This window comes from Schistocerca serialis, chromosome 9 (assembly GCF_023864345.2).
Source record: "Schistocerca serialis cubense isolate TAMUIC-IGC-003099 chromosome 9, iqSchSeri2.2, whole genome shotgun sequence".
NCBI lineage: Eukaryota > Metazoa > Arthropoda > Insecta > Orthoptera > Acrididae > Schistocerca > Schistocerca serialis.
Window position 1 is genome coordinate 334,905,106 of NC_064646.1, and position 144,179 is coordinate 335,049,284.

Below are 144,179 nucleotides of genomic sequence, written 5' to 3' on the forward strand. Positions count from 1 at the left end.
TTCTGTTCTATTTTCTTTGTTTCTAAGCATGTCTCTTCCTGTGCAGCCCTTCATCTTCCTTAGAAACCTCATATCAGCTGTTTTCGTTTAGATAGGGTAACACAAGACCTCCCATCACTTTATAGAATTTCAATATGGGCTCTTTTTGTACTATATGGTCCAATATTCTGCTAATGGTCTACAGGCAGTTTGGAATTTCTGTATTTTTTTCAGTATCAGAGTCAAAATCAAAACTTACAGTTCAGCCTAAGTAGGAGATTTGAGAGACTTGTTCTACAACTAAATTATCCAAAACAATTTTTGATCTAAGTGTATATTTTCCTCAGAGTGTCATTATTCTTTTTTGATTACTTAAAATTTTAAAGTTGTATTTCTTGCTCTTTCGTTCAGTTGGTATATTGGTCTTTGAGTGTCACCTTCATTCTTTTGAATAATAACGATATCATCAGCAGACAAAAATACATTCAGTTATTCCTCATTCATTATCTTAATTTCTTTGTTTACTTTACATTTCCATTAGCAAAGAATGAGGTCAATGTAATTATGACAAAGGTTAGGTAATTGTCTAACATCTTGGTAATTAATTATTTCTTCTAATAGAGTCCTACCTGTGTTTTTTACACTATTTTTGTAAAGACTTTTCACTACCTGTATTAGGTGATAAAGATATCCATATTCAGACATAATCTTTCTTAAGATATCATGGTTCACATGTTCAAAAGGCTTCCCAAGGTCGATAAAGGTTATATGGGTTTCCACAATACATTCTCTACAATGTTTTTAATTACAAACACATTGTCTGTGCATGAATGACCTCATTCAAATCCATTTTGTTCTTCAGAAATAATAGCTTCTGTGATAATTTTCATGTAGTTATTGACTAGTTTTGAGTACTGTTCTTAGCCAGTGTTTAGAAGACTGATGCCATGATAGTTTTTACAGTTATTATGTTTCCTATTTTTTGAAAAGAGATATTACTGGGCTTCTGCTGTATACAAAGCGGCTGAGATTTTGCAGTTTATCTGAATTCATGAATTCAAATGGAAATCCCTGGAGAGAAAACGACTGTCTTTTTATAAAATACTATTGAGAAAATTTAGAGAACAGGCGCTTGGAGCTGACTACAGAATGATTCTACTGCTGCCAACATACATTTTGCATAAAGACCACAAAGATAAGATAAGTGAAATTAAGCCTCATGAAGAGGCATATAGACTGTTGTTTTTCCCTATCTCTATTTGCAAGTGGAGCAGGAAAGGAAATGACTAGTAATTGTACAAAGTACCCTCCCACATGCACCATATGATGGCTTATGAAGTTTGTGTGTTGATGTAGATCCTCTTGGGTAAAATATATCCGAGGTAAAATAGTACGCCATTCCAATTTCCAAGTGTAGAATACTTGGAAGGGTGTTGTCATCAGGATAAACAAATCTGACATTCTAAGAATCAGAATCCCTTAATCAAGAAGGTGAGTTACAGAATTTAAAAACAGAATTATGAAGGTTAACATTAGATATAATAAAATTTAGTTTTATGCTGTAACAGAAAGGATGGAGTTTCTGGTGAAGTGAGCTCAAGGTTATCAACACAAAATCGAATAGGGGTAATACAGTAGTAGATCTTATTGTGAATAAAAATTACAGAAGCAAGGTGAGCTACCATGAACAGCATTGAATGCATTGTCATGACTAATATTCAAAAGAAAGCTGTGAAAAATGACTGCAAGGAGCTTTCTTCCCTACAGCTGCCTTAGATTCGTGTTATTGGCCTCACGAGTGGACTTGATGTCAGCCAGACTGTGTGTCATTGTTCTCTGGTTATCCTCTCAGAGTTTTTTTTTCATTTTTATTTACTGTTCCATGCCAAAGACGAAAATTCTAGTGAAAACTGAATGTAGACGTCACATCCACACTAACAGCAAGAAACAGACGATAAAATACTACAACTGATGGTCTTTTTACTGAATAAAACCATATAAACAAAAAGCACATTGCCGGCCGGAGTGGCCGAGCGGTTGTAGTTGCTTCAGCCCGGAACCGCTCTGCTGCTACGGTCGCAAGTTCGAATCCTGCCTCGGGCATGGATGTGTGTGATGTCCTTAGGTTTAAGTAGTTCTAAGTCTAGGGGACTGATGACCTCAGATGTTAAGTCCCATAGTGCTCAGAACCATTTGAACCATTTTTGAAAAAGCACATTTCAGTATCTGCATACACAGTACCAGTTTTAATAAATTACTGATATAGCAGTGTACTGATACCACGTACTCATATGGAAAATCTGATAAAAATTATTTCAGAAGTATAACTGCAACGAAGATGCGAAACAATTTACTGTATTTACGCCGCTTAAACCCCTCATATCATTCAGCAGGACATCAGTAAATGATGTCAGTCTGACGCTGTCATCATTCAAGAACCGTTTTGAATAACTTCTTAAGTTGATGAAGGTGCCCTGAAGACTTTTTGAGTAAAACAAATTACCCATGCAAGAGACGTGGTTACATATTTATTTGTAAATGCAACATTTTATCGTATTGTCAAAAAAAAAAAAAAAAAAAAAAACATACGCACATTAACCTCCACAGTGTAGTTATTATAATGTTATCCGTGACTTTTTTATGTAGGGAAACGTCTAAGTAAATCGGAGAGAGTAACTAATAAAAATTCAGTAATTTTGTGTAAAGTTTGCTTTTTTTTCGATATCAAAATTTGACGAATGTAGAAATCTTCAGAACAAAGTTGTTTAGCTTCTCCAGTATATCAAAAATTAATAAGTTGATGTTCAGGCAATACTTTTCCTGTTCAGTGACGGTCAGTTAGATCGCATACTTTAACTCTATTTCTTCTCGGATCCATCGAGAATATTACTGTTGGTTCCTTACTCGTGATTTGTTTTTGACTTGTGAAACATCGGAATTACGAACATTTTCATTCTATTTTTATTTTGCTTGTGCATAAGATAAGTGTAACTAGTCAGGGATACGATATGGGTAGTCATTTCGAGCTTCGACATCTAGAATAATGTAGAAAGCTCTATGGCTCCGCAAAGAAGTGGGGGAGCTGCAACCAGAGATATTTGCGACTTTGTCATAATTAGTCGTTGATGTTTACGTTGTGTCAGCTGGAAAAGTAAACGCATTGTGAATGTGCTATTTAAACCACTAAATTTGTTTACTTTTAGTTCACTATATCTGTTGAAAGTCAGCTGCAGCAGTTTGAAGACGTAAGACACCCACAATAATTCCTGTGCGAACATTATTGTAGCTTTAACGTAATGTTACACTTAGCGTCACAATCGTTTGTTTATGAGTGTTGGTTTGTCAACCGGCTGCTGTGTTTTTTCTGAAGTGTAATTGATAATTCCAACTAACCGGCGGTATTCTAAAAGTATTTGTATTGTAAAAGTAAAAGTTTCATATTTGTCATGCGCGAACCCAGTCGGGCTATTTCATTTCAATAATTTCAGTAACTTCGCGTTTTTAGTGTATTGGATGGAGTAGTTGCTCAACCACTGGAATTCTGGTAATTAGGTAATGCTGATTGGTGCTGCTGTAGTGTTTGCTTCATCTTCTCTCCTGCTTGTTGACACCCTTTCAATGTGGAAAAGTAGGCCTATACAGCTTGTGATCCAGGAAACATGACAGAATTGTTGGCGACGCGCAATGTTCTTTTATCAGTTTTTTTTCTTTGTAATTAGAAGTTATTTTACGAAACTCCTGTTTCATTTATACTGGAGACAATGGAGCAAAATAAACAAAGTAATAACAAAATATTCCTCAGAGAAGTTTCGGTGAATGGCCCATGGTGTAAATGTTCGCACTAACGCATTTTAATTACATCCGTGCACAACACTTCTTGTAATTAAACCTAAGTTCTGATGATTATGCGATGTAATATAACGATATAAATTTTATAACTGCAGGAGAAGTTGTTAAGTTAATAGGCAGAATTAACATTTTGTGCACTACTATTTACCAGTGATTAAGATAATGAACAATTAATGTTAATGCAGTTAAAGTGTACATAGAATCATACATTGGGTGATATAAAATTTCTTAAAAAAGGCTCTGAGAGGTAATCGGTGTTTTTATTTCTACCATGTCATTTGTTTTTTATTTTAATTTTCTTTTAAGTCAACATTTGTACTGCAAATTTCTCAGTGTGCAATTCATTGCATGCTTTTCTTCAGTAGAAGTGTGTGCACTCCTTATGGCCAATCTGTTTTTAATTTGATATCAATTTATTGAATTTTTTCATTTTCTTGTAAAGCTACATGGGAACGATTTTTTCTCTCATTTCATCTAACATCAGTTTTATGATTGCAGGAAGTGTATTTTATTTTATAATGTGTGAAGTTTGTGATTATAATGAGTATTGTGTATCCAGTTCGGTAGATGTTGGTCATCAGTTGAAAGGAGTTTGATGGCACCTGAAAGAGGAGAATATTTAGAAAACGCTGTTGGTGTTGACAAAATAGGCCATGGGTGAATGGCAGGATTTTAGTGTTCATTGGCCACAATATTTTGGCAAGCGACCACTCTACGATCTGATATGCTGATGAAATGCCTGATTAGAGGCCAGCATTCTGCTTTTGTCTCCCCTTCCCTCCAGCATGCTGCTTTGTCCATCATCTGCTCCCAGTATTACTCCCCCATTCTTTCTGCCGACACATTGCTCCACCTTCGGTTCACAACCACGAGTACATTCTGGCAGCACCTCTGCTGTTCCTCTGCCTGCCTCACAGTTTGTTGTGGGATATCACCTTCCTCTTTTAAACCCTGTAATGCAGTTTTCTTCTGCAGCGGACAGCTGTTTAATGTTGTTTACTTGGTGTTTTAAATCAATCCTGAGACCGCAAATACATGCAGAGCATTGCACTGGTAGAGTGTATCCACAAAAGTGAACTGCATGCGTTTGCAGCTTCAGGACTGATTAAAAATGATAAATGAGTGACATTAACAGCTATCCACTGCAGCGAACAACTGCACCAAAGCATTAATCACCAATTATCATACTCAATTCTTGATGGATTGTTTGACCCAGTCCCAGGAGTTCGACACCTGTGTCACAACTTTGATATTTTTTAAATCCGTTCAATGTAATTTCTGATAGGGAATGTCCCGCAACTGCTGACCTTTTTGTCTGTTGCAATGTGATGTATCTTTGGTGCTCTTGACAACAACCTTCGACATTCCGCATTGTCTGACCTATGTATGTTTTGACAATTTTATGAAAAGGATGCATTGCTACTCACTATATAGCATAGACATTGAGTTGCAGACAGGCACAATAAAAAGACCACTAAACACATAAGCTTTTGGTCAGAAGGCGTTCTTCTGAAGTAGACACACACATGACCACTGGGCAATTCCATAGTTACGGGTCTTACATGTACACACCTTAAAATCAGGAAAAATATTTGTTGGATTTAATATTGAAAACTTTTAAGGCTTACATTATATTTCATGTTATAAATGTTGATACTGGAATTGTTTTATTGTTCTCCTGGTTATTAATTAAAAAAAAGTAGTGTTACGGGTGTTACCAAAAGTAGACCTGGCCCCTGTTATGAGTTAGGGAATTCTCTAATTTCTGCAAACTTGATGAAGCTTTTATTCTTGTAAAACAACTGTTAAGAGGTATTGCCCCAAATTTTATTTTGAAATATAAATTTTTATTTTTTTGGACATCATAACTCAGTATTTATATATTTTTTGCTGTTACGGGTGTTACATTAAATGTTACGGGTGTTACATAGATGCATCAGATTTCATTCTTAAAGGAATAAATCTACCTCTTACAATTGCATAAAAAGAAAAGAAGTATTATAGTTTATTTGAAATAAAAGTATGTACTTAAGAAAACATATTTGAAGGATAAAGCTATTTATTACACAAAAAATTTTGTTACAGTTTTAAAGCACAACTAGGCCAAGATATCATTACTTACATTTACCTCATTTTGTAGGCCTAACAAATTTATGACAAAAATGTTTTCTTATTATTGATAGGTTTAAAAACTTATTAATAATCATTTTCAGCAACATGCAACTCAAAATTGAAGTCGTAGTACAAACGGTTACCTTGTTGTTTGATTTCTGGTGTTGTTACCTTAGATAGTACTTGACTGAATTTCACAAAACAAACATCAGTTTCATCCAGTTTAAAAAGTGTTTTACTCTTTGCTACTGACTTCAGAAACATTATTTTCACATCCTCCTCTTCATCAACCTCACTCTGGCAGATTCCCAAGTAACAGTATTGAATTTTGGATAGGGTTGGCTTCTTTTTGTCACTTGGAATGTCAACCAAGACAAATAACCCAAATTTTAAATCAGACTTTTCAATTTTATTAGTTAGGCTTAACTCACAAGCACTTACAATATTGTCCTGTGATTCAGATAGTGAAACAGTCTCCTGATGAGAATCATCAGAACTGCACACTTCATAGAAGTTTATGCATCTTTTTGCATGTAATGTTTTAACTTTGGCCTCCTCAGTAATGAATACTGACACCCTTGTCATTAATGACTCTGCTGTTTTTGAAACCAGCAAATCAGTTGTGTTATAAGGCCAAAAGTGATGGCAGCCCTGAATTTGAGGAATCCCTTGTAAATTTTTCCACCTTTCATCCACAATAGGACTGTTATGCTCCACTGTTACCCATAATACCTTAATTTTAGAAAAATTCTTCAGAGTGTAGTCATAACAGTCAATTGTGTTGTTAATAATAATTTTCCTAGATCTAACAGCTGTACACATGCTCCTCTTCAGTGCACCTCCAATGCCATCCATGGCTCCTTTACCATGTGAACTGGCAAAAAATTCCACTCAACTGTCAGTCCAAAGTCTCTCTCAAAATAACATAGATTGGACAGAGTATATTTGTTTTGAACTGCCAAGCACAGTACATTGTTAAACATAGGCTCTTATGAATGACTAGAATTTGCCTCAATAAGCAGTTTACTGAGCCTATATAAAATTTAAAACTGAGGTTAGAAATATTGTTGTTCTTGGAAAAGTTAGAATGGAAAACATAAACTATATGTAATCTAAAAAAATTTGGGCTTAATTAACATTTTAGGAGAACGTCAGTTGAGTCAGGTTAATGCTCTGATTAACTTTTATAATGTAGGTGTAGTGCTTAAAGAAATGTATGCAGAGGAATAAAAAATTTAGTTTTCATGCCTAAAACTGTTTTCATATGTAATAAACATAGTTAAAAAAACTTTTCTCATTCATAATAATACCCTTTGGTTATAATTTAAATGTAGGGCCTAGGCCTACTAAAGATGAAGGTGGCATTAAACGTTCCAATTCAAGTTACGGGTGTTACACATATGTTAAGTAACACCCGAAACAAAAATTAGTAGCACCTGTAACAGCTCTAAGAGTGTTAAATAAGATTTCAAAATGCCATGTAATGGTATGATATTGTAAAACATGTGCATAACCTCACTTTTACAGAAAGGTATTGTACAGAACAAATTTACTAGATTACAAATTAAACTTTTGTATCTTTTTTTTTACGGGTGTTACAAGCTGCATATATATTATAAAACAAACAAAATAAAGAAATGCAATTAGCTTACTTCAACAAAACGAATTATTTTGAGCTATAACAATGTTGACTTCAATATTCTTTGCAACAATAGAACAATCAGCCATAGATAACACAACTAATACTCATCTGGAAATAGCATAAAACATACCTCTCTGTGGTGCCATAGAGTAGTGCACTTTAAATGCTTAGTGAAGGTAGAAATTTAATTTTTTCATGTTCATGATTATTTTGCAATGAACAAATCTACTTTTAACTTGGCATTTTTAAGGTTATATTTGTAATATTGTCATTTTAATTTTTTTGTCACAAAGTCTCTTTAACATGGAATGACCCCACTGTCTCTGGCCCCAGCAGCCAGAGGCAGTGGCCATATCTTTGTGAGCTGCATTTGCATGTGTGTGTGTGTGTGTGTGTGTGTGTGTGTGTGTGTGTGTTTCAGAAGGTGGCCTTCTGACTGAAAGCTTGCGTGTTTAGTAGTCCTTTTGTTGTTCTGTTATATGGTGAATTGCAATTTACTCTTTTCATAATATTATTTATACCTGTCTCGCCACATTGGAAGGGTATCTGATACATACCGTAATTCTGTAATCTGAGGTCATTGTTGATACTACTGAGGAGTGACCATCTTTTAGCTGGTGGGTGGAAGTCTGTCTCCACTTAGTATTCATGGAGAATCAGTCCCATATCTCTGTACAATACACCACCTAAAGGAATAAACACAATGGCATCTTTCTCCTGAGGTTCCTCTTCTATTTCTGATGGTTTTACAGTAGATGCAGGATGGAGGACTCTATGAACTTGCCACTCATTTTAACAGTTTTTATTTTGGTACACAGTCGTCAGATGTTAAGTTAACTGTGATTTTCACTATCAGAGAGGGTGCGAGCCCTGTGTGCCATTGTTTTGAACACACCATTGCTATGTTCTATGTGCTTGCGGCTTTCTGTATGGAGGTATAGGTCATGTGCATCTTCTTCCAGTACATGCTGTGGCCCAGTGTGCTGTTGGCAGAAAAACAGCCATGTGTGTAATGGAGGTTAAAGCAAACCCACATTCTCAGAATAATTCAGTAGATTGCCTTGTGAATTGGCTCATTTGTGTGTTTAGTGTTGAGTTAGATGTGATCCAGGCCCTGTATATACACTTACTTTACCATGAGAAGGGTTGTCAGCATGAGAAGTTACCTCTTAAATTGGCATGCACCACAGTGATGTCATTCAAACATTCAACCCTTGTTGTCACACATGAAACATTGAAGGTGTGTGCTCTGTAGTGGTTGCTCCCCATGAATGGCACCAACTGATGACAACTACCTACAAATTAGACCTTGTACCTGCCCCAGAGAGAATGCAGTTGATCTACATCTACATCCACATGACTACTCTGCAATTCACATTTAAGTGCTTGGCAGAGGGTTCATCGAACCACAATCATACTATCTCTCTACCATTCCGCTCCCGAACAGCGCGCGGGAAAAACAAACACCTAAACCTTTCTGTTCGAGCTCTGATTTCTCTTATTTTATTTTGATGATCATTCCTACCTATGTAGGTTGGGCTCAACAAAATATTTTCGCATTCGGAAGAGAAAGTTGGTGACTGAAATTTCGTAAGTAGATCTCGCCGCGACGAAAAAGTCTTTGCTTTAATGACTTCCATCCCAACTCGCGTATCATATCTGCCACACTCTCTCCCCTATTACGTGATAATACAAAACGAGCTGCCCTTTTTTTGCACCCTTTCGATGTCCTCCGTCAATCCCACCTGGTAAGGATCCCACACCCCGCAGCAATATTCTAACTGAGGACGAACGAGTGTAGTGTAAGCTGTCTCTTTAGTGGACTTGTTGCATCTTCTAAGTGTCCTGCCAATGAAACGCAACCTTTGGCTCGCCTTCCCCACAATATTATCTATGTGGTCTTTCCAACTGAAGTTGTTCGTAATTTTAACACCCAGGTGCTTAGTTGAATTGACAGTCTTGAGAAATGCGTGCACTGTCTTTTTTTGGAGGTAACTGGGAGGGATGTGTCAACCCAGACAATATATATGATCAGTGTGACATGTAAGTGACCATAACGAAGAGCAGCCACAAACTCTCAGCATCAGGACTGTTGTGGTGGGGAAGGGAACACCTAGAATGGAATGTGGATAAGTGATGTCAGGGTTTCTTCAGTGACATGAGAAATATTTATCTGTCACTTGCTGAACGGTATTGAAGAATGGGGCTGCAGCCAGATATCAATTCATGCCTTGGGCTTGTATCCCCCAGGTTCAGCAGGGACATGGTTTGACCTTGTTTTGTGTCAGTTTCATAGATGAATATAGGATTCCTATCATTGCTGTCATGGGTTATTTGAGGGTTGCACAGTATTGGTACCTGTTGTCCATTCGTATAGCCAACATTTCGGAGACGGGCCGAACCAGCTTAAATTTGCAGTGCATCTTGCAGGAATGAAACACATTTGGTTGTCAAGAGAGCAATGCGTGATGCCTACTGTGACTACCATAGCAGAATATTGTCAGATGCTAAACCACAACACCCAAAGAAATTCTGGTTGTGTGTAAAGGCTATTGGTGGCACCAAAATTACTGTCCAGTCCCTAGCAAATGAGACAGGAGCTGAACTTCAGGGCATGAAAGCAAAATCTGAAATGTCTAACTTAGTTTTCAGATGTTCCTTTACAAAAGAAAACCCATGAGAATTGGCCCAATTAATACTCATACCACTGAAAATATGAGTGAAATAAATGTTAGTGTCAGTGGCGTTGAGAAATAGTTAAAATCCTCAAAACTGAACAAAGCTCGAAGGCCCTGTGGAACCCCTGCCAGATCAGGTGAAATTTGTGACTGGCTTGAGGACTTTCTGATAGGGAAGGTGCAGCATGTTATGTTGGGTGGAGAGTCATCTTCAGATGTAGAAGTAACTTCGGATGTGCCCCAGGGAAGTGTGTTGGGGCCCTTGCTGGTCATGTTGAAAATTGATGATCTTGCAGACAATATTAATAGTAACCTCAGACATTTTGTACATGATGTAGTTATCTGCAATGAAGTACTATCTGAAAGAAGCTGTATAAATATTCAGTGAGATCTTGATAAGATTTCAAAGTGGTGCAAAGACTGGGAACTTACTTTAAATCTTCAGAAATGTAAAACTGGGCACTTTAAAAAAAAGAAAATAGTAGTATCCTCTGATTATAGTTGACCATCCAGCAGGTGATAGACTTCGGTATATTGGTAGAATGCTGGGGAAGTGCAATAAGTCTACAAAGGAGATTGCTTACAAATCAGACATGTGTTCTATTCTAGAATATTGCTCAAGTGTGTGGGTCCCATACCAGGTAGGACCAACAGGAGGTATTGAACATATGCAGAAAAGGGCAGCACGAATGGTCACAGTTTGTTTGATCCATGAGAGAGTTTCTGAGAGATACTGAAGGAATTCAACTGGTAGACTCTTGACGATAGACATAAACTATCTTGAGAAAGTCTATTGGAAAAAGTATCAAAAACAGCTTTAAATGATGGCTCTAGGAATCTACAACCACCCCCTATGTATTGCTCGCATAAGGGTCATGAGGATAAGATTAGAATAATTACTGCATGCACAGATGCATTCATACAATCATTCTTCCCACACTCCATGTGTGAATGGAATGGGAAGAAATGGTAACAAGTGGTACAAAGAGATGTACCCTCTACCATGGATGTCACAATGGTTTTCAGAGTGTAGATGTAGAATACTTGTCACGCACTGGATGACCACAGGAGGGTAGCCCTCAAAGAGTGGGACAGGCTCGAGCAGTGAGGTCTTCATACCACTGTGGACAGCATTTTAAGAAGAAGCCAAGCATGTTGCAACACTCAGGGTGGAACAATGTGGTGTAGAATGTTAGCCAGCAGTGGACTTTGATATCACAGATGTGTGAAAGTGTACGGTACTTTTTTTTTTTTGTCCTGAGACTGGTTTGATGCAGCTCTCCATGCTACTCTATCCTGTTCAAGCTTCTTCATCTCCCAGTACCTACTGCAACCTACATCCTTCTGAATCTGCTTAGTGTATTCATCTCTTGGTCTCCCTCTACGATTTTTACCCTCCATGCTGACCTCCAATACTAAACTGGTGATCCCTTGATGCCTCATAACATGTCCTACCAACCGATCCCTTCTTCTAGTCAAGTTGGGCCACAAACTTCTCTTCTCCCCAATCCTATTCAATACCTCCTCACTAGTTACATGATCTACCCATCTAATCTTCAGCATTCTTCTGTAGCACCATATTTCGAAAGCTTCTATTCTCTTCTTGTCCAAACTATTTATCGTCCATGTTTCACTTCCATACTTGGCTACACTCCATACAAATACTTTCAGAAACGACTTCCTGACACTTAAATCTATACTCGATGTTAACAAATTTCTCTTCTTCAGAAATGCTTTCCTTGCCATTGCCAGTCTACATTTTATATCCTCTCTACTTCGATCATCATCAGTTATTTTGCTCCCCAAATAGCAAAACTCCTTTACTACTTTAAGTGTCTCATTTCCTAATCTAATTCCCTCAGCATCACCCGACTTAATTCAACTACATTCCATTATCCTCGTTTTGCTTTTGTTGATGTTCATCTTATCTCCTCCTTTCAAGACACTGTCCATTCCCTTCAACTGCTCTTCCAAGTCCTTTGCTGTCTCTGACAGAATTACAATGTCATCGGCAAACTTCAAAGTTTTTATTTCTTCTCCCTGGATTTTAATACCTACTCCGAATTTTTCTTTTGTTTCCTTTACTGCTTGCTCAATATACGGATTGAACAACATCGGGGAGAGGCTACGACCCTGTCTCACTCCCTTCCCAACCACTGTTTCCCTTTCATGCCCTTCGACTTTTATAATTGCCATCTGGTTTCTGTACAAAGTGTAAATAGCCTTTGGCTCCCTGTATTTTACCCCTGCCACCTTCAGAATTTGAAAGAGAGTATTCCAGACAATATTGTAAAAAGCTTTCTTTAAGTCTACAAATACTAGAAACGTAGATTTGACCATCCTTAATGTATATTCTAAGTCGTAGGGTATTGCCTCACGTGTTCCAACATTTCTACAGGATCCAAACTGATCTTCCCCGAGGTCGGCTTCTACTAGTTTTTCCATTCGTCTGTAAAGAATTCGTGTTAGTATTTTGCAGCCGTGACTTATTAAACTGATAGTTCGGTAATTTTCACATCTGTCAACGTCTGCTTTCTTTGGGATTGGAATTATTATATTCTTCTTGAAGTCTGAGGGTATTTCGCCTGTCTCATACATCTTGCTCACCAGATGGTAGAGTTTTGTCAGGACTGGCTCTCCCAAGGCTATCAATAGTTCTAATGGAATGTTGTCTACTCCCGGAGCTTTGTTGCAACTCAGGTCTTTCAGTGCTCTGTCAGACTCTTCACGCAGTATCGTATATCCCATTTCATCTTCATCTACATCCTCTTCCATTTCCATAATATTGACCTCAAGAACATCGCCCTTTTATAGACCCTCTATATACTAAACCACCTTTCTGCTTTCCCTTCTTTGCTTGGGTTTTGATGTCACCGCAAACTTATTATTTTGGTTTCAAAAGGCTTATTTTTTCATTTCTTGATTTTAAGCTCACACTGTTAGCAGATATACAAATGTTTGAAAACTTGAACAGTTCGGAGGAAACCGTGTCTGTGAGGGATAAAAGTTTCTTACAGTATTGTAACCTAGCATCATTTTTGTACTTGGCTAGCAGTTATTGTTAACGTCTAGGTGTGCTGATGTTCTCCGACTTTTGGAATTCATTGTTATGACTTGTTTATTGCACCAAATTAATTTTTCTTTGTTGGAGTAATTGTTCTGGGGACATTCTGTTAATCCATGGATTGCCTAATTAGCAGAGCCATATCACCCACAAACAACTATAAATGGCTTATCTGTATATTTTTCATTAGTAATTAAAGTTTTTTTATTTTGTTTTTCAAAAACTAATCTTGATTACAGCTCCCTTTATTTCTTCATTAGGCCTACTCCACTATCTTTTTATTTTACAACATCTGATTTCACTGACATTGTAACTTCTTTAATTATTTTGTTAATATCTGTTGATGTTCCAAATTACTATTGTGCTCAGTAATTTAACTTCTGTTCTGCCTCGTTTTACTTGGTGGAGTATATACTTTGTAAAATAAGGTGGGCAAAGTAAAAGTGCCCCAGAAAATATTTGTAATAAGACTGCCATGGAATAGACTTCTGTTAATGAACATCACAGATGACGATGGAAATGGCTGTTGCTGGTGTCAAAGCAGTGCTGTTCTCAGTTTATCAAACTGTGACACATGCGTAGCAGCCTTTTGAGTTAACTTTGTTTAATTCCCTGCTATTTCAACCACATTGTGGCATAATGTTTTCGTGTTTAAATGAAATGAATTTACATAGAGTTATTGAATTTAGAAACTCAGTGAAAGATAATCAGTCTGTTTGGATGGTGTGACTCAGAATACTTAACTCAAGATCTATTCATTGTCCTGGAATTCTTGCTGAGAACTTGATTCACATTTTAGTTTCAATCAGTGTGTAACGTGAAAGAATAGGCAGCTAAGCCATTATACTTCTCATTGTAGATTTATTGCACACAGCATCATAGGTGGTGAGTTGAAAGACCTCTGACCAACAGTGCCCTAGCGAACTGGCTACAGTTCTTTTATATCATCCCAGACATTGTTTTCATGATTGCTGTTACTGATTTTTCTATATTACAATTAAAAGTAACTACATCCAGTTGAACTTACTCATCTCCATTGTAGCTCCAAATAGTCTCATCAGTTCTAGACATACAGTTCAGGTTGATTACGATGTTATTTCACAGATTTACATTACATGTGTAAAATAAGGAGTCAGTTTCCTAATTTTCTTCATTAGATAAAGATAAGACATCCAATGCTCCTAGCATGTTTTTGGCAAAATCAAACAATGGAAAATTCAGGATGGAATAATGACAATATTATGAAAGGATAGATTTCTACTCCCCCCATGAACCTTGCTGTTGATCAGAAGGCATACGTGCCTCAGCAAAACAGATAGCTGTACTGCAGCTGCAACGACAATGGAGGCGTATCTGTTCAGCAGCCAGACAAATGTGTGGTTCCTCAAAGGGGGCAGCAGCCTTTTCAGTAGTTGCAGGGGCAACAGTCTGGATGATTGACTGATCTGGCCTTGTAACATTAATCAAAACGGCCTTGCTGTGCTGGTACTGCGAATGGATGAAGGCAAGGTGAAACTACAGTCATAATTTTTTCTGAGAGCATGCAGCTTTATTGTATAGTTAAATGAAGAATTGCGTCCTCTTGGGTAAAATATTCCGGAGGTAAAATAGTCCCCCCATTCAGATCTCCGGGCAGGGCTACTCGGGAGGACGTCGTTATCAGGAGAAAGAAAACTGTTTATGGATCGGAGAATGGAATGTCAGATTCCTTAATTGGGCAGGTAGGTTAGAAAGTTTAAAAAGGGAAATGGACAGGTTAAAGTTAGATGTAGTGGGAATTAGTGAAGTTTGGTGGCAGGAGAACAATACCTCTGATCAGGTGAATACAGGGTTATAAATACAAAATCAAATAGGGCTAATACAGGATTAGGTTTAATAATGAATAACAAAATACAAGGTGCACAACTTTGCTTCCGTCGTTTTTTCCCATCATTTGAGTCATTAATGAAACAAATTGGTTACACATGTATCATTCAAAGTATTTTTCATCGCTGGCCATTACTTTCTCCCATCTTTCGGGCAGTGTATGAATCACACATTGAAAAAATTGAAGCGATCCATGAATCGACCCAGTTTGTAACTTCTTCATGAGATTGGAGGTGTTGGTCAGCCACCCCATGTGCCACTGATCTAAACAGGTGATAGTCAGAGGGAGCAATGTCTGGAGAATATGGAAAGTGGGGTAGCACTTCCCACTTTAACATTTCCAAGTACTTTTTGACCTCTTTTTTTACAACATGGGGTCGAGTGCTGTCGTGCTGCAAAATCACTTTATAGTGCCTCTCTCTGTTTTGCGGCCATTTGTCTTTTAATGCTCTGCTCAAACACATTAATTGTGTTCGATAACGAGCACCTGTGATTGTTTCACATGGTTTTAATACCTCATAGTACACGATGCTGAGCTGGTCCCACCAAATGCAGAGCATGATCGTGGAGCCGTGACTATTCGGTTTGGCAGTCGACTTTGAAGCATGGTCGCGATATCCCCATGATTTTTTGCATTTAGGGTTATCGTAATGAACCCGTTTTTTGTCCCCGATCACAATGTGATGCAGAAATCCCTTCTGTTTTTGCCTCTGAAGCAACTGTTCACAAACGCACAAACGTCGTTCAATGTCTCTTGGTTTCAGCTCACAAGAGACCCAAGTTCCTTCTTTCTGAATCATGCCCATAGTGTTGAGATATTTTGAAATGGCTTGATGTGTCACTCCCACTAATTGTGCCAGTTTTTCTTGAGTTTGATGCGAGTCTTCACTCAGCAATGTCTCCAATTCTGCAACTTCGAAAACATTCTCTCTTCCACCACGATGCCGGTCTACAGCGTTAAAATCACCATTCTTGAAGCGTTGAAACCACTCACTACACGTTCTTTCACTAATATCATCCTTACCATATGTCCTTAGAGCGTCCAATGAGACTTGGCCGCTGTTTTCTTCATATTGAAACAAAACAGTAGCAACTACCGCAAATGATGAGATTTAGGCTTGTAAACTGACAGGCAGCAGAGGATCAAATATGTAAAAAAATGAGGGTTAGTAGAAATCCTTGGGTAACAGTAGAGATACTGAATTTAATTGATTCGAGGAGAAAATATAAAAATGCAGTAAATGAAGCAGGCAAAAAGGAATACAAAGTCTCAGAAATGAGATCGACAGGAAGCGCAAAATGACTAAGCAGATATGGCTAGAGGACAAATGTAAGGATGTAGAGGGATATATCATTAGGGATACGATAGATACTGCCTCCTCCTGTATGGACATCAAGAGCTCAGATGGAAAACCAGTCCTAAGGAAAGAAGGGGAAGCAGAAAGGTGGAGGGAGTATATAGAGGGTCTACACAAGGGTGATGTACTTGACCGCAATATTGTGGAAAGGGAAGAGGATGTAGATGAGGATGAAATGGGAGATATTGTACTGCGTGAAGAATTTGACAGAGCACTGAAAGACCTAAGTTGAAACAAGTCCCCGGGAGTAGACAGCATTCCATTAGAACTACTGATAGCCTTGGGAGAGCCAGCTATGACAAAACTCTTCCATCTGGTGAGCAAGATGTATGAGACAGGTGAAATACCCTCAGACTTCAAGAAGGATTTAATTATTCCAATCTGGAAGAAAGGATATTGCAGAGTCCAGGCTGTGGCTAAGCCATGTCTCCGCAATATCCTTTCTTCCAGGAGTGCTAGTTCTGCAAGGTTCACAGAAGAGCTTCTGCGAAGTTTGGAAGGTAGGAGACGAGGTACTGGCAAAATTGAAGCTGTAAGGGCGGGTCGTGAGTTGTGCACGGGTAGCTCAGTGGTAGTGCACTTACCCGCGAACGGCAAAGGTCCCGAGTTCAAATCTCAGTCCGGCACACAGTTTTAATCTGCCAGGAAGTTTCATATCAGTGCACACTCCACTGCAGAGTGAAAATTTCATTCTGTATTTAGAAATATATTGGCAAGGGTACCTGGTGATAAACAACTGAATGTAATTTGATGCACTCTTTGCGTGGTGTGTTTCTTTTAGATAAGAGCAGTGTTGAAGCTATTTGATCAAACACTTTAACTGATGATAAAAATATACATTGCTGGGTTGCACTAGTGGGGGGCATTGGGGGGGGGGACACTTTTTAATACTGACATGAAGGTAATTCTCCTTCATTTTAAAAAATCTGATCATATAATTGTAGATTTGTTTGACTCCCCATGAGAGAAAAGAAATTTGTTCTCCTGTGTGTAGAACTTCATCACACCAGTAAAAAAATTACTTTTCATGACTTTATAAAAATATTAATAAATGCAATGTACTGAACATTTTTTCAGTTTATTTGCAGTGTAAGTAACCTAAAAATTGGAAAAAAGTTTCTGCACAGGGACTAGAGTCCACAAACCTCTAAGTACTGTTCTGCACTCATTCCCTCATGCTAACCTGTGCCTGGACACAGAGCAATCATAAATGGCATATGCTTCACCGAACCTACATCGTAAATGCTATTTTTCGTGAATGGTTGGCCATCTGGAGCTCCCACATCTGTCACTTTCATTTCTGGCTAAGTCTTGCCTAATTCACTAATTTGGACAAAATTGGTAATGGCATTGTGAGTAGGCATGGTTCCTTTGTAAAACACGGATATCCCCTTACAGATTTGATGGCTCCAATTGTTACTTAACTGCACTGTCTATGTACATAGCCACAAAGTCCTTCCAGATCACCATATTCCCTTGCCGAATACACACAGAAGACTCTCGTGAATGGTCTGTCTAGTGTCCTGATATCAACCTGTCTGCAATCCATCCTCTTCAAGCTACACCCAGCCTTTCTGAATCCTCTTACTCAATCATTCTCAGGAACATCCACTTGAAAGGCCCAGTGCTGATAACTACAGCAATCCCCTTTAGTTTAATGTGAAATCTGATGTGTGACAATTTGATTTTTTGTATACAAAGTTGTGCCAGATTACCTTATTGGAAGTGCCAGGGGAAATCCATAGAGCCAATTGAGTGTAATTCATTCCCCCAAGTTGTACAGAAGGTGGACATAATTTCCAAATGTGACAAGTGAAAATTCTGACTTGCTTGTCCCTATTTGAATGAAATGCGGTACATTTGTATTCAATTTTTAGTTCTCTATTTCATTGTAATAACTATGCTTATGTAACATCTGTTTTTTCAGTGGATCAGTGGTCCTACATTGTTAATGCCAATTGATGGACTCTTATTTTTAGTGATCTCTTGTTTGATTTCTCATTATGACTCAGCATTTATCATGTTGTTTTTCATTCTCTGTTCTTGACATTTGTGATATGTTTTTTCTATTTCATTTTCAGGTGTTGTTTATTATATAAAACATGCAGTTTGTGCCTGGTTATCAAAACCTTGACAACAGCATGTTTGGTGAAATATCTCCTCCTCCACACCATACTAGTCTTCCATCATCAACATGGCTGCATGTGCCCCCAATGCATATGCCATGGGGGACACCACTATCTGATCAGCCCAGCATTGTCAGGTATTACTTGAAAATATACAGTTTCAGTCTGTGTATTAACCCTTTTAGTGCCAAATACGATCTGATCGTGATCCAGATTTTCGGCGAAAAATGCCAGTAACGATCTGATCGTGATGCCTTTCTCATTCATTTTTTCCGCGCTTGAAGGCAAAGTTGTTAGTATTTCCTAGCGAATGAGAAAGGCATCACGATCAGATCGTTACTGGCATTTTTCGCCGAAAATCTGGATCATGTTCAAATCGTATTTGGCACTAAAAGGGTTAAAGGTTTTACAATGGGAAGTTATACATTTGGTACATATACATCACCGAGTATGTAACAATACACGAATGTTTGTGATCTTTGTGAATCGGTGATTTTCAGTAGGAATATATAGATTATTTTAAAGTGACAGAAAAAGAGAAAAATAACCCCTTCAGTAAATAACGGACGTTGTCATATGTCATGTTCTATAGAAGTGTGTAAGATATTGCCTCTTTAATAATTTAATAAAAATATATTGTCAGATTTATGTTGCGCATCATTACTTGAATTTTGACGTATTGGCTGGTACAAGTGGACAGTGGTAAGACTAACAATTGTAAAAAGTCTTTTAGAGTGAATGAAAGTGTAAATATGTATAGCTCTGAATGTTAATTTTGCGAAAGTGGACATTGTGTCTTGGGAGAAGATCTGGGATGTCCTATTGTAAAACAGATTGTTAATTATCTGTATAGAGGGCTTCATTTTTTTTCTTTTTTCATTTCCAGTTTTGGTGTATATGAACCATCCTCCAGTTTGATTGTGTCGATTACAAAGAGTAAGCGCTCTAACTTATTAGTAAAATTTAGATGCCAAGTTGGGAGGGGGGGGGGGGGGGAAGATTTGAGACCTAGATTGTGCCTTCACAGCCTGGCAAAGACCTCATCTAGTAGATAAAGCTTTTTCTATGCTGTGGGATAGAATTTCTTTCAGTTGGTCTTTGACCAGTTAACATCCCCCCTTTTATTTCCTCAATCCATTAGAGAATAGAACTATCATGTAAAAAATAGAAAAGCTAGTTTTTCATGCATCTCAGTGACGCCATCTCCTGAACTGTATGTTGGACAATGACATAATTTTGCAGGTATGGTCAGTGGTATAAAGGAAACTGTCTGCAAAATTTATTGTGAATGGAGTTGGCAGTAAAACAAGCAATAAATTAGGTGTAAAACATCATGCCTGAAGCTGAAGTTTCAGTGTATGAACAGTGACAATGTGGTAAACAACAAACTTTCATTATTTTGTAGGTGATGTCAGTGAAAAAAAGTTTCTAAAAGGTTTGAAATTACGACTAGATTAGATTAATACTAGTTCCATGAATCATGAATACGATATTTCGTAATGATGCGGAACGAGCCAAATTTTCCAGTACATGACCTAATTAGGTTAATTTAACAACATAATCAAGTTAATGTAACAACTTTAAAAAAAATTTTTTTTTCTTAATTTATATCTAAAAATTCCTGTATGGAGTAGGAGGAGTTGTCATTCAGAAATTCTTTTAATTTCTTCTTAAATATTTGTTGTTATGTCAGACTTTTGATACTATTTGGTAAGTGACCAAAGACTTCAGTGGCAGTATAATTCACCCCTTTCTGTGCCAAAGTTAGATTTAATCTTGAATAGTATTGTAGTTATGCACACTGCTATTACTTTTGAATTGGGTTTGGTTGTTAATAACAAATTTCATAAGAGAGCATATATACTGAGAAGCTACTGTGAATATCTCTAGATCCTTAAATAAATGTCTGCAGGATGATCTTGGGTGGACTCCAGCTATTATTCTGATTACACGCTTTTGTGCAATAAATACTTTATTCCTCAGTGATGAATTACCCCAAAATATGATGCCATATGCAAGCAATGAGTGAAAATAGGCGTAGTAAGCTAATTTACTAAGATGTTTATCACCAAAATTTGCAATGACTCTTATTGCATAAGTAGCTGAACTCAAACGTTTCAGCAGATCATCAATGTGTTTCTTCCAATTTAATCTCTCATCAATGGACACACCTAAAAGTTTTGAATATTCTACCTTAGCTATATGCTTCTGATTAAGGTCTATATTTATTAATGACGTCATACCATTTACTGTGTCTTATCAAAATTCAGTGAGAGTCCGTTTACAAGGAACCACTTAGTAATTTTCTGAAAGACATTATTGACAATTTCATCAGTTAATTCTTGTTTGTCAGGTGTGATTACTATACTTGTATCAGCAAAGAGAACTAACTTTGCCTCTTCATGAATATAGAATGGCAAGTCATTAATATATATTAAGAACAACAAAGGACCCAAGACCGACCCTTGTGGAACCCCATTCTTGATAGTTCCCCAGTTTGAGGAATGTGCTGATCTTTGCATATTATGAGAACTGCCTATTTCAACTTTCTGCACTAGTTATTGGAAGTCGCTAAGTGGTTTCATTCTTGAATACTACCTGAATATAGCCTGTATAATTTGTACACCATGAGTTATGCTGCCTCAAGACATACAAAGTTTGTACCTTTGCGAAGTTGACCAATGAAATATGAAATATTTGTGGTGTAAAATGCCTGGGCATTTGTAAGTTGGAGCAAATTCCCAGGATAAATGTCTGGACAAACGCCCAAAAATTATAAAAGCTCAGGAAATTATGCATTTTAAAGATTAAGTGATACACAGTACTCATAAAAAAATGTAAGCTGATGTTTTTGATTGGAAAAGATGTTTTGCAACACTGCTTCTTTATTGATTGGGTAACCAAGTTGAAAAAGCTGCTTTAGAGTTAGGGGAGAGTTATTAGGGGAAATAAATTGGACTGCAAACTTGACTTTTTTTTTTACAACTTTAATGAGGTCAATTCTATGGGTAGTAAAAACAAACCTTCAAGTTTAAAAGTAATTTTTAAAATAAAGTATAGTTTGTATTATGTGGTTAGCCTGTAGGTAATATTTTTACTTATACAATATTACTGAAAAAAAATTAAGAAGTTGTTCTCAATCACTGTACCTAACTCAAGCACTTTTCTCAAATTCTGAGGGCACCCGAAACACTTTTTAATATGCTTTTCCATTTTGTTGGAATGTGACTGTTTGCATTATAACGCAGTGACCAGGTTATGTTGCTTCTCACTCAACCATATAGACTTGAATGACTGTCAGTGAGTCAAACCACTGTTGCCAATTACAGCTAAATAAGTAACCCATAGAATTGCATGAATTACCTTAGATTACCAGCCACTCACTCAAAATTTCATCTACGTAATTGCAATAACAATAATATTGTTACATTCCATCCTGGATTTTCCATTGTTTGGTAATTTCAATAACAGCGGTAGCAATAATATTTGCTTAGAATAACTGCAAGCAGTTTTTTTGTTGCAGTCTCTCTCTCTCTCTCTCTCTCTCTCTCTCTCTCTCTCTCTCTCTCTCTCTCTCTCTCTCTCTCTCCCCCCCCAACTTTCGGAGGCAGAAGGGGTGGAGGTTGTGTCCGAGCCTCAATCTCTAAAAATGAAACCTTTATAGGATAACCTTGTTGGCCGCCTGTCTGTCTGTCCATCTGTCTGTTAGGAACCATTTTTCTCAGGAACAGGTAGGTGTATCAAGTTCGAATTTGTCACACACTAAGGTATATGGTCCTTTGGTGGTGTAATAACTTCAACTTCTAAGTCAGTGCAATCAAATGACATGGCCATTTAGGTCACATATATTGATACTCGAAAACTCATTCATTAAAACCTGTAGGGTGCTTTCTGTTGAACTAGAAGCACAAAATTTGGCAAGAAGTAATGTTTCACAGTACAAATAATGGACGCCTTGGGGCACAGCTAACCCCAATTCTACTCCCAGTTTTCCTTCTCGTCAACTCCTGACAGCACTCAAACCCTGCCTAGCTGACCTTTTCAACCTATGGCATCCTCCAAAGCCCCCTACTAACACTTTACAAAATTCAGAACCGAAACAATCCCAGACACTTTTGTTAACCTCTCCACCAAAATCCTGAGCCAGATAGAAGTTTCAGTCCTATCCAAAGGCTTCACATACAGCCCTATTCCGAGATTTAACCATGTTAGACTTACGAAAGACCTACTTTCCTTATCCTGCTCCCTTCAATGGAAACATTTCTTTGCCACCAACCTCTCTAACCAAAGTCAATCCAATCCTAACATGGAACCCTAGTTGTCCCAATTCATACCACCATCCAACTGTGACCCTCCCACGCTCCCACCTGACCATCCCATGGTCATGTTCCAGTAATTCCTAACTTACAACCTGACCTCACAATCCTTCCCCAGATCCCTCCTGAAGAACAACAGCCTTTCAGCAGAAGAAAGGACTGCTTCTTCTTCGTCTTCTTCTTCTTCCTTTTTTTTTTGGGGGGGGGGGGAGGGGGGGTCATCAGCCTTATAACTGGTTTGATGTGGCCCGCCATGAATTCCTCTCCTGTGCCAACCTCTTCATCTCAGAGTAGCACTTGCAACCTATGTCCTCAATTATTTGCTGGATGTATTCAAATCTCGGTATTCCTCTAAATTTTCTGCCTTCTACAGCTCCCTCTAGTACCACGGAAGTCATTCCCTCATGTCTTTACAGATGTCCTATTGCCCTGTCCCTTCTCCTTATCAGTGTTTTCCACATATTCCTTTCCTATCCAATTCTGTATAGAACTTCATCTGTAGCATCACATCTCAAATGCTTAGATTCTCTTCTGTTCCAGTTTTCCCACAGTTCATGTTTCACTACCATACACTGCTGTACTCCAGACTTACATTCTCAGAAATTTCTTTCTCAAATTAAGGCCTATGTTTGATACTAGTAGATTTCTCTTGACCAGGAATGCTCCTTTTTCCGTCGCTAGTGTGCTTTTGATGTCCTCCTTACTCTGCCCGTCATTGATTATTTTACCACCTAGATAGCAGAATTCCTTAACTTCATCGACTTCGTGACCATCAATCCTTATGTCAAGTTTCTCGTCTTTCTCATTCTACTACTTCTCATTACCTTTGTCTTTCTTCGATTTACTCTCAATCCATACTGTGTACTCATTAGACTCTTCATTCCGTTCAGCAAATAGTGTAATTCTTGGTTACTTTCACTCAAAATAGCAATGTCATCACCGAATCGTATCATTGATATCCGTTGACCTTGATTTTAATTCTGCTCCTAAACCTTCCTTTTATTTCCATCATTACTTCTTCGATCTACAGATTGAACAGTAGGGGCGAAGACTACATCCCTGTCTTATAGCCCCCAGGGGCTCAGCATTCATTTGCTGAGTACGGGCTTGGCGACCCTGGGGTCCTGAGCTGGGGACTGGTCGGCGCCGCCAGTCTCCTGTCACCGTAACCCCCAGACATGCTTCAGCGACCACCATCTGGCGCGGTGGTGGAATGTTGTGTGCTGCGGGGAATGGTAATCTTGGCTTGACCGCCTGGATTGTGAGGAAGGTCAACCTCTATAAAAACCCCTCAATCTTCCGGTGTGCTCCGTGCCTATGAGATGCATGGCTGTTGAGGTGGAACAGTCGCAAGCGGGCAACCTCTGGGGCACCTGCCCCACCCCAGTTGTTTCAGGCTTACTCAGGCACGCGGAGCTCTGTCTGAGCGGACCTTTCATTCCGTAGCTGCTCGTGGGACCGCAATGGACCCTTCGACCTCTACATTTCCCCCTATCAGTGACTTGGGTGGGCCACTGGTAGGAAAACACACCCCATCGAAGAAGCGACTTCGTGCTGCGAGTCCTCCAGCGCCTAGTGTTGATAGAGATTTATCAGACTGTTGTAACAGAGCACATGCTGATAATCAGAATGTGTTTTTGATTATTAAACGGAAGGAGGGTAGCTTTGAGAGGGTTTCTCCCTTTTACATCCACAAGGGTCTTGAGGGAATTGCAGGAACACTTAAATCTGTGAAGCGACTGCGCAATGGGACTCTCTTAGTTGAGACATCTAGTTCCCGTCAAGTCGCTTCTCTTCGGAAAGCAGCCTGTCTCGGTGAGTACGCTATCGAGACCGAGCTCCACTCCACTCTGAACTACAGTAAAGGTGTTGTGACATGTAGGGACTTGGTGGATATCCCCACAGACGAGTTAAAATCTGAATGGGCTGATGAAGGTGGTGTTGACGTGCAGCATATTATGAAACGAGTCGATGGGGACCTAGTCAAATCCGATTCGTTTCTTCTCACATTCAGTTGCCCATGCCTCCCAGAGCATGTTAAAGCGGGGTTATTACATTTGCCAGTAAGGCCATATTTCCCCAACCCAATGCGCTGCTTTAAATGTCAGCGCTTTGGGCAGTCTACGTTGGGGTGCAATGGGATAGCCACTTGTGGTAAATGTGGTCAGCCTGCCCATGAAGGAGCTGATTGTTCATCGCCTGTGAAGTGCGTGAATTGCTCTGGGAGTCACCCTGTCTGGAGCCGGGTCTGCCCTATCTATCTCGACGAACGGAAGATACAGGAGATTAAAACATCTAAGCGCATCCCCTATGGTGAGGCCAAGAAGCTCTTTAAGGCCATGCAACTTCCTGTGTTTACTACATCTTTCGCTTCCGCTCTGAAAAAAACCGGTACAAATGGCCACTGTTGCTACGCAAACGGAGGTTGCTAGTGTTAGCACTAATACCTGCGTTTGCCTGTGCACTTGTGCTACTGCGGTTGTTTTGCAACCTGCGGCTCTCCCCACAACGTCGGACAAGGCTGTGGTTGCTGACATTGGGGTACTTCCTCCCTCTCCCCATACGGGGCCTTCTGCCCAGGCGAGTAATGCTCCACCTCTTGACAAGGCTCTGCATTCTAAGCCCCCCAAGACAAAGACGCCGAAGCTGAAGGTTTTGCCACCTGAGGAGACTAGTCAGGGTCAGTCCGATGACGAGGCCATCGTACTGTCTGACATCTCCCGTGGGTCGTCATCGGAGCTGATGGACATTGACGTCGACCGGGGGCGATCTTCTCGCCCCAGGAATAAATCTCCGGTCAGTACGGGCTCTCCTCCAAAGCACAGAGGCAGGGTGAGAGTTCAGCCCCCCTGATCACTGGCTCCCATATTACAGTGGAACCTGAATGGGTTCAGGACGCATGTGGCCGAATTACAACTCCTTGTACGAGAGTGCCCTTTGTGCTTATGTCTCCAAGAGACACATTTTCGGGCCACTGATGCTCCTTCTTTACGGGGCTATACCGTCTATCGGAAAGATGATCTGACGGGGGAAAGGGCAAAGGGTGGTCTTGCGGTTTTTGTCCGTGACATGCACCCTCATCTGAGCTCCCTCTCGTTACAGACTTGCAAGCAGTTGCAGTTGACCTTCTTGTGGGTCGGAGGCTCACAATCTGTTCACTTTACTTACCACCTCACGATGCGATAGACTCTGAGGCTCTCACAGACCTTATTAGCCAACTCCCCCGCCCATTTCTTCTTCTGGGGGACTTCAATTCTCATAATGTCTTATGGGGCTCTTAGACTACTTGCCCCAGGGGTCGCATTCTGGAAAGCCTCATGATGTCTGAAGAACTGTGCATCCTCAACTCTGGTGCTCCCACTCATTTCTGTACTGCTTCTGGGTCGTCATCAGCTATTGACCTTTCCTTTTGCTCTCCAGCACTCGCGGATTCTGCTCTGTGGGAGGTTGCTGCTGATCTTCATTCTAGTGACCACTTCCCCCTTTGGATTCGCCTCCTGGATGAGGCTATGGCGTTACCAGTGCCGCCCCGGTGGCACCTCTGCCGAGCTGACTGGACACTTTTCAGCCAACTGGCTGTTTCGGAACACCGTGCCAGTGTCCATGAATGGGTAGACCATGTTACAGCCGTGATCTCCCATGCTGCTGAATTGTCAATCCCACGGTCATCCGGTCATCCCAAGAGGCGTCCTGTCCCTTGGTGGACCACTGAGTGTCGCTCAGCCTCCCGAGCCCGCCGTGCAGCTCTGTGCCGCTTCAAGTGCCGTCCCTCAGCTGACAATCTTGCGGCCTTTCGGGTGGCAAGGGCCAAAGCGCGGCGCGTGATTAAAGAGAGCAAACGACGGTCATGGCAATCGTTCTTGAACTCCATCTCCCGCTCCACTAATTCTACGAAAGTATGGGAAGCCACCAGGAGGATTTCCGGGAAACGCAGCCAACTACCTGTCACGGCATTGCTGCATCAGGGAAGTCTTCTCACGGCGCCGGGAAACATTGCCCAGACACTGGCCATGCATTTTGCGGCATCTACCGCCACTATTAACTGTGATCCAGATTTCTGCCGCTACCGCACTGCCATCGAGAGGGGTCACTTGGACTTCCGGTCTCCAAATTCTGAGCCCTACAACTGCCCCTTCACAATGTGGGAATTGGATTCGGCGCTGTCTGTCGCTCATGATACTGTGCCTGGTCATGATCAAATCCGGTACAGCATGCTGCAGCACTTGTTACTACCTTCCAAGGAAGTTCTCCTGAATTGTTTTAATATGATATGGCTCCTTAGCGCCTCTCAGTGTGGCTTTCGGAGATGTTGTTCAACTATAGACAACTTGACCTTGCTTGAAGTGGCCATCCAACAGGCCTTCCTGCGTAACCAGCATTGTCTAGGTGTATTCTTTGGCATTCATAAGGCGTATGACACTACCTGGCGCCGCCATATCCTCAATCAACTCCATGAGTGGGGCTTTTGTGGCCGTCTCCCCATCTTCATTCGGTCCTTTCTTTCCCACCACCTCTTTCGCTATAGGGATGGTAATGTACTATCTGATTTGTATGTGCAGGAGAATGGTGTTCCTCAGGGAAGCGTTTTAAGTGTCACCCTCTTTGCCGTCGCCATTAACAGTATCACATCCACTATCCGGAGTCCTGCCCAATGCTCCTTGTTTGTGGACGATTTTGCTGTTTTCTGTTCTTCCTCCAGTCTTGTCACTGCTGGTCGGCAGTTGCAGCTTACGATACAGCGATTAGAGGCATGGACTGCGAAGACGGGTTTTACCTTTTCTGCAGACAAATGTGTGTGTGTTCATTTTAATCGTTCTCGACGTCTTATTACCTCCCCTGAATTGTCTCTGAGGGACACCATTCTTCCTTTTAGCGACACTGTGCAGTTCCTGGGCCTCACATTTGATTCCAAGTTGTCGTGGTTGCCTCACCTTAAAGACCTCAAGGTGCGGGCCCTGAAGGCACTGAATATTTTGAAGTGTCTGAGCCATCGGTCCTGGGGAGCAGATCGGGCGCGTCTGCTGCAGTTTTATGGGGCTTTCGTCCGATCGCGTCTTGACTATGGTTGCACCGTGTATGGGTCAGCAAGGCCTTCGTATCTGAAGATTCTTGACGCAGTACACCATGAGGGTATCAGGCTGGCCACTGGTGCCTTCCGTGCCAGTCCCATCCCCAGCCTGTGTGCTGAGGCAGGGGAACCGCCGCTCGCCATCCGGCAGAAACTCCTCATGGTGCGACGGGTGTGTCAATTCCTTGCCTGTCCTACCTCCCCTGCGTACCCTACCGTTGCCCGACTGCCTATGGAACGTCTCTTTTCCAGTCGTCCCAGGGCAACGAGACCATTTGGGATTCGTGCCAAGCATTTGCTTGAGTCCCTTGGTGTGGAGCGTGTGGCCCCCCAACGACAAGGTTTTACTCGCCTGCCTCCCTGGTTGCTCCAGAGGCCCAGCGTCCTTTTAGACTTGTCGGAGTACCGGAGGAGCTGCACTCCTGCGTTTGTTTTTACCTCCTTATTTTATGATATTTTAAACCAGCATCCCGACCATGTACCAGTATTTACAGATGGCTCTAAACAGGGGGACTCTGTTGGTTGTGCTGTTGTTTTTCCTGATCGACTCGTCAAGTTACGGCTTCCTGCGGTGTTTACCATCTTTGATGCCGAATTGTTTGCGATCTTGCAGGCATTGGAGCAGATGAGATGTGTTCCCAGTCGTAAGGTCCTCATCTGTTCTGACTCCCTGAGTGCCCTTCAGACCACGCAACATTTGTACCCAACGGATACGGTCGTCCAGAACATCCATGATGCCCTACTCCGCCTGCAGTGGCAGGGGAAGGAGGTTTCCTTCTGCTGGGTGCTGGGGCACGTGGGTATTAGGGGAAACGAACTGGCGGATGTGGCTGCCAAAGATGCATGTTCCCTCCCTGTTGCTGTTGAATGTGCCATCCCCCTCCATGCTGCTACCTCCCTCCTGCGTTTTCGCGTTATGCGTCAGTGGGAAGAGGAGTGGCTGGCAGTCGGTGAAAATAAGCTGCGTCTGGTCAAGGCCACCACGCGGCCATGGCGTACGTCCTACCAGTCATGCAGGCGGGATGAGGTTCTCCTCACTCGCCTCCGCGTCGGGCACAGTCCCTTCACACATGGTTTTTTACTCTGGCGGGAGGATCCCCCAATCTGCAGTGCTTGTGGCGTCCAGATTACTGTCCGCCACATTTTACTTGACTGTCTTTTATTCTCTGACCAGAGGGCTGTGGTTTCTTTGCCACCGGATTTGCCCTCTATTTTGAAAGACGACGCAACGTCTGTGGTTAAGGTTTTACAGTTTTGTGTCCTGTCCAATTTGTTGCCTCGGATTTTAGGGAGAGGGTTTTAATGTGCTGCTGGATGACTGGCTCACCCATATTTTAGGTAAGAGGTCCGCCAGTCACGAATACCTCCTTGTTTCCCTTCGGTTTCTGTCCTCCCTTCCTTGTGTTTCCTTTCCTATTTTAGTGCACTCCTTCTCCTCTTGTTTTGCCTCTGTATGTGAGGATTTGGAACTGCGTCAGGTCTGTGTCTTTTAGCTGTTCCCCTTGTTCGCTGTTCGTCTTAGTCCCTTCACTGTATGTGTTCCTGTTTTTATGCGTTTGGGCGCTGATGACCCCGCTGTTTAGCGCCCGTAAACCTCAAAAACACACACACACACACACACACACACACACACACACACACACACACACACACACAACTGTCTTATAGTCTTTTTAATCTGAGCACTTTGTTCTTGGTTGTTGACTCTTGTTATTCCCTCTTGGCTCTTGTACATATCAAATATTTCCCGTCTCTCCCTATAACTTTCTCTGAATTTCGAACACCTTGCACCATTTTACACTGTCAAACACTTTTTCCAGATCGTCAAATCCTATGAATGTGTCTTGATTTGTCTTTAGTCTTACATCCATTATCAACTGCAATGCCAGAATTGCCTCTCTTGTGTCTCTACCATTTCTAAAGCCAAACTGGTCATCATCTAGCACATCCTCAGTTTTCTTTACCATTGTTCTAAATATTATTCTTGTCAGCAACTTGGATGCATAAGCTGTTAAGGTAATTGTGCAATAATCCTCGCACTTGTTATTTATTTATTTATTCACATGTCAAGTTCTGTAGGACCAAATTGAGGAGCAAATCTCCAAGGTCATGGAACATGTCAGTACAGGAAATTACAACATAAAAGTATAACAGATAAAAGTAAATGTTTATGAACCTGAAATAAGTCAGTCCATAACTTTAAGTAAACGCAGTCAACAATAAAACAAGAATCAGCATAATTTTTTAAAGAACTCCTCGATAGAATAGGAGGAGTGACTCATGAGGAAACTCTTCAGTTTCGATTTGAAAGCATGTGGATTACTGCTGAGATTTTTTAATGTGAGTGGTAGCTTATTGAAAATGGATGCAGCAGTATACTGCACACCTCTCTGCACACGAGTTAAGGAAGTCCGATCCAAATGCACTTTTGATTTCTGCCGAATATAACTGAGTGAATGGCAATGGCCTTGCTGTGGTGGTAATACTGGTTCCCGTCAGGTCATCGATATTAAGCGCTGTCGGGCTGTGCTAACACTTGGATGGGTGACCATCTGGTCTGTCGAGCGTTGTTGGCAACCGGGGTGCACACTACCCTTGTGAGGCAAACTGAGGAGCTACTTGATTGAGAAGTAGCGGCTCTGGTCTCATAAACTGACTTACGGCTGGGAGAGCAGTATGCTGACCACAATGCCCCTCCATATCCGCATCCAGTCATGCTTGTGGGCTGAGGATGACACTGCGGCCGGGCGGTACCCTTGGGCCTCCCAAGGCCTGTTCGGGCAGAGTTCAGTTTCTATTAACTGAGTGAAAGCTGCTTATTCTTGGGAATAAGCTAATAGAGCCAAAAATATCCTTTTAAAATGGGAAGCGTTACCCCAAAATATAATACCATACAACATAATTGAATGAAAATAAGCAAAGTAGACTAATTTTTGTGTTGAACGTGTACTCACTTCAGATACCGTTCGAATAGTAAAAAAAGCAGCATTAAGTCTTTGAACAAGATCCTGAACGTGGGCTTTCCCTGACAGCTTACCATCTATCTGAACACCTAGAAATTTGAACTGTTCAGTTTCATTAATCATATGCCCAATCTGTGAAATTAAAATGTCAGGTTTTGTTGAACTGTGTGTTAGAAAATGTGAAAACTGAGTCTTCTGTGATTTAGCGTTAGTTTATTTTCTACAAGTCATGAACTTGGGTCATGAACTGCACTTTCAAACCGAGCCAACGTTGCACACAACATCCTTTGCACCAAGCTAGTGCCATCAACAAAAAGAAATATTTTAGAGTTACCCATAATACTAGAGGGCATATCATTTATATAAATAAGGAACAGGCGTGGCCCCAACACTGATCTCTGGGGCAAACACCCGCCCCCACTTGACCGTACCTCACTCAGACCCCACATCACAGCCATTCTCAACATTGTGAATAATGGCCTGTTGCTGTCTGTTACTAAAATAAGAGATGAACCAATGGCGTAATGGTCCAACTTCTGGAGCAAATTTTGTGATCAACACAAACACCTTAGTTAAATAAAAATATATGCCTAGCGTTCGAAGCCTTTTGTTTAACCCAACCAGTACCTCACAGAGAAAAGAGAATATAGCATTTTCAGTCATTTAACGACTTCTAAAGCTGAACTGTACACTTGATAGCAAATTGTGTGATATAAAATGATAAGTTTCCTTACATACACGGCCTTTTCAATAACTTTAGCAAACACTGATGGCATAGAAATAGGTCTAAAATTGTCTACATCATCCTTTTCTCCATTTTTATAAAGCGGCTTTATTACTGAGTACTTTAATCGTTCAGGAAACTGACTGTAGGGGACTGATGACCTCAGATGGTAAGTCCCATAGTGCTTAGAGCCATTTGAAACTGACCATTCCTAAACGAAAAATTACATATGTGACTAAATACAGAGCTAACATGTGCAGCTCAGTACTTTAATATTCTGCTAGGCACTCTGTCATAACCACGAGAGTCTTCAGTGATTTAATTACTGACTCAATCTCCCCCTTGTTAGTATCACAGAGGAGTATTTCAGACATCAATCTCGGAAAGCCATTTGCCCTGAGAGTTATAAGTTTCCCTGTAGAAACTAAATTTTTATTTAATTCAGCAGCAATGCTCAGAAAATGATTGTTAAATACTGTACATATGTCAGATTTATCACTAACAGAAATATTTTTACTGCAAACTGACTTTATATGGTCGACCTTGTGTTGCTGACCAGACACTTCCTTCACAACTGACCACATTGTTTTAACTTTATCCTGTGAATTAGCTATTCTGTTTGCATGCCTCATACTCTTTGCCTTCCTAATAAAATTTTTAAGCACATTACAGTACTGCTCGTAGTGGACTACTGTAGCTTGGTTGTGACTATTTCTAACATTTTGATATAATTCCCGCTTTGTCCTACATGATATCATTATCCTACTAGTCAGCCACCCATGCTGCCTGTTACTGCTAGTACCCAATTTAGAACGTTATAATGGAAAGCAACTCTCAAAGAGCATGGGAAATGTGTTAAGGAAAGCATTATATTTATCATCTATGTTATCGGCACGATAAACCTCCTCCACTCTTGTTCCTTGACAAGGTTTAAAAAGCTCTCTATTGCTGTTGGATTAACTTTCCTAAATAGTTTGTAATTAAATGTGACATTTGTTTGAGTACAAAAGCCTTTTAGTGTTAAAATTTGTGTGTCATTGTCTGAAAGGCCATTAATGCTTTTACTAACAGAATGCCTATCTAGTAATGAAGAAAGAATAAAAATATTGCCTATGGCTGTGCTACTGTTCCTAGTTGGAAAAAACACAGTCTGCATCAGATCATATGAATTTATGAGATCTAACACCATCCTTTTTCTTGCACCATCATATACAAAATTTATATTGAAGTCACCACATATAACTAATTTCTGGTACTTCCTACAAAGTGAATCAAGAATCCTCTCTAGCTTGAGCAGAAGTTCTCTGAAGTCGGAGTTAGGGGACCTATAAACAACTGATGGTCATGTAGGCTTTGCATCTGTTCGCGGAGGACATATTGAGCGGCACTCCTTGCCAGATGTCTGCATTGTTTTCACTGCAGAGCCTGCAGCCATATTTGTGCTCTTGAGCAAATCCGCTCCTGCCCTGGCCCATCATTTCTCCTGTGTACCGACTCATTGAGCAGCCTACAAGCTATTGACCAGTGCTTCCCTTGCCATCCTCTGGTAGCATCCATCCAGGAGTCCAACTATGCCCTGGAACAGTCCCGTCATTCAGTGGTGGTTGTGGGGACCCCAGGACACGTCGGAATCCCAGGCAACGAACTTGCCGACAGGCTGGCCAAACAGGCGATGCGGAAACCGCCTCTAGAGATGGGTATCTCCGAAGCTGACTTGTTCTGTCTTACGCTGCAGGGTTTTCAGGCTTTTGGAGACGGAGTGGCATAACAGTACACACAACAAGCTGTGTGTCATTAAGGAGATGATGAATGTGTGGAAGTCTTCCTTGCAGTCCTCTTGCAGGGAATCAGTTGTCCTCTACCAGCTCCGCATTGGCCTTACATGGCTAATGCATGGCTACTTCCTCCATCGCGAGGACCCACCTTTGTGTTGCGGTGACTCCCAAATGTCCACCTGTTGCTAAACTGCCCACTTTTAGCCGCTCTTTGGCGGACTTTTAACTTTCCCAGCTCCCTACCTTCTGTGTTGGACGACGATTCCTCAGCAGCAGCTTCAGTTTTACGTTTCATCCATGACAGTGGTTTTTATACTTCTATGTAGATTTTAGCACATGTCCTTTGTCCCTCTGTGTCCTGCACCCTAGTGCCTTTAGGGTCGAAGTTTTCATGTGTTGCAGAGTGGCTGGCTTGGGCAAAGTTTTAATGTGTTGCAGAGGGGCTGGCTTTTCCTTTTTATTCTCGTGGTTTGGCCAGCCACTGTAATCTGCTTTCTTGTTGTACTCTCTTCTGTTGCTAACGTCTCTCTGTTGTTTTCTTGTCCTCTTTTGTTCCTTTTAGTGTTCGTTGCCTTTGCTTCATTCTTGTGGTTTTTCCTTTCTTTCTGTTTTGTGTTATATGTCTCATCTGTTTTATTCTCTCACTTGTGGCATTGTTTCATTAGAAACAAGGGACCAGTGACCTCATGGTTTGGTCCCTTCACCCCTCTTTTAAACCAACCAACCAACAACAACAATTAGAAGTTTAGTTTCACTAAATTCAACTGCCCCTACACAAAATTCAAATGTGTGTTCAGTGTCGTGATACGTCTATGGACTCGTGCACATAGCCGCTCCCCCACCCCACAAGGAACTCCTTGGAAAAACAGCCAGCGAATCTGTATCCTGGTAAAGGAAGCCTCTGAATTGTCAAATTATTTGAATGGTGCTCTGATATACCAATAATTTCAGTCAACATCTATAAGCAGTTCACTAAATGTATCTCTAATATCTCTTATATTTTGATGAAATATTCTAATTCCTTCTCTACTTGGAAACATTACATCCTCTGTAGGTGAGCCTTTAGTTAGAGGGACTTCCTGTAAGCAGGCATACCTATAAGCTGACTTCAGTCTAAAAAAGGTGCAGCTTTAACACCAACTACTACAGGAATTTTTCCGTGAGTGATCCCACTACACTGTGACCTATAAGCTTTACCAGCCTCCCCTTCCCATACCTATTGAGGTGCAGGCCATGCCTGGTGAATCCCGATCTACTGATAATCCCAACTGGCACCACTGAGAGGTGACACATGCCCTCTGCCATCAGTGCCCTCCCCAGCCCCACATTAATGTGCCTAACAACCGCATTGAGATGAGGCCGAACATGATGCCGAAACAGTTGCATGAAATGCACATTAGTGCCACCAGTTTGAGTAGCTATCTTTACCAGGTCACCACCTACATCATATTCCCTGTCCCTATCAAGACTGTTCCCTGCTCTCTAGCTGACCCTTCTTGGTAAAATTCCTACATAAGTCTCCTATGCTGTCAGTCACTTGAGCCAACCCTGCACTAGGCTTCACAATGCTGGTGACCTGGTACTCACTCTCCAACACTTTCTGCGACTGCTGGCCCACACTTCTACCATGCGAACTACCTAGCAGCAGAACCTTCTTCTTTCTGTTGGATTTTGCAACTGATCTAGGCCTCCTAACTGCTGAGAACTATTCCATGTTCCGTACAGCTACACGAGGCTCCTCTCCACTCAACTCTGATGGTTGGTCAAATCTATTGCATATACGCAAAGTATAACTGTCTGAATACGTCCTCTTCCTAGCTGCCTTCTTGCAAACTGCCAGTTCCCATTCCCCACCACCCTACACCCTCCTCAACCTATCTATTTCCTCCATTGCGTGTTGTAACTGCACCTGAAGGGGCTCCTGCTCCTCTATCAACTTATTTCTACTGTAGATTCTGCATTCCCAGGAGAGGATCTCGTTAGAATGCCCACTGGCTTCCCCACTGCATTCCACGCAATGAAAATATTTTGAACAAATCCCACACCATAACCCACTACTCGCAGACCTACGACAGAGCCCACACTTCTCACTCATGATAAAATTTTACAGTTACAGAAAGAAACTGTATGTCTACATTACCTCTGCCCAAACTCTTTGCCTCTGTATATGTCTGCTTGTGTCTGTATATGTGTGGATGGATATATGTGTGTGTGTGCGAGTGTATACCCGTCCTTTCTTCCCCTTAAGGTAAGTCTTTCCGCTCCCGGGATTGGAATGACTCCTTACCCTCTCCCTTAAAACCCACATCCTTTTGTCTTTCCCTCTCCTTCCCTCTTTCCTGATGAGGCAACAGTTTGTTGCTAAAGCTTGAATTTTGTGTGTATGTTTGTGTTAGTTTGTGTGTCTATCGACGTGCCAGCGCTTTCGTTTGGTAAGTCACATCATCTTGGTTTTTAGATATATTTTTACCAGAGTTCAGTTACACCAGTAGAACTATTTATAGAACTAACAATAGTCGTCTCAAAATTAACTATCTACTAAGAAAGCAACTACTACACCACAGCTAATACCAATACCAACAAAACTTCACAAAATTACTAGCTGAAACCAAAAATTCAAGTGGCCTCTGGAACGCTCAATGACGTTAAAACACTGAATGAAAATTTTACTGAAATATTTCACTAGAAACAATAAGAAACATCAGCTGAAAACTAAAGCACAAAATTTACTAAATGACTTCAATGCACAGAAAACTCTAAAAAGCACAGCGAGCGAACATTTCCAAAAGTTTATTAAATCGTTATTTCGCCACAAACAGCACAACTTTAATAACTGTATAACAGTGCACAAATAAGTTTGTCAGTACTTAGCTTTATAACCGCTACAGCTGTACTGCATGCCACAAAATGTAAACACAGTACTGAGGCTTGAGGCTTAGATGAATGACATAAGCACACTCATGTATAACAGACCACTCGAGTCAAATAACACAGGAAGAAAGACTGAGATTAATATAAAGCCACTATTAAATTAATTTTACAGTAAATATTAACACAAATAAACTTCAAAATAAGTAACTGAAGACTAAAACTTCATAAAATATTGATGAGTTATTTCAACAGCAGTCCAGCACATGTGACGTCACACCAGATTACAGAAGATACTACTCACAGTCTTCGAAATTGTCTGGATGATATTTTTCCAAAAGTCAGATGGTATGTTGCAAGACTTATACATTCTTTACACCAATGTGAGTAATTGTTTTGTTGCCACTTCCTCCAATGCTTTTAGAAATTGTGATGGAATGTTATCTATACCTTCTGCCTCATTTGATCATAAATAAGTCCTCCAAAGCTCTTTCAAATTCTGATTCTAATACTGGATCCCCTATCTCTTCTAAATTGACTCCTGTTTCTTCTTCTATCACGTTAGACAAATCTTCCTACTCGTAGAGGCTTTCAGTGTATTCTTTCCACCTATCCACTCTCTCCTCTGCATTTAACAATGGAATTCCCATTGCCCTCTTAATGTTTACCACCCTTGCTTTTAGTGTCATCGGAAGTTCTTTTGACTTTCCTGTACGCTGAGTCAATCCTTCCAATAATCATTTCTATTTCGATTTCTTCACATTTTTCATGCAGCCATTTCATCTTAGCTTCCTTGCACTTCCTATTCATTTCATTGCTCAGTGAGTCGTATTCTGTATTCATGAGTTTCCCAGAACTTTCTTGTACTTCCTCCTTTCATCAGTGAACTGAAGTGTTTCTTCTGCCACCTGTGGTTTCTTTGCAGTTACCCTCTTTGTACCTATGTTTTTCTTTCCAACTTCCGTGATGGTCCTTTTTAGAGATGTCAATTCCTCTTCAACTATACTGCCTGTTGAGCTATTCCATATTGCTGTATCTATAGCCTTGGAGAACTTCAAGCATATTTCGTCATTCCTTAGTACTTCTGTATCCCACTTCTTTGCATATTGATTTTTCCTGACTAATCTCTTAAACTTCAGCCTACTCTTCATTACCACTATATTGTGATTTGGGTCTATATCTGTTTCTGGGTACAATCCAGTATCTGATGTCGGAATCTCTGTCTGACCATATTGTAATCTCACTGAAACCTCGTATAATCTGGCCTTTTTCTAGTATACCTCCTCCTGTTGTGACTCTTGAATAGAGTATTTGCTATTACTAGCTGAAATTTATCACAGAACTCAATTAGTCTTTCTCCTCTCTCATTCTTTGTCCCAAGCTCATATTTTCCAGTAACCTTTTCTTCTACTCCTTTCCCTACAACTGCATTTCAGTCCCCCATGACTATTAGATTTTATCTCCCTTTACATACTGTATTACCCTTTCAATATCCTCATGCTCTTTCTGTATCTCTTCATCTTCAGCTTGCGATGTCGGCATGTGTACCTGAACTATCATTGTCGGTGTTGGTTTGCTGTCTATTCTGATAAGAACAACACTATTACAGAACTGTTCACAGTAACACACTCTCTACCCTACCTTTGTCTTCGTAACAAATCCTACTCCTGTTATACTCTTTTCTGCTGCTGTTGATATTCCCCTATACTCATCTGACCAGAAATCCTTGTTGTCTTTCCATTTCCCTTCACTGATCCTTAATATATCTAGACTGAGCCTTTGCATTTTCCTTTTCAGATTTTCTAGTTTCCCTACCACGTTCAAGCTTCTGACATTCCATGCCCCGACTCGTAGAACATTTTCCTTTCATTGATTATTCAGTCTTTTTCTCAGGGTCACCTCCCTCTTGGCAGTCTCCTCCCGAAGATCCGAGTGGGGGACTATTCTGGAATCTTTTGCCAATGGAGAGATCATCATGTCACTTTTTCAATTACTGGCCATATGTCCTTTGGATACATGTAAATTGCAGTGGTTTCCATTGCATTCTGCGTCCTCATGCCATTGATCATTGCCGATTCTTCTACCTTTAGGGGCAGTTTCCCACCTCTAGGACGACGGAGTGCCCTGAACCTCGGTCCACTCCGTGCCCTCTTGACAGTCATGTCCTCCTCGCTGTGTCCGGCGACAGCAACTCATCAGTCATTTACTCCGCATTGTGGCAGGCTCGGATGTGGCTTGCAAAACCGAGCCTTGCTTTGAAGATCTGGTCGCACGAAGTGCAATACAGTTGCCCAGTTGAGTTACACATATAGATGTAATTAGGCTTGGGCTTAGAATTCCGAGGCGTAGAGTAAAGTTTGTACTATTATTGCTTTGTAGACTGCAATTTTAGTTTGTATTCTGAGATCATGTGATTTCCATTCTCGGTGATTCAGTTTGCCGAAAACTGAGGCTTCATTGGCTATATGAGCTGCAGTTTCTATTGTCAGGTTGTTATCGCTTCTAATTTGACTACCTAGATATTTAAAGTGTCACACATTTTCCAAATGTTTGTTGTCCAACTTAATACTGCAGTCGTCTGTACTGGAACCCCTAAGTGGTTGTTGAAGGACTTGTGTCTTGGTGATGCTCATGCCTAAACCAAATCTTCTGCAGGAGTCATTTAGTAGGCTCATGTATGTTTTGAGTGATTCAGGAGAATTAGCCATCATGCATACGTTGTCTGCGTAAAGAATTTCTAAAATATTTTATTTACATGCCTTTTTGTTCTGAGGCAAGAGATGTTGAAGACATTTTTGTCTGTTCTCAAGTCAAGACCCATTTGACCACTGCAGGTGTTGGTTGCATCTCTCATAACAGCTGTGAAATAAAGTGAGAAGAGTGTGGGAGCCAGTACACAGTCTTGTTTTACAGCGCATGTCATGGGACACTGGTCTGAAAGCTTTTTTTTTTGTCATCATGTTGTCATGACACCGTCTAATCAAGTTAATAATTTTATCAGGGCAGCTGGTTTTCTTTAGTGCTTCCCGTGGGACTCGGTTGAATGCTTTTGCCAGGTCTACAAAGCACATGAACAGAGGCTGATGTTGCTCTAAGCTTTTCTCTTGCAACTGTTTGACAAGAAATATGGCATCCACTGTGCCTCTGTTCAGGTGAAAGCCACACTGTGTCTCTGGTAGCACTTTTTCTGCAAGGTGCGTTAGACGATTGTTGAGTATGTGAGCCCTGACTTTCCCAGCTGCTGAGAGAAGAGAGATTCCCCTGTGAGAACTACAGTCAGAAATGTCACCTTTGCCTTTCTAAATCTTGCAAATGCAGGCATATTTCCAATGTTGTGGAATTATTTCGCACTCCCAAATCTTTGAAATTAGAACAATCAGTGGGTTCGTAATGTTTGGTCCACCATATTTATAAAGTTCTAATGGTAAGTTGCATAATCCTACTGATTTGTTATTTTTCAGCTTAGCCAGTGCTGAAATGAATTCACTGAATTAAGGGGCATCAACAAGTTGTTTATTGACTGGCAGGCCTTCAAGTGATTCTATGTATGGAATATCAGTTGTCTGTTGGTTGGGATTAAGAACTTCATCAAAATGTTCTGCCCACTGAGCAAGGATATCACTCTGTTACATCAGCCGACAGGTTTTATCTTTGTCATAAACAGGTGCTATCTTCTTTGATTTTGGACCAAAGATAGTTTTCAGGCTTCTGAAGAATCTGTTTGGTTTGTGTCAGCGTATGATTGCATTTCATTGGCTTCATTCAGCCACTATTTGTCTTTGAGGGTGCGCTCCTTCACTTTCAGGTTGTAGTGTGCTACTTTATGCTTGTCAAGATCAGGACTGCAAAGAGATGCTCTGAAATCATTAACAAGCTTTTTGATCTCTGCATCTGAATCGTCAAACCAATCTTGGTTCTTTTTCTGAGGTTTTCCCAAGACCTCTGTGGCACATCTGCGCAGTTCGGTAGCATATACATTCCAGTGCTCATCTACAGAGGCAGACTCGGATATCAAAAGCCCTTCAGGACCGAATGCATCGTCCAGTTTTGCTCTCATAGTCTGATCGTGGGCTAAGATTTTACAGGATAATTTTCATGGTATTTTGTTTGAAGCTCGGTGTGGTGCTTTCAAAGGTATGTTTAATTTGGAGCTCAGAAGTCAATGGTCTGTCCAACCCTGAGCACCTCTCATAGCATGTGTGATCAGTACTTTTTCAATTACAGGCGACATGTCCTTTGGATACATGTTATGCGTCTTTAATGCAGTGGTTTCCATTGCATTCTGCATCCTCATGCTATTGATCATTGCTGATTCTTCTGCCTTCGGGGGCAGTTTGCCTCCTCTAGGATGATGGAGTGCTCTGAACCTCTGTCTGCTCCTTGCCCTCTTGTCAAGGCTGTTGGCAGAATGAGAGTGACTGGTTACGCCAGCAGTCTTCGGCCACCAATGCTGATTATTAGTCAAAATGTATGCAGTGATGGGATCTGAACCCAGGACCGAGGACGTTCTGATTACTGATAAAGGACACTATCTGTAGACCATGGATCCAGTTGACCGGCCTACACAACATGAAAAAGGATCCTGACCTGATCATCCTCCCAGCAGACAAAGGTTCCACCACTGTTGTGATGAACCGGAGTGACTACCTGGCAGAGGGCCTCTGCCAGTTGTCTGACATCTCCATCTGTAAGCTCTGCCAAAGTGACCCCATTCCAGACGTCCAACATAACCTCCAATCTCTGCTGAAATCATTAGGCTCTTCCCAGAACCTCTCCCCTGAATCCATCTCTCCTACCCACACACCCGACTTCTGCATGCTCCCCAAAATCCACAAACCTAACAATTCTGTGTGCCCCATTGTGAATGGTTACAATGCCCCCAGAGAAAGAATCTTGGCACTGTTTGACCAACATCTGCAACCAAGTATCCAAAACCTAGCCTCCCACATTAAAGATACCAACTACTTCCTAGACTGGCTCTCCACCATCCCCGTACCCTTACCTCCTGGGTCCCTACTCGTCACTGTAGATTCAACCTCCTTATACACCAACATCCCTCATGCATATGGCCTTGCCTCAATTAAACACTACCTCTCCCAATGCCCTTCAGATTCCAGACCCACCAGTTCATTACTTGTACACCTAACCAACTACATCCTGACCCGTAACTACTTCACCTTCGAAGGGAAGGCAAAGAAACAAATTCATGGCACAGTAATAGGCAACCATATGGTGCCCTCCTATGCCAACCTCTTCACGTGCCACCTAGAGGAAACATTCCTAGCTTCCCATAACTCCAAACCCCTGGTCTGGTTCAAGTTTATTGGAGACATCTTTATAATCTGGACCCAAGGCCAAGACACCTTGACTTCATTACTCCACAACTCAACACCTTCTCTCTCCTCCACTTCACCTGGTCCTCCTCATACCATCATTCCACCTTCCTAGATGTCAATCTCCTTCTCTCAGATGGCTCCATCCACACCTCAGTCCACAAACACACCAATCACCAACAATATCCGAACTTTGACAGCTGCCATCCCTTCCACACCAAAAAAATCCCTCCCATACAGCCTAGCCACCTGTGGCAGATTCATATACAGTGATGAGAACTCCCTAGCCCAATATGCTGAAGGCCTCACAAAGGCCATTGCAGACAGGCGATACCCTCCAGATCTAAAGCACAAACAGGTCTCCTGTGCCATATCCCCACACACACCCGATCCTCACATCCATCCCAAGAACCAACCACAAAGAAGCACCCCTCTTGTCACCCAGTACCACCCAGGACTGGAATGACTGAACTGTGTCCTTTGTAAGGGCTTTGATTATCTATCATCACGCCGTAAAATGAGAGACACCCTACCCAAGATACTTCAATCCCCTCCCAAAATGGTGTTCTGCCTCCCAGCCAACCTGCACAACATCCTAGTCCATCCCTATGCCACTCCCACCCCCAATCTCCTACCGCAGGGATCGTACCATTGTGGAAGACCCAGCCAGATACAAGACCTGCCCAATGCATCCATCCAGCATCTCCAGTCCTGTCACAGGCTTATGCTACTTCATCAGAAGCCAGGCCACCTGTGAAAGCAGCCATGTTATGTACCAGCTCTGCTGCCATCACTGCACAGCTTTTTACATTGATATGACAACCAACCATCTGCCAACCGGAATGAATGGCCACTGCCAAACTGTTGCCGAAAGTATGGTGGACCACCCCCTGGCACAACATGCAGCGGAGCACAACATTTGTGGTTTCAATGGTCACTTCACAACCTGTGTCATCTGGACCCTCCCCACTACCATCAGCTTTTCTGAGCTGTGCGGATGGGAGCTATATTTACAGTGCATCCTTCGTTCCTGTAACTTCCCTGGCCTAAACTTAAGGTAACTTGTTGCCCCCCGACCCCCACCCAATATTTTGTGTGTGCGTGCGTGCATGCGTCCACACTATCCCCTGTCCCAGTACCCCCACCCAATTCATGTCAGCTAGTTATGCGCTGCCATCTCATGCCCTAGTCTGTGAAATTGCATGCCCAGCCATCTGCTTCCTGCCCCCTTCACCTGCACCCTAGCTAGCCCACAGAAAGCTCCCCACTCTCCTATGAGCTGCTAGACACTTCCCCCCAACCCACTCCCTGCCTCACACATGTCTCCATCCCTCAACCCACCCCACCCTGCACCCCCATCTCACCTCGGTACACTCACCATGGACCAAGAAAGAGCTGGCAGTCAACTGAGCTCAATGTAGGGAGACGTGTGTGTGTGTGTGTGTGTGTGTGTGTGTGTGTGTGTGTGGACGACGCAGCACTTCTACCTTTCGGTGTGTTTTCTCCTTTATCCCTAAATAATTCATAAAGGAAAAGTATGAAATACAGTGGTTAATTTGTAATTGTATCACTTTAAAAAAATATTTCTTTTGTAATTTGTTATCAGACTTCAAACCAAAATTAAATCATTTTTGAAAGCCTTGGAATTCCTAGGACACATATCTCGCTAGTATCAATCTCGGTAACAGGCATAAACCATCAGTGTAACTGATTACGGGAGCCGGTAAGCTATGTGCACTGTTAAGCATGTATGAAACCCTCAGTGGGAGTCCTTCTTGCACATGGCCCATTTTTTTTCTCTTCAATTTTATTCTCGTCAATTAGAACACCAGTCAGTGACCCTCCCAAGCAAATTTTTCATAATTTCCTTTGTTGCTGTGTATCTGTAGAGATTGGTTATAATATTTATAATCTGCAAGAAAAATTAATTCTACTTTGTGTGCATATATGAGGAATCACAGTGGATCCAATATTTAATCTTGTGGAACTGCGTTAGTCATTTTTTTCCTCCAGTCAGAAGAAAAACCGTGCTACTTCTGATGAATTATAAAATGCAACCATTAGTATTCTTTTTGCTGTATATGATTTAAGCAACCTTTAGCTATATAGTAAAGTCCAAGAATCCTTATTCTTTTGTAATAAAATGTTGTGGTTTACACAGTCAGATGTCTCAGGAAGATCACAGAAAATACTGACTGGTGCTCTTTGTTATTTAATCCTTGTCAACTGTGGTGAGTGAATTTATACATAAATTTTCCTTTGAGCAGCCGTTTTGAAATCCAAATTGTGATTTGCTAAGTCCACTGCCTGACAAGATATGGCTGGATGTCAGATTATCTTGGTCCACATGCTCACGAAGGTGGATTTGTAAGTGGTAAGAGTTGCGATTCTCTGCAACACGTAAAATGGCCACCAAAATGCATTAGTGTCATTTGTGTTCAGTATTGTCACTGGGTCTGGTAGGGTGTATACACACACCAAAAACGTTTCTCATCACCCCAGTTCCCAAAACTCCTGAAGATATACATTTACTGTGGGTACTGTATCACAGACACAGTCCCTTTGACTGTTCAGAGATGCCACTAAACCTGCCCAAAGATGTAAACAACAATGTATGGACAGAGGGGGTCCTACAGCCGACCAGTTCCAGTCATTCCACCAGGAAGGACGTACATGGCTCATGTTGCCTGCAGTTTAACCAAGCCTAGACGATCAATACAGCGGTTCGATCGCATCCGCATTCTTACTTTGTGCCAGGAAGAGCTCTCAACAAGGGAAGTGTCCAGCCATCTCAGAGTGAATCGAAGCAATGTCGTTCGGACATGGAGGAGATACAGAGAGACAGGAACTGTGAATGACGATGCCTCGCTCAGGTCGCCCAAGGGCTACTACTGCAGTGGATGACCGCTACCTACAGATTATGGCTCAGAGGAACCCTGACAGCAACGCCACCATGTTGAATAATGCTTTTTGTGCTCTCACACGACGTCGTGTTATGACTCAAACTGTGTGTAATAAGCTACATGATGTACAACTTCACTCCCAACGTCCATGGCGAGGTCCATCTTTGCAACCTCTACACCATGCAGTGCGGTACAACATGGCGATTGGACTGCTCAGGATTGGCATCATGTTCTCTTCACTGATGAGTGTCACGTATGCCTTCAACCAGACAATCATCGGAGATGCGTTTGGAGGCAACCTGGGCAGGATGAATGCCTTGGACACACTGTCCAGAGAGAGCAGCGAGGTGGAGGTTGCCTGATAAACATAAGTCAGGTGGGACCGACGTACGCCCCTGGTGGTCCAGCAGGCCCATAGTGCAACCATATCGGCAGCATATTGGCGGTGCATTTGTCTTCGTGGATGACAATTCACGCCCCCATTGTGCATATCTTGTGAATGACTTCCTTCAGGATAATGACATTGCTCGACTAGAGTGGCCAGCATGTTCTCCAGACATGAACCCTATCGAACATGCCTGGGATAGATTGAAAAGGACTGTTTATGGACGACGTGACCCACCAACCATTCTGATGGATCTACGCTGAATCGCCGTTGAGGAGTGGGACAATCTGCACCAACAGTGCCTTGATGAACTTGTGGATAGTATGCCACGACGAATACACCCATGCATCAATGCAAGAGAACTTGCTACTGGGTATTAGAGGTACCAGTGTGTACAGCAATCTGGACCACCACCACCTCTGAAGGTCTCGCTGTATGGTGGTACAACATGCATTGTGTGGTTTTCATAAGCAATAAAAAGGGCAGAAATGATGTTTATGTTGATCTCTATTCCAATCTTCTGTACAGGTTCCGGAACTCTCGGAACAGAGGTGATGCAAAACTTTTTTTGATGTGTGTAAATACTTCGCTGTTACAATGAAATAAATGTACTTTGTAGAAACAATCTTGTACACTTGATATCCTTAGGTATGTTCAATATTGTTTGTGCTAACTAACTACAGGGTGTCCAGAAAAGGACTCCCTGATTTCAAAATTAAATATCTCGAAAACAAAGATCGATAGAGGAATGCAGTAAATGGTATGTTTATTGTGAAAGCTGTAAGAAGTTTATACAGCAGTTTGAAATAATAGTTACAAAAGCTGCTAACAGATGGCACTGTACGCTGTACAGCTCATATCAGCATACATAAGTGAAATAATCATATGAAAACAATCTTTGCAAACAGTCACATCACAATGTTTTCAAAATGTTCACCATTGGCAGTACAGAGGTGGTGCAAACAAAGAATGAAATTCGCCATCACATTTCGTAGTGTCTCAACTGAAATGGATTCACATGCCACAGAGATCGCCGATTCAAGATCGTCCAGTGTGGCGGGATGCTTCGGGTAGACCATGTCTTTCACTGTGCCCCACAAAAAAAAGTCTCAGGGAGTCAAATCCGGCGAATATGGAGGCCAATCCATGCTTGCACCAGTAAATTTGGGATATTCCAAAGCAATGACTCGATTCCCGAAGTATTCTTCAAAAAAGTGAAACACTTGTTCGGTCCGATGTGGTCGGGCTCCATCTTGCATAACCATTCAGTACCTGGTCGATCCTCTATCACTTGCTGTGTGGCGACAAATTGTTCCAAAATTGCAACGTAACGTGCACCAGTGACAATTTCTCGAATGAAAAAAGGGCCAATAATGCCTCTGCTGCATACTGCAGCCCACACAGTAACTTTAGGAGAATACAGGAGTTTTGCTTCACACCAGTATGGATTTTCGGAACCCCAAAATCGCCAGTTCTGCTTATTCACGTATCCATTCAGGTGGAAGTGTGCTTCATCTGTAAACCAGATGCAGCCAACATCAGATCCTTCACTATCAATCATTGTGAGCACCTGATTAGCAAAGGCATCCCTTTGTTGCACAGCTCGTACGGATATGGCCTGGTGCGTTTGAATTTTGAATGGAAACATGTGTAGGCTCTTTCTCAGTATTTTCTGCATGCTGGAACACTTCAAACCAGTCTCAGATGCAATTCTATGGATGAATGACATTGGATTTCGCTGAATAATTCCAGAAACTGTGGCGATATTTTCAGGCGTAACTGCGGTTTGCTTGCGGCCAACATGCCCCACTAGATCATCAGTTACACTGCCTGTCCGTTGAAATTTTGCGAAGAGCGTACGAATGGGTTTTCGCATCAGGTCCTTTTGGAACATTAAATCGTGCTTGAAAACTTCGCCTTGTTGCCATAGGACTCTCCTCTAACCTGTGGTAGTCTAGCACCAGAAAAACGCGTTGTTCAATGGAGCACATGGTTTTAATCTCTTCCTTCGGTACGCTAACCTTCTTTCATGTTTCAATAGTGGAACTGATTGCTCTGGGCTTCAGATCACTATTTATACTAGGCATTACGTACGGCGATTACAGCGCCATCTGTTAGCAGCTTTTGTAACTATTATTTCAAACTGCTGTCTAAACTTCTTACAGCTTTCACAATAAACATACCATTTACTGCATTCCTCTATCGATCTTCGTTTTCGAGATATTTAATTTTGAAATCAGGGAGTCCTTTTCTGGACACCCTGTAAGAATCTCAAATATTAGAGCAACACCCAGCAATTGGTCACATGATATCCATTGTGTTTTTAAAGTGTGACTGAGTGAGGTAGTGCAGTGGTTAGTACACTGGACTTGCTTTTTGGAGGATGATGTTTTAAATCTGTTGTCCAGCCTTTCAGATTTATGTTTTGCGTGATTTCCCTAAATCGCTTAAGGTAAATGCTGGTAAGGACATGGCCGATTTCCTTCCCCATCCTTAAACAAAAAACAACCTCTGCTTGTGCTATGTCTGTAATGGCACTATTATTGGTGGGGCATTTATGTGCTAAGATTCCAGAAATTGGTTGTATTTGATTTATTGGGAAACCACCCTGTTTGGTGACTGAATTTGTCATGTTTCTTGGATTTAATGTAACTTAAAACCATCAATGAATTAAGTAATATTACTAAGTCCAGAGCATGCTGGTCATTCTGTATTATAGACCAAATTGTTATTCAGTATTGGGATGTTATTTGCAGATTAATTTTTTTTTCACTGGTACTACTACTGTGAGAAAAACACGCTGACAGATTCAGCTCCTCACATGCCTATGATAAAAAAAAAGTGACTTTTAATAGCCTTCCACCAGCTTATTAAGTGGTATAGTAAACTCATGCCTAGGATTTTCTTTCTTAAGTCAGTGCTTCACTAAAAAGAAAGAAAAAAAAATATTGAATTGCTTGACAATTCTTAATTGTTAATAAGCACATTAAATACTCCAACTACGCTATAGTTCATATCACTGCAGTGGGCAGGGTGGCATAGTGGTCAAGACACTGGACGTTCAGATGGTCCAAATCTTTGCCCAGCTCTCCAGATTTAGGTCTTGCAGAATTTCCCTAAATCATTTAAGCTGAATGCCAGGATGATTTCTTCAATAAGAACATGGCCAATTTGCTCCTCTATTTGTCTCCTACTGAAGCTTCTGTTCAGTCTGTCATTGCCGTCGTCATCCCATCATCATCATCATGTTATTCAATCTTAATATTCTGTCCTTTTTTTTTTTAATTTCAGTGAAATTTTTATTACTTTCTAGTTTGTTTTTGTTGTTTATTTGTTATTGATCTCTTGCTCACATTAGTTGAATTTTTAATTTCCAGGTTCACTGCAGAATCAGCAGCAGTGGCAGCAGCAGAAGCAGTAGCATCTTCAACGTTAGCAGGGATTCAAAATGAAATATACAATTCAAATGCTTTCCAGTGTAAGAGGAAGATTGAGACTGAGGTTGAAATGTTAGTATGATTTTATGTAAAACAAAATTTTGGTATTATTTGGGGGGAAAATCATTGAAATCTATTATTTGCCATTGTGTTACCTGCTTAGATTTATTTTTGTTGAAAAGCTATGTGCATTTAGCTTACGCAATTTACACGGCATGCTATTATTGCTACTCAGTTAAGTGGAGTGTTCACACACAAAAAATTGTTCACAAAGAGCAAAATCTAAGTTTCTGAGATTGTTAATCACCAAGCAGATTTTCAGATATTATATGTTAAGAGTAATATCAGATAAGGACAATTTGAACTGCTATTTTCTGACTATTCTTTCCAGTACTACATTTCACCAAAAGTAAAACAAAGAAAAAAATTTTAAAGAAAATTTTTGTTATATTGACATGAGTACTTTCTCAAAATTAATTTTTTTCTTTAGTATGATTATTTTTGCATGTTGTCTAGTTTCTTACATTAGAAATTCCTATCCCATCTTTTCTGTGGGGCACCACTCATAACTAAATAGCATTTTGTGTGTTATTTTGTGTGTAGTGTTAATACCATTATTAGGTGCATGACACAGTTGTACACTGTGTGAAAAGTGGAAGTTTGTTTCTGCATAGATAACAGTGGCACTTCTCTTCGCTTATGACTTTTACTCTTTTGCTATATGGAGGACATATTTGTTTTTATGACATTTGTATTTTAATTTTACAGAAATTGGGAATTAACAACTGCAAACATCCCTTCTGGTTGTCGATACTGTATCACTTACATGAAATTTTTCTGTATCAGAATTTTCTATTGGTTCCAACATATCTTTTTGCAATTCTTTGAAGGATCACTTTCTTGTATCATGTAATATAATAATACAGCTGATTTCATTTTGCCATTGACAGTCAGACCACCTCCTGTACCCTCTGCAAGTATCAGTGTATTTTGTCAACAGATGTAAGGATTGTAAATTTTTGAAAAACTGACACATTGTCACATATATTAGAAAATAAGTGAATTTTCCTGCCCTTATTTGATGTCATCATGTTAGAGGCAAATCTTAAACTTCTGAAGACTACAGATTTATTTGTCGGAACTGGTTAAGTGCAGTAAAACATTTCAGTTGTGCAGCTGACACATTAAATAAGGTTTAAGAATAATGGAAATGGCAGGATTTAACAGTAAACAAGAATGAGGGAAGAAAATAACTTCCTGCAACCTACATCCTTTTGAACCTGCTTACTGTATTCATATCTTCATCTTTTGGTCTACTTCTCCATTTACCCCCCTCCCAACACCCAGTATTAAATTAGTGACCCCAGAATGTGTCCTATCAACAGATCCCTTCTTTTGGTTAAGTTATGCCACAAATTTATTTTTTCCCTTGTTCTGTTCAGTAACTTCTTATTGCTTACGTGATCTATGTATGTAACCTTAAGCATCACATTTCAAAAGCTTCTATTCTCTTCTTGTCCGAACTGTCAATCATCCACTTCTTATTCCCATGTAAGGTTATAATGCAGACAAATAACTTCAGAGATGACTTCCTAATGCTTAAATCTATATTTGATGTTACAAATTTCTCTTCTTCAGAAATGCTTTTTGTGCCATTGCCAGACTGCATTTTATATCCTCTCTATTTTATCCACAATCAGTTATTTTGCTACCCAAATAGCAGAGATAAATCTTCTGCTTTTAGTGTCATATTTTCTAATCTGACTCACTCAGCATCACATCATTAAATATGATTATATTTCATCATCCTTGTTTTACTACTGTTAATACTCATCTCCTCATTCAGTTTTCCATTCTTCTGTAAATAGTTCATGTTAGTATTTTGCAACCATGACTTATTAAACTGATAGTTCAGTAATATTCACATCTATCAGCACTTGCTTTCTTTGGAATTGGAATTATTATATTCTTTTTGAGGTGTGAGGGTATTTTGCCATCTCGTGCACCTTGCATTGTCTTAGGTCTTCCAGTGCTCTGTAAAATTTTTGTCCATTGGACAGCCCCTCTTTATACTACTTCCACCTTTCACCTTCCCTTCTTTGCTTAGTACTGGTTTTCCACCTGAGATCGTGATCTTCATAAAGCTGCTTTTCTTTTCTTTTATGGCCTCTTTAATCTTCCTATAGGCAGTATCTATCTTTCCCCTAGTTATGTATGCTTAATCTATATTCTTACATTTGTCCTCTAGCAATTCCTGCTCAACCATTTTACACTTCCAGTCAACCTAATTTGTTAGATATTTGTATTTCCTTTTTCCTGATTCATTTGCTGCATTTTTATATTTTCTCCTTTTCATCAATTAAATTCAGTATGTTCTGTGATATCCAAGAATTTATACTGTGCCTAGTCTTTTTAGCTATTTGATCTTCTGTTGTCATCACTGTTTCATCTGTCAAATCTACTGTATTTCTTTCCCTGTTTCAATCAGTCATTGCCTAATGTTGTCTCTGAAACTGTCAGCAACACTTTTGACAATCAACCAGGTCGTTGTAGTGACAATTAGTTTCCTTTTGTAGTATGTAGATCCTATTATCAATATGTCTGTCTGAAGTGTGGTATACATACTTTCATGTGTAATTGGGCCAGCCATAGTGATTGTAACTTACTAAGCTGTTATGTCGTGTGGCCTCCTTTCTTTCAAATTTGCATGGTCCTGTCCTGTGGGGTGGGGTGGGGGGTGGGGGGCGGCTTTCCATTTCTGCAGGTCATTGGGGATAGACCAGAGACAAGCAAAAATATAGATGGAGCCATTGTGAATGAGGAGGGGTTATTGGGGGAGGGTTCAGATGGTGGCCAACATAAATCCTCATCTCGCCCATCATGACACTTCCAATTGAATGCCTCTACATAGATTGTCACTAGGGATGGAACTGAGTGGTAGACTGCAAATTTTTCATCTTCTGGAGGAAGATCAACTGCACTACTTACGCTTGCTGTGTTGTTGACTGTCATCATGTTTTCCATCCTATTTTTGATAAAGCAGTGCTATGTCTCATGAACAAACACACTGAATCAAATGCTTGAAAAGTCTAAAAACAATAACTGGACTGTGTCACTTGAGGAACTGGAAATATTTTATTAAAGATATCATACAGGGTGAGACAGGAGAAAAGGTACGTGCTTTGAGAGGTGTTAGTGCTGGTGATTCTGAACAAAAAACTTCAAATGAACATATGTCCTTTTCTTAACTGTATCTGACATGCAGCTGTTTGAAAATCATGGGTGTCAGTCTTATTGGAGTATGGTATCTTGATTTCCTTCAATATGTGCTCCCAGAGTACTAGGAGTATATTACTTTGGAAATACAATGTCGTATGTACTTTCAGCATAACGGGGCTACTGCACATTCTGTACAGCCAGCGACACAGTACCTCACTGAAACATATCCAGCCAGGGTATTGGATTGGACACCATGGAGTCATTTCTTGGCCACCTAGGTCACCCAGTCTAACACCATTAGATTACTGTTTGTGAAGTTGACTTAACTCTTTAAGTCTGCAAGTGCATAGTAGACACAAAGAAGAAATTTCTCACTCATATTTTACACGCATACCGTATTTACTCGAGTTTAAGCCACACTCGAATCTAAGCCGCACCTGAAAAATGAGACTCGAAATCAAGGAAAAAAAATTTCCCGAATCAGCCGCACCTGAAATTTGAGACTCGAAATTCAAGGGGAGAGAAAAGTTTTAGGCAGCATCTCCAAATCGAAACAAAGTTGGTCCACTGTAATATGAGACAATTTAGGTCGAATGAATGACGATACAGCTACAGTAGTTTGGTTCGACTCGTAAGTTTAGCAGTTAAGCTTTACCAGGTAGCCATTGCTATGCGTCAGGCGCTCCGTCCGTATTTATACGGGTACCCTTCCTTTTTCACATGCTTCGTCTGGTTTGAATTGATTGCTTATTTTTCTTTGATCTGATAAGCGCAGTTTTCTTTGTTATAGGTGTTTACGTCACTCTACTCTGAAAATGCATTACTGTACTGTGTCATGCATTGTTTGTCGTACTCTGATACTGCGTATTTACGGCCTGTCGCCGATCGCGGCATGGCTTGCTTTTGAGCGTGCTACCGCCGCTTACAAATAAAAAAAAAAGAAGAAGAGAGAGAGAGGAATCGTCTCATTAGCGAAACAATGGCAAGAGACTGCTACTTCTTGTTACTTACACTGCTGCTTTCTTTGATAATGATTAACAAGAACCAAATAATAGACTGCATATGATAGAAGATGTTCTGAACGAGAGTTTAGCGAAAATTTTTCTCTGTTTGATAATCTTTGCAGGCGCCTCTTTAGTACATTACATTCTGCACAGAAATTAGAGTCATCTTAGATTTAAAAATCTAGGCAATTGCCTCGCTTCATTTCTGATTGTATCACTGTTTAGCATAAGAATAATACGAATATACACATGACATGATATGTATATTCTTCCGCGTTTGCTGTTGTCTCACTCTAGTTTTGCGGTTTATTACGCAGACAGGATTTAAATGAGATAGTAGCAAACACGAAACAATACATGGCAAAATGTTTATATTCGTATTATTCTTATGGTGACGAGAATACTGCATGTGATTCACAGTTTATAAAAGTTCGTACTAGCAACCATCTCTTCTCACAGATAGGAAAAAATTCAGAACGTAGAGTTGGCCATATTGGCAAACATCCTAAACATTCTTGCCAGTCGGGTTTTCATAGTACATTGAAATGCTGCTACATTCGAAGATGAACAATACAGAATTAGTATTTACTTCGTTGGATAATGTATGAAAATGCAGTGGTCGAAACTCGGTGCGGAGAAAAAAAGCTTGTCTTCCACCTTTTTTTTTTTTTTTTAATTTATTTACTGACGCAGAGGTTTTGGCGCCAGTATTTATCTTTGTGCCTACAAACAGCACCCTACAAAGCATGCCTGTGTAGCGCTACATATATTCGACGGCAGAACTAAGTTGTGGCGGCACCCACCGACATTTTTAAGAACTTCCGCTTGCTTTGCACTCGATTCTAAGCCGCAGGCGGTTTTTTGGATTACAAAAACCGGAAAAAAAGTGCGGCTTAGATTCGAGTAAATACGGTATGCTCAAGTAAATGACCGTATGAATGAGCTCAGATCAGCAACACAGCAACTGTCTGTAAGAGCTGCAGAATGCTTTGCAGTTGATGATGGACAGTCCGAACATATTTTGTGAAGAAATGTACACAATCAAACAGTTCCTACGGGACTAAACACTTTGTGGTGAGTTCGTGCTTGGCGACCATGGAGCTCCAGCCGTTGGAGCACCTCTTCTCTTTCCGTGTCGCATGTCTATCCTCCTGTTATTCTTTTTCCTCTCCCTTGGGGAACATGTCTGGGAATATGTTCTGAAGTTTTAGTACCCTGACGTCAGAACAGTCCCTCCACTATTTTTTCTTTCTTTATTTCTTCATTCTCCATCTCATATCCTTTCTCCGCTTCAGCGTCTGAGGTTCCTCTTTGTTTTTTCTTCCTCCCTAAGGGCTCCTGAAGCACACACGTCTGAGACACAACAAACAGTTGACTGGGTGACAGGTAATTCCCAATCCTGGGTCTACAAGTAGGGTTCACACGAACCCCCTGGGAGAGGTGATTGCCTGAGTCGTTACCTTCCCAAATTGCCAGTTGGTCCCTCTGTCAGGAGTTCGGGAGTCATGACCTGAGGTGTGAACAAGCACCTAAGGCAGGTGGCGCGGGGCGGGGGCGGGGGGGGGGGGGGGAGAGGGCAGTTGGGAGGGCAGTTGGGAGGTGAGCTTCATTGGAGATGGTGGCAATCATGGAGGATTTTCTTGCAGTGAGCTAATCACCATCTCAGTCTACATCTACTAAACGTAAACAAAGTGAGGCAAAATATTCAAACAATCTCACAGCTGCACCTCAGTTGCTTGTGGTGCCATATACTGAAAGAGGCCAGTCCATTGCTACGTTTAATCTGTTTATTATTCAGAAATGTGTTGATGCAGTTGCAGGCCTTGTGAAACCCTGCTCTTGTTTACCTAATGTCACTTTGCATTTGGAGATGAATTGTGATTTTCAATCCCAACAATTGCTTGCAGCTTCGCTCCTCCACAGCTATCATGTTCATATCAAATACCATCCAATGCTGAATTCTTCATGTGGTGTTGTTTACACTAGGCTGCTTGATGGCCTGTCTGAGGGAGAACTTCAGTCTTTCATCTCTGATCAGAGTATCACTGCCATCCATCGGGTAATGAAAAAGGTTAATGCAACCTTAGTGCCTACACACATTCTTTTTCTCACTTTTGACAGAGTAGTGTTTCCATCAAAGGTCAAGTCATCACAGTCCAAACATATCTTCTAAACCCGATGCACTGCTACCAGAGTCACCATTGCAACTACAGTTGAATGTCCAGTCAAAACATGGCCAAATTTGTTACTTGTGGTAGGAATGCTCATGAGGGCGATTGCCCACTTCCTTCTCCCTGCTGTATCAATTGCAATGGGGACCATGCAGCCTCTTTCCAAGAATGTCCCTTGTATCTCAATGAGTGGACCGTCCGCGAGGTCCTGGTAAAGGAAAGAGTACCTTACCCAGTCACTTGCGAGTTGTTGGCTAGTTGACAGACCTGCAGTTTGCCATCTGGTACTTAAAGTACCATTCATTCTACACCTCATTCCACAAAGGAGATGGCCATGCAGACTTGCAATCTCAAATTCAGCCCCGTGGCTGTAGAATCGCCCAGTATCATGGTAGCATGCCCATCTCCTCTTCCAGCTGTGCAACAAGCCACCAAATCTTCGCTTCTGGCAGTGAATACTCCCGCGAAGACTTTTGTCTCTCCAGCCAGCAAACATCATCTGCCAACTGCAAAGGCTCTAAGAAATCAAACAAAGGCAAACAATCTTCTCATTCGCCAACTCGGAGATCCTCTTCAGTGGTGTGTGATACCCTCACCCAGCAGACCTGCATTTCACTAGTGTGCACTACCAACCGTTTTTCTGCCCTGGAATCCTCAGGCAGGCCCAGTGAGAATGACGACAGCCCTAGATTTCATGGAACAAGATCCTCCAGACTCTACGCCCTGTAACAGTGAGTCTTTGAAGGCTGGCACTCGAAGCTGCCGGGGTGACAACCCTTCATTTTCTCCCTCCTCCCCTTTCCCTATCGTGACTCTTGTCCAGCGGAACATATACGGCATTAGGTCCAACAAGGAGGTGGTATGATTGCTCTTTGAATTGCAGCATCCACTTATTTTTTTTCTACCTCCAGGAAACAAAATTGTGTCCTCGCAATTGCTTTGACCTCTCGCATTTCTTTCCAGTTCATTTTAACCCATATCCTTCCGCCACCTCACCTCCCCACACTCATTCTCTTCCCCCACACTCATTCTCTTCCCCCCCACCATTCTCTTCTCCCCCCCCACCATTCTCTTCTCCCCCCTCGCCATTCTCTTCTCCCCCCTCGCCATTCTCTTCTCCCCCCTCGCCATTCTCTTCTCCCCCCTCGCCATTCTCTTCTCCCCCCTCGCCATTCTCTTCTCCCCCCTCGCCATTCTCTTCTCCCCCCTCGCCATTCTCTTCTCCCCCCTCGCCATTCTCTTCTCCCCCCTCGCCATTCTCTTCTCCCCCCTCGCCATTCTCTTCTCCCCCCTCGCCATTCTCTTCTCCCCCCTCGCCATTCTCTTCTCCCCCCTCGCCATTCTCTTCTCCCCCCTCGCCATTCTCTTCTCCCCCCCGCCCCGCCATTCTCTTCTCCCCCCCGCCCCGCCATTCTCTTCTCCCCCCCCCCGCCCCGCCATTCTCTTCTCCCCCCCCCCGCCCCGCCATTCTCTTCTCCCCCCCCCCCCCGCCCCGCCATTCTCTTCTCCCCCCCCCCGCCCCGCCATTCTCTTCTCCCCCCCCCCCGCCCCGCCATTCTCTTCTCCCCCCCCCCCGCCCCGCCATTCTCTTCTCCCCCCCCCCCGCCCCGCCATTCTCTTCTCCCCCCCCCCCGCCCCGCCATTCTCTTCTCCCCCCCCCCCCGCCCCGCCATTCTCTTCTCCCCCCCCCCGCCCCGCCATTCTCTTCTCCCCCCCCCGCCCCGCCATTCTCTTCTCCCCCCCCCCGCCCCGCCATTCTCTTCTCCCCCCCCCCGCCCCGCCATTCTCTTCTCCCCCCCCCCCCGCCCCGCCATTCTCTTCTCCCCCCCCCCGCCCCGCCATTCTCTTCTCCCCCCCCCCCCGCCCCGCCATTCTCTTCTCCCCCCCCCCGCCCCGCCATTCTCTTCTCCCCCCGCCCCCCGCCCCGCCATTCTCTTCTCCCCCCCCCCCGCCCCGCCATTCTCTTCCCCCCCGCCCCGCCATTCTCTTCCCCCCCGCCCCGCCATTCTCTTCCCCCCCGCCCCGCCATTCTCTTCCCCCCCGCCCCGCCATTCTCTTCCCCCCCCCCCGCCCCGCCATTCTCTTCCCCCCCCCCCGCCCCGCCATTCTCTTCCCCCCCCCCCCCCGCCCCGCCATTCTCTTCCCCCCCCCGCCCCGCCATTCTCGTCCCCCCCCCCGCCCCGCCATTCTCTTCCCCCACCCCGCCCCGCCATTCTCTTCCCCCACCCCGCCCCGCCATTCTCTTCCCCCACCCCGCCCCGCCATTCTCTTCCCCCACCCCGCCCCGCCATTCTCTTCCCCCACCCCGCCCCGCCATTCTCTTCCCCCACCCCGCCCCGCCATTCTCTTCCCCCACCCCGCCCCGCCATTCTCTTCCCCCCGCCCCCCGCCACCCGCCCCGCCATTCTCTCTCTCCCCCCCCCCCGCCACTCTCTCTCTCTCTCTCTCCCCCCCGCCACTCTCTCTCTCTCTCTCTCCCCCCCGCCACTCTCTCTCTCTCTCTCCCCCCCGCCACTCTCTCTCTCTCTCTCTCTCCCCCCCGCCACTCTCTCTCTCTCTCTCTCTCTCTCCCCCCCGCCACTCTCTCTCTCTCTCTCTCTCTCTCCCCCCCGCCACTCTCTCTCTCTCTCTCTCTCTCCCCCCCGCCACTCTCTCTCTCTCTCTCTCTCCCCCCCGCCACTCTCTCTCTCTCTCTCTCTCTCCCCCCCGCCACTCTCTCTCTCTCTCTCTCTCTCCCCCCCGCCACTCTCTCTCTCTCTCTCTCTCTCCCCCCCGCCACTCTCTCTCTCTCCCCCCCGCCACTCTCTCTCTCTCTCCCCCCCGCCACTCTCTCTCTCTCTCCCCCCCGCCACTCTCTCTCTCTCTCCCCCCCGCCACTCTCTCTCTCTCTCCCCCCCGCCACTCTCTCTCTCTCCCCCCCGCCACTCTCTCTCTCTCCCCCCCGCCACTCTCTCTCTCTCCCCCCCGCCACTCTCTCTCTCTCCCCCCCGCCACTCTCTCTCTCTCCCCCCCGCCACTCTCTCTCTCTCTCTCCCCCCCGCCACTCTCTCTCTCTCTCTCCCCCCCGCCACTCTCTCTCTCTCTCTCCCCCCCGCCACTCTGTCTCTCTCCCCCCGCCACTCTGTCTCTCTCCCCCCGCCACTCTGTCTCTCTCCCCCCGCCACTCTCTCTCTCTCCCCCCGCCACTCTCTCTCTCCCCCCCGCCACTCTCTCTCTCCCCCCCGCCATCCTCTCCCCCCCCCCCCCCCCCCCCGCTATTCACTCCCCCCCGCCTTTCTCTTCCCCCCATTGTCTCCCTCCCATTCTCTCCCCATCCCCCCCTCACTGCAATCACTCTCTCCCCCTTCTCCCCACACCCCCACTCCCCCTTCTCCCCACATGCATTCCCTCCTCTTCTGCCCAGTCCCCCACCCTGCCCCACCTCACCCCCACCATTCCCGCAGGGGACAGCATTCCATCTCACAAGGGAGTCATGTCGCTTATCCGGGATTGCATTCATACTCAAACCATCGCACTGAAGGCCTGGTTGCAAGCTGTTGTAGTCCGCATTTTCTTTCCTTGCATCACCTTTTCTCTTTATTATGTTTACATCCCTCTGTCATTCCAGTCTAAGCAGGGCAGACTTTGTCCAGCTTAGTCATCAACTCCCTCATTCCTTTTTTCTGCTCGGTGACCTTTATGCACACCATCCCCTTTGGGGCTCTTCCAGAACCTGTCCAAGAGGTGCCTCTTGGCTGACCTGCTCAGGCAACTCAATCTCATGTGCCTTAACACTGGTGCACCCATGGTCCTTTCAGACTTCATGTACACCTGTTCCCATTTGGACCTATCCTTCTGCGCTGCCAAGCTTGGCCGTCATCTTGAGTGATCCATTCTCTCTGACACGTACTCGAACAATCATTTCCTGTCTGCTGTCCATTCACTGTCTCCTGTTGCTCTTCTGTTTTCTAAAACTTGAAATTCCTGCGGCTGACACGTGATAGAAAACTTTTTCTTGGCCCTACCATATGTCTTTCCTGGACGCCCGCTGTACCTGGTCCCTCAATATCCTAAGTCTCCTAAGTGGTACTTCCTGGCAAGCAGATCAGACCACCATCCTCTGTTTGAACCGATCCCTTGTCCGTTCAAGGACAGGTGTTTCGTTTATGCGTCTGCCCATCTGTCTCTCTTATGCCTTCTAAATCATGGAATCCATTTGGCCACTGGTGCCTTTTATGCTAGCCCTGTTGATGGTCTCTATGCAGAAGCTGCTGAACCACTGCTGTCCCACTGCTGTGACTTTCTCCTCAGCAGATATGCATGCTGTTTGTCTAGCATGCCTGGCCATCCATCCTACGAACCCTTCTTTGATGACTCCTGTGACCGCCAGTATGGGGTGCATCTCTGTTCTGCATTATTTCCTGGAGTTCGCTTTTGGCTATTGCTCCAGCAACTTAACTTCATGCTACGTGCAGTTTTTCCAATGGGTATGAACCGTTCACCAGTTTGACTTCATGCAGTGGCCAGTGCTCCCCTTGGACTTCATTCGCTTCCTAAGGAAATTACTCCATATTCAGTCTATTGCTGTAAGTTTCTTGACCTTTGCACAGAACTTAGTGATAGTGCCTTTGTGTACACTCATGATTTTCTGACTGACTGTGGTGTCAGATGTGCTGTGTCATTAGCACTGAAGATTTTTGGTGTTGCTTCCTGGAACACTGCTAAATATTTATAGCAGAGCTCTTCGCTATGTATTAGGCCACACAGTACGTCCAGTGAGACAGGCTTTTTTAACTGTATCATATAGTCCAATTCTATCTGTGTCCTTCAGAGCCTCTGTGTGCTGTACACAGTCCATCCATTAGTGCTCACCCTGGAGGGGGCCAATGTGATGTTTGTGTGCGTTCCTGGTCACGTCGCACTGACAGGAAATGAGGCAGCTGGCGCTGCTGCCAGGGCTGCTGTCCTCCTGCCTCGACCCGCTAGTTCTTCCATTCCTTCCAATGATCTCCATGTTGCTGTCTGTAAGCAGGTGGTGTCACTTTGGTATCACCGCTGGCCTTCCTTTCATGGGAACTAGCTCTGGAGAATGAAACCTCTCCCAGTGGCTTGGCCAACCTACTCGGTCCTCTCGTAGTGAAGAATTCATTTTAGCTAGGTTGTGTATTGGGCACCGTCGTTTCAGCCATCACTATTTGTTAAGTGGTGATCCCCCACCATTCTGTGCTCATTGTCTTCAACCTTGACGGTTTGCCATTTCATGACCAAATGTCCTTTTTTAACCACTTAAGTTTTACTATATGTTTGCCATCTGAGTTATGAGCCATTTTAGCGAACAGCACGTGGGCTGTCAAGTGTGTATTACTTTTTATTCATCATAGCAATATGACAAAGGACATTTAATCTTTAGTTTGGGACCTCTGTTGTCTCAGCGGTGTATTTTGTGGACCTTTCTCCTCACTCTCTATCCTTTCATCAATAGGGCTTAATGTGTAGTTGCTTTTAACTCCTTTTTCATATTAGTGTTCTAAGGGTCTGACATGGGCGCATATGACCTTAGTTGTTTTTGTGCTCTAAAACAAAACAATACACACAATTCAATAGAACATTAGATCACAATGTTTCATTTACTATTACTTACATATGTCCTGCTCCCCATTGTTTCCACTGGTTTCCTCGGAAACTATTAAGAACATGATGTATGTCCATATGATGTTTGTTTTGTTCAGAATTACTAACACTATCACCCCCCCCCTCCCCCCCCCCTCCCCCCCCCAAACTTGTACCTTTCCCCCTGACTCACACTGCACATAATTGGGATATCATTTGTACAAAGTACACCTGTAGATGAACTTCTCTCACATTCTTGGGGGCTTGATTCTGTGAAGGATGTTAGGTGAAGGGACAGATTTCAGGACCCTTGTAGGTTTCCCCATTTAAATGAAAAATCAACCTGAGCTGAATGCCTACCTGCCAGTAAATTCACTCACTCTATCTGAAATCTGTGGGAAGTTCATGGAAAACAGTATTTCTTCTTATTGCCGTGGAGAAAATATAACCGTGGATGAGCAACTGCTACCAAGCAAAACATTTCAAGCCCAACAGACTCATCAAATATGGTCTCAAATTCTGAATTATTGCTGGTGTAGCAACGAAGCATGTATTTAATGCTTTCCTATCCCTGAGAAAAAAAGATGTGTTTGGAGCGAAGCAACCACTCGCTGAGTGCGTGACTCCACATCTCGTGGAACCATTTCTAAATCAAGGAAGAAATGTGGCAACAGACAACTTCTTCATGTCTCTTCAACTTGGTAAGTAGCTCAAAGAAAAGAAAATTTCATCAGTTAGTGTAATGAACAAGATCCACTTTGAAATGCCTGATGAGATAAAGAAGTAAAATGTTGGAATATCGTGTCACCATCCTGCACCAGACTGGCAGCCCTAAATGTACCATGACTCTATACCAAGGAAAGAAGAATGGAAATGCCATGTCTCTGTGTACACTGCATTCTGAAGTAATCATAATTAAAGAAGGAATCTGAAACCATGACATTGTGCAGTGCAACAGACTGTTGGGTGGATGTGGTTGATCAAATTACTCATAAATATACTGCAAAGGTTGCATATAGGATACAGTTGATGCATGTCTTCCACGACATCTTGGAGATGTTGGCAATAAGTGCCTGGACCATATTCAAAATAGTAATAAACTAGAAAGTGGAAAGAATACTTCATACTTCAGTGGGGGAATGAACTCAAGGGAGTGAAAGAGCAGGAAGAACAACAGACAGGAGGAGAGGATACAGTTCCAAAATCGTCTAGAAAGCAGGAGAAGTGTAGCCTCTGCAAAGGCAATACCAGCAACAACTATGTGAAGTCCCACAAAGCTACACTACTGGCCATTAAAATTGCTACACCAAGAAGAAATGCAGGTGATAAACAGGTATTCATTGAACAAATATATTATACTAGAACTGACATGTGATAACATTTTCACCCAATTTAGGTGCATAGATCCTGAGAAACCAGTACCCAGAACAATTACCTGTGGCCGTAATAATGGCCTTGGCACGCCTGGGCATTGAGTCAAACAGAGCTTGGATGGTGTGTACAGATACAGCTGCCCATGCAGCTTCAACATGATACCACAGTTCATCATGAGTAGTGACTGGTGTATTGTGAAGAGCCAGTTGCTCGGCCACCATTGACCAGATGTTTTCAATTGGTGAGAGATCTGGAGAATGTGCTGGCCAGGGCAGCAGTTGAACATTTTCTGTATCCAGAAAGGCCCGTACAGGACCTGCAATATGCAGTCGTGCATTATCCTGCTGAAATGTAGGGTATCGCAGAGATCAAATGACGGCTAGAGCCATGGGTCGTTATACATCTGAAATTTAATGTCCACTGTTCAAAGTGCAGTCAATACGAACAAGAGGTGACCGAGATGTGTAACCAGTGGCACCCCATACCATCACGCCGGGTGATATGCCAGTATGGCGATGACGAATACACGCTTCCAATGTGCGTTCACCGCAATGTCGCCAAACACACATGCGACCATCATGATGCTGTAGACAGAACCTGGATTCATCCGAAAAAAATGATGGTTTGCCATTCATGCACCCAGGTTTGTATTTGAGTACACCATCGCAGGTGCTCCTGTCTGTGATGCAGCGTCAAGGGTAACTGCAGCCATGGTCTCCGAGCTGCAAACTTCGTCGAACTGTTCATGCAGATGTTTGTTGTCTTGCAAATGTCCCTATCTGTTGACTCGGGGATTGAGACATGGCTGCACGATCCGTTACAGCCTTGCGGATAAGATGCCTGTCATACCAACTGCTAGTGATACGAGGCTGTTGGGATCAAGCACGGCATTCCGTATTGCCCTGCTGAGCCCACCGATTCCATATTCTGCTAACAGTCATTGGATCTCGACCAACGCGAGCAGCAATGTCGCAATACGATAAACCGCAATTGCGATATGCTACAATCTGACCTTTATCAAAGTCGGAAACGTGATGGTAAGCATTTCTCCTCCTTACACGAGGCATCACAACAACGTTTAACCAGGCAATGCTGGTCAACTGTTGCTTGTGTATGAGAAATCGGTTGGAAACTTTCCTCATGTCAGCACATTGTAGGTGTCGCCACCAGCGCCAACCTTGTTTGAATGCTTTGAAAAGCTAATCATTTGCATATCACAGCATCTTCTTCCTGTCGGTTAAATTTCGCGTCTGTAGCACATCATCTACGTGGTGTAGCAATTTTAATGGCCAGTAGTGTATGTGCAGAAAATGTGTGCATAAAGCTGTATTCACTTGCGTTGAATTCATCTTGCCGATTCCAGTGACCTGAGTAAAAAATATAACAAAATCTTGTGTAGGACTTGTGCATGTATAATATAGACCATATATTTTACATGTGTCTGAGGGTTCTACAAATTTTTAATATATTAAAGTCTACAGTTAAGGAAAATTGTAAGCATGAACAGCAGTAAGATATTTTGTGTTGTTAAAAGAATTAATGTATTAATTATTGTGTCAAATAATTATTGTTATAACTCACAAAATGGTATGGATTACACGCATTAACCTGATGTTATGGGACTGAAGGATACTTGTAGTGGTTTAGGTTAGTGAGATTGCAAAGACATAGTTCAAGGGAGCTGATAGTGGGAGGGAGGCATGGAAGCAGCTATTAAGTCATTGGTATTGGTGTATATAGCAATTGGCTGGCCAAGTTGGCAGTGCCCATTTGTGCATGTAGACAGCTGTTTAGTTGTCATCTCAACATAGAATGCTGCACAGAAATTGCTACTTTAGGTGGTGATGGGAGTTTAAGCAAGCTATCTCACAGGTCAAACTGAGCTCTCGTGAATGAGTTAATTGTGTTTTCGAAGCCTAGGCAATGAGGAGGTTACCAACCAGTGATTGGTTCACAGTGAGTATGGGTTTTGCTGGACTTGTCGGATGATTGTCATGGGAAATTGATTTCTTGGATTACTGTTTAGGAAAGTGTCAGTTTGTACAGGCACTGAAAAGGGTATTAGCGTATTAGTGTAACACCTGCTTCCCACCAGAGATGTGTGACTCTGACACCGTCTCTTCTTCCTCCATTATCTTCATTTTTCCGCTTCACACACAACTCCAACAAACATTATAGCTACTCTCTCCCACCCAATGCCCCTCTCCCCCAATCCCTGTTTTTGTGTGTCCATTTCTCCTAGTCTTGTTTGTTTTTGTTGTGTATAAAGAATAAAACAGATACTGAGAGGAATTTCTTCAAGCAGTTAGCTCTAAAAGGAATTGGTACTTCAAGTAATGTAAACAAATCTGTAGTTGAGTTGCCATAAGTCCACGACAGACACTTCATGCCTACCTAAGCCAATAACATAACAAAATCTTGTAAATGTCTCTATGACAACACCTCAGTCTTGTCTCAGCTCTGTATACAACTACTGTTTGCACGTAGCCATTACTGCTCCACAGTTGAAAGCTGGCAACATTGCTGTAACGTGTCAGAGAACTTCTTATGCCATCTTGACTATAGGAAGCCATTGCCTGAAGATTTGTTTACAACTAAGTTGAAGAATGGTGAAATGAAATAAAACATGTAAAGATGATGTGTTGGCAATGAAAAGGAAGTTTGAAGTGGAAGTTTGAGGAGGATGAGTATTGTGTCCACGTGGCACATAGCATTATTTTGGATATGCACAGATCATAAATGACTTATTTATGAAAAAGCTAATTCAAATGTTAGATTACAGTATGAACAGTGCTTGTGTTGATCTTGCAAAGCAAAGCTGGGAGTTCAAGGTATACTAGCACAACAATGAAATGATGGAGGAAGTCTGCTGCTAATGGGAGTGTCAGAGAAACTTTGGTTGTGCATTTCTGTGTCTCAGAAGAGAGTATTGATTTCTTTACCACTTTTGTTGCTGAACTTGCTGAGTGTGATATGCGACAAGTTACTGTAACAGCTACTCAAAAGAAAGTTGTAGGTAGGTTAAGAAAGAAGTGTTTTCTGCAACAACGACCATCTGAAGCTGATGCTGTCTGTTAATGTCGTATTCTGACATATTCATTGTGTTAAAAATGATGACCCTTGAAGTGTTTCTTCAGAGTAGGAAACAAATGGTAGTCCAAAGGGGCCAGGTCAGCTGAGTGGGAAGAATGGTCAAACAATTTGGAACACAGACATCCAGATTGGCAATCAGAATTAAGAACATGTGCAAAGGTGTGATGTCCTTCAGCGAGTCAAAGAATGTGGCATAATCACCTCCTTTATAACTACAACCTTGAGACAGGGATTCTACCAACAGAATGCTATGTTTGTACAAGAAAACAGGTGCCATAACTTCTGTGGTCGATTACTTGGTGCAGTTCCTTTGACCATAAGTATGCAGCAGATTTTATCTTTAGTGTGTAACTGAATCAAAAACTTCTTTTCAGCATAAAAATCAATCAAAACAATAGGATGTTTGAACTCGTGCATTTTTGTGTTCACTGCTCAAATGTTTTTTGGCAACCACTTCACTGAGAACATTGTCATGTCGAGGACACTGATAGTAATGAAACCATTGTGCTCCCTAGGTACATCCAATACCTTAGTTATTTCTTTGGCAGATATTCGTTGCTTTTCAAGAATCTGTGTATGGAAAGTGTGAATTGTAGCCAGGTCTGCAGATGTTGTGGACCACCTATTGCAGCATTCATCTTCAGGAGTGAAATGTCCAGTTTTGAAATGAGACATTCATGTTTTGGCAGTGCTATAGGATGGATACTTCTCCATTAACAGTTGACACACTCCAGACTTTCCCTGCAAAACCAAAAGCATCATGATGGCCTGTAACTATAGGTATGAACCTTCTTGTGTCTCACCCATCTCATAGTCTACCTGAAATTAAAAATAATTATTAGAATAGGAAGTGTGTGATGCATTTTAAGATATCAAGCTTTCATTTGTCAATCCTAATTGTAAGGAACCAAAGCCAAGACCTTTTCAGTCTCCCCTTGTATGTATTCCTGTTGCAAGAACAAAATTGGAAAATATTGCTAACAGAGACCATACTGGAGTTAGGAGTGTGGTGACGTTTTGTATATGTAACTGTGTTTCAAGATTACCATTCAGAAACAACATGTGTTTAAGGGCTGATTAAGTATGTTAAAAGTGTGTAGATAAGAATTTTTTGAAAACATTGTTGTGAATTTTGTGATTAATCTCAAACCCATTATTCAAACATAATTATTTCAGCATAATACAATACCAGAGAAAAGCAGTGGCAAAATGGTAGTTAATTTATCAAAATATATTAACAAATGAGTAATGAATAGCACTGATATGAGTATTGCTAAAATTTTTCACTTTCTACATCCCACTACATACAATATGATTGGTACAGAGAGTTTTAAAAGTAATTTGTAATAGCTGAAACTGTGAGCAACAGGATTGTTAGAAACAATTGCTAGTCCTTCTTAACTTGATGAGAAAGAAAATGATATAAAAATAGTGTCACAAAATGCCGTATGTTTACTGGAGTCTTTATTTTGCAGCCGCCCACCAAAGAAGCACATTACAGAAGAAAAGATGGCTGCACATATGAGTCAGCTGAGCATCAGTGGGGACTACAGCCCACCACCAATATCTGAAGAAAAGCCAACAACCAGCACTGCTGCTGAAGATACGACCCTTGGCAGACGGTTAATCTTGTCTGATGAGCTGCGTGCATTGCAGAATGAGCCTATATTACCCCAGTCTCTTGTGTCTAAATTGTGAGTATCAACAGGATTCTTGTTTGTATTACATCAAGACATTTTATTGTTTTTTCAATGAGATAAAATGTTATGAGATAAAATGTTAATATGTAGCATGCTTCATACTGCATTTTTGTCTCTCTGTGTAATCTACATCATTATTTGAGTATGGAAGGAGCAGGCACTGAATTGGTAAGGGCTGAATTGAGTGCGTGGCTTTGTGTGTGTGTGTGTGTGTGTGTGTGTGTGTGTGTGTGTGTGTGTGTGTGTGTGTGTGTGAGAGAGAGAGAGAGAGAGAGAGAGAGAGAGAGAGAGAGAGAGAGATTTTGGGGGGGGGGGGTAGTTTTTTTTTTTTTTTTTTTTTTTTTTTTTTTTTTTTTTTTTTTTTTTTTTTTTTTTTTTAGGGGGGGGGGAGGGTTGGGAAGGACGGGGGCCAGCTTACCTGTCGTTTCAAATAAAAGAAATCAAAGGAATTATTCTGTAGCAACTAACTGATCCTTCTTTCTGATGAGTAGTTATTAGAATACAATTTTTGAGCAGTCATTCCTCTTTGAAGGTTACGAATTTGACTATTCACAAAGAAATGTAATCATTCTTGCAAATGATATATTAAGATGGACTTAAAAAGTAATGCTTGCAAAATAACATGTGGAAAAGTCATTGATTATACCAAAAAAATTACAATTCATTGCTGATTTTTCATAATTAGAGATTTCTTCTTGCACAATAAAAGGCTGGTGTTATCTGGACATTTGGAAATGAGTTTCTTCTTCTAAAACTTCAGAGGAATAGAATGACAAGTAAGCTCTCAAGGTTTGGGGAAACAGATAATTGGAAGAATAAATCAGATGGTTGGTAACAAAATGTGCAAAACATTGGGGAAATGAAATGATGGAGAAGCTTTTCATACATTTTCTGAACTTCTTTTATGTCACTTGATGCAAATGAAAAGAAACTAAATGGTGGATAGGGTGTTGGGACTCTCTGAATCTAAAAGTTTGAAGATTTTTATAAACTTCTTTACTATATGTTCTCTTACATGGATATGCTATTATTGTAAGTTTAGTGGTTTAAGCTATTAAAATGTAATTTTAATTTCCATACACTTTCTACTATGACATATTCTGTCAGACTAATACACCTCCAATTCTATAATGAATCTAACTCTCATGCATAAAACAGCTTCAAACATCTAATTACTTAACAAATGAGCAATATGATTAATATTTTATGTCAAGCATGTGAGAAAAAGTTTAGGAAAGGTTTGAGATAGCAGTTAAAGTGTGTTGCAACTCACTAAGTGCTCTCATTGTGAAATGCTGGATGAATGTAGGCTGGGCGATTTGTGCTTCATTTTAAGCAAAAGCTGCCCGCGGCTCGTGGTCTCGCGGTAGCGTTCTCGCTTCCCGAGCACGGGGTCCCGGGTTCGATTCCCGGCGGGGTCAGGGATTTTTCCTGCCTCGAGATGACTGGGTGTTGTTGTGTCGTCATCATCATCATCATTCATCCCCATTACGGTCGGAGTAAGGCAATGGCAAACCACCTCCACTAGGACCTTGCCTAGTAAGGCGGCACTGGTCTCCCGCATCGCTCCCCTACGCTCTGTAAAGAAGTATGGGACTCATCATCATCATCATCATCATCATCATCATCATTAAGCAAAAGCTAGTTTTCCACACAGCTCAGTGTTTATGACGTAATATCTTCTAAACTGTGTTTCACACAGTGATATGATTTTGCAGGTATGTTCAGAGGTGTACACTGAGGTGGCAGAGTCGTGGGATACCTCTTAATATCGTGTCTTACCTTTTGCCCAGCTTTGTGCGGCAACTCGACATGACATGGATTCAGCAAGTCGTTGGAAGTCCCCTGCAAAAACATTGAGCCATGCTGCCTCTATAGCCGTCCATAATTGCAAAAATGTTGCCGGTGCAGGATTTTGTGCACAAATGACCTCAATCATGTCCGAAGAATGTTTGGTGGGATCGGGTGAACTGTGTGGCCAAACCATTTGCTCGAACTGTCCAGAAGGTTCTTCGGACCAATCGTGAACAATCATGGCCCAGTGACATTGCGCTTTGTCATCCATAAAAAAATCCATCATTCTCTGGAAACGTGGAGTCTATGAATGCCTGCAAACGGTCCCCAAATAGCCGAACATAACCATTTAATGATTGATTCAGCTGGACCAAAGGAATGCCATGTAAATGCAGCCCACACCAGCTTGGACAGTGCCTTGTTGACAACTGAAGTGTATGACTTCATGGGGTCTGTGCCACACTCAAACCCCACCATCAGCTCTTACTATCTGAAATCGGGACTCGTCTGACCAGGCCATGGTCTTCCAGTCATCTAGGTCCAACAGATACAGTCACAAGCCTAGAAGAGACGCTGCAGGCAATGTCGCTCTGTTAGCAAAGGCAAGTGCATCGGTTGTATGCTGCCATATCCCATTAATGACAAATTTTACTGCACTGTCCTAGCAGATACGTTTGTCATACTCCCCAATTAATTTCTGTAGTTATTTCACGCAGTGTTGCTTGTCTGTTAGCACCGACAGCCCGACACAAACACAGCTGGTTTAGGCATTAAGTGAAGGCTGTTGGCCACTGTATTACCCATGGTGAGAGGTAATGTCTGAAATTTTGTATTCTTGGTACACTCTTGACATTGTGGATCTTTGGATATTGAATTCCCTAACAATTTCCGAAATGTTGTGTCCTGTGCATCTAGCTCCACTACCATCCTGCAATGTCAGTGTACGTGGATACTGTCTGCAAAGTACATTGCAAATTAGAGTTACTAGTAATGAAGAAGTAACTTAGACTATCATGCCTGATGCTGATGTTTGCATGAACAGTGAAAATATTGTAAATGATAAACTTTTTCCCTTTCATCATTTGTGTGGGGTGTCTGTGAGAATTTTTTTTAAAGGTTTGAAATTGTATGTAAAGCTGGTTGCAAGTTTCTGAGTGCTCTCCTTCTCAAATACTGGATGAATACAGTCCGGGTATTTGCACAGTGTCAGTTGAAGAAAAATGCAGAGATTCTGACTGTAATACTTTCCTTGTTGTATTAAACTTTTAACACGGTGTTATACCTCTGACAGTCAGTATATAATGAGACCATTAAAAATTTTTAGATTCAGTCAATAATCATTCAGTATATTGAAAATAAAATCCCACAGAATATAGGTACAGGTGAAGATGTAAATAATGCTACAGGTATAGGGTGTTGTTGTTGTTGTTGTGGTCTTCAGTCCTGAGACTGATTTGATGGAGCTCTCCACGCTAATCTGTCCTGTGCAAGCTCTTTCATCTCCCAGTATCTACTGCAACCTACATCCTTCTGAATCTGCTTAGTGTATTCATCTCTTGGTCTCCCTCTATGATTTTTACCCTCCACGCTGCCCTCCAATGCTAACTTTGTGATCCCTTGATGCCTCAGGACATGTGCTACCAACCGATCCCTTCTCCTAGTCAAGTTGGGCCACAAACTTCTCTTCTCCCCAATCCTATTCAATACCTCCTCATTAGTTACATGATCTACCTACCTAATCTTAAACATTCTTCTGTAGCACCACATTTCGAAAGCGTCTATTCCCTTCTTGTCCAAACTATTTATTGTCCATGTTTCACTTCCATACATGGCTACACTCCATACAAATACTTTCAGAAATGACTTCCTGATACTTAAATCTATACTCGATGTTAACAAATTTCTCTTCTTCAGAAACGCTTTCCTTGCCATTGCCAGTCTACATTTTATATCCTCTCTACTTCGACCATCATCAGTTATTTTGCTCCCCAAATAGCAAAACTCCTTTACTACTTTAAGTGTCTCATTTCCTAATCTAATTCCCTCAGCATCACCCGACTTAATTCAACTACATTCCATTATCCTCGTTTTGCTTTTGTTGATGTTCATCTTATCTCCTCCTTTCAAGACACTGTCCATTCTGTTCAACTGCTCTTCCAAGTCCTTTGCTGTCTCTGACAGAATTACAATGTCATAGGCGAACCTCAAAGTTTTTATTTCTTCTCCCTGGATTTTAATACCTACTTCAAACTTTTCTTTTGTTTCCTTTACTGCTTGCTCAATATACAGATTGAATAACATCGGGGAGAGGCTACAACCCTGTCTCACTCCCTTCCCAACCACTGCTTCCTTTTCATGCCCCTCGACTCTTATAACTGCCATCTGGTTTCTGTACAAATTGTAAATAGCCTTTCGCTCCCTGTGTTTTACCCCTGCCACCTTCATAATTTGAAAGAGAGTATTCCAGTCAACATTGTCAAAAGCTTTTTGTAAGTCTACAAATGCTAGAAACGTAGGTTTGCCTTTCCTTAACCTTTCTTCTAAGATAAGTCGTAAGGTCAGTATTGCCTCACGTGTTCCAATATTTCTACGGAATCCAAACTGATCTTCCCCGTGGTCGCCTTCTACCAGTTTTTCCATTCGTCTGTAAATAATTCGCGTTAGTATTTTGCAGCTGTGACTTATTAAACTGATAGTTTGGTAATTTTCACATCTGTTAACACCTGCTTTCTTCGGGATTGGAATTATTATATTCTTTTTGAAGTCTGAGGTTATTTCGCCTGTCTTGTACATCTTGCTCACCAGATGGTAGAGTTTTTTCAGGACTGGCTCTCCCAAGGCCGTCAGTAGTTCTAATGGAATGTTGTGTACTCCCGGGGCCTTGTTTCGACTCAGATCTTTCAGTGCTCTGTCAAACTCTTCACGCAGTATCGTATCTCCCATCTCATCTTCATCTACATCATCTTCCATTTCCATAATATTGTCCTCAAGTACATCGCCCTTGTATAGACCCTGTATCTACTCCTTCCACCTTTCTGCCTTCCCCTCTTTGCTTTGAACTGGGTTCCCATCTGAGCTCTTGATATTCATACAAGTGGCTCTCTTTTATCCAAAGGTCTCTTTAATTTTCCTGTAGGCTGTATCTATCTTACCCCTAGTGAGATAAGCCTCTACATCCTGACATTTGTCCTCTAGCCATGCCTGCTTAGCCATTTTGCACTTCCTGTCGATCTCATTTTTGAGATGTTTGTATTCCTTTTTGCCTGCTTCATTTACTGCATTTTTATATTTTCTCCTTTCATCAATTAAATTCAATATTTCTTCTGTTACCCAAGCATTTCTACTAGCCCTCATCTTTTCACCTATTTGATCCTCTGCTGCCTTCACTATTGCATGCCTCAAAGCTACCCATTCTTCTTCTACTGTATTTCTTTCCCCCATTCCTGTCAATTGTTCCCTTATGCTCTCCCTGAAACTCTGGACAACCTCTGGTTTAGTCAGTTTATCCAGGTCCCATCTCCTTAAATTCCCACCTTTTTGCAGTTTCTTCAGTTTTAATCTACAGCTCATAACCACTAGATTGTGATCAGAGTCCACATCTGCCCCTGGAAATGTCTTACAATTTAAAACCTGGTTCCTAAATCTCTGTCTTACCATTATATAATCTATCTGATACCTTTTAGTATCTCCAGGGTTCTTCCATGTATACAACCTTCTTTTATGATTCTTGAACCAAGTGTTAGCTATGAGTAAGTTATGCTCTGTGCAAAATTCTACCAGGCGACTTCTTCTTTCATTTCTTAGCCCCAATCCATATTCACCTACTGTTTCCTTCTCTCCCTTTTCCTACTGCCGAATTCCAGTCACCCATGACTATTAAATTTTCATCTCCCTTCAGTACCTGAATAATTTCTTTTATCTCATCATACATTTCTTCAATTTCTTAGTCATCTGCAGAGCTAGTTGGCATATGAAATTGTGCTACTGTAGTAGGCATGAGCTTCGTGTCTATCTTGGCCACTATAATACGGTCACTATGCTGTTTGTAGTATCTTACCCGCACTCCTATTTTTTTATTCATTATGAAACCTACTCCTGCATTATCCCTATTTGATTTTGTATTTATAACCCTGTATTCACCCGACCAGAAGTCTTGTTCCTCCTGCCACCGAACTTCACTAATTCCCACTGTATCTAACTTTAACCTATCCATTTCCCTTTTTAAATTTTCAAACCTACCTGCCCGATTAAGGGCTCTGTCATTCCACGCTCCGATCCGTAGAATGCCAGTTTTCTTTCTCCTGATAACGACGTCCTCTTGAGTAGTCCCTGCCTGGAGATCCAAATGGGGGACTATTTTACCTCCGGAATATTTTACCCAAGAGGACGCTATCATCATTTAACCATACAGTAAAGCTGCATGCCCTTGGGGAAAAAGTACGGCTGTAGTTTCCCCTTGCTTTCAGCCGTTCGCAGTACCACAACAGCAAGGCCGTTTTGGTTAGCGTTACAAGGCCAGATCAGTCAATCATCCAGACTGTTGCCCCTGCAATTACTGAAAAGGCTGCTGCCCCTCTTCAGGAACCACATGTTTGTCTGGTCTCTCAACAGATACCCCTCTGTTGTGGTTGTACCTACGGTACGGCTATCTGTATCGTTGAGGCACGCAAGCCTCCCCACCAACGGCAAGGTCCATGGTTCACGGGGTGTATAAGACATATTCTTGTTGTAACAGTGAAGTATCTTTTTGTTTGTTTTCTATCATTTTTTGGTTATATTCCTCCCCTCATTTTAAATAAATTTTTTCTTCTTACATATGGATCTGGTGATAACTGCCACTGTTGTGGAAATTTTCTTTGCTATGGGAGTATTGAGCCAACAGCCTTGCCACAGTGGTAACACCAGTTCCCATCAAATCACTGAAGTTAAGCACTGTTGGGCTGGTCTAACTCTTGGATGGGTGACCATCTGGTCTGCTGAGTGCTGTTGGCAAGTGGGGTACACTTGTGAGACAAACTGAGGAGCTACTTGATTGAGAAGGAGCAGCTCTGGTCTCGTAAACTGACATATGGCTGGGAGAGCTGTGTGCTGCTCAGATGCCCTTCCATATCCGCATCCAGTGACGCCTGTGGTCTGAGGATGACACGGCGACTGGTTGGTACCGTTGCGCCTTCCAATTCCTGTTCGGAAAGAAGTTATTTCAGTTTATGTGAGTATTGAGCCAAGCCAGGTAATGGTTACTGTATGTGATACTGTTTTCTTTGCTTGATCAGCTGAATTTATCTTCCCTAGTGTTTGCCCTCTGTGTTGCCATATATTGCTTGAAGTGGGCAGTAATTTACTTGCTTACTGTCATTCATATATGGGTAAAAGTGAATTAGTTGTCTGTCTGGAATTAGTGTCTTCCACAACATTTTCAGCTATTTCGTTTTGGAAGTAGTGTATTTTTTGCTACAGAGACGTGAATTACCCCCTTGTGGGTTCGGGGGTAAGAATAGGCCCGCGGTATTCCTGCCTGTCTTAAGATGGGACTAAAAGGAGTCTCAAACGTTTCGGCCTTCTGTGATGGTCCCCTGTTGGGTTTGACCTCCATTTTTCCAAATTCTTCCGCAGAGCGAGCCAATTGGGGAAGGGCACCTTACATGGTGCATTTTGTCCATCATGCATTAAGACCTCTAGCCAGATTTCTCGTTGTCGCATTGCCGTCCCGCTCGTTCTCAATCTCTTGGGCGAGGATGTGTTCCTGGGTTCAATTTTCACTATGCACTGTGTAGTGTTGAGCTTTGCAGAGACGATGACTGTGGACTACATGTCACCTAACATCCAGCACGGTAGCCAGTCCGTTGTGGTGGGGCCTCCATGTACCCTGTTGGTTGTAGCCCCCTGACAACGCAGGGATCGCTCTACTGATGCCTGCGCCGTTAACTCCCCATGTATGCTAAGGAGTAGATGCCTATCCTCCTGGGGTATCGGGACTCCCGGCAATGGCCATCCTGCCAGGTGGCCCATGCTGAGGCTGGGTGGCGCCCATGGGGAGGGCCCTTGGTCGGAGTAGGTGGCATCAGGGCGCATGACCCGCAATGAAGTGTGGTACATCATCTCTCGCTGGCGGCCAGCCGCCAGCAGTCTCTAAGCGTTCTCGGGCTCAATTTAATGCTCATAAGTACGATCCGAAAACGATCCCCTCTCTGGCCACACCGTGGGAGGAGCGTAAGTCCCAGAATGGCAGCGACAGTTATTCGCCCCGGTTCCTAGTATGTACGAGATCTGATGGGGAGTCTTTTCTCTCTACAAAGCCTCAGTTCTTCGTAGAGCATTTAGAGGACAAGTTTGGGGAGGTGGAGGGCGTGTCCAAAATGTACTCTGGGTCAGTCCTGATACAAACGGCATCCTCTGCCCAGTCACACAGGTTACTTGCTTGTGACAAGTTGGGGGATGTTAACGTTACCATCACGCCACATGAGAGTTTAAATATATTCCAGGGTATTATTTTCCATAGAGACCTTCTTCTGCAGTCTGATGACGAGCTGCGCACCAACTTAGAGCGTAGAGCTGTTCATTTCGTCCGGCGGGTTCATCGGGATCCAAGGGACAATCAAGTTGCTACAGGTGCCTTCATCTTGGCCTTCGAGGGTGATACATTACCAGAGAAGGTCAAGGTGATGGTCTACCGTTGTGACGTCAAGCCGTATATCCCTCCCCCGATGCGGTGCTTTAAGTGTTGGAAGTTCGGCCATATGTCTTCCCGCTGTACTTCCAGCCTCACATGTTGAGACTGCGGATGCCCATCTCATCCCGATACTCCATGTGCCCCGCCTCCCATCTGTGTTAACTGTGGAGAGCCTCATTCACCTTGCTTGCCAGACTGCAGAATCTTCAAGAAAGAACGCAAAATCATGGAATATAAGACCCTGGACCAACTGACCTATACTGAGGCCAAAAGGAAATACGACCGATTATATGCTGTGAGACTAACATCTTCCTACGCCGCTGCTACAACACCTGTGCTAGCCCCATCAGTTTCGCGAATTCCGGCCGGATCGATTAGCAGTACAACTCCTCCTGCCCCCTTGCCAGTGGGGGGGGCTCTACCCACCGGGTTGCTCCTGCGCTACCTACCTCAGGAGCAACACCGTACCACCCATCGGGGACGTCTGTCCCCGCTTCTAAGCCGGAGAAGTGTCCAACTTCTTCGGCTTCTCACGCTCGCAAGGGGTCCATAGGGTTCCTCCCTTCCCAGGTTTCCACCAGCGGGAAGGCTGACGACCGACAGTGGTGTAAGTGCCCACAATCAGCTGGTCGTAGGGCTTGGCGATCCTCTTCAGTCCCGGAGACTGAATCGGTGACGCCCTCCCGGCCACTGAAACCCAAGGAGCAGCGTGAGAGATCTAAGAAGAAGAGCTCTAAGCCCAAGGAACTCGCAGTGGCACCCACCCCATCGCAACCCTCCCGCTCTGCGTCTGAGGATGAAGTGGAGATTCTGGCGTCTGCTGAGGACCTCGATCTCGCCGGTCCCTCAGACACCATGGATAGCACTAGCACAGGTGCTCAATCGGAGGCAACAGGTGACCCAACGGCGTAATCTGCCTTCCCAGTCCCGTCGTCGCGCCTTTTTCAGACATGGACAGTACCATCCTCCAGTGGAACTGCAGCGGTTTCTTTCACCATCTAGCTGAGCTCCGACAACTTATCAGCCTTCACCTTTTCTTCTGCATTGCTCTTCAGGAAACTTGGTTTCGCGCAATGCGAACCCCTGCCCTCCGTGGCTATCGGGGTTATTATAAGAACCGGGCAGCTTATGAAAGGGTGTCTGGTGGCGTCTGCATCTATGTCCTTAACTCTCTTCACAGCGAGTCTGTCCCTCTAGAGACAGCTTTAGAGGCTGTCGCTGTTCGGGTGTGGATGCCACAGGCTGTTACCATCTGCAGTCTTTACCTTCCACCGGATGGTGATGTCGCGCAGCATGTCCTGGCTGCACTGATAGCCCAATTGCCGCCACCTTTCTTGCTATTGGGCGACTTCAATGCCCATAACCCTCTGTGGGGTGGGTCAGTGGCAACAGGTTGAGGCACCACCGTCGAGCATTTATTGGCGCAGCTCGGTCTCTCGATTTTAAATGATGGTGCCGTCACACACTTCAGTGTGGTGCATGGCACATACTCTGCCATTGACCTTTCGATCTGCAGCCCTAGCCTCTTACCGTCTGTCCATTGGAGTGTGCATGATGACCTGTGTGGTAGTGACCACTTTCCGATCTTTCTGTCACTGCCACGGCGTCACTCTTATGGGCGCCCCAGCAGATGGGCTATGAATAAGGCTGACTGGGACTTGTTCTCCTCCATTGCCGCTATTGAGCCTCTCTCTAATGATGACATTGATGCGGTGGTTCAGTCAGTCACCACCAGCATCGTTACTGCTGCAGAGTCGGCCATTCTCCGTTATTCTGGGTCCCCTCGGCGGAGGACTGTGCCTTAGTGGTTGCCTGAGATCACTGAAGCGATTAAAGATCGCCGGCGGGTGCTCCAGCGTCACAAGCGACATCCCTCCATAGAACACCTCATAGCCTTCAAACGGCTGCGTGCGCGGGCCCACCGCCTTATCCGCCAACGCAAGCAGGAGTGCTGGGAGCGGTATGTTTCCACCATTGGCCTCCATGTCTCTCCATCGCAGGTCTGGGCCAAGATTCGACGCTTCTACGGCTATCAAACCCCTGTCAGCGCCCCAGCACTCTCACTGAATGGAGCAGTTTGTACTGACTCCGACGTCATTGCAAACAGCTTGGCAGAGCATTTTGCTCTGACTTCCGCTTCTGCGAATTACCCCCTGGCCTTCCGCTCCATTAAAGAGCGGATGGAACGTCGGAGCCTTTCGTTTCGCGCCCACCATCCTGAATCTTACAATGTTCCATTCAGTGAGTGGAAATTTCACAGTGCCCTCGCCGCTTGTCCTGATACCACTCCTGGGCCAGATAGCATCCACTGTCAGATGCTGAAACACCTTTCAGTGGACTGCCAGCGACGGCTCCTCGACCTTTACAACCGTATTTGGGTCGAGGGTGAGTTTCCGTCGCAATGGCGGGAAAGTATTGCTATCCCCATTCTGAAACCTGGGAAGAACCCTTTGGAGGTGGACAGCTACCGTCCCATTAGCCTCACCAACGTTCTTCGCAAGTTGCTTGAACGGCTGGTGAGCCGGCAGTTGAACTGGGTACTGGAGTCTTGGGGCCTTCTGGCTCCGTCTCAGGGTGGGTTCTGTAATGGCTGCTCCGCCGCCAACAATCTGGTGAGCCTGGAGTCGGCCATCTATACTGCCTTTGCCTCCTGTCAGCACCTGGTCGCTGTCTTTTTCGACACGTGGAAGGCATACAATACGACATGGCGTCATCACATCCTTTCTACGCTTCATGGATGGGGACTTCGGGGCCCTCTGCCGATCTTCATCCGCAATTTTCTGTCGTATCGTACCTTCTGCGTGCAAGTCGCGGCCTCCCATAGTTCCTCCTGAGTCCAGGAGAACAGGGTACCACAGGGATCTGTCCTCAGTGTCTGACTGTTTTTAATTGCAATAAATGGGCTCGCTGCAGCGGTGGGAAATTCTGTACCTGCTTCCCTGTATGCTGACGACTTCTGCCTTTACTGCAGCTCTATTGGCATTGCAGCTGCTGAACGTCAGCTACAGGGTGCTATACGTAAGGCGCAGTCTTGGGCTGTAGCTCATGGGTTCCAGTTTTAGGCAGCCAAGACCTGCGTTAAGCATTTCTGCCGGCGACGCGCTGTCCACCCGGAGCCGCGGCCCGGAGCCCAGTTGACTTGGCTGCCTCATATTCAGCAGCTTAAACAGATGTGTTGGCGGCATCTAAATGCTCTGCGATGCTTGAGCCACACCCGCTGGGGCGCTGACCGATCTACCCTGTTACGGCTCTACCAGGCATTAATCCAGTCCCGCCTGGATTATGGGAGCCTGGCTTATGGCTCAGCATCCCCATCTGCGTTGCTGGTGCTGGACCCTATCCTCCACAGTGGGATACGCCTTGCCACTGGGGCCTTCTGGACCAGCCCTATGGACAGCCTACTTGTGGAGGCAGGTGTCCCTCCACTGCGGTTACGGTGCCAACATTTGCTGGCTGCTTATGCTGCCCATGTTTTCAGCTTGCCCAGGCATCCTAACTATCGGCTATTATTCCCACAGTCGCACGTCCATCTTCCAGAACGTCGGCCCAGGGCTGGATGTACGATCGCGGTCCGCGTCTGAGAGCTTCTCTCCGGGCTTGGGGCTTTACCTCTTCCGCCTCCTTTCCGGGCACTTCTGCGTACACCCCCGTGGTGTGTGCCTCGCCCTCACCATCAGCTGGAATTGGCACTGGGCCCGAAGGACTCAGTCCCTCCGGAGGCCTTCCGCCGCCGCTTTCTTTCCATCCTCGCAACGTATCAGGGCTCTGGCATTGTTTACACTGACGGCTCGATGGTTGCTGGACGTGTCGGTTATGCGCTAACTCTTGGGGACCATTCCAAACGACGTTCATTGCCGGCTGGCTGCAGCGTTTATACTGCTGAGCTGGTCGCTATCTTTTGTACTCTAGAGTATATCCGCTCCTGCTCAGGTGAGTTCTTCTTGATCTGTAGCGATTCCCTGAGCGGTTTATGTGCTCTCGGCCAGTGTTTCCCTCGTTCTCGTCTGTTGATGGCTATCCAGGAGTCCCTGCATACTCTTGCCCGTTGGGGCCGCTCTGTGGTCTTTGTTTGGACCCCGGGCCATGTTGAGATGCCCGGCAATGAAAATGTTGACCGCCTGGCGAAAGAGGCCATCAGTAAACCATCTCTGGACATTGGCCTCCCAGAGACTGATTTGTGAGCAGTCCTCCGCCGAAAAGGTTTTGCATTTTGGGATGCTGAATGGCGCGATCGGTCCACGCCCAATAAACTCCGTGCCATAAAGGAGACGACGACTGTGTGGCGGTCATCCATGCGAGCCAACCGCAGGGACTCAGTCGTCCTTTGTCGGCTCCGCATTGGGCACACCCGACTGACACTCAGTTATTTACTGTGCCGTGAGGACCCACCTCTTTGTCGTTGTGGGACGGCCTTGACGGTGGTCCATATTCTGTTGGAGTGCGCCCTTTTAACTGTGCTCAGGCAGACGTTTGTGCTGCCTGATACGCTCCCTGCCCTTTTAACTGATGACTCTGCCATAGCGGCCTTAGTTTTGCGTTTTATTTGGGCACGGGGCTTTTATCGCTTAACGTAAGTGTGTGTCTTTTTGTGTTGATTCTGGCCTATGACCTACGTTTTTAAACTGATTTTTTAGTGTGTTTCTCGGTGGTTGGCTTTTCCTTTTTTGTTTCTATGGTCGGCCAACCTTTGTCCCACTCTGTGTGATTTTAGTTCGTCTTGTCTGGTCTTGTCTAAGTTTCTCTTGTTCTGTGTCGTCTGTCATCTATTCTGTTGATCGTTTTTATTCTCTGTGGGTGTTTTTAGTATTTGGAAAAAGGGACCGATGATCGTAGCAGTCTGGTCCCTTTAATCCCACAAACCAACCAACCAGAGATGTGAATTATCCTTTCTTGTTTGAGAGTAGTTCCCAAAAATTTAAATCTTGTACTTTTTAACCATATTGGCTTTTCTGCAGATTTTAAGAGAAACATAGTTAACATATTGTCTGTAAGACATGTCCTGAAAGCTATCAGTGATGCAGTAAAATACAGTTGGGAGAAGAGAGAGCCAGTTATGTTGCTGCAGAATCTGTTACGAAGAATAATTGGTTGCCCTAATCTAAAAGAACCCACTACAAATTGTGGAGTTGGAATACAGCAGAAAGGGTTAGAATGTGATACTGTCCCTCCCTGTCCCAGCCCCTCACAATTTTGATTGTGCTGACAGTTATCTGTTTTATAGCCTAAGGTTTGGATTAGATTGGAAGATAACACATTTCATTAAGAGTTGGCAAAGCCAATGAATGAGAATGCAAAATGGAGGATGTGGTAATAGATTGATTTGTAGCTTTGTTCAAGGTCTATGTTAGTTGTTGGCAACATTGTTCCATAATAATACAAGTCATTATGATAACATGCATACCCTGCTTTGTAATTGGCTCAGTCATTTAGAATTTTTGTATGAATAAGTTGTAGCCAACATTCACTCAATATTTAGTACTTTTCTTTATAAATAGTTGAAACTGTAAGATAAATTCAGAAACAATCTATTATGTGATAAACAAATCTCATACAAATATTTAGTGCAAATTATTTATGTATATTTTACTCCAGCCATTAAGAATGCAAGGCGATGGGGTACTAAGTCAACTCTTACTACAAAAAGATCTTTAATTTTGTGAATAATATTGCAGAAAACCTTAATTAATTACAATAACAGAAATTTTGGGATAAAAACAAAGAACAAAAATGAAGGAAAAGCTAGCAATCACTCATAGCTGATAGAATTTGTGGTGCATAGGAACATGCAACAACACACTGACAGTACTAGTTTTTAAGCTTGTGCTCTGGTCTTATAGTTTTAACCAACCAATATGTTTGCATTTGGGTTTCTGTGTGCTGCAAATCAGCGGCTACCAGCATATAATTGGCTTTTCACATTTTAGTTTGCTAATCTTAGTAACATGATACTTACAACACCACAGCTTCTAAATTGAAGCACATAGTTATTCATAAATTTTATAAACCAATCTCCAGTTGATGAAAATTATTTATATAGTGCTGTTTGTTTATACACTTCATTTATTTACATGATTAAGTGTTAAGATTTACCTCCCCTAGTGATTTTACACCCTTTCTTTCCACTTGAAGGTAATGCCAACAGTTTTCCAATGAAATAATGCACATAAGCAGCTTCATGGTGTCTCTGCATCAGTTCAATGTACCCAATGATAGTGAAGTGAATTTTGCAAAGCTTAGGGTGAAATCATAAAAATTGGAGGTAGTTGTCCCCATTTATTGCCTGGCAGTACATATTGGTCGACATTTATCTGTCTTTCTTCACTGACTGAAAGTAATGTGTAACATCTGTGCTATCATTCTTTGTATTGTATGCTGAGTGTTTACTCTGTCTGTCTGTCTGTCTTAGGATCCCATGTACTGTGACAATATTCTGATATATGTTATGGAAGTGATTATTCAGAAGAAAAACATTTATAGTTCAGCAGCTCTTTTCCATTACTCTGGTACTGAAACAAATCTTTTGCTATTTTCGCAACAGCTCAATGCTTGTGATTTTTCTTTTGGCTTCATTGTTACTCTCATATATTTGCATGACAGGAATGATTATAATTGTGACATACAACCTTCTAGGGAGAAGCTACAACACTTTTGCATTGTGTGAAATACATTTGTCATGTTTTTATGTTGACAGTTTTGAACAACTGTAATTGTACTGGACATTTGCAGTTTACTTCAAATAAATTCCATTTTGTTTTGTATCTTGATTATATTCACATTTTCTCCTCAGAAATGATTCATGTGGTGTCACCGCCAGACACCACACTTGCTAGGTGGTAGCCTTTAAATCGGCCGTGGTCCGTTAGTATATGTTGGACCCACGTGTCGCCACTATCAGTGATTGCAGACCGAGTGCCGCCACATGGCAGGTCTAGTCTAGAGAGACTCCCTAGCATTCGCCCCAGTTGTACAGCCAACTTTGCTAGCGATGGTTCACTGTCTGCATACGCTCTCATTTGCAGAGACGACAGTTTAGCATAGCCTTCAGCTACGTCATTTGCTATGACCTAGCAAGGCGCCATATTATTCAAGAATGTATTCTGAACAGATAATATTGTGAATCATGTACCGTCAAGAGCGACGTTCATCATTAATGGATTAAAGTTAAGTATCAAACTAATTAAGTCCGCTTTCTGAATTCTCATTCCTTGTCATGCTCCAGACCTCACGTCAGTATAGTTCTTCCCTCCTCACGCCAGCCTGCGTGAGCTAAAACGCGTGCATTTCGGCCTCCACTCTTAACACGGTGTTGGCTCTTCTGCCGACACAACAATTCAGGCATTCTACATGGATTTTCTGAACACACCACTCTATTCCAGTTTTGCTATTAGTAGAGCAGCCATGGTTATAATGTTTGATTTCAACACCACTGTGCTTTATGGGCATTTTCCTCTTCCCAGAGAACTAGCTCACCCATCAAAAATTAGAAGACATGCAGCTTAATGCGCAATCTGAACCACAGAACAGTTTGTAATTTTTGTCACACAAATTAGAGTGAGTTCTTTTCTTAATTTAGTTTGCATGCAACACTATTACCGTATTTACTCGAATATAAGCTGCACTCGAATCTAAGCTGCACCTGAAAAATGAGACTCGAAATAAAGGAAAAAAAAAATTCACGAATCTAAGCCGCACCTGAAATTTGAAACTCGAAATTCAAGGAGAGAGAAAAGTTTTAGGCCGCACTTCCAAATCGAAACAGAGTTGGTCCATTGTAATATGAGACACAATTTAGGTCGAATGAATGACGATACACCTACAGTAGTTTGGTTCGAGTCGTAAGCTTAGCAGTTAAGCTTTACCAGGTAGCCATTGCTAAGCGTCAGGCGCTCCATCCGTATTTATACGGGTACCCTTCCTTTTTCACGTGCTTCGTCTGGTTTGAATCAATTGCTTATTTTGCTTTGATCTGATAAGTACCGTTTTCTTTGTTATAGGTGTTTACGTCACTCTAAGCTGAAAATGAATTACTGTACTGTGTCATGTATTGTTTGTCGCATTCTGTAGTGCGTGTTTACGGCCTGTCACTGCTCGTGGCATGGCTTGCTTTTGTGCGCGCTACCGTCGCTTACAATTTAAAAAAGAAAAAAGAGGAATCGTCTCATTAGCAAAATAATGGCAAGAGACTGCTACTTGTTGTTACTTACACTGCTGCTTTCTTTGATAATGATCAACAAGAACCAAATAATAGACTGCGTATGGTAGAACATGTTCTGAACGAGAGTTAGGCGAAAATTTTTCTCCGTTTGAAAATCTTTGCGGCTGATTCTTTAGTACATCAAATCCTGCACAGAAATTACTCACATCTTAGATTTAAAAATCTAGTCAGTTGCCGGGCTTCATTTTTGACTGTATCACTATTAGGCATAAGAATAATACGAATATAAACATGACACGATATGTATATTCTTCCGTGTTTGCTGTTGTCTCACTCTAGTTTCGTAGTTTATTAGGCAGACAGGATTTAAATGAGATAGCAACAAACACAAAAGAATACATGGCAAAATGTTTATATTCATATTATTCTTATGGTGAAGAGAATACTGTACGTGATTCACATTTCATCAGGTTCCTATTAGCAACCATCTCTTCTCACAGGTAGGAAAAAATTGAGAATGTAGAGTTGGCCATATTGACAAACATCCCAAACAGTCATGCCAGTCGGATTTTCATAGTACATTGAAATTCTGCTACATTCGAAGATGAACAATACGGAATTTGTATTTACTTCATTGGATAATGTGTGAAAATGCAGTGGTCGAAACTCGATGCAGAGAAAAAAAGCTCGTCTTCCACCCTTTTTTTTTTTTTAATTTATTTATTGAAGCAGAGGTTTTGGCACCATATTTATCTTTGTGCCTACAAAGCATGCCTGTGTAGCGCCGCTACATATATTCGACGGCAGAAATTAGTTGTGGCGGCACCTACCAACATTTTTCAGAACTTCCGCTTGCTTTGCACTTGATTCTAAGCCGCAGGTGGTTTTTTAGATTACAAAAACCAGAAAAAAAGTGCGGCTTAGATTTGAGTAAATACGGTACTTAGCTCACAATGACACACATTTCATCAATGTTATTGGCTTAGATGAGTGAGATAATCAGTAAAGATCATATTGGCTAACTGGTTACACATACAGAACTGAGACTAATAATGAAAGTCCACCTTCAGGTTCTCTGTTGTAAATTTCTTTATTTGCACGTAAGGGTTTCAACTTACAAAACTGATCTTCAGGCTGTATGTGCAAATGAGAAAATATGCTGTAATTCTTGAGCCAGTTTATATTGACTTCAAGCCATGCCACATGTGTGTTGATCTGTGCTTTACGTGCAGCCTAACGACAGAGTAATGTGAACGAATGAGGTTGTGGTAAAGCTAATGGAGTGATATTTCATTGCTCTTAGTCTTCGTATAAATAGTTAGATGAGACAGTTCTCAAATCAGGAGGTCGCTGAGGGTAGAATTGACTTTTTTTAAGCCACCTTAGCCTTGGTGTTGGTTAGGGCTTCAGGTGTCACACCCTGCGGCCATGAACCCTAATGGGCCCTTGTTTGCAAGTAATTGACAAAAAAAAGGAAAAAAAAAAGAAAAAAAGGTCTCGTGATCCATTAGAATCTTTAAAATCTAAAAAACTGTTATGCTGAAGATCGTGTGTCCTTAATGGTCAAGTGTGTTGGTTACCTTGAGACTGGACATGGTGAATTGATAGTCAGGAATGCTGCTAAGGTGACAAAAATGCTGTCACCAACACCCCACTGAGTTTGGACAAGGTCATGTAATAGGGCTACCAGAAGCTGGACGTTCTTTCTGTGATACTGCAGAAAGACTTGGAAGGAATGTAGCCAATGTACACGATTGCTTGAAGAGGTTGTCATGAGAATGTACAGTTGCAACAAGGCCAGGCTTTGTACGGCCGCATGGCACTACCGAGAGGGAAGACCGTCATGTTCGGCGTATGGCTCTGTTGCAATGTACTGCATCTGCAGCAGTAATTTGAACAGCAGTGGGAACACAGTGAACTGTTACAAATCTGTTACCTCAAGGGCAGCTTCAAGCCATCGCTTTGCAGTGTGCATTCCATTGACCCCAAACCACTGCCATTTTTGACTTCAACTGGTGTCAAGCAGGAGTTCATCGGAGAGCAGGGTGGAGGCCAGTTGTGTTTTCTGATGAATGCTGGTCCTGCTTTGGTACCAGTGATGGTCACGTGTTGGTTAGGAGGAGGCCAGCTGAGGATTTGCACCAAAGCTGCATGTTAGACACAGCGGACCTACATCTGGAGTTATGGTTTGGGGTGTGATTTTGTATGACAGCAGGAGCACTCTCATGATCATCTCATGCACCCTGACTGCAAATTTGTATTTTAGTCTGGTGATTCGATGTGTTGTGCTGCCATTCATGAGCAGTATTCCAGGGGGTGTTTTCCAGCAGGATAATTCTTGTCCACATACTGCTGTTGTAACTGAACATGTGTACAAATCGTTGACATGTTGACTTGGACTGCTCATCAGCATATTTATCTCCAATCGTGCACATATGGGGCATCATAGGATGACAGCTCCAGCATCATCCACAGAGAGCATTAACTGTTCATTTATTGACGGACTGAATGCAACAGGCATGGAAATCCATCTGCCAAACTGATAATCACTTATATATATTACCTAGACGGATGTATTCCTAAAATTTCATTCCTGTACATTAATAATTGTTTTGGTGTTGCAATTTCTTTATTTCCTCCCATCAGTGTATTTTATTTGCTCTCATTTTTTCTTCCATTTATTCTTTCTTGTGTTGAATTTCTGTCTGTCTAATTTTAATTATTTTTATGTATTTATTTCCGGTTAGCTTCTTTCTATCTTTTTATATTTTCATACATGTTATCCCAATCATTATTTCTATACAATTTACTTGAATTCTGTTTTATTTATAAGCGTTGTTGCTGTTATTTTAGTTTACCTTTTATCCAGCACTAGACAGGGTTAGGACGTTAAAGGTACCACCTTCCTCCACCGTTCCACCATTCATCTTCTGTAAATGTTTTGTTCCAGTCCAGCTTCTTTCATCTTAAACTCGTCTTTATTGAGTCAGTCCATCTTGACCTAGGTCTCCCTCATGTCCTCAGACTTGGCCTCCATCATTTCTTTTGATATTCTTCCATCTCCCATTCTCTTTTCATGTCGAAACCATTTTAATCCATTCTTCTCAATTCTCTCATTGAGTTCTTCTTCTCCAATTTCATTAAGAACATCTTCATTCTCATTCTGTCTCTCCTCATTTTCCCTAACATACTTTTTATGAATTTCATTCCACTGGCTTGCATTGTTCTCTCCTCTCTTATTGTCATTTCCCAAGTGTATGATGCTTATGTCAGATGAGTGAAAAGTGCGTCTTGTACCGCACTTCCTCACACTTCATTGGCACCTCCCTTCCCCACTCTAAGCACCTCACACCTGGATAAAATGTATTGCTTTATTGTACCTCTTTGCTAACTTCTGCCACCTTTTCTTCATTTTCAATTATCATAGTTTCTAGATATTAAAAGTCATTCACAATTTCTGTAGTTTGACCTTTAATGTTAGTCTGTCCCATACCTTCTTGTCTCCTCTGGTTACAACCAGAGTTTTTTTCCCCACATTGCATTTCATTCCATATCTCTCATTTTTTTAATTTAAGGTGTCTTGTTAGTTCTTGTATCTTCTTACTGTTGGTTCCCCACACCATGATATCATTAGCAAACTAGCAATACGTTCACCTCCCTTCCTATGTGAGCTCTCATACAATTCCATCCATCACCATTATATATAATAATTGTGGCACCACACTTACTTGTTTCTACCCTGTAACATTCCTAAACCAATCAGTTCTACCAACTTGGGTTTGGATGCAGCTGAAGCTTTTGTCATACATTGCTTGAAGGATTTCAATTTGTTTTTGCATTCCTTTCCTCTCTTTATAAATCTATGTTTTATTTAAATCTTCATCTGCTTTATTATACCCATAATAAATATTATACAGGGTGATTCAAAAAGAATACCACAACTTTAGGAATTTAAAACTCTGCAACGACAAAAGGCAGAGCTAAGCACTATCTGTCGGCGAATTAAGGGAGCTATAAAGTTTCATTTAGTTGTACATTTGTTCGCTTGAGGCGCTGTTGACTAGGCGTCAGCGTCAGTTGATGCTAAGATGGCGACCGCTCAACAGAAAGCTTTTTGTGTTATTGAGTACGGCAGAAGTGAATCGACGACAGTTGTTCAGCGTGCATTTCGAACGAAGTATGGTGTTAAACCTCCTGATAGGTGGTGTATTAAACGTTGGTATAAACAGTTTACAGAGAATGGTTGTTTGTGCAAAGGGAAAAGTTCTGGATGGCCGAGAACGAGTGATGAAAATGTAGCACGCATCCGGCAAGCATTTGTTCGCAGCCCAGGAAAATCGACTCGCAGAGCTAGCAGAGAGCTGCAAATTCCACAATCAACTGTATGGAGAGTCCTACGAAAAAGGTTAGTTATGAAACTACCCGAGGCGATGGATCGGCCGCCAGGCAGCCCGTGACAGAGCACTTCATCACTGGCCTCCAGGAAGCCCTGATCTTACCCCCTGCGATTTTTTCTTATGGGGGTATGTTAAGGATATGGTGTTTCGGCCACCTCTCCCAGCCACCATTGATGATTTGAAACGAGAAATAACAGCAGCTATCCAAACTGTTACGCCTGATATGCTACAGAGAGTGTGGAACGAGTTGGAGTATCGGGTTGATATTGCTCGTGTGTCTGGAGGGGGCCATATTGAACATCTCTGAACTTGTTTTTGAGTGAAAGAAAACCTTTTTAAATACTCTTTGTAATGATGTATAACAGAAGGTTATATTATGTTTCTTTCATTAAATACACATTTTTAAAGTTGTGGTATTCTTTTTGAATCACCCTGTATAACTGTTGTTGGCAACAATTTTTTGTCAAAGTAGATATGATGGGATTTGGGTCGATCTTGACCGCTCCAGTGGGATCTATATTATTGGTTATTTGCCATTAACCATCACAAATCAGTTCCTTTTTGTTTTTCTGTTGACTACCTTCTCTGTGTTTTCCTCTTGCACGTATTCTTTGCAAGTGCGGAATTTAAAATGTGTGAAAACACGAATCTATCAGCCAACAAAGGACACGATAAAAGAAAGGAGAAATTTGGTGAAGAGCTGAGAACTCATCCAAGTGCCTTACACAATGAGCTATCTATTTATAAGAAGATTTCTCTTATTTCTCAAAACTCTCCCGGTTTTATAAATGCAGATGCTGTAATTATGAGCAAACAGATCACACTAGAAATGATTTGACTATTGGAGAATGTTACTGTTCACAATTAGAACCCTATTTTACATGGCAAAACTGATGATATATGCCTATCCATACTGCTACATATTGATTTGCAGATTTTTTAAATTCCTTAAAAAAATATGTTCATTGCAGTGTACTCTCAATGATGAAAATATATTCAAATTTTGAAGCACCTCGATTGAATTACATTCTGTTAACATACAAACCAAGAGCAGCCGCCCATACCAAAGCCAGTCTTCGTTATTCTAGGAAAAGTCTCTAAGGAAATGGTTTCTTCCTTTTCTAGAGAAGAGAATATTTGAAGAAATTGTGAGATTGTGTCAAGAAAGGCAGAATAAAAATCAACAAACTGTGTCTGATAGTTTTTGAAATGACTGGCAGTCTAGCGAGAGTGGCTGGAAACAGCAGTCATGTGTCCACAACGTCGGCCTGCTTGTGTGAATATGTGGGTGTTGTCCTTTCTTTTCTGAAGAATGCTTTGGCCGAAAGCTTAGTGTAATGGTCTTTCTGTTGTGCCTGTCTATGACTCAATGTATCATCTTTATGTGTGTCATCTTTATGGTGAGTAGCAATCTCTCCTTTCATGATTTTTGATGTTTTAAAAATTTGTGTGACAGTAAAAAAGTACATCATGTTGTAACAAAAAGTAAATTTTTGTGACCACTGCAAAGCCAGCACAAATAGATTGTCGCTTTTGTCTTTAAAGCAAAAGATCAGCATTGTGAAAATTTAAGTATTATGATAGGTAAATAAAAATAATTAAAATCACACAGGCAAATTCCAAATAAAAAGTTACAGTCATTAAAATGACTTTGCAAAAGATATTAAAACTAATTAGTTGAATAAAAATAAGGATCACAGTCAATTTGGTAAAGACAAAAGGATATGTGATACTTGACGGTGCTTGGACACTCTACCTTCAGCATGCTACCTAGATAAATTAAACGCTACACTACAGTGCTGTTTTGGTAAAATAATCTGTATTATTTCAAGGCTCTAGTGAAGCACAAGAAATTTCATTTATGTTGATTACTCACAAATGAGGCCCCATCTGAATGAATGGCTGCAGGGTGTAATACCTGAGACCATAACTTGCACCACCATATAGGAGGCTTCAAAAAGTTGGTTCAACCCATGAGAATCTTTCCTCGTCAGATCAGTGAAACACAAAGGTAACCACTTCCGACAAGAACCATTTCTTGTAAAGCACTGTTGCCTTAAAAAAGAATCTGCTGATTGATAAATGCTACAATAAGTTGCATGTTGCAGAAATGACCTTTCTCTAAAGATGTTCCCTTTCCTAGTTGCTTCTGCATGCAGTCACACAAGAGATATTTCTTGGAGGTCTGAACTGCTAGCTATATAGCATTAATGGTGACAGTATCCTGTAATACTAGCTCATTCTGAACTGAGTAATGTACCACCTAGCACCAGGGTATCTCGTCTGCGCCGAGTTATATTGCATGGTGCACGCAGGGAGAAACCTTCGATGGCATTGGTGCTGTGGCAGCCGCCAGCTGGGAACCTGGGTGAGCAGCTGCGCAGTGCTGCACGCCTCAATGCTTCTCATGCGGCTGAGGAAAGGCAGCAACAACAACAGCAGCAGCAGCAGCAGCAACAGCTAGACTCCAATGACAATAACAACACGCCTGCTGCAGTTGATCTGAATACTTTTACGTCACAACAAGGGTATGTATCAACAGCTCATAAATCAGTAAAATCAGTAGTTTCCTGTGACTTCAAAGACATGTAGCCCTTTGTGCTCCCTTTTGCAGACCACTTAAAGTAACCCCATGATAAGAGTGATATGGTGCTCCAGATTAATTTGAATACATTTGTCATCACATGTTAAGCATCAACTAAATAATGTTTTTGTAATCTTTAAAACTAATGGCCTCTGATGTGCTTAGAACAGTTTACCTGCTTCAATATAACAACAGGGGGACATCCAGTAAGTAACGTCTATTTTACAGTAAAATTGCAACCAGCAAAGATTTTAGGAAGAATCAGTGTAATTTTTGCAGCTATGTATCTAACGTCACTTTTGTGTATGGTCTGTGGTCCTTGTACCTATCAAGAATTTAGAGGGAGGGAGGGAGGGAGGGGGGGGGGTCAGAAGGATCCAGTGCTGGCTTCTAACGATAAAGAACTGTATGCCAGCACATTTCCTTTGCTTGCTGGCCAGAAATAGAGGAAGAAAATTTCTTTTCCTCCAGACTGAAAGTGGCTACTGTTAGGTTGCATAATTAGATAGTAACGAGTACTAGTGACTTCAGCTAAAGAGATCCTGCCACTGTTCACTCAACAGACTCGAGGCTAGATTTTGACTCAAGGTACTGACAGAGACTGGAGCATCAGGCCTTTTACATTTAGGTAGTTTCATGTTATATGGTTTATTTGTATGAGCAATCGTAAGGGTATGACATGAGTCTTTTTGCATTCACTTTTCGCACTCGTATGTAAATATGGCTGCAAGGTGACATGTAAAATTGTTTATTATTATTATTATTATTATTATTATTAATTTGAAATATGGACAAGATTTAGTAATTCCTGCCCATCACCTTATACATGTTACAAAAATGGAAATTCTTCTATGGAATAGGAGGAGTTGGCAAGGAGAAACATTTTCAGTTTGTTTTCAAATTTAACTTGTGCATTAAACAGCCATTTTATATCACTGGTAAGTAATGAAAAAAATTGGCAGCAGCATTGTGCATCTCTTTTTGTGCTAAAGGCAACGTTGATGTGGAGTAATGAACACCAGATGAGGAATAACTGTACTTTAAGGCTGTAGCCAAAATACCCAAAGCCTTAAACAGGTCACTACAAGATGATCATGGGTGAGTGACACGTATTATTCTTAACAGCACATTTTAAGCAGTGGTTCCCAACCTTTTAGACCATTACTCCTGAGTGTCTCCCTCCCCCCTCCCCAAACCATCTGTTGCCCCTCCCCCTCCACCACCAACTTTAGCACCTAAATAAATTGTAGTAAGAAAGACTTTTCTTGGAACACTTTTATTTTTAAAATGATGAAAGATGAATTATATATTTTGTGCGTGTGTGTGTGCACGCGCGCGCATGTTAGAATGAATGACAAAGGAATTCATGGTGCATTGTAAGTGCTACCCACAACACTTTCTGAGAAAAGAAAGCTAGCTATCCACAGCGAGGGTACACACTTGTTACAAAACATAGAGGCCCTGCAACGCTCTTATCCATTGCGCCACTTACTTGATGTGCACACTGCAACCCTATTTAAAATCAAACAAGTTTAGATGTGTGAATTGTACTTAGTGTTGTAAGTTCACTTAATTGCTACACTCCTTACTTCTGAACTGGCAGAAACTGGACAGACTTTAGTCTGTTATTGCTTTGTGTCTAACAACTCTATTATTATTATTATTATTAATAATAATAAACTGTATACAGCACTATAGTAGCCCTCATGGAGTTACTTCTGTGCCGTGCTGTCAGTTAGTTAATTTTCTCTTTCAAAGTGAGTAATGAAGCAATTTCTGGACTATTACAATTAGTATCTACATCTTGGAGAAGACATTTTTTAAAGATATTTAGCATTTGTTACGTATATGTCTCATTTACATCATCAGCGATACACAGGGCAAAGCACAACATATGTGTGTAGTGGGTGAACAATGTGAGGAACCCGTAACATCCACCTCATTAATGCTATTAATCCTCAAAGTAATTATAAATAACTTACATAATCAATATTGGAGTCTTACAAAATTGTGATAATAGTAATGATTGTTTGAAAATAATTTAGTTCATGACTGAAACAAAATCAAATCACTCAGTTTTTACCCCTCAGCTAATTCCATTTTATCCCTCAGGGAGTAATTACCCCCTAGGTTGGGAACCACTGTTTTAGAGGAATGAACATAATTTTTCTTGAAGATGAGCTACCTGAGAACATAATTCCATATGATAGTATCAAATGAAAAATAAGCAAAATGTTAACTTACTGATCTTTCTCTCCCAAGTTTTACGATGTTTTGAAGTGCAAATGTGGCTGAAGTAAGTTGTTTTAGGTGGTACTAAATGTGCTTTTTAGAGTTTAAATTCTTATCAGGATGAGCACGCAATGTTTTTGAAGTTATTATTTCCTCCTCATGTGTTACACGCATCATTGGTGTAATACCTCTGGATGTGCAAAACTAAGGATACGTCTTTTTGAAATTGAGTGTGAGAAATTTTCCAAACAGACAAAAACCTCTTCTGCGTTATTACTCAAACCTCTAATATTACAATGAAATAAGCTGAAATTACTGTTCTGTGAATTCTTAAGCATTTTGTGGGGCTTTTCTGTCATTTTAATTTCTTTAACAACAGAGAGCTGGTTCCTGGCTCTAACCAAAAAAGGGTACCCCAATGACACCATTAAGCACGGTGAGTATGCTTTCTGTGATGGGGGCTCCCCTTACATTATCTGCAAGAAGCTGAGCCAACCTATCTTTCTCCCTCTTACTCATGTATAGGCTCTATCTAATACACCCACATCTCCCAGTTATAGCAACAAGCACTGCACTGACATGAGATTTATTTCAGTCAGGAGCATCATGCTCAACTCTGTGTTTAAACAGCTGACAACAATGTTAACACAGGGCTGGTCATGGTTGTTGCAGGATGTCCACAAAACTTACACTTGGGATGTGTGAAGCTGGTACTCCTATTCCATCTAGGTCACCCTTATTTCTGTAATTTTAGCCAGACTGTTTCCTGCTTAAATTAATTAGCTCACCTGATCCTCGTAATCAACTTGCATTTGCCTCCTCGACATGTATTGGCTTCTCTCCTGCCTAGAGAACCACATCCACAACTCCAAAGTTTTGGTGGAGAAAGGAAAACATTTAGGATGGGGAGAGAGAGTGCTTGTAAACTACTTAATCCACATTGTTTCCTGAAGAGACTTTTGCCTTAGCTCGGCGGGGAATAAGAAGAAAATAATTTAAAATCAGCTAAACAAAGAAGTTTGATACTATTTATTTAGCAGAAATTTTCTCTTGAGAGGGACATTAGAAACCCTAGCATAATTTCCATTAACTCTGTGTATCAGGATTGGGACTTCTTCATTAGTTTGTGACCAAAAAAGATTCAGAGATGTACCTACACTACTGCTTTTTTATTTTTTTAGGGGAAGTGAAACATGATAAATAGTACAGAGGAAAAAAGAATAGAGGCTTTTGAAATGTGATATTATAGCAATATGCAATATTAGAAGTGTGCATCAAGTAACTTATGAAGAGGTGCTGAACTCAATCTGGGAGAAAAAGGTTTTTTTATGGCATTTCAAAGTACATATAATTAGGGATGTTGGTTGGTAGGACATGTTATGAGGTATCAAGGGATAACCAATTTAGTATTAGAGGGCAGTCTGGAGGGTAAAAATCGTAGAGGGAGACCAAGAGATGACTACATTAAGCAGATTCAGAAGGATGTAGGTTGCAGTAGGTACTGGGAGATGAAGAAACTTGCACACAATAGATTAGCATGGAGAGCTGCATCAAACCAGGAGAGCTCCATCAAACCAGTCTTCAGACTGAAGACGACAATGACAGATACAAATACAACAATGTAAGCATGCAAAGAATAAACTTACAGTAAATGTTTTGGATGTGAAATGAAATCTATCACTTTCGTGGATAATAACATTGGACATTGACACTCGTCAGTCATTCTTCACCAATACATCGCTGAGTGCGATGTCTCCATACATTTCTTTCATTTCTAATTACTATAGTATGAGGTGTTTTTTTGAAGTATCAGACCTGTCATTTGCAGAAATACATGTATTGAATTTGAGGTACAGAACCCTAATCCTCCTTGGTAATGCACACGTCTCCCAGCACTCCTGCCGTTGTTGGAAACGCTCTGGAATGAGTCTTTCGGAATGGTGATCAGCCAGGCCATCATATCCACATGGTGTCTTCTGTTGACACAAATTATTTTCTTTTTGGAGACTTTCCAGCTTGGGAAGTCGTTAAAAGTTACACGGTGTGTTTAGAAAGTTGGGGTTACTGTTTGTATTGTCCAGCAGGACCTGTGCAGTTTCCCCAATGGCATTTCTTTTGCTCCATTGTCAACAGTTTTGGTACAAATTTCGTGCCCACCCTGCTCTTGCACAAGTTGTCTGTCAGAATTGAAACTGAATGAGGTGATGCAGTGGTTAGCACACTGGACTCGCATTCAGGAGGATGGTTCAAACCCACCTCCGGCCACCCTAATTTAGGTTTTCTATGATTTCCCTAAATCGCTTCGGACAAATGCTGGGATGGTGCCCTTGAAAGGGCATGACCAACTTCCTTTCCTAATCCGATGGGACCAATGACTTTGCTGTTTGGTCCCCTCTCCCAACCAAGCGATCAAAATTGAATATGCCAATGCAATGCTTACCTTCATCTCATTTGAAAACTCTTGTATTGTTATATGTTGATCTTCTTTGACCAAAGTCTGCACTTGTTCAATGACACTGTCATTTCGGCTTATTGAAGGTCTGTCTGAACATGGTTAGCGCTCCTTTAATGTGCGGCCACATCTGAAATGATTGTACCATTTCTTTATCGTGAGTTGCTCATGGCATTGTCCTCAAAAGCCTACTGAACCTTGTGAATGGGTGTCACTGGAGTATCACCAACTTTTGGCAAAATTTGATACATTATTGCTGCTCAGTTTTTTCCATAATTTTACAAACTAAATGAAATCCAATGAGTGCTCGCTGTGTGTCCTCACGCGTAGGCAAAATATGTGCCTCAAGTAGAGTTTAGTGGCCAGTAACCAAAATACAGTTCTTTCCTACAACATCTGGATGTCACAATGGACCATCATACTAACCTGTGTGTAATACTGCAGCAAAGATAAAAATGAGGATCAACATCTTGTACAAGCTCTGTACAGGTTGGGGAGTGAACACAGCAGTTCTGTGAATATCAGCTGTTGCACTGGTCTGTCCACTTGCAGACTGATGCTGTCCTATGTGGCTTTACAGTACACATACTGCAAAAGTTAAGACCCACTTAAATGATACAGTTATGAAAATATCATGCATCATCAAATCAGCACCTCTAAAACACTTATCAGTGTTATCCAACATCCTTCCCCCTCACATATGAAGACAAACAGCTCTGCCAAGAGAATGGCAGAACAGTAACTGCCATTACGTCAGGACTACAATCCCTAGAAACCAGAAAGATTTAAATCTAAGAACCTATCATGGAAGCTTGGCAAAAAAACTCATTAAAAATAGTGTTTAGATGTTGATCAGACCTGTTAGGTAGAATGGACCTAATCAAATATTGACCACTTTTATCAACAGTCCATGCAGACCTCTACCTAGTTTCAATATACTAAGAAAGGAAAGGACATCTGTAAAAAAAAATTAGGATATATCTTGGAAGATGGAAATTCTGACTTCACAAGAAGGGAAAAATCTGAAAACCTTTTTTTTTTTTGCAACTTTGACAGTATGACACACCCCACCCACCATGTGGTATGGAAGGTCCAGAAGGAGATGAACACATTACCACCAAGGATGATGTGAACTGACTGAAAATGCTGGACCTTGGATTTCAACTTACCAAAATGTTACCAACAAAGTCATTTGTAATATTGTGTATAAGCCTTTTTAACACATTCGTATTTCCGATGAAGTGTGCTGTGAATTCAATGATTTGGTAGCAATTTCTGAAGTGAAGTGAAGTGAAGTGAAGTGATGAGTTGCATCATCAGAAAAAAGTCATATCATTTCTTTCTGAGAATACAGCTGTTGAAAACTTACATGTATTGTAACAGTAGATGTGCTTAATTGCATAATCTGTAATCATTTATAGCTGAAATACTTGAGGTCTTATTTTGAAAATATGTTACTACTGCAAAAATGGAAACTTGGTTGTTACTCCAGTGATACTCTTGTGCTTCCTGTGGCAGAATCACAGGCCAGTTCTCAGAAAAATCACAGTGAAGTACTAAACATATTCGTTCAGCCTCTACATGTCTCTTCACTTCCACAATACAGTGGTATAGTTTCTCCCGATGTTGGTGTTTTACTGCTTTCATAGACCATTTCATAAAATGCCAGTTGAAATATCTGTGGTGAAAGGTTTCTTAACGAGTTTATTCTCTTCCCATGTAGCATATCATAATTGAAGAAACAATACTGCATAACAGACATTTTTGATTTTATAGATTTCTGCCAGTTTATGTGAGTTATGAATTTGCATTTCTTTACAATGACAATGAAACTTTAAAAATATTTGTGCAAATAAAACAAGGCAAGAAAATGTCTAAATTTTTAGTAACTGTAAAAGACTGAAATACTGCCTGACTGGACAGTCAGAAGCACTGTGTGGCAGTTCACAAATGATGCTGTTGTCTATAGTGAATTTACAATAGCAGAGGACTATATCAGAATGATTAAAGACATGCGGAGGGTCGATAATTAATGCAGTTTTCCTCACTATATAGAGAAATGCCTCCATCTGTAAGGTGAAATGCTGGCTATTTCAATCAACTTGAAAACTTGATTGAAGAACTGCTCTCCAACATTGAGAGAGATGGGACAAGCAGTGACAGTGTGTTGTGGTATTTTACATGATAAATTAACATAGTTACACAAAATTGTTTCTTCAGTGGTGATATGTATCTCCAACAGAGTCAACTGTTATATTTCACACCAAGTATCAGTAAGGTGAGCATCACCTTTCCATGGCAGTCACCACATTCCGTAACACTAGAACTGCTGATATTTGGACAGCCCTAAAACCACGGCTGGGTAACTAAAGACCCGCATGTCTTTCCCTTTTATTATCCTGTGTCACTGTGTTATTGTCACTACTAATGAATCTATTCTTTGAAGTGAAGTGCTGTAAATTTTATTATGAAATCAACAAATATTAAGTAGCTTTTCATAAGTCATTTGTTATTTAAAAAAACTGACACACATTTACTGGGTGCCTTTACTGGCTACCATCACATAATGAGCACAAATAGTAGTCTTTTGATGTACATTTGTTGCAGGCAGTTTTCTTGCGCATTGAACCTTTAAAGATGATTTTTTTTTCCTTCACAGTGAGCCTTGGCGTTTGCTTTTCTTGTCTCTCAGCAATGTCTTCAGATGTGAGTGAGGTACTAGTCTTTGTGACTACTGTGTACTTCTCAGCAAGCTCCTCCTCCAGCTGCAGTATAAAGTCTCTGTGTTTCAACTTTCTCTCACTTAGAGCATTGTGCAATACCCAGGCATTTTTCCCTGCCGAATACAGCAAATTGTAAAATGTGGGAACAGGCTAATGTCTCGATGGTGCTTTGACAGAGTATTTGTGAGCCATTTGATCAACCACGTCCACTTCATATTTAGAGCCATTATAAAATGTAACTGTGTCTGGCTTCTTTTTTAACCCATCCTCAATTTTAACGTAAGGATGCATAGTGCGGAGAATCAGGATATTTTTGTTGCTGTTTTCCTGATAAACTGTCAGTGTGGTATCATTCTTCTTCAACGATACTGTGCTGTATAACACTTCTTTTGGCTTCTTGATACAGACTGGAATTTCCCTGCGAGATTAATTTATGGTGCCCACTAGATTAGTAGCATTTTCTTTCAAGGTTTCAGAGAGCATCAAGGAGGTGGAAAAAATTGTCACATGTGATATTTCTTCCTCTATTGAGGTAAGGTTGCATCAATTTTTTTACAATAAAATCTCCAAAATGCTCATTACTCGGCCTAGTTTCATCCTTCCCCAGATAAGGGAAAACAATCACAGTATATTTAGTGCCTTTATGTACTGCCATCCAGTGCTTTTGCCTGTATTTGTCTGGTTTTGAAGCCATGAACTATGTGAATCTGCAACAGCACTTTGAAAGAAAAAGCTGTTCATCGATTGTTAAATATGGACCCCATCTGTAACTACATTGTGCATTCACAATGAACTCATACCAGTTTTCTGATACCAAAGTGAACTTGTCTTCTTTCAGTCATTATGATCTTGTGGATCTAATTTCAAATCTGAGATAACATTATGTCATGAGCCTTTGCTGACTTCACAAAATTATTTCCCCATTTCATTGACCACAATGTGTCTTGTTCTAGGCTCTGCTCTTCACTCCTATAGCATCACAGACGTGCAGTATAGCTATAAAGGCTTCCAGTTACTCAACCTTCATAGCCCAGTTATCTGAACCCAGTACTTGACGTGATTTGGTCTCAGAGCATTTTACAATATGTTTCAAAAATTTTTCTGTCATCATAAGATGCCAAGCACTGTAGTAGGTCTCATTCATGTTTCATTTTGCTTGTGGAGGTGGTCCTCGATGGTCTTTGAAAACATTCTGTTGTCCATATCTGCCAGCTGATGAACAGTCATACATAACTCCCGCTTTCCAGATTGTTCCATCCTGGTGCAGCAATATCGCTTCCTGAAGGAAATTGAAATAGTCCACAACCTTTGTCATTTCGCTGTTCACAACACCCAAGGCTACAAGCTGACTTAGCCCTTTTGGCAGCTTTTCCTATAATAGTAGTAATTAGTATTTTGACAAATATTGGCATTCTTCAATATATTGTGGAATATTAGAACAAAAAAAAGAACCACCTTCCTAAAAATATAAACATAATTGTTGCAATTGATATTTGTGCCTATGCAGCACATACATAAACAATAATTATTATAAAAATGAACACATAAACAAGTATACCTTCCTCATCAGTATTCAGTAGAACTTCCGGAGGAGTAATCATCATCTGATGAAAAATATGGAACTGCAGGTGGTGGTAATTTCACCTCAGATGCCGACACCAGCGGCTTGTCCTCAGATTAATGATCCAAAATCTCATTTAGCCTATTTATAATGTCCTCTTCTGTTCGTAAACATTTGGTCATAATAAACTTGTATGTTGCAATCACTATGTACGCAGTTAGAATGCACTACTAAAACTGTATTTCATAGAACAAAGCACTGGCTGTGTAATACTTGCATACACTGCTGGAAAACGATGACGTCATCAGGCTTTGGGATAAAAGGGGGTTTTGCGACCATTGACCAAACACAATACATATAAGCTTGAAGCTACACAGAAAATGCGATTGTTATAACGGCTACAGCCGAGGAGTCAGAATTGACCTGTCTGTGGTTCTAGGGGAATCTTCATATTTTTCTTTCAAGGTTTCCCCATGAAATGTAAAATTAAGTATAATTGCTAATTACCTCATTTTCTAAAAAGTCGCAGAAATTCAACACTCTAAGCAATAACACAAAAGAGTGAAAACCAAAGAAGTAAGAAGTGGGTCACGAGTGACCCAGCTGCAGCTCTAGTGTTAAACAATTCTCCCATTTTATGTCACATACTACTAATGACTTCACATGCCCAACCAAAGTGTCATATACCAGGATCTAAATATGTTCCTCAAAGTTACCTTGCAAATTTTAATCTTTGCACAGCACAAACATAACAGATATTTCTAGTGCTGCATAACACTTTGACATTCCAACATGGCACAGTGAATGTTTCTTTTATGATACTCTGGCTCATATATATTTTTATTTTCACCATGTTGTCTCCTACAGCTGTTATAGTGACAGTGTCATCTTCATTGTCACTTAGGTCCTTTGTGTAAATAAAGGATGAGCATAATGAGTAGTTTTCCAAATGCTCCTTTCTGCAGTGCTCTCATTCCTTGATTTGTACACAATGTATTTTGATGCAGATTTAATGTGTTGCAAAAATGGTTCAAATGGCTCTGAGCACTATGGGACTTAACATCTACGGTCATCAGTCCCCTAGAACTTAGAACTACTTAAACCTAACTAACCTAAGGACATCACACAACACCCAGTCATCACGAGGCAGAGAAAATCCCTGACCCCGCCGGGAATCGAACCCGGGAATCCGGGCGTGGGAAGCGAGAACGCTACCGCACGACCACGAGCTGCGGACTAATGTGTTGCAAAATAGTTTTCTTTGAGAGGGACCTAGGATAATAGTTAGAACTTGTATTTTTCATCATAAGATGCACACAATTCAACATCTGAATTGCTGTTTAATAAAAATCCCTGACAAGTCGCACTAGTTTCTTTTGATTCATTTTCTTCTGAAGATGGAATTTGCACTTTAAAGAGTGTGATCACCTTTGTTTTTGAGTAATCGTCTGTAGCTTCATTAAATTCTTAACTTTCTTAACTTAACTGGCTATGGTTTTTTTGCAGAACTTACACTAACCACTTCAGCTCACTTATTTAGAGACTACAGTTCTTCCTCTGCAGATTCAGACTATATTATCCACATTATAGGAGCCATTTCCTTATCCACTCACTGTAATTGTTGATCTACTGTCAAAGCATTTAGAACAAAGAAACTCATCACTGGAAACATCTTTAGTTTGAAGCTGAGCCTCAAGTGAGAACTGATGATCCCAACCTGAAGGATTTTTTTTTCTTCTAGTCTTATGTATCACTCAGTTATCTATTTTCAGTTGGTCAGCACACTTCCTTCTCCTGTGACCTCAGTCAGAAAACATTTCAGACACAATCATTCTTCCCAAGAGAAGCCTAAAACTCAATCAGGAAAATTTTCACAATTTCTTAATGGCAGGGACAGGAAAAAGTAGTTTTATTTCTATGGCCAAATTCGGGATTTATTTATTGCCAGATTTGGTGTTGATTTTTTTGCTAAAGTTGGTGTTGATTTTTTTCCCCAAAGATGGTATTGATTTTCTTTTTGCCAAAGTCAGAGTTCATGTTTTTTGCCATAGTCAGTGTTGAATTTTTTTTCCTTGCTGAAATTGGTGTTGACTTCTTGCCAAAGTCAGTGTAATTTTTCCCAAATTTGAAGTTTGTGAAATCCTGGGTTGTTTTACCAAATCCACAGTTATTGTTTTCCACATCCAGTGTTATTTCTTTCTACATTCAATATTATTTTTTGCCCCATCCAGTGTTATTTTTTGCCATATTGGTGTTATTTTTTGCCATATTGGTGTTATTTTTTGCCCCACATTTGGTGTTATTTTTTGCCCCACATTTGGTGTTATTTTTTGCCCCACATTTGGTGTTATTTCTTGCCCCACATTTGGTGTTATTTCTTGCCCCACATTTGGTGTTATTTCTTGCCCCATATTTGATGTTTTTTGTCAAATCTGGTATTATTTTTTTGCCACATTTGTTGCTATTTTTTGTGCCACATTCGTTGCCTTCTTTTTTTCCTTTTTTTTTTTTTTTTTTTTTTTTTCTGCCGCATTCATTGCTGCTTATTGCCACATTTGTTGCCGTTTTGTGCCGCTTTCATTGCTGCTTATTGCCACATTCGTTGCCATTTTTGTGTCGCATTTGGCATTCGTTGCTGTTTTTGTGCCGCATTCATTGCTTGTTTTTTTCCCCCTAATTTGGTGTTATTTCTTGCCCAAGTCATTGCTATTTTTTTGCCATTCTTAGTGGGTTTTTTGTCAAATTTGTGAATTTCTTCATCAAATCCGGTGTTGTTTCTTTTTATTTTCACCATCTTTGGTGTTATTCTTTTCCTCGAACAATCCAGTGTCATTCTTTTAGTCAAAGTCTGTGCTGTTATTTCTGTCAAATTCGGTGCCTTTCTGTCTGTCAAGTTTGGTCCACTTTATCGCCATAGTTTTTGAAAATTTCATGCTTTTTTTTTTACCAGTTTTGGAGCTGCTTTTTTTGCCAAATTTGTTGTTTTTTGCAATTTTGGTGCTGGTTTTATCTCCACATGAAAGTTCATTACATAAAACATGAATGAAGATTATTCATGAACCTCAGAGTTGCGAAAATTAGAAGTCCGATTTCAGTTTTAACGTTTAATAACTATCAGTTACAAATAGTAACCTGCCATCCTCGTATTTATAACCATTCTAGATTGTAAAATTATGAATTCCATGATCTCTCATAAAATCACTGATTTTGCATTATTTCACTTGAGAAACTCTAATAATGTGTTAGTTTTTGCATTGTCATTTTCCTGTCCTTACTTATTGGTACTGTTGGACAATAAATTTTGAGAACTGGTGTCTTTGTTTGCCAGTTGACAACTGGACAGTCAAGACATGTATCTTCTCTTTTATATGCTAGGCCTAACATATAGAAACATCTGGATGATTTCGTATTGTTTTAGTAGATTCTGTTACATTCTGAAACAGCCTGAAAAATGTGTTTCAAAATTACAATCATGAAATAATAATAATAATAATAATAATAATAATAATAATAATAGTATGTTCTGCCAGTCGTAAAAGGCGACGAAAAGAACAAACCACTAATAGGGCTAACCCCCCTTTTAGTGTGATTAGTTGGTTCAGGACAGAACTAAAGAAGCCTCGGACAAGCGCTGTCATGGTCGGGGACGACGCTTGAACCCTATGCCCGCCCACAATGGTGACGACACTGCTAGCCAACTGGAAAATGATTTAAATCCAAATAGAGGTGCTCTGCAGGATATGCTTCCTGCAACCACCCTAGAAGGAAAACAAAGACAGAGGATGAGATGGTCAGATGAAGTTAATCAACACCTCATGTTCTGTTATTACCAAGCAACAAACCTAGGAACCAACACAACTGGATACAGATCACAAGTATACACAACATTTATTACCAGATACCCAGAATTAAAATTTTTAACAGAACAACGACTAGCTGATCAGATCCGTGTAATAATAAAAAATAACAGGATACCCCAGTCAGAATTAGAAAACATCAAACAACAAGTACACAAATACTGGAACAAAATAATGTGCAATCAGAAGAAGAAGAAAATACAGTAATGGACTCAAACATCCCAGAGCAAACAAACAAAGAACAACACGCGCCAATTAAACAATCAGAGGAAAACAAAATCTTAAGACAGCCACCAGAACAAGCACAAATAGAACACGAAGTGACACAGATGTTAGATATAGAAGAAAAATTACAGCTAACATATATAGAATACAAAGACACAAATACAGACATTAGACCATTCTTGCATAGACCACCAAATAACCCACAAGTCGAAACAACAATAAAAAACTATCAACACAATCATACACAACAAAATAAATGAAAACACAACTATGGAAGAGTTACAACTACTGGTTTATATAGGAGCACTCACTACACTAAATATACACACTAGGCAGAGATCAGAACTAACCAACACACAGAAGAAACCCACAAAACCAGCATGGCAACACAGGCTGCAGATCAAAATAGAAAAACTGAGAAATGACATCGGACAGCTAACACAATTTATAAGAAATGAAATCTCGGAAAAAAAACGAAAAAGGTTAGGTAAAATCTCACAACAAGAAGTGATAGAGCAATTAGATGAAAAGAAGGAGAATTTACAAGCATTGGCCAAACGACTTAGAGGATACTAAAAAAGTGAAAATAGAAGGAAACAAAACCAAACATTCAACACAAACCAAAAGAAATTTTACCAGACAATAGATAACACACACATTAAAGTAGACAATCCGCCAAATATAACAGACATGGAACACTTCTGGAGCAACATATGGTCAAACCCGGTACAAAATAACAGACATGCACGGTGGATACAAGCAGAAACAGATACATACAAGATGATACCACAAATGCCTGAAGTGATAATTTTGCAACATGAAGTCACCCGAGCAATTAATTCTACTCACAATTGGAAAGCCCCTGGAAAAGATAAAATAGCAAATTTCTGGCTAAAGAAATTCACCTCAACACATTCATGTCTAACTAAATTATTTAACAGTTACATTGCAGACCCACACACATTCCCTGATACACTTACGCATGGAATAACTTATCTGAAACCTAAAGACCAAGCAGACACAGCAAACCCAGCAAAATATCGCCCCATAACATGCCTACCAACAATATACAAAATATTAACTTCAGTCATTACACGGAAATTAATGACACATACAACAAAGAACAAAATTATAAATGAAGAACCAAAAGGCTGTTGCAAAGGAGCATGAGGATGTAAAGAGCAACTGATAATAGATGCAGAGGTGACATATCAAGCTAAAACTAAACAAAGGTCACTACACTATGCATACATTGATTACCAAAAAGCTTTTGATAGTGTACCCCACTCATGGTTACTACAAATATTGGAAATATACAAAGTAGATCCTAAATTGATACAGTTCCTAAACATAGTAATGAAAAATTGGAAAACCACACTTAATATCCAAACAAATTCAAATAACATCACATCACAGCCAATACAGATTAAGCGTGGAATATACCAAGGAGACTCATTAAGTCCTTTCTGGTTCTGCCTTGCTCTGAACCCACTATCCAACATGCTAAATAATACAAATTATGGATACAATATTACTGGAACATACCCACACAAAATCACACATTTGCTATACATGGATGATCTAAAACTACTGGCAGCAACAAATCAACAACTCAACCAATTGCTAAAGATAACAGAAGTATTCAGCAATGATATAAATATGGCTTTTGGAACAGACAAATGTAAGAAAAATAGCATAGTCAAGGGTAAACACACTAAACAAGAAGATTACATATTGGATAACCACAGCGACTGCATAGAAGCAATGGAAAAAACAGATGCCTATAAATATCTAGGATACAGACAAAAATAGGAATAGATAATACAAATATTAAAGAAGGACTAAAAGAAAAATATAGACAAAGACTAACAAAAATACTGAAAATAGAATTGACAGCAAGAAACAAGACAAAAGCTATAAATATGTATGCTATATCAATATTGACCTATTCATTTGGAGTATTGAAATGGAGTAACAAAGACCTAGAAGCACTCAATACACTTACATGATCACAATGCCACAAATATAGAATACATCGCATACATTCAGCAACTGAAAGATTCACATTAAGCAGAAAGGAAGGAGGAAGGGGATTTATCGACATAAAAAGCCTACATTATGGACAGGTAGACAATTTAAGAAAATTCTTTATAGAACGAGCAGAAACTAGCAAAATACACAAAGCAATCACTCATATAAATACATCGGCTATACCACTGCAATTTCATAACCACTTCTATAACCCTTTAGATCACATAACATCAACAGATACGAAGAAAGTAAATTGGAAAAAGAAAACACTACATGGCAAGCACCCGTATCATCTAACACAGCCACACATCGATCAAGACGCATCCAACACATGGCTAAGAAAAGGCAATATATACAGTGAGACGGAAGGATTCATGATTGCAATACAGGATCAAACAATAAACACCAGATATTACAGCAAGCATATTATTAAAGATCCCAATACCACAACAGATAAGTGCAGACTTTGCAAACAACAAATAGAAACAGTAGATCACATCACAAGCGGGTGTACAATACCAGCAAATACAGAATACCCCAGAAGACATGACAATTTAGCAAAAATAATACATCAACAACTTGCCTTACAATATAAACTTATAAAACAACGTGTTCCCACATACAAGTATGCACCACAAAATGTACTGGAGAACGATGAATACAAATTATACTGGAACAGAACCATTATAACAGATAAAACAACCCCACATAACAAACCTGACATCATACTCACCAATAAAAAGAAGAAATTAACACAACTAATCGAAATATACATACCCAATACATCAAATATGCAAAAGAAAACACGAGAAAAAATTGAAAAATACATCGGCTGAGGAAGTCAAGGACATGTGGCATCAGGATAAAGTTGACATTATACCAATTACACTATCTACTACAGGAGTCATACCACACAATATCCACCAGTACATCGGTGCAATACAGCTACATCCAAACTTATATATACAACTACAGAAATCTGTAATTATTGATTGTTGTTGTTGTTGTTGTGGTCTTCAGTCCTGAGACTGGTTTGATGCAGCTCTCCATGCTACTCTATTCTGTGCAAGCTTCTTCATCTCCCAGTACCTACTGCAACCTACATCCTTCTGAATCTGCTTAGTGTATTCATCTCTTGGTCTCCCTCTACGATTTTTACACTTCATGCTGCCATCCAATGCTAAATTTGTGATCCCTTGATGCCTCAAAACATGTCCTACCAACCGATCCCTTCTCCTAGTCAAGTTGTGCCACAAACTTCTCTTCTCCCCAATCCTATTCAATACCTCCTCATTAGTTACGTGATCTACCCACCTTATCTTCAGCATTCTTCTGTAGCACCACATTTCGAAAGCTTCTATTCTCTTCTTGTCCAAACTAGTTATCGTCCATGTTTCACTTCCATACATGGCTACACTCCATACAAATACTTTCAGAAACGACTTCCTGACACTTAAATCTATACGCGATGTTAACAAATTTCTCTTCTTCAGAAACAATTTCCTTGCCATTGCCAGTCTACATTTTATATCCTCTCTACTTCGACCATCATCAGTTGTTTTACTCCCTAAATAGCAAAACTCCTTTACTACTTTAAGTGTCTCATTTCCTAATCTAATTCCCTCAGCATCACCCGATTTAATTTGACTACATTCCATTATCCTCGTTTTGCTTTTGTTGATGTTCATCTTATATCCTCCTTTCAAGACACTGTCCATTCCGTTCAACTGCTCTTCCAAGTCCTTTGCTGTCTCTGACAGAATTACAATGTCATCGGCGAACCTCAAAGTTTTTACTTCTTCTCCATGAATTTTAATACCTACTCCAAACTTTTCTTTTGTTTCCTTTACTGCTTGCTCAATATACAGATTGAATAACATCGGGGAGAGGCTACAACCCTGTCTCACTCCTTTCCCAACCACTGCTTCCCTTTCATGCCCCTCGACTCTTATAACTGCCATCTGATTTCTGTACAAATTGTAAATAGCCTTTCGCTCCCTGTATTTTATACCTGCCACCTTCAGATTTTGAAAGAGAGTATTCCAGTCAACATTGTCAAAAGCTTTCTCTAAGTCTACAAATGCTAGAAACGTAGGTTTGCCTTTTCTTAATCTTTCTTCTAAGATAAGTCGTAAGGTTAGTATTGCCTCACGTGTTCCGACATTTCTACGAAATCCAAACTGATCTTCCCCTAGGTCCGCTTCTACCAGTTTTTCCATTCGTCTGTAAAGAATTCGAGTTAGTATTTTGCAGCTGTGACTTATCAAACTGATAGTGCGGTAATTTTCACATCTGTCAAAACCTGCTTTCTTTGGGATTGGAATTATTATATTGTTCTTGAAGTCTGAGGGTATTTCGCCTGTCTCATACATCTTGCTCACCAGATGGTAGAGTTTTGTCATGACTGGCTCTCCCAAGGCCATCAGTAGTTCTAATGGAATGTTGTCTACTCCCGGGGCCTTGTTTCGACTCAGGTCTTTCAGTGCTCTGTCAAACTCTTCACGCAGTATCTTATCTCCCATTTCGTCTTCATCTATATCCTCTTCCATTTCCATAATATTGTCCTCAAGTACATCGCCCTTGTATAAACCCTCTATATACTCCTTCCACCTTTCTGCCTTCCCTCCTTTGCTTTGAACTGGGTTGCCATCTGAGCTCTTGATATTCATACAAGTGGTTCTCTTCTCTCCAAAGGTCTCTTTAATTTTTCTGTAGGCAGTATCTATCTTACCCCTAGTGAGACAAGCCTCTACGTCCTTACATTTGTCCTCTAGCCATCCCTGCTTAGCCATTTTGCACTTCCTGTCGATCTCATTTTTGAGACGTTTGTATTCCTTTTTGCCTGCTTCATTTACTGCATTTTTATATTTTCTCCTTTCATCAATTAAATTCAATATTTCTTCTGTTATCCAAGGATTTCTATTAGCCCTCGCCTTTTTACCTACTTGATCGTCTGCTGCCTTCACTACTTCATCTCTCAGAGCTACCCATTCTTCTTCTACCGTATTTCTTTCCCCCATTCCTGTCAATTGTTCCCTTATGCTCTCCCTGAAACTCTGTACAACCTCTGGTTCTTTCAGTTTATCCAGGTCCCATCTCCTTAAATTCCCACCTTTTTGCAGTTTCTTCAGTTTCAATCTGCAGTTCATAACCAATAGATTGTGGTCAGAATCCACATCTGCCCCTGGAAATGTCTTACAATTTAAAACCTGGTTCCTAAATCTCTGTCTTACCATTATACACTCCTGGAAATTGAAATAAGAACACCGTGAATTCATTGTCCCAGGAAGGGGAAACTTTATTGACACATTCCTGGGGTCAGATACATCACTTGATCACACTGACAGAACCACAGGCGCATAGACACAGGCAACAGAGCTTGCACAATGTCGGCACTAGTACAGTGTATATCCACCTTTCGCAGCAATGCAGGCTGCTATTCTCCCATGGAGACGATCGTAGAGATGCTGGATGTAGTCCTGTGGAACGGCTTGCCATGCCATTTCCACCTGGCGCCTCAGTTGGACCAGCGTTCGTGCTGGACGTGCAGACCGCGTGAGACGACGCTTCATCCAGTCCCAAACATGCTCAATGGCGGACAGATCCGGAGATCTTGCTGGCCAGGGTAGTTGACTTACACCTTCTAGAGCACGTTGGGTGGCACGGGATACATGCGGACGTGCATTGTCCTGTTGGAACAGCAAGTTCCCTTGCCGGTCTAGGAATGGTAGAACGATGGGTTCGATGACGGTTTGGATGTACCGTGCACTATTCAGTGTCCCCTCGACGATCACCAGTGGTGTACGGCCAGTGTAGGAGATCGCTCCCCACACCATGATGCCGGGTGTTGGCCCTGTGTGCCTCGGTCGTATGCAGTCCTGATTGTGGCGCTCACCTGCACGGCGCCAAACACGCATATGACCATCATTGGCACCAAGGCAGAAGCGACTCTCATCGCTGAAGACAACACGTCTCCATTCGTCCCTCCATTCACGCCTGTCGCGACACCACTGGAGGCGGGCTGTACGATGTTGGGGCGTGAGCGGAAGACGGCCTAACGGTGTGCGGGACCGTAGCCCAGCTTCATGGAGGCGGTTGCGAATGGTCCTCGCCGATACCCCAGGAGCAACAGTGTCCCTAATTTGCTGGGAAGTGGCGGTGCGGTCCCCTACGGCACTGCGTAGGATCCTATGGTCTTGGCGTGCATCCGTGCGTCGCTGCGGTCCGGTCCCAGGTCGACGGGCACGTGCACCTTCCACCGACCACTGGCGACAACATCGATGTACTGTGGAGACCTCACGCCCCACGTGTTGAGCAATTCGGCGGTACGTCCACCCGGCCTCCCGCATGCCCACTATAAGCCTTCGCTCAAAGTCCGTCAACTGCACATACGGTTCACGTCCACGCTGTCGCGGCATGCTACCAGTGTTAAAGACTGCGATGGAGCTCCGTATGCCATGGCAAACTGGCTGACACTGACGGCGGCGGTGCACAAATGCTGCGCAGCTAGCGCCATTCGACGGCCAACACCGCGGTTCCTGGTGTGTGCGCTGTGCCGTGCATGTGATCATTGCTTGTACAGCCCTCTCGCAGTGTCCGGAGCAAGTATGGTGGGTCTGACACACCGGTGTCAATGTGTTCTTTTTTCCATTTCCAGGAGTGTATAATCTATCTGATACCTTTCAGTATCTCCAGGATTCTTCCATGTATACAACCTTCTTTTATGATTCTTGAACCAAGTGTTAGCTATGATTAAGTTATGCTCTGTGCAAAATTCTACCAGGCGGCTTCCTCTTTCATTTCTTCCCCCCAATCCATATTCACCTACTATGTTTCCTTCTCTCCCTTTTCCTACTGACGAATTCCAGTCACCTATGACTATTAAATTTTCGTCTCCCTTCACTACCTGAATAATTTCTTTTATTTCATCATACATTTCTTCAATTTCTTAGTCATCTGCAGAGCTAGTTGGCATATAAACTTGTACTACTGTAGTAGGCATGAGCTTTGTGTCTATCTTGGCCACAATAATGCGTTCACTATGCTGTTTGTAGTAGCTAACCCGCACTCCTATTTTTTTATTCATTATGAAACCTACTCCTGCATTACCCCTATTTGATTTTGTATTTATAACCCTGTAATCACCTGACCAAAAGTCTTGTTCCTCTTGCCACCGAACTTCACTAATTCCCACTACATCTAACTTTAACCTATCCATTTCCCTTTTTAAATTTTCTAACCTACCTGCCCGATTAAGGGATCTGACATTCCACACTCCGATCCGTAGAACGCGTTTTCTTTCTCCTGATAACGACGTCCTCTTGAGTAGTCCCCTCCCGGAGATCCGAATGGGGGACTATTTTACCTCCGGAATATTTTACCCAAGAGAACACCATCATCATTTAATCATACAGTAAAGCTGCATGTCCTCGGGAAAAATTACGGCTGTAGTTTCCCCTTGCTTTCAGCCGTTCGCAGTACCAGCACAGCAAGGCCGTTTTGGTTAATGTTACAAGGCCAGATCAGTCAATCATCCAGACTGTTGCCCCTGCGACTACTGCAAAGGCTGCTGCCCCTCTTCAGGAACCACATGTTTGTCTGGCCTCTCAACAGATACCCCTCCATTGTGGTTGCACCTACGGTACGGCCATCTGTATCGCTGAGGCACGCAAGCCTCCCCACCAACGGCAAGGTCCATGGTTCATGGGGGGATTGATACATGTTCAATTACATGAAAGTTCCTAAATGCAATGTAACATATACCGTACAGTTAAAAGGAAGTCACGCTTGATCAAGGTCCGTGTCACCTTCCATTTTTAACCAGGCATAACGTTTGAGACAAGAAAGAAATAATAATAATAATAATAATAATAATAATAATAATAATAAATTCATTATAATCTTCAGTTATTTAAATTGTTTAAAAACATATTTCTTCCTCTTCTAGTTTTTCATATTATTGTAGAGTATTATTACATTCTGCTATTATGTGAAAGTTTCCGCATTATTCCAAAGATATTTCATTATTTCTAAAATTTTATGTAAAGATAGTTCATAACAACACTCATGTTATCTAGATTCTGCTTTTACAAAATCTTTGTGGGCTTTCGTCAGGGGGGGCTTCTTTGAAATTCTGTTATGTCGTGAATAGTATCAGTCTCATTGCCTTCTGGCAAAGTGTCGAGATGATGTGGGTGTCTCATAGGTGCACCTGAATTGCGGCCGCCTCTGCGTGCCTTCTGCCTGGTGTGAGGGTCGGTGACTCATGGTGGTAAGCAGACTGCCGTTTGACTCTTGGTGCATTCAGTCTTGTCCAGACTCATGAAGCATCAGCTGCTGGACACATGTTTTTCGTCAAGTCTGTTCTGCAACTGCCGAGACCACGTCCAGCAGTTGATGCTTTACAAATCTGGGCAAAGTCAAATGTGACAAGAGTCTAATGGCAGTCTGCGAGGTCACCAATCCTTGCACCAGAGGAGAGTGGTGGAGACAGGTGATCGCTGCTCAGATATGTATATATGGAATGCCTGCATAATCTCTAAACTTAGAAGAGAATGAGAGTTATGCTCATAGAAACATTGCATAATTTTGGTGCAACCATGTGGATGGAAGTGCAAAAAGATTTACTCAGCAATGTTGTTGTTGTTTTTGTTGTGGTATTCAGTCCAGAAACTGGCTTGATGCAGCTCTCCATGCTACTCTATCCTATGCAAGCTTCTTCATCTCCCAGTACCTACTGCAACCTACATCTTCTGAATCTGTTTAGTGTATTCATCTCTTGGTCACCCTCTACGATTTTTACCCTCCACACTGCCCTGCAATACTAAATTGGTGATCCCTTGATGCCTCAGAATATGTCCTAACAAGAGATCCCTTCTTCCAGTCAAGTTGTGCCACAAATTCCTCTTCTCCCCAATTCTGTTCAATACCTCCTCGTTAGTTATGTGATCTACCCATCTAATCTTCAGCATTCTTCTGTAACATCACCTTTTGAAAGCTTCTATTCTCTTCTTGTCTAAACTGTTTATCATCCACGTTTCCCTTCCATACATGGCTACACTCCATACAAATACTTTCAGAAACAACTTCCTGACACTTAAATCAATACTCGATGTTAACAAATTTCTCTTCTTCGGAAATGCTTTCCTTGCCACTGCCAGTCTACATTTTATATCCTCTCTACTTCGACCATCATAAGTTATTTTGCTCCCCAAATAGCAAAACTCCTTTACTATTTTCAGTGTCTCATTTCCTAATCTAATTCCCTCAGCATCACCCGATTTAATTTGACTACATTCCATTATCCTCGTTTTGCTTTTGTTGATGTTCATCTTATATCCTCCTTTTAAGACACTGTCCATTCCGTTCAACTGCTCTTCCAAGTCCTTTGCTCTCTGACAGAATTACAATGTCATTGGCGAACCTCAGTTTTTATTTCTTCTCCATGGATTTTAATTCCTACTCCAAATTTTTCTTTTGTTTCCATTACTGCTTGCTCATTATACAGATTGAATAAAATTGGGGATAGGCTACAACCCTGTCTCACTCCCTTCCCAACCACTGCTTCCCTTTCATGCCCCTCAACTCTTATAACTGCCATCTGGTTTCTGTACAAATTGTAAATAGCCTTTCGCTCCCTGTATTTGACCCCTGTCACCCTCAGAATTTGAAAGAGAGTATTCCAGTCAACATTGTCAAAAGCTTTCTCTAGTCTCCAAATGCTAGAAATGTAGGTTTGCCTTTCCTTAATCTATTTTCTAAGATAAGTCGTAGGATCAGTATTGTCTCGCATGTTCCAACATTTCTACGGAATCCAAACTGATATTCCCTGAGGTCGGCTTCTACCAGTTTTTCCATTCATCTGTAAAGAATTAGAGCCAGTTAAAAAAAAAGTTTAATCCCAGCGCCAGTGTGACTTGTTCTACTTTTCAGGCAGGGCAGCTTCTTTAAAAATTTTCAAAATTTATGGAATTGGTGTGACAAAATTATGAAACAACTGAAGCAAGAAATTAGACAAAAAAGTTAAGATGAACATTGTTACTCAAACTTAATACATTGAAAATTAGAATTTCTTCCTTTAAGATGATGTAGTAATACTGTTTGGTACTGATAAACTGTAACAAGTTAGGACTGTCATTTTCTTGCAAAAAAGTGGCAAGTATAGCAAAATAAATTCAGACATTTCACCAAATTTTAATCAGTAAACTGTTTCACATAAATTAAAAAGGAACAAAATATCTGGAACATATCCAAAGACAGAGCATTCTAAAATTTTCCCAAAAATTGCAGGTGAAGAACAGCAAATGAGGTGCCATCTTTGGCAGGCTTTATCTCATGCTGTATTGTTTTGTGATAAAACAAAAAATGTTTTTTCCTTGTCCTGATTATTAACAGTGTTAAATTCAATAACACCTGGGACTATGAAGATAGCACCCCAGCCTGAATTGATAAGGACCACATTTAACCCCTCACAGTTTAAAAACAGAAAAATTCTAGTAATAATAGAGTAGTGCACTGAGCAGATGTTAATTAATTAATGTTAAGCATGCATTTAGGTGTACTTTACAAGATTCATAGCATGAAACATACAACAATAGGCAGTAAATGTTAGGAGGCATTGTTGTAAAGTAAGTACTGTTTTGAAATTCCACTGCTGCAGCACCACATTGGCATTTGGCATGTGCGCACTGTGTACCACACACTGTTGGCTAGCCACAGGTGCTGGTACAGAGTCATTCAGTGTGTTAACATTTGTGAGTATTTGAAATACCTCCTCCAATTGCGAATCCCACCAACTGTCAAATTTGTGCTGTGGTTTGCTTTCTTAGTGTTAAAGGGATGATAGCAGAAGAAATTCATCATCAGATCAGTGAAATGTGTGGAAAAAACATTGCCCATCATTTTTCCAAAAAAATGAGAAATGTCAAGATGAGTGGTTTTTGAAATTATTACGGTACTTCCTGCAGTAGTTGACTAACCAGGCTGCAGGTTTCTTAGAAGATAGTATTCAAAAGCCGGTTGTATGATCTGATAAGTGCCTTAGTATTTTTGGGAATTATGTAGAAAAGTAGAATAAAGGGCAGACTTTCATGTAAAACTAAAATTGCTAAGAGAAGTCTTCATGTTTTATTTTTATTTCAGAATGATACTTAAAAAGCAAGCACACCCTGTATATCAATATGCAGTGAATGCCATTTTCATAAGTTGGCTCCAAATAAATGAGTGTGTGCCGTAACCCAACACAGTTGGTACAGAGCACCCGCGCTCGTACCACCCCCCCCCCCCCCCCCCCCTCCCTTTCCCCGCCCCACACACACACCTGACTGAAGGAGTTCCAGTTATCAGACTAGACTCTCACTGCCATTTAAGCATTTTGGTTTTTAGTGGTATTATTGATAATTTGGTAACTAATTTAATTAAATATATGAGGAGAAGAGGAATTTACTGTACAAGAAAGTAATCTCTGATTTCTTCTTTTCTATCATTCTTATTTCAGGGAACTGATTCCTGATGATAACTCTGAAATGGAACTTTGATGGGTGATATGAAGTATGTCAGGATACTGGCAAAACGAGGATGTTTGTGGATGTTATTTAAAGTGTGTCATTAGTCCATCAAGACATAAGCACAACATTAAATGTTTTTATATACATTTTTAGAAATAATGTGATCATCAAAATCCACTTATCATAATGTGACGTGTGAAATATATGTCCATAACTTAAGTCGTAAGAGTGAAGTTTGATTGTGTGACAATATCATTATGAAATTAAATGATTGAATCTGTATGAAAGCACACATATGTATAGGGAATCGTACTGCAGCATTAAAAATGTATTGCACTTTTTGTTGTTTTCATTTGAAAGTTTGGAATTAGTTTCTTTCTTGTTTATTGCTTTTCTTTGTTTTAACACCTTAATAAATGACATTTTCTGGAACAAAAGGCAAACTTAAGTACTTATATTTCCATCATATATGTAGCCTTTTATTTTGTGTTAAATTGATGAAAATAATAGGTAATAGAACAATCTGTAACTCATACAGAACATTTAGTATTGTTTGTATCGCACTTTAGGAATTGTAATATATCCTGTATGGTTTTTCATTGTATAAATTTATAATTCTCCAACATTCAGACTTAACTCACTTTACTGCATGCAAAGTGTCCCTCCAAAACTTAAGATAATTATTTAGTTTTGGTATAGCTGTTTGTACTGAACCCAAGATGCTATTTGTTGATAAAAGAATGTACAGGGGGGTTGAATCTGAATCTATAACTGTGACTGTCAGCTATTTGTTTACTGGTGTATTTTATTGTTACCATTATCATCCATTAAAATGTCATGAATGCTTTTGAAGAAACTGATGCTACTGGGGAAAAATGGGGAATATTAAAGTATTGCTCTTTAGCAAGAAACTTCAAGCTTATGATTGGTTATGTTGTTCATAGTTACGGTTAGTTCCTTGCCAGGCAGTCATCTTTAATTTGCTAAGAAGAGTTATACAAACATTTTCAAATCACATTGGAAAACTTTCTTTGCAGCTCTGTGAACATATTTTGTGTACTGTTGTCTTTCATGTAATAACTGACTGTTCTTTTGTTCTAAGAATCTTTTGTGTTAAATTTATTTATTTGTGTGCTTTCTCTCTGCTGATGGAGACTGTTTATGTGTGTACTACCTGTGTATTGATGGAGGATACGTATTGTTGATATGGAGGAAAAGTTTCTGACACTATGAAAGGTTTCTTGCATTACTAATTAATACCTGTTATACATTAATTGTTATGACGTGTGTGTTTGGGGTTCAAAACAATGGAGTGAAATGACTTAGAAGTAGAATAGAAATTAATGTAAGATAATTTTTCTGGGTGAAGCACCTGTATTCTGTGCTCACAGAGACTAATTCATGAGTGTGTATTTTGCTCAGCATTTGCTGCTAATAATATGTAGGTATGAGTGGTTTATTTCTGTGTAGTGCTTCAATAATTATGAACTTTAAAACTATTTGTAGAGCAGTGCAATTAGTTAATGATAGTGACAAAGTGGGAGTATGACAGTGCTCTATAGTATTCTCAGTATTTTGTTATGCGTAAAACAAAGCTTGTTTCAGTTAAGGTAGGCTGAATGCTTCAGGATTTGCAAATCTAATTGCTCCCATTTATTCTCAGAATAATTTTTCTATCTCCTTTGACTTACTTATTTCACTCTTTACATTCATGTCGGATTAATATATACACAAGTGTAGTGCTTGCAACACATGGTGTTTTGGACAGCAGAAAACTTTAGCTCTTGATGGTATAATCATGTTTACTGCAGGTATCCTAGATGTTAGAGCCAAGCATATACAAATCACTTTCCTCTGTTCCTTGGGAATGTCTTCCAAGTTGGTTGAAGTCAGTTCCTCTCTCTCTCTCTCTCTCTCTCTCTCTCTCTCCCTCCCTCCCTCCCTCCCTCCCTCCCTCCCTCCCTCCCTCCCTCCCCACAACAATAATCTTTTGTTGTTGGTGAGAACATGCATTTATATGCTTTCACCATTGTTTCTTGATTTATATCTGCTAAATTTGGTTGTGTAAGAAGCATCAGAGATTCTCCTCTGTACTGTGCCATTCGTGAATTGCTTTAATCAAAGAATGATGACCCAGTATGCAAGTCCTTATGACGGGTTAACATAGTGCATTTTTAATTAACTTCTTATGGTTGGGGTTCATAGTTATCTAAAATATTGTAAATGACAGCATAGTCACCCTTGAATGTAAAAGTTATTTGTTTGTAAATAAATAATGCATTTCCATATCAATGCTGAGGAACTGATGATAGACCGCTACATATTGTTACTGTGTTCCTACTGGTTCATTTTTCATAAACAAAATATGTGACAGAGTGCTAATGTAAATGGCTTTTAATGAGATTTCAAGGAAAAACACATTCATATAGGTTGTTATTCTGTCAACCTCCTGGTATCTGCTTCCATAATGGGCAACAGGCACCCACACGTGAACAGGAGTTTTGTCTGTAACAAATCTACAGATGAATTTCTGACACTTCTCTTCTCTTCTTCCTTCTTTCTCCTCCTTTCTCTCTCTCTCTCTCTCTCTCTCTCTCTCTCTCTCTCTCTCTCTCTCTCTCTCTTGTCTGATAATGTGAATTTTAACAGGAATATTGTAGTCAATTTTTGAAAAAGAGAAATGTAACGGATTTTTGTGGGAAGTGTCACCCAGAAATGTTACATGATACCATGTAATATAGTGTAGCATTCTGTGTACAAGAATATCATTTATGGAGTTTCCATTATTTTCTTCATACATTTAGTTTCGTGGGTTGTGTTCTATGAATTTTTCTTCGAGAAACTTTGTGAACAAAGTTGTCTATTCCATGTCATACTGCTATGAAATTTGTCTAGTACATGACTATAAATAAATGAATTATTTTATTTGTATGAACAGTTGTAGAAACCTTGTTGGCTTCTTAGCCACAGGTATCTTTACTAATAAAGGAGTTTTTATACACCTAACTGTAAATGTGTTATAGTTAAATTATTATGTCCCGTATTTCCTCAGATACATGTCTGATATATTGGCCACAATGGTAAAAACAGAAAATCTGCTCATACATTGTTTATTATTATTATTTATTTCATTTCAAGAGTGACCATTCACAGATGGACTGTCGAGATAGAAAAATGATTTTGGTGTACTATACATGTGTTCTACCATACACTGTATGGTGGTCTGCATAATTAACTACACTCCAGGGATGTACCTAGTGTGATGTTCTATATACTGAAAAATTCACTCTACATTTAGTACAATAATATGTAATGAACTTTTTGTATGAAATATAGACAAGCTTCTCCACACATAAACTTTGACATGTGGCAGGTTAACATTTGTGGGTTGCATAATAAATAGATGTCCCTTAGTGCTACAGTGAGGTAGAGACAGTACAGTGTTCAGTGGTCAGCCACGTGAACATTTCTGATATGTATACTGCACGCGAAAAAACACTGTAGTGTCGTTTTAGCTACTAAAGACCAGGAAATTAAAAAAAAAAGGGAAACAAATATATTTATTGGGGAAATCACAATAACTAAGTCAAGAATAATATTATATTACCCTTGATGCAAGAAATGAGTCATTGAAAAAAGTTGTCTTTACACTTCATGTGTTTGAACAATAAATTTTATTCCTAAAACTGAAGACTTCTCATTTAGGTTAACACACAACAAAATTGTATAGCAATTTACGTTATGGTTCTTGTGTCTCCGGTCTTCCTAAAAATAAACAAGATTCTTGCTGTGACAGTAAAGTAGTTCATGTTTTTGAAGAGCAGTACTATATATAAATGTAAGGGAAAAATACAAATATAACAGAAACTAGTTTGAAGCCCTAATCAAGAGATGTTACTGTGTGATTAAAATAGCATTATCATAATAGAGGTACAGGGACAATGTTAGTGAATAATGTTCCTGTAAGATGTGTTTATGGGATTGATTAGAAGTTGTGTGGTGCTCATTGCTGGAAAATGTAACAGGGTTGCTAGATAAATAATTCTTTGTCTTACCACCATCATGTGTGTGCTGATGGTGGTCAGTACTGTACATGTCATGCAAATGTTGATATCCAATATTGTATTTGTGTGTTCAAAGGTTAAGAGCAGCTTTAGGATGACCAATCACTAGCACACTGTAAATTTGTTGGAGTAACAAATTAACATTCTTCAAGTTACACAATGCTTATGAAATTTAAGCACTATTAGGTCCCCTCTCATGCAAGCAATTTCTTAGAGCATCTGCGGATACCAAAATTGTTATGCCCCCTGTAACTGTAACCAGTGTCAGAGTGTAAGGGGGCTCAAAAATATTTTCTTGATATTTGTACTGTAGAGCAACATCATCTTGTTGTCTTCAATATTTTCATTTGTATTCGCTTTCCTCAAGCTCCCCGATCTCTCTCAACAGATTGTGCCACAATATTGTTACAGTTTGTTTTGTAACCTTTCATCTTAATTAACTTCTGTCAGTGTAAATTATTTTTTTTACATGGTTCGTTGTTCTTTGATTGAGTTTGTGTGGATTTTTGAAATAGTGTTGAAGAGCACAGTGGCTGTATTTCCTTGCCTGTGTTTGTACTACATTACATACAGGCAAATAAGCTTTATTGGCAGCCACAGTCTCCAAAAGAGTCACGGTCTCCAACAACATGACCATTTCAAAATAATCGAACTATGAAGCATTCATTTTAACAATTGCCAGAATCTCAAAAAGTCTAATTACATTTTTTGACATGCCAAATCAAACCACTACTGAAACATGTTTCCATCCAGTTCTTTATAATAATTGGCAGTTGACTTTCTTTGAAACAGTACCACACAATTCTCAGTGGTTCCTGCCACCACACTTGCAGACATAACTGATCTGCTGCCTTTTCTGAAGAGTAAATTGCATGGATGACTGTACCATCTGTCCTTTTATTTAAAATATGACCTGTATTTTCCTTCATTGGATATGATACGAAATATTTTCAAAATTCCCTTGTGGTATTTCTATCAGAAAATTATGTGATTCAGTTGCAGCATTACCTCACAGTTCAGGACAGAACTAAAGAAGCGTCGGACAAGCGCCGTCACGGTCGGGGATGGCGCTTGAACCCTATGCCCGTCCACAATTGTAACGACACTGCTAGTCAACTGGAAAATGATTTAAATCCAAATAGAGGTGTTTTGCAGGATATGCTTCCTGCAACCACCCTAGAAGGAAAACAAAGACAGAGGATGAGATGGTCAGATGAAGTTAACTGACACCTCATGTTCTGTTATTACCAAGCAACAAACCTAGGAACCAACACAACTGGATACAGATCACAAGTATACACAACATTTATTACCAGATACCCAGAATTAAAATTTTTAACATAACAACGACTAGCTGATCAGATCCGTGTAATAATAAAAAATAACAGGATACCCCAGTCAGAATTAAAAAAACATCAAACAACAAGTACACAAATACTGGAACAAAATAATGTGCAATTAGAAGAAGAAGAAAATACAGTAATGGACTCAAACGTCCCAGAGAAAACAAACAAAGAACAAAATGCGTCAATTAAACAATCAGAGGAAAACGAAATCTTAAGACAGCCACCAGAACAAGCACAAATAGAACACGAAGTGACACAGATGTTAGATATAGAAGAAAAATTTCAGCTAACATATATAGAATATAAAGACACAAATACAGACATTAGACCATTCTTGCATAGACCGCCAAATAACCCACAAGTCGAAACAACAATAAAAAACTATCAACACAATCATACACAACAAAATAAATGAAAACACAACTATGGAAGAGTTACAACTACTGGTTTATATAGGAGCACTCACTACACTAAATATACACACTAGGCAGAGATCAGAACCAACCAACACACAGAAGAAACCCACAAAACCAGCATGACAACACAGGCTGCAGATCAGAATAGAAAAACTGAGAAAAGACATCGGACAGCTAACACAATTTATAAGAAATGAAATGTCACAAAAAAAACGAAAAAGTTTAGGTAAAATCTCACAACAAGAAGCGATAGAGCAATTAGATGAAAAGAAACAGAAATTACAAGCATTGCCCAAACGACTTAGAAGATACAAAAAAAGCGAAAATAGAAGGAAACAGAACCAAAGATTCAACACAAACCAAAAGAAATTTTACCAGACAATAGATAACACACACATTAAAATAGACAATCCACCAAACATAACAGACATGGAACACTTCTGGAGCAACATATGGTCAAACCCGGTACAACATAACAGGCATGCATGGTGGATACAAGCAGAAACAGACACATACAAGATGATACCACAGATGCCTAAAGTGATAATTTTGCAACCTGAAGTCACCCAAGCAATTAAGTCTACTCACAATTGGAAAGCCCCTGAAAAAGATAAAATAGCAAATTTCTGGCTAAAGAAATTCACCTCAACACATTCACATCTAACTAAATTATTTAACAGTTACATTGCAGACCCACACACATTCCCTGATACACTTACACATGGAATAACTTATCTGAAACCTAAATATCAAGCAGACACAGCAAACCCAGCTAAATATCACCCCATAACGTGCCTACCAACAATATACAAAATATTAACTTCAGTCATTACACAGAAATTGACACATACAACACAGAACAAAATTATAAATGAAGAACAAAAAGGCTGTTGCAAAGGAGCACGAGGATGTAAAGAGCAACTGATAACAGATACAGAGGTGACATATCAAGCTAAAACTAAACAAAGGTCACTACACTATGCATACATTGATTACCAAAAAGCTTTTGATAGTGTACCCCACTCATGGTTACTACAAATATTGGAAATATACAAAGTAGATCCTAAATTGATACAGTTCCTAAACATAGTAATGAAAAATTGGAAAACCACACTTAATATCCAAACAAATTCAAATAACATCACATCACAGCCAATACAGATTAAGCGTGGAATATACCAAGGAGACTCATTAAGTCCTTTCTGGTTCTGCCTTGCTCTGAACCCACTATCCAACATGCTAAATAATACAAATTATGGATACAATATTACTGGAACATACCCACACAAAATCACACATTTGCTATACGTGGATGATCTAAAACTACTGGCAGCAACAAATCAACAACTCAACCAATTACTAAAGGTAACAGAAGTATTCAGCAATGATATAAAGATGGCTTTTGGAACAGACAAATGTAAGAAAAATAGCATAGTCAAGGGTAAACACACTAAACAAGAAGATTACATATTGGATAACCACAGCGACTGCATAGAAGTGATGGAAAAAACAGATGCCTATAAATATCTAGGATACAGACAAAAAATAGGAATTGATAATACCAATATTAAAGAACAACTAAAAGAAAAATATAGACAAAGACTAACAAAAATACTGAAAACAGAATCGAGAGCAAGAAACAAGGCAAAAGCTATAAATACTTATGCTATACCAATATTGACCTACTCATTTGGAGTAGTGAAATGGAGTAACACAGACCTAGAAGCACTCGATACACTTACACGATTATAGTGCCACAAACATAGAATACATCACATACATTCAGCAACAGAAAGATTCACATTAAGCAGGAAGAAAGGAGAAAGGGGATTTATCGACATAAAAAACCTACATTATGGACAGTTAGACAATTTAAGAAAATTCTTTCTAGAACGAGTAGAAACTAGCAAAATACACAAAGCAATCACTCATATAAATACATCGGCTACACCACTGCAATTTCATAACCACTTCTACAACCCTTTGGTTCACATAACATCAACAGATACGAAGAAAGTAAATTGGAAAAAGAAAACACTACATGGCAAGCACCCGTATCATCTAACACAGCCACACATCGATCAAGACGCATCCAACACATGGCTAAGAAAAGGCAATATATACAGTGAGATGGAAGGATTCATGATTGCAGTACAGGATCAAACAATAAACACCAGATATTACAGCAAGCATATTATTAAAGATCCTAATACTACAACAAATGAATGCAGACTTTGCAAACAACAAATAGAAACAGTAGATCACATCACAAGCGGATGTACAATACTAGCAAATACAGAATACCCCAGAAGACATGACAATTTAGCAAAAATAATACATCAACAACTTGCCATACAACATAAACTAATAAAACAACACGTTCCCACATATAAGTATGCACCACAAAATGTACTGGAGAATGATGAATACAAATTATACTGGAACAGAACCATTATAACAGATAAAACAACACCACATAACAAACCTGACATCATACTCACCAATAAAAAGAAGAAATTAACACAACTAATCGAAATATCCATACCCAATACAACAAATATACAGAAGAAAACAGGAGAAAAAATTGAAAAATACATCCAACTGGCTGAGGAAGTCAAGGACATGTGGCATCAGGATAAAGTTGACATTATACCAATTATACTATCAACTACAGGAATCATACCACACAATATCCACCAGTACACCAATGCAATACAGCTACATCCAAACTTATATATACAACTACAGAAATCTGTAATTATTGATACATGTTCAATTACATGAAAGTTCCTAAATGCAATGTGACATATACCGTACAGTTAAAAGGAAGTCAAGCTTGATCAAGGTCGCATCACTTTCCATTTTTGACCAGACGTGGCGTCTGAGAGGGGAGAGAAATGATGATAATAATAATAATAATAATAATAATATATTGAGATCTGCATCCTGAAAAGCAGCAGTTTTTGTGATGTGCTTGTCGATGTTTTCTCTTGCTCCCCCCCTTTCTCACTCCTCCATCTTCCTCTCAAATATTAAGAGTCTTCTTGTTTCCGGTGTTGCTCTGATGGATAATGTCACCCAGCTTCAGATCCATTTTTAATTAATTAAATTTAAGCTTCATGCTCCCTTTGCAAGTAACAAATTAACCTTTTCCAAAAGTGTCAGTTTATTCTGTGAAAGCAATCTCCATTTCCTTGGGTTTTTGACTCTTCACTGCATATAAATTCACTTTTACTCCCTCAGGCAATACATATTCACTCAATTTACTGCGATAGCCTCAAGGTGAGTCTCAGTAGGCAGTGACAAAATAATCCATAGATGTACTGTATCCAGAATATCCATTGATTATTTTGAAATAGTCTGCCTCGATAGCTGAGTGGTCAGCATGGCTGAATGCTGTGCAAAGGGGCCCAGGTTCGATTACCAGCTGCGTCGGAGATTGTCTTCGCTCAGGGACTGGGTGTTGTGTTGTCTTCATCATCATATCATCCCCATCGACACACAAGTGGCCGAAGTGGCATCAACTCAAAAGACGTGCACCAGGTGACCCGTCTACCCAACAAGAGGCCCTAGCCAGATGACATTTCATTTCATTTTGAAATATGCTAGGGGAAAACTGAGTAATCAACTCTTGGTAAGTTATTTTCACTATTTGACATACATTGCAAGACTTCCACCATTAACTACCAAAATAAAGACCAATATTAATATATTGAGAAATGCTTTTTCACCCATGACATTTTGCAAGTACACAACTTCCTTTGCATCCTTTTGTCCTGTGTTTCCTATTAGTTGGGCAGCAAGCAGCAGCAGCAGCAGCAGCAGCAGCAGCCGCCATCACGTCTGGTTGGCAGTGCTCACACCACTTGCTCCCAGAACTGACCTGAAAAATTAAATAACTTACAGATTAGTAATAAATCAACCTGAAACAATTCCCTAACAAGGAACTACTGCTACTTTCCTCATACTTCATCATTTTTACCATTCTTTATGAAACACCATGTCTGAGGTATGTTCACCACAATAATTTTCTGTCATTAAATTGTAATGTAGAAAAAACATACTAAACGCTGATGTGTAATAATAATTCCACAAATGCCGTGGGATTTGGTTATCTTTCTTCTTAATTTGTTGCCTTTTCTTGGAGATGTTAAATACCTTTCCAGTAACCATTTTCCTTTCTACAGTTAATGTTAAGTCAGTTACCTAATCATGATTTATGTTAAGACTTGATGAGCCAAAAAATTTGATTTCCATTTACTATTGTGTTGGTTCACCTTTGGAAAGCAACACAGCAGATATTCTTTGCGGTATGGTTTCAGCAAGTCCTTGGGAGGTTTCCAGAGGTATGCTACACCACACTTCTATGTGCACGTCAGGCAGTTCTCGTAAATTACAGGTCAGTGGTTTCTGGGCGCAGAGCTGGTTCCCAGTGGTGTCAGAGATGTGTTCCATTGGTCTAAGGTCAGGCATATTTAATGGCCAAGACAAAACACGAGTTAACTGTCACCCTCTTCAAATCACGATAGCATGATTCTGTTCTTGTGACACCAACAATTCTCCTGCTGGAAGATACTACCAATGTAGAGGAAAACAATGAGCATGAAGGGACATGGGCAGTCAAAAATTATCTTCCATAGCGGTCATGGTGCCTCAGATTACTACAAAAAGTCCCATGGATGACCAGGTGAATGTCTCCAATAGCGTAATACTGCCCCACTGGCCATCCTGGATGACATGAGGACAGAAAATGCATCCACCCAGGCAATGAGTTTCCTTTAATCCTTGGTCCATTCTTGACAATCCTGTGCTCACTACAATTGTCAACAATGTGTTCAGTAGTGTGCTTTGAAAACTTGGACCTGCAGCGGCAGTGTACTCTGTCACCAGAAATGCCACAGATCGTTGGCTGTCATGCTTTACAGAGCGGGCCAGTTCTGTGACGAACTTTGGACATCAAACACCTTGTCGCTATTCATTGTTTCACCGTCCTTCAACCACGGCCCATAGGTGCATACTGTTCTACTTGTTTGTGTTTTGATCACTTCATTGAAACTCCACATTTGCACTCTGATGACAAATAAGGGAAGAGTATATAACACAGCAACTTCTATTTCAGAATATAAGGCTCTGTAAGAACTGCAATCTGTTTCAAACATATGCCCACTAATACTTCATGAATGTAATTAAAGTATTGTGTTGGTTTCAGGTTCAGTAACTCAATATATTTGTTTCCATCACAGTTTCATTTAATGTTTTTATTAGTGACTAGTTGTAAACATTTTCGTTGATTCTCAAACCATTACTTACATTAGAAGGAAGTGTTATTAAAAAACATGAAATTCAAAATTTTCAAGGACTTTATGTGCGCAGATTACAGTAGTGCAATAAACCTGAAGGTGGCTGTCAAATTTTTCTGTCCAAACAAGTAAAGATGCCTGTTGAATTTTTTATGTACCAAGATAATTGTAATACAGTCAAATAAAATTTGATATTTGATCTTATGTTAAAACAAATGTGTTACATTAGTGAAACATCACACATGCAGGTCATAAAAGGTTTATTGCACTTCTGTAATCCATGCTTGGTACTCTGTTTATGGTTCTTGCTAATCTGCTGCTCATATTGTCCTGTATGTGGTATTATTTCTTCTAAGACTTGTTCGTCTGCAGTCATCACATTTGTTAACTTATAACATGGACTTTACACAAATGCAGAGTTGTAAAGATAAGCAATCTTCTTGGGTGGTACGACAGATACAGCTTCGTATTTTAAAATTAATTTGTTCAGTTTTACGCATTCAAGATGGGAGCTTCCTTTATTATTCATGAAGAGTTACTTTCTGTGCTAGCATTTCAGGTAAGTTTCATCACCTTTAGCACACAAGTTTTCAAGATTGTTATTTTTGTTGTTTCCCTTAATTGGTGCAAACCAATTTTGAGGATACTATATGCACACACGGGACATGACTTCATATATATTTGTTTATTTAATCTTTCACGTGATGGGTAGTCAGTATTAACCTCCAAGCCAGTGGAAGCAGAGGTTAACCTCTCTGGGGCATGACTGTAGATGTACTACTACAGGATCTAACTTGTAAACACTTTTATACTCTGTGTGTGAAGGTTGTTGGTCAGTGATAGAAGTGCATGGGCACTATTATGTATGGTATTTGTGGATAATGTAGCTAACTATTTTCTGAGGCTCATTGAGGAAACAGAAATGTGTAAAAGCTTAATGACACAGGCATAATGGAAAGAACTGAATTTGCGTACCATGATTAAAGTTTCAGCCTGAAAGTTTGGACAGTAATGGTGGCACACTGTAGACTGTTGTGTCTGAAGAGTTTAGCATAATCCATCTTGGAAAAATAAATAACATTCCTTTTCAAGTTCACTGTATTTCATCACCACCAAACAGAACCTTTCACGAGCCATGTTCCTATTAAGCCATACCAATGAAAAGGAAAGAAATCTAAGTGATGAAAAGACAACAGTGATTTACAGCTGTAAGTAATGGTAATGTAGCACAAAATTAAAACAGCAATAAAAGTCCATTATAAAGTTGAACACCAGTTAAGGGCTATCTTATAATGTGACATTTGATGACAGAATTACACTGAGCAGGAAGGCTATAAGCATGCGGGAGAGAAGTGTTACCTTATAGACAACGTACAATAGGAGTTGGTGTGTAACCTCCTTCCCCCTGCAGTGTTGGAGGATAGAATGGACCCATGGCCCTTCCTTGCCTGTCGTAAGAGGCAACTAATCAGATTCTTTTGTATTGGGTCAAGTTTTATAGGTGACTGTTCTTCGAACTTCTGTAGATTTTTGCTCTTTTCACTTCTTCCCCCCCCCCCTCCCCCCCCCCCCTTTTTGGCATTTTAAATTCTGGTCCTCTTTTTGGGTTTGACCTCCACATTCCAGATATTACAGAAGTGAGAGCTGTTTGGAGGAGGACACCTTACTGTGATGCACTGCTTCTGCACTGTGTGCTATTACCTTTTGCACCTACCAATCAAGTGGACTACCTCTGCACCCAAAATCCAGGGCAGTAGGCAGTGTGTAGTGTCATGTACCCTCTCGGTGGTAGGCCCCTGACAATGCAGAAATCACACTGTGAGCTCCCTGTGTCAGCCAAGGAGTAGTTGCTTGTCCACTTTAGGGTACCGGGACTCTAGGCAGGCAGCCTTTGGTTTGGCGGGGTGGCGCCCATAGGGAGAGCTTCTGATCGCAGTGAGTGGCATCGGGGCAGATGATCTGCAATGAAACAGATCAAACTTAATGGTGGTCATGCTAACAGGGCCGTCTCATCAGTCAGGAACAGTAATTTTAATGCAGATGTTTAAAATCCTATGGTATTTCTGTCACTGACTGTGCCTCAAGACAAGAGCTAGGCAAGGAGAAATGGAAGTGGAGAGTCTGCTGAGTTCTTGGTTTAATCCCACATTGAGAGTGGCTATGTTTTTCATTGAAAATATTGAAGATTGGTTTGGGGAGGTTGTGGCAATGGAGAAGATGAGGAATGGATGTTTGTCGATCAAAACATCACACACTGACCAATCACGGGCACTTCACGCATGTGTCAAATTAGGAGATATAGCAGTCACTATTTCTCCTGATAACAAGCTCAATAGAATTCAAGGTGTTATATTGCATTTGGACCTAGCACTACAAACTGATGAAGAGCTGCGTACCAATGTGACATGGATTTCATTTTGTTTGCTGCATTCAGAAGGGACTCAAGGATAATAGAGGGGACACTGGAGCTTTTATCCTAGCCTTCGATGGCAACGTTTTGCTTGAGAAGGTTAGGTCATGGTTTATGGGTGTGAAGTCACACCTTACTTTCCTTCTCTGATGAGATGTACTAAGTGCCAAAGTTTTGGACACACGTCCTCCCGCTGTTCTAATGAGGCTACCTGAAGGCCCTTTGGATGGGCATCCCACGAGGGCAGTCCTTGTGACCAACTCCTCAATGTGTCAACTGTCTGGAATCACACCCTCCTTGTTTACCGCAATGCCCAGTGTTCAAGAGGGAGAACGAAATTCATGAGTCTAAAATGGTTGACCACCTGTGTTACGAAGATGCTGGGAAAAAGTTTGACAGACCTCTCCCGACTAATATGTCTCTAATTTTGTGACTGTTGTGTCACAGTCTGGACCTCATGCAATAACAATGTCTCACATGACATCCCCAGGCCCTGGTCGTATTCCAGAGCCTGCCCTGCAGTTGGGTGGGAGGGAGGGGGGGGGGGGGGGTGGGAGTAAATCACCTCCTTCGTCCCTACACCTACAGCACTGGTGGTTCCCACACGATTAGTGCGGCCAGAGGTGCCTAGTCATCCTCTGGCATCAGGGTTGTGGACACATGTCAAGGGGCACCCTCTCAAGACAAGGACCAGCAACCACAGTCTGTGGCAGAAGAAAAGCATGGTCCTCTTCGCTCCTAGATTATATAACGGGGAACTCTTCAGAGAAATTGAAGCCTCAAAGGATAAGCTGAAAGGTAAACTAGTATCTGAGGCTTTGGATATTCTGCTACCCAGTCCTGGAGCAGTTGAGCCTATGCACATGGACAATGTATCATGCAATCAACCTGTTAGCAGAACAATCACCCATATTTTCCTTTTGCCACTTTCTCTGACCTGACACTAATACTCCTTCAATGGAACTGTAATGGCTACTATTGCCATTTGACCAAACTCCGTCATTTAATGACTACTTACTCCGTAATTTGCATAGTGCTTCAGGAAACACCATTTACAGGAACACACCTTCCTGCTCTGGAAAACTACCAACCCTACTGTACCAATTGTGTTAATGTTGAGAGAACATCCTGTGGGGTTTGTACCTTCATACGCACAAATATTTTCAGTGAGCAGGTGTCCCTTACCACAGCATTAGAGGCCATGGCCATTATTGTCTGCCTGTTGGGATGATAGTATGTGATGTTTGTCTACCCCCAGATGTACCTTTCCATTATCATGAGCTGTTAGAGCTAGTGGCACAGCTCTCTTCCCTCTTCCTGTTATTGGGGACTTTAATGCCCATAATCCTCTGTGGGGTGGCTACACAGTCTCACAGAGGCCAAGTACTAGAACACCTCCTTTCAGAATTTGATGTCTGCCTACTAATCACTGGAGCTGCAGCCCATTCCAGTGTGGCCCATGGAACGTTTTCAGCTATTGATCTCTCAGTTTGCAGCCCATGTATCTTACCCCTTATTCAGTGGCAGACCCATGGCGATCTTCTTCTTAGTCTCTCCACTCACAGCCATCTAGAACATGCTCCATGTTGGTCACTTTGAAAAGCTGAATGGCAGGCTTTCTCCTCTGCAGCGACTTTTGCCGCCAGTTTTGTGATGGATATCAACAAATTGGTACAGGATATTATTGATAGTATTGTTCATGCTGCAGCAGCAATGATACCCTACTCCTCCAGCTCATCCTGACAACTTCAGTTCCATGTTGGTCTAAAGATATGGCTATCAGGGGAATGCTGCAGTGCACTTCAATAGCACCCACCCACCACCCACGGCAGTTCCCTATCCATGACAATGGTAACTTTTGCCGTGATCCTGTGGTAGTTGTGAATGTTTTGCAGCATGCTTCACTGAAATGTCCACTTGCAGTAATTACCATCTCATTTCCTGAGCACTGCCCACTATCTTTCCATGCACACAGCTCTCTATCATCCAGTGTCCCTTTTAATGAACGGGAGCTTCGCAGCACTTTGGAAGACTGTCGGGATACGATCTCTGGGCCCGACAAAATTCACAATCAAATCCTCAAACATATCCTCAGGCTTTTTAATCACATTTGGTGGGAGGGAGTATTTCCCTCTCAAGGTGGGAAGGTATTATTATTCCTGTTCTTAAATGAAAATTGATCATGATGTTGACAAAGTAAAGGAATTCTGCTACCTTGGAAGCAAAATAACCGAAGACAGACTAGGACAGGCAAAGAGGGTATTCCCGGACAAGATAAGTCTACTTGCATCAAACATAGGCCTTAATTTGAGGAAGAAATTTCTTAGAATGTACATCTGAAGAACAATATTGTATGGCAGTGAATCATGGATTTTGGGAAAGCCAGAACAGAAGAGAATGGAAGCGTCTGAGGTGTAGTGTTACAGAAACATGTTGAAAATTAATTGGACTGATAAGATAAAGAATGGGGTTCTTTGCATATCGGTGAAAAAAAGAACATATGAAAAACGCTGGCAAGAAGAAGGGATGTTATGAGAACACCTGTGTTAAGACATCAGGGAATAACCTCCATGGTACTAAAGGGAGCACATATAGCGCAAAAACTGCACTAGAAGACATAGAGTGGAATACGTCCAGCAAATCACTGGGGATGTAGGGTGCAAGCACGAGTAAAATGAAATGATCGTGTGACATTGTTGGCCAGGAGGCCCCATGCGGGGAAGTTCGGCTGCCGGATTGCAAGTCTGATTTCAGGTGACTCCACATTCGGCAACTTGCTCGTCGGTGATGGTGAGGACAACACAACACCCAGTTCACGAGTGGAGAAAAATGTCCAACCCGGCCGGGAAACGAACCCGGGCCTGCTGCATGCTAGGCAAACACGTTATCACTCAACTAAGCAGGAGACAGCGTGAAAATTGTACTCTGAGATGAAGAGGATACTGCAGGAGAGGGCTTCATCAAACCGGCCAGAAGCACAGATGATTAAAAAAAAAAAAAAAAAAAAAAAAAAAAAAAAAAAAAAAAAAAAAAAATCGTCTCTTGGTGGTAATGTCTCATACACACTCAGTGTCTAGTGATAAATCATTCGCTAAGGCTGTGCACGGTTATATGAATGTGTCTTAAATCATTCATATCTTAAGTCTCCAAAAGTTGAAGTGCAATAATGTTCCATCAGTAATCAGTACACACTTCTTTTCCACAATACACGTAGCTTATGTAGGTTGATAAACCAATTTCTAACGTATTGATGGGAGTGGGTAAGAATTTTAAACATTCAACGTGTGCAAGTTTCCAAGTTCGCTGTCGTTGTGGAAGGAGTATGCTCTCTCTATTATTGTCTTGTTCACGAAAGGCAGGTGGCCAACATAGAGGCAGCAAGATGATCCTCCAGCTACAGATATTCGTAGCTAAATGGAAGTGGCTTGCTTGCAAACTAGCTACAAACTCTTCGCAAGGCCGTATCTCTAAGCAAAATCTCTAGAGAACACAAGAGAAACAGTAACAGTCACTGCTGAAATGATATACTTTAAAATATACCAACTTTCCTTGCAAGAAAGGCGTGTAATCTAACTCACACATTAGATGATTACTGAGTAATGCAACTGAAGTACAATATGGACTGAAGTGTGTAGGCTTAAAGTTCAACCTCTCAATAGGTAGACGTCTTGATTAAAACTTTGATTAATGTTAAACACCTGGTATAAACTTCCCGACGATCAGAACTGGACAGCACTGTAGGCAATTTGTAGGCAACTGTAGAACTTAAGAACTAAAACTGTTGAAGTGGGCCGGCCCAAGTGGCCGAGCGGTTCTAGGCGCTACAGTCTGGAACCGCTACGATCGCAGGTTCGAATCCTGCCTCGGGCATGGATGTGTGTGATGTCCTTAGGTTAGTTAGGTTTAAGTAGTTCCAAGTTCTAGGGGACTGATGACCACAGCAGTTAAGTCCCATAGTGCTCAGAGCCATTTGAACCATTTTTTTGTTGTTGAAGTGGAAATGGTGAGAACTGGCTGGTGGTTGCTTAAATCATGCGCGTAATGTATGAATGTCATCCTGTGAAATGTATGGCAGACACATCAAACAGTTTCGAGTTTCATTTCCTCTGTGGCATCAGACATAACTGTTGGCGAATGAGTAGCCCGCTTCAGTGTCTTGTGCAGAAGCATAAAGTAGTTCGTGGTACGAGCGCCATGTAGGAGGCGATTGACCACACTATATGTGAAAACACTGTTGAAGATAACACTGTGCTCCGCGACTGGTGGAGATATAGCAATTATAAATCTTGGGAAATTGCTGATAACATCAGTTCATTGTAGAGACGAATTCGGACAGTTGATTTAAGATCAATGGAACGGAATGACAGACAACGTCATTGTCAAATAGTGGTGTGTTCTCATTAGATGGAATGTCAACTCGACGTCAATTCGCTTAGCTCAGCACCGAATGGTGAAAGTGAGCTTATGAGATATCATCCGCGGTACTAAAAGTCGGAATATTGTGCTGGAATTAAGAGACTAGCAAGGAAAACGTCGGTTCATGGACAAAGTAAAGTTCTTAACGGTTATTCTTGATAAAGTTTGTGTGGTAAACTGTTGGGAGAAAAGGAACAGAGAAAGTATCGTCCAATTAATTCAAAACAACGACATTTATTTCCTAGGATATATACGAGAGCGGGCTGAAAAGCAATGCCTTCGAATTCTTAAAGCTTTTTAAATGAAACAAACTTCATTAACATTCTACTTCTTTACTCTTCATGTCTACATATTTATTTCTGAGCGTAGTCACCCTGGCGACGAACACATTTCTCCCAACAAGAAACAGATCGGTTTGTTGATACCGTCACTGTAGAATGTCTGACTTTGTCGACGGGGCCACAACCTCACCTCTTCTTCCACCGCTTCATCACTATCAAAGTGAAGTTCTCGAAATGGTTCTTTAAGTTTTGGAAAAAGGTGAAAATCAGTTAAGGCCAAGTCGGGACTGTATGGAGGATTATTGCAAATGTCGCAGCGCCTATGTGTGGTTTGGCATTGTCATGCTGAAGTAGAGGTTGTTCCATGTGTGTATAAACTCCTCGAATTCGAAACTCGATTACAGCACATGTTTCTCAGGCACAGACATAGTTGCGTTACACACCACCATATTATACTCTACAATTTGCAGTCCTCTAGCGGCAGACGTCTGCAAATATATAGGCATGAAGAATAAAAATGTAGAATGGTAATAACGCTTATTTTATTTAAAATGCCTTAAGAATTTTCTCGTATATACAAGCACATCAAACAACACTCATAGGACAACTAGGTGAGCGGCTGGCGTTCCCCGAGTATGCATTTATTCCACTCTTCTATTAGTCCAGCTTCTCCTTCATCCCTTCGCTTGTCCTCCCCCCTCTTTTTGTTCCTCTTCTCCTTACTCTATGTCCATATCCTTCTCCCCCCTCTCCATTTGCTTCTCCTCCTCTCTCTGTCCAGTTTCTCTTCTTTCCGTTTTTTTGCCTGTCTCCTCCATCCCTCTCTCTCTCTCTGTCCATTTCCCCTTCCCTCCTTGTGCCAATCTCCTCCTACTCTCTCTCTCTCTCTCTCTTTCCTTTCTCTGTCCATCTCTTGCTCCTCCCTACCTGTGTCACCTCTCTGTGTGTTCATCTCCTCCTGCTCCCTTCACGTTATCACCCCTACTCCATTGGCAGGTTACTGTTTCTTACTCCCACAGTAGTTATTTCCAGATGGTAAGGGGTACTAAGTTTGGTTGAAATAGATGCAGCAGTTTAGGAGGAGCTTTATATCTTTGTCCACGTATGCACGCGTTACATACACTATGTGATCAAAAGTATCCGGACACAGTGACCTCAGTAGTCATTAGACATTGTGAGACTGTACAATGGGACACTTTGTGGAACTCACGGACTTCGAACGTGGTCAGGTGATTGGGTGTCACTTATATCATACGTATGTATGCGAGATTTCCACACTCCTAAACATACATAGGTCCGCTGTTTCTGGCGTGATAGTGAAGTGGAAACGTGAAGGGACACGTACAGTACAAAAGCGTACAGACTGACCCTGTTGACTGACAGAGATCGCCGACAGTTGACGAGGGTCGTAATGTGTAATAGGCAGACATCTACCCAGACCATCACACAGGAATTCCAAACTGCATCATGACCACTGCAAGTACTATGACAGTTAGGCGGGATGTGAGAAAACTTGATTTCATGGTCGAGCGGCTGTTCATACGCCACACATCACGCCAGTAAATGCCAAACGACGGCGCGCTTTGTGTAAGGAGCGTAAACATTGGACGATTGAACAGTGGGAAAACATTGTGTGGAGTGACGAATCACGGTACACAATGTGGCGATCCGATTGCAGAGTGTGGATATGGCGAATGCCCGGTGAACGTCATCTGCCAGCGTGTGTAGTGCCAACAGTAAAATTCGGAGGCGGTGGTGTTATGGTGTGGTCGTGTTTTTCATGGAGGGGGCTTGCAGTCCTTGTTGTTTTGCGTGGCACTATCACAGCACAGGCCTACACTGATGTTTTAAGCACCTTCTTGCTTCCCACTGTGGAAGAGCAATTCGGGGATGGAGATTGCATCTTTCAGTACGACCGAGCACCCGCCCATAATGCGCGGCCTGAGGTGGAGTGGTTACACGACAATAACATCCCTGTAGTGGACTGGCCTGCACAGAGTCCTGACTGAATCTTATAGAACACCTTTGGAATCTTTTGGAACGCCGACTTCGTGTCAGGCCTCACCGACCGACATCGATACCTCTCCCCAATGCAGCACTCCGTAAAGAATGGGCTGCCATTCGCCAAGAAACCTTCCAGCACCTGATTGAACGTATGCCTGCGAGAGTAGAAGCTGTCATCAAGAGTAAGGGTTGGCCAACACCATACTGAATTCCAGCATTACCGATGGAGGGCGCGACGAACGTGTAAATCATTTTCAGCCAGATGTTCGGATACTTCTGATCACGTAGTGTACACTTCACGTATATTTAACATATTTCATACATATTTGTACACACAGTTCGCCTGTATCTCTAGCGAATTTCGCCCGTCATTTTCATTTTCATCTATCTCAATGTTTATGACGCCATATCTCCTGAACTATGTGTCGCGCAATGGTGTAATTTTGTAGGTACGAGGGTCACTCCAAAAGAAATGCACACTATTTTTGTAAAAATACAGTTTTCATTCTGCATGTGTGAAAGTTTTACAGTGTGTAGATACATCCTATCCGCTTGTTTTCAAACTTAGTTCAACCTGTTCCCGTGAGTGGCGCCGTCACAGCATGTCTTCAAGATGGTTAACGAATTGGTGACTGCTGACAGACACATCACAGTGAACGAATTGTCACACTATGTTGGGATAGGGGAAGGAAGTGTTTGCAGAATACTGAAAGTGATGGCGTTAAAAAAGGTTTGTGCCAGGTGGGTTCCCAGGATGTTGACAGTGGCTCACAAAGAAACAACAAAAACGGTAGGCAGCGAACTTTTGGAAGAGTACGAGGATGGTGAAGATGAATTTCTTGGAAGAATTGTGACAGGTGATGAAACATGGCTCCATCATTTTTCACCAGTGACAAAGAGGCAATCAGTGGAGTGGCATCATGCAAATTCACCCAAGAAAAAAAAAAAAAAATCAAAACCACACCTTCTGCTTGAAAAGTTATGGCTGCGGTGTTTTTCGATTCCGAAGGACTCTTGCTTGTGGACATCATGCCAAGTGGAACCACCATAAATTCTGACGCATATGTGACGACACTGAAGAAACTTTAAACTCGACTGAGTCGTGTTCGACCACATCAGCAAAAGCAGTACGTTATGCTGTTGCACGACAATGCACGGCCACATGTCAGTCAAAAAACCCTGGAAGCGATACAAAACTCGGATGGACAACACTGAAACATCCGTCTTATAGTCCTAACCTGGCTCCATGCGACTATCATCTCTTTTGGAAACTGAAAGACTCTCTTCGTGGAACAAGGTTTGAAGATGATGACTCCCTTGTGCACGCTGCCAAACAGTGGCTCCAACAGGTTGGTCCAGAATTTTACCGTGCGGGTATACAGGCGCTGGTTCCAAGATGGCGTAAGGCGGTTGAGAGGGATAGAAATTATGTGGAGAAATGAAAATATTCTTCCTAAAGGATGTATCTACACACTGTAAAACTTTCAAACATGTAGAATAAAAGATGGATTTAAAAAAAAAATAGTGTGCATTTCTTTTGGAGTGACTCTCGTACATTGAGTGGCATGTGTGGATACTTTCTTCAAAGTGTTTTGCGAATAGAGTAATAAATTTAAACGTTACGCATGATGCGGAAGTTTCTCACGCATCGCCATGTTTTATGATGTCATATTTTCTGAATTATGTGTCGCATAATAATATATAATTTTACGGGTACATTCAGTTGTACATGTTGATACTGTCTGCACAATATGCCGCGATTGTAGGTGTGGTAAGTTGTAAGCAGTTAAAATGTCAAGCCTCGTGGACAGTTTCACTGCACGAACAGTGAAAATGTAGTAGGTGATGAACTTTTTGTCCTTTCATCATTTTGTATTTTGTGGGAGTTGTCAGTGAAAAAAAGTTTCGTAAAAGTTTGAAATTATGTTTAGAGTTTGTTGCAAGATACGAAGTCCTCTAATTCTCAAATACTGGATGGATAAAGTCTGGGTATTCGCGCGTCACGAACTACTCTCTTTTTTTTTCCTACCCTGCTGACAAGTGGCTTTTACTCCCACAACGATTGTTTGAAGACAGTATGTGATATGTGTACCAAATTTGGTTGAAATCAATTCAGTGATTTAGAAGGAGATGTGGACCATACATACGTCTGTACATCCAGTTTTGTGATGTGTATGGAAGATACTAAGAGCCTGTTTGCCTTATTCGCTACATTTCTTTAGAAAAGGAGTGGCCAAGATTTTGTCTTGCGGACCATGCCCAGGCGCGAGTTCAAAAGCACTTACTGGACTCACTTCTCATTTCCCTGACTGCCACGTCGCACTGTCTGAGCGACAGGAGCGGTAAGAAGGGGAAACAGCGAACGCACCGCATTTAAATGGCAATACAGTCGTGTTGCGTATGACTTGGTTTTACATTTCACATTTCTCCACAGCACAGATTACAAACAAAATAAGTTTTAGGCGTGCTGAAAACATAATATAATTTTTATGTGGTGCAAACTGTCGGCGCAAGGCCAAACGCAGACAATTTCACAACGTTTCGCAATCAAATTGCCACGTAATCGTGATTTAGTTTCAGAATCGAAAAAAGGTCTTTCACATTTATATGTCGATCGAAATATTGTAGCACTTTTGCAACGCCATTATGGAGACTTGGCAAATGTATCTGAGAAAAGCAATGTAGATGTTCCGGACAGTTTTAACGTAAACAGATTTGTAATTGAAACTGGAATTAATTTACATGTCAATCAGTTACGTCTGCACATGCACAGCGGCGCTTTCAACTGAAAGAGCAAACGGTCTCTAAAACAGCTCGAAAACTGGTTGAAGATCGGCAGTGTCCTCAAAACCTTTGCAAAACTATCGGTGTAATTCCTGCAAGACCAAAACGAAATCTTCAAACCTCGCGCTTTCTTTAACGCCAGTGAGCTTAGGGGATTGTCTTTGTCGGAATGTCCCCCTCTCACAGCGCGATTTTATTTTTAAATCCATCCCGATCAAATCAGAAAGAAGTTTTGTTGCAATGTCTCACTGTGGGCAGTGTTCAGTCCGGTCCACTTAAAATGCGAAATCTGCAATCCATTACGGATGTTCTAATTTTCGTTCCTACACTCCTTATTCCTTCACAAATTCAACAATAGCGAGATTTAAATCGAAAAAACGTTCCAGGCATACACACCTCTTGATTTAACCAACGCACTTTGCAGTAATATACGAAGCCTCCATACTCTTCGTTCTTTTCCACTGAAAACTGTGGCAACCGAAAATGGAATGATGGATGTGACGTCAGAAATTTTGCTATTCGAACCACCAATTTCTTTGTGTACTCCGTCTGCAAATTTAGCAGAAAATGCTTCTTGATGTACGGAACAATGAATCCTGTCTGTCGACCGTTGTAATTTTTTGCTCTTTCATTGTCATCTAAAAGTTTGTATTATTCCTGCATGGTACTATAATATCGTTCCGTACCAAGTAAGCTGGACCCGTCGCTTACGTGAATTGAGAATCCTCGTTCCTCTCTTCTATCATTCCCATTCAGTTTAGAGGATTGTGACAACATATCGCTAGATTGCCTCTTTTTGTAGAGTCTGCCGCTGGACCTGTGAACGTTCTTCATATCGTGAACAAATACTGAAGGGTAAGCCACGATTCTGCCGAAATCAGAGAGTTGTGCCGACCACAAAATGCCGCACCGCAATGCTAAATGAAATGTGGCGCTCTCCTAAGCACTTTCGAGAAAGACAGAACGAAGCTATCGGGGATTGGCCCACCCGCGGTCCGCACGCACACGCCGCACGTGTGATGTTTGGTATGCCTTGGCCGCCCTGCTTTAGAAGTTAGAAATAAAATCGAAAACAACTGTATTTTGTCCTTCAATAGAGCTGACTTTTCACTATTGCGAAATGTTATGTAATGAAAATTGCATCATCAGATTATGTTCTTATTTATACACAGTATACGCTTCTTCTCTGTCGAGATATTCTAAAACCTAAGTCATTTTTCACTTCCTCGGAGCTGGCCTCTCTTGTGGAAGAACACCCACTTGACGAAATATCCAAGTTGTCAAACAACATTTGCTTTATGTCACGAAAATAAAGCAAAAGATAATAAAATCGACTAAGAAGACACAGAAGCATAAACTCCACTACTATAATGTGAGTGAGCATGGCGAAAATAAGTTAACTTCCGATGTTAGTAGACAACGAGACTGTCCCTTCACCGACGCCAACTTCGAAACTTTCTTCTCGAGAAACTTTGACTTTGATAACCTGTGTGAAACCCACTATTTGATATGCAGTGTGAGATGTTTTGACGTTCAGTTCAGTCCCTTTCCGTTCCGAGAAGTGTGGATGACCTGTAGAGACACCATCCGTATGAAACAACCGACGCTCGGGAAACCTAATTTCATTGGGCAAAAAAAAAAAAAAAAAAAAAAAAAAAAAAAACGATTCGTACCTAACTTCTCTAAATATGGCAGCAAAAAACTATTCCCGGAATTCGGCTTTCATCTTCCCCAAGTTGTGTCGCCGCCAGCCCTGTAGAAGTCTACAAGGCTTGTGGATCGTTTCATTCTCAGTAGCGATCAATTCGAGAACTGGTTGGTAGCAGTTAAGTTGACAACTAGTCTCCACTCTTCACGCCTTTTCCATTTGTTCTTCATTTTTCTGCAGATCTTACATCCCAAATCTTTCATAATTTACTCTTCCATTAACATGCCCCTTTTCTGTCGTTTTCAGGAGTCCGTTATGGCTCATTAGACCAGATCGTAAATAAGGAAGACATCGAAGCAAATGAGAAGCGTCCTGCAAAATTTATAACTGGTAGGTTCAAACAACACGAAAGTATTAGGGAGATGCTTCGGGAACTCAAATGGGAAAACCTGGAGGGAAGTTGACGTTCTTTTCTAGAACGATCCTACTACCGCCAGAAACCATTTCGCGCAAGGACCACGAAGATACGAGCAATTAGGGCTCATATGGAGGCATATAGACAGTTGTTTTTCCCTCGCTCTATCTGCGAGTGGAGTCAGAAGGAAAACAAGTAGTAGTGTTACAGGTTACCCTCCGCCACGCGCTGTACAGTTGAGTGTGGAGTATCTATGTAGATGAAAATGTGCAATAAGTACCCGCTTCCAAAGGGTTTCTCTTCTCACCCACTCTTATAAGAACCTCTTTGTTTGTAACCGTGGCAGTCCACTTTATTTTGAGCACGCTTAACACCACATCTCCAAGGAACTTAATTTCTTCTGTTCCTCAATACCAACAGCTCAACTTTCACAGCTATAATATGCCACACTCCGAAAATGGGCTCAGAGAAATAATTTTCTGAATGGTTCAAATGGCTCTGAGCACTATGAGACTTAACATCTGAGGTCATCAGTCGCCTAGAACTTAGAACTACTTAAACCTAACTAACCTAAGGACATCACACACATCCACGCCGAGGCATGATTTGAACCTATGTCTGTAGCGGTTGCGCGGTTCCATACTGAAGCTCCTAGAACCGCTCGGCCACACCGACCGGCTAATTTTCTGACTTTAAAGCTAGTCCTTTTTGAAGTTAAGATCATCTTCTTTTTGTATAAATTGAATTTGCGTCAGCGGTTCTACATCTGACTTCTGCTTTGGTCTGTACATACCTACTAATGTTAGTCCTAAATAAGTAAGTGAGTCAAGTTCCTCATTGTGTCCACTTTCTCATGTAGTTCGTTACCTACCTAAACTCGAATTTTGGCTTTATTTTTTTTTCATGCCATCACTTTTGTTTTGGACTTATTTATTTTCTTCTTCTGCCGCTTTTACTGTATCAATGGACCACTTCAGTCAGTAATTTTCTGGTCATCTTCAATAAGTTTTCTTTTCGAATTGCCCAGTATCTTTTCTTTTTTGTTGTCCCACATCTGTAAATGCCCTTTTTACTGTATGTCGTCTGTGTATTTTTGGATTAATTCCAGCCAGGATTAATTCTAGCTCTTTCGTATTCTCCATGACTTCCAGGATTAATTCTAATTCTTTCATATCCTCTCTGAATTGTTTTATTCTAGTTAATTGTTGCTTTTTGTTCCAAAGTTTCGCTATAATTTTTCTTGTTGACCTGATTTCTGGTGTCCTCATAATGTGACTAATACAAGATATCTTTTTCTTCCATACAGTATCTGCAATGGGCTCCATTTCGCAGTATACTGCTTCATTTGGTACAATACGCCATTGTCCATCTTTTGACATACAGAGTGAACATTAATAAAAGTAACAAACTGAACTGTAGGGACGGATTCCTGACTGGAAATGGAGAAAAATTTCCTGTTACCATGTGTCCGGGAATGAACGATGTGCGTGCGTGCAACGACAACAAATCGTTCTGCAACATAGTACAGAGCTGCATCGTATCCACGTCACAACAGATGACCAAAGTGACCTTCATGGGATGCAATAGCACACACATAATCTACTTTGGCTTCCACCACGTTGGTGGACCACTTACCTGGAGCTTATGCTAGGGTTCGCCTCAACATCGGAAGTTCCATGCGGCTTTTCGCGGATGATGCTGTAGTATACAGAGAAGTTGCAGCATTAGAAAATTGCAGCGAAATGCAGGACAATCTGCAGCGGATAGGCACTTGGTGCAGGGAGTGGCAACTGACCCTTAACATAGACAAATGTAATGTATTGCGAATACATAGAAAGAAGGATCCTTTATTGTATGATTATATGATAGCGGAACGAACACTGGTAGCAATTACTTCTCTAAAATATCTGGGAGTATGCGTGCGGAACGATTTGAAGTGGAATGATCATATAAAATTAATTGTTGGTAAGGCGGGTGCCAGGTTGAGATTCATTGGGAGAGTCCTTAGAAAATGTAGTCCACCAACAAAGGAGGTGGCTTACAAAACACTCGTTCGACCTATACTTGAGTATATATGAAGACAGTAACTGTTCTCGAAAGAACAGATTACTGTTGTTGACCGTGCAGCTTTTCCCTGGAATAAATGATCACTATACTTGAGTATTGCTCATCAGTATGTACAGAACAGGGAATCAGTGATCATAAGGCCGTTGCAGCATCCCTGAATATGGAAGTTAATAGGAATATAAAAAAGGGAGGAAGGTTTATCTGTTTAGCAAGAGTAATAGAAGGCAGATTTCAGACTACCTAACAGATCAAAACGAAAATTTCTGTTCCGACACTGACAATGTTGAGTGTTTATGGAAAAAGTTCAAGGCAATCGTAAAATGCGTTTTAGACAGGTACGTGCCGAGTAAAACTGTGAGGGATGGGAAAAACCCACCGTGGTACAACAACAAAGTTAGGAAACTACTGCGAAAGCAAAGAGAGCTCCACTCCAAGTTTAAACGCAGCCAAAACCTCTCAGACAAACAGAAGCTAAACGATGTCAAAGTTAGCGTAAGGAGGGCTATGCGTGAAGCGTTCAGTGAATTGGAAAGTAAAATTCTATGTACCGACTTGACAGAAAATCCTAGGAAGTTCTGGTCTTATGTTAAATCAGTAAGTGGCTCGAAACAGCATATCCAGACACTACGGGATGATGATGGCATTGAAACAGAGGATGACACGCGTAAAGCTGAAATACTAAACACCTTTTTCCAAAGCTGTTTCACAGAGGAAGACCGCACTGCAGTTCCTTCTCTAAATCCTCGCACAAACGAAAAAATGGCTGACATCGAAATAAGTGTCCAAGGAATAGAAAAGCAACTGGAATCACTCAATAGAGGAAAGTCCACTGGCCCTGACGGGATACCAATTCGATTCTACACAGAGTATGCGAAAGAACTTGCCCCCCTTCTAACAGCCGTGTACCGCAAGTCTCTAGAGGAACGGAGGGTTCCAAATGATTGGAAAAGAGCACAGATAGTCCCAGTCTTCAAGAAGGGTCGTCGAGCAGATGCGCAAAACTATAGACCTATATCTCTGACGTCGATCTGTTGTAGAATTTTAGAACATGTTTTTTGCTCGAGTATCATGTCGTTTTTGGAAACCCAGAATCTACTATGTAGGAATCAACATGGATTCGGGAAACAGCGATCGTGTGAGACCCAACTCGCTTTATTTGTTCATCAGACCCAGAAAATATTAGATACAGGCTCCCAGGTAGATGCTATTTTTCTTGACTTCCGGAAGGCGTTCGATACAGTTCCGCACTGTCGCCTGATAAACAAAGTAAGAGCCTACGGAATATCAGACCAGCTGTGTGGCTGGATTGAAGAGTTTTTAGCAAACAGACGTTAAAGTAACCTCTGGCGTGCCACAGGGGAGTGTTATGGGACCATTGCTTTTCACAATATATATAAATGACCTAGTAGATAGTGTCGGAAGTTCCATGCAGCTTTTCGCGGATGATGCTGTAGTATACAGAGAAGTTGCAGCATTAGAAAATTGTAGCGAAATGCAGGAAGATCTGCAGCGGATAGGCACTTGGTGCAAGGAGTGGCAACTGACCCTTAACATAGACAAATGTAATGTATTGCGAATACATAGAAAGAAGGATCCTTTATTGTATGATTATATGATAGCGGAACAAACACTGGTAGCAGTTACTTCTGTAAAATATCTGGGAGTATGCGTGCGGAACAATTCGAAGTGGAATGATCATATAAAATTAATTGTTGGTAAGGCGGGTACCAGGTTGAGATTCATTGGGAGAGTGCTTAGAAAATGTAGTCCATCAACAAAGAAGGTGTACAAAACACTCGTTCGACCTATACTTGAGTATTGCTCATCAGTGTGGGATCCATACCAGATCGGTCTGACGGAGGAGATAGAGAAGATCCAAAGAAGAGCGGCGCGTTTCGTCACAGGGTTATTTGGTAACCGTCATAGTGTTACGGAGATGTTTAATAAACTCAAGTGGCAGACTCTGCAAGAGAGGCGCTCTGCATCGCGGTGTAGCTTGCTCGCCAGGTTTCGAGAGGGTGCGTTTCTGGATGAGGTATCGAATATATTGCTTCCCCCTACTTATACCTACCGAGGAGATCACGAATGTAAAATTAGATTCGAGCGCGCACGGAGGCTTTCCGGCAGTCGTTCTTCCCGCGAACCATATGCGGCTGGAACAGGAAAGGGAGGTAATGACAGTAATGACAGTGCCTTCCGCCACACACCGTTGGGTGGCTTGCGGAGTATAAATGTAGATGTAGAT

At 41.3% G+C, this 144,179-nt stretch overlaps 1 protein-coding gene and 1 pseudogene across 1 annotated transcript; both read left to right on the top strand.

Moving 5' to 3' along the window:
• Window positions 1–3,074: 3,074 nt before the first annotated feature.
• Window positions 3,075–116,720, top strand: LOC126419004 (uncharacterized). Its single transcript, XM_050086056.1, has 6 exons — window positions 3,075–3,224; window positions 18,630–18,811; window positions 48,387–48,518; window positions 66,372–66,590; window positions 89,928–90,140; window positions 114,774–116,720. The coding sequence occupies exons 2-6, from the start codon at window positions 18,651–18,653 to the stop codon at window positions 114,811–114,813; spliced, it is 765 nt and encodes a 254-aa protein (XP_049942013.1). The 5' UTR covers window positions 3,075–3,224; window positions 18,630–18,650; the 3' UTR covers window positions 114,814–116,720.
• LOC126420220 (5S ribosomal RNA) lies at window positions 73,265–73,382 on the top strand (annotated as a pseudogene).
• Window positions 116,721–144,179: the final 27,459 nt, after the last annotated feature.

Excerpts from the sequence above, each read along its gene's own strand:
- LOC126419004 (XM_050086056.1), top strand. The coding sequence starts at position 18,651 with ATGCAGTTTGTGCCTGGTTATCAAAACCTTGACAACAGCATGTTTGGT. Across the intron at positions 18,812-48,386 it reads GATCAGCCCAGCATTGTCAG|GTTCACTGCAGAATCAGCAG; the intron begins GTATTACTTGAA and ends TTTAATTTCCAG. Across the intron at positions 48,519-66,371 it reads ATTGAGACTGAGGTTGAAAT|CCGCCCACCAAAGAAGCACA; the intron begins GTTAGTATGATT and ends TTTATTTTGCAG.